Source organism: Salvelinus alpinus, chromosome 13 (assembly GCF_045679555.1).
Source record: "Salvelinus alpinus chromosome 13, SLU_Salpinus.1, whole genome shotgun sequence".
In the NCBI taxonomy this organism is placed as follows: domain Eukaryota; kingdom Metazoa; phylum Chordata; class Actinopteri; order Salmoniformes; family Salmonidae; genus Salvelinus; species Salvelinus alpinus.
Window position 1 is genome coordinate 57817481 of NC_092098.1, and position 110612 is coordinate 57928092.

Genomic DNA, 110612 nt, shown 5'->3' on the forward strand with positions numbered 1-110612 from the left:
CTGTACCTAAACTAGCCAGTCTTATAGAGATTAACACAATTAGTGGGGTGGTTAAATTGTGTATTGTTGTGTGTTTTGTAGTAGATGGTACTGAATCTGATTCCGCCAGCATGTGTTCCCAACCTCTAGCTCTGCACAAGGTGAAGGTAAGTTTGCAAAACTATTTGCAAGTTGACAGCTAAGATAACTCAATTTACGCTAAGCACTATATAAACATGAATTGGGTAGTGTTTGTATGGTTTGTGTTATGGGGTTACATGTAGCATGAGGACCACAGAGAACTTTCCAGAATGAATGGCACAACCACCTCATTCTTCTCTCTGCAGATTCTCAAAACACAACACATGTACAAAAATGATTATCTGTTTATCTGTTAAGGTCAATGTGCTGGGGGAGGTTTGGAGAAAGGTCTTTGAGATTAGGAAGGGGGTTTGGTTTTTTGGTTGTGCTTAAAATTTTATTTTATTTTTATTTATTTATTTCCCCTTTATTTAACCAGGTAGGCCAGTTGAGAACAAGTTCTCATTTACAACCCTAACCCTTTATTTAACCTGGTCGGCCAGTTGAGAACAAGTTCTCATTTACAACCCTAACCCTTTATTTAACCTGGTAGGCCAGTTGAGAACAAGTTCTCATTTACAACTGCGACCTGGCCAAGATAAAGCAAAGCAGTGTGAGAAAAACAACAGAGTTACACATGGAGTAAACAAACATATAGTCAATAACACAAAAGAAAAGGTACACAGTACACAGCAATAGCACACAGTGTGCAAATGAGGTAGGATAAGGAAGGTAAGGCAATAAATAGGCCATATATCAAATCAAATCAAATTTATTTATATAGCCCTTCGTACATCAGCTGATATCTCAAAGTGCTGTACAGAAACCCAGCCTAAAACCCCAAACAGCAAGCAATGCAGGTGTAGAAGCACGGTGGCTAGGAAAAACTCCCTAGAAAGGCCAAAACCTAGGAAGAAACCTAGAGAGGAACCAGGCTATGAGGGGTGGCCATAGTGGTGAAATAATTACAATATAGCAATTAAACACTGGAGTGATAGATGTGAAGAAGATGAGTGTGCAAGTAGAGATACTGGGGTGCAAAGGAGCAAACAAATAAATAACAGTATGGAGATGAGGTAGTTGGATGGGCTATTTACAGATGTGCTATGTACAGGTGCAGTGATCTGTGAGCTGCTCTGACAGCTGGTGCTTAAAGTTAGTGAGGAAGATATGAGTCTCCAGCTTCAGTGATTTTTGTAGATGGTTCCAGTCATTGGCAGCAGAGAACTGGAAGGAAAGGCGGCCAAAGGAGGAATTGGCTTTGGGGATGACCAGTGAAATATACCTGCTGGAGAGCGTGCTACGGGTGGGTGCTGCTATGGTGACCAGTGAGCTGAGATAAGGCAGGGCTTTACCTAGCAGAGACTTGTAGATGACCTGGAGCCAGTGGGTTTGGAGACGAATATGTAGTGAGGGCCAGCCAACGAGAGCATACAGGTCGCAGTGGTGGGTAGTATATGGGGCTTTGGTGACAAAACGGATGGCACTGTGATAGACTGCATCCAATTTGCTGAGTAGAGTGTTGGAGGCTATTTTGTAAATGACAGCGCCAAAGTCGAGGATCGGTAGGATGGTCAGTTTTACGAGGGTATGTTTGGCAGCATGAGTGAACAATGCTTTGTTTGCGAAATAGGAAGCCGATTCAAGATTTAATTTTGGATTGGCGATGCTTAATGTGAGTCTGGAAAGAGAGTTTACAGTCTAACCAGACACCTAGGTATTTGTAGTTGTCCACATATTCTAAGTCAGAACCGTCCAGAGTAGTGATGCTGGCCGGGCGGGCAGGTGCAGGCAGCGATCGGTTGAAGAGCATGAATTTAGTTTTACTTGCGTTTAAGAGCGGTTGGAGGCCACGGAAGGAGAGTTGTATGGCATTGAAGCTCGTCTGGAGGTTAGATAGCACAGTGTCCAAAGAAGGGCCAGAAGGATACAAAATGGTGTCGTATGCGTAGAGGTGGATCAGAAAATCACCAGCAGCAAGAGCGACATCATTGATGTTTACAGAGAAAAGAGTCTGCCCGAGAATTTAACCCTGTGGCACCCCCATAGAGACTGCCAGAGGTCCGGACAACAGGCCCTCCGATTTGACACACTGAACTCTGTCTGGGAGGTAGTTGGTGAACCAGGCGAGGCAGTCATTTGAGAAACCAAGGCTGTTGAGTCTGCTGATAAGAATGTGGTGATTTGACAGAGTCGAAAGCCTTGGCCAGGTCGATGAAGACGGCTGCACTGTAGTCTCTTATCAAACAAATATATTGTTGTGTATGAGAAAGATTGAAAGGTGCCATTTCTCCTCAATCTCCCATACGTCACTTTATTTTGAGCCAACTTCACCATGTCACCCGGCTCACACCTGGGAGACAGCCTGGTTTCAAAACGAATGCAATCACTTTTCAACTGGTGAAATCTCCAACCACCAGTGCGCCCAGGCCACTTAACCAAATCCCCTCATTGTGACTTAATAAAATCGGGGCACAGCTGACCAAACAAACAGAGGCTTCTGGATAGACTAGACATAAGAACAGACAGTCTTCTGGATAGACTAGATATGAGAACAGAGTCTTCCGGATAGACTAGATATGAGAACAGACAGTCTTCTGGATAGACTAGACATGAGAACAGAGTCTTCTGGATAGACTAGATATGAGAACAGAGTCTTCTGGATAGACTAGACATGAGAACAGAGTCTTCTGGATAGACTAGACATGAGAACAGAGTCTTCTGGATAGACTAGATATGAGAACAGAGTCTTCTGGATAGACTAGACATGAGAACAGACAGTCTTCTGGATAGACTAGATATGAGAACAGACAGTCTTCTGGATAGACTAGATATGAGAACAGAGTCTTCTGGATAGACTAGATATGAGAACAGACAGTCTTCTGGATAGACTAGACATGAGAACAGAGTCTTCTGGATAGACTAGATATGAGAACAGAGTCTTCTGGATAGACTAGACATGAGAACAGAGTCTTCTGGATAGACTAGACATGAGAACAGAGTCTTCTGGATAGACTAGACATGAGAACAGAGTCTTCTGGATAGACTAGACATGAGAACAGACAGTCTTCTGGATAGACTAGACATGAGAACAGACAGTCTTCTGGATATACTAGACATGAGAACAGAGTCTTCTGGATAGACTAGATATGAGAACAGAGTCTTCTGGATAGACTAGATATGAGAACAGAGTCTTCTGGATAGACTAGACATGAGAACAGACAGTCTTCTGGATAGACTAGACATGAGAACAGACAGTCTTCTGGATAGACTAGACATGAGAACAGACAGTCTTCTGGATAGACTAGATATGAGAACAGAGTCTTCTGGATAGACTAGATATGAGAACAGTCTTCTGGATAGACTAGATATGAGAACAGAGTCTTCTGGATAGACTAGACATGAGAACAGACAGTCTTCTGGATAGACTAGACATGAGAACAGACAGTCTTCTGGATAGACTAGATTTGAGAACAGAGTCTTCTGGATAGACTAGATTTGAGAACAGTCTTCTGGATAGACTAGATATGAGAACAGAGTCTTCTGGATAGACTAGATATGAGAACAGAGTCTTCTGGATAGACTAGATATGAGAACAGAGTCTTCTGGATAGACTAGACATGAGAACAGACAGTCTTCTGGATAGACTAGACATGAGAACAGACAGTCTTCTGGATAGACTAGATATGAGAACAGAGTCTTCTGGATAGACTAGATATGAGAACAGAGTCTTCTGGATAGACTAGACATGAGAACAGACAGTCTTCTGGATAGACTAGACATGAGAACAGACAGTCTTCTGGATAGACTAGACATGAGAACAGACAGTCTTCTGGATAGACTAGACATGAGAACAGACAGTCTTCTGGATAGACTAGATATGAGAACAGAGTCTTCTGGATAGACTAGATATGAGAACAGACAGTCTTCTGGATAGACTAGACATGAGAACAGACAGTCTTCTGGATAGACTAGACATGAGAACATACAGTCTTCTGGATAGACTAGATATGAGAACAGAGTCTTCTGGATAGACTAGATATGAGAACAGAGTCTTCTGGATAGACTAGATATGAGAACAGAGTCTTCTGGATAGACTAGATATGAGAACAGAGTCTTCTGGATAGACTAGATATGAGAACAGACATTCTTCTGGATAGACTAGACATGAGAACAGAGTCTTCTGGATAGACTAGACATGAGAACAGACAGTCTTCTGGATAGACTAGACATGAGAACAGAGTCTTCTGGATAGACTAGACATGAGAACAGACAGTCTTCTGGATAGACTAGACATGAGAACAGACAGTCTTCTGGATAGACTAGATATGAGAACAGAGTCTTCTGGATAGAGTAGATATGAGAACAGTCTTCTGGATAGACTAGATATGAGAACAGAGTCTTCTGGATAGACTAGATATGAGAACAGAGTCTTCTGGATAGACTAGATATGAGAACAGAGTCTTCTGGATAGACTAGACATGAGAACAGACAGTCTTCTGGATAGACTAGACATGAGAACAGACAGTCTTCTGGATAGACTAGACATGAGAACAGACAGTCTTCTGGATAGACTAGATATGAGAACAGAGTCTTCTGGATAGACTAGATATGAGAACAGTCTTCTGGATAGACTAGATATGAGAACAGAGTCTTCTGGATAGACTAGATATGAGAACAGAGTCTTCTGGATAGACTAGACATGAGAACAGACAGTCTTCTGGATAGACTAGACATGAGAACAGAGTCTTCTGGATAGACTAGATATGAGAACAGAGTCTTCTGGATAGACTAGATATGAGAACAGAGTCTTCTGGATAGACTAGACATGAGAACAGACAGTCTTCTGGATAGACTAGACATGAGAACAGACAGTCTTCTGGATAGACTAGACATGAGAACAGACAGTCTTCTGGATAGACTAAATATGAGAACAGAGTCTTCTGGATAGACTAGATATGAGAACAGTCTTCTTGATAGACTAGATATGAGAACAGAGTCTTCTGGATAGACTAGACATGAGAACAGAGTCTTCTGGATAGACTAGACATGAGAACAGACAGTCTTCTGGATAGACTAGACATGAGAACAGAGTCTTCTGGATAGACTAGATATGAGAACAGAGTCTTCTGGATAGACTAGATATGAGAACAGAGTCTTCTGGATAGACTAGATATGAGAACAGAGTCTTCTGGATAGACTAGATATGAGAACAGACAGTCTTCTGGATAGACTAGATATGAGAACAGACAGTCTTCTGGATAGACTAGATATGAGAACAGACAGTCTTCTGGATAGACTAGACATGAGAACACAGTCTTCTGGATAGACTAGACATGAGAACAGAGTCTTCTGGATAGACTAGACATGAGAACAGAGTCTTCTGGATAGACTAGATATGAGAACAGACAGTCTTCTGGATAGACTAGATATGAGAACAGACAGTCTTCTGGATAGACTAGACATGAGAACAGAGTCTTCTGGATAGACTAGACATGAGAACAGAGTCTTCTGGATAGACTAGATATGAGAACAGACAGACAGAGTCTTCTGGATAGACTAGACATAAGAACAGACAGTCTTCTGGATAGACTAGATATGAGAACAGAGTCTTCTGGATAGACTAGATATGAGAACAGACAGTCTTCTGGATAGACTAGACATGAGAACAGAGTCTTCTGGATAGACTAGATATGAGAACAGACAATCTTCTGGATAGACTAGACATGAGAACAGAGTCTTCTGGATAAACTAGATATGAGAACAGACAGACAGAGTCTTCTGGATAGACTAGACATAAGAACAGACAGTCTTCTGGATAGACTAGACATGAGAACAGAGTCTTCTGGATAGACTAGACATGAGAACAGACAGTCTTCTGGATAGACTAGACATGAGAACAGAGTCTTCTGGATAGACTAGATATGAGAACAGAGTCTTCTGGATAGACTATATATGAGAACAGACAGTATTCTGGATAGACTAGACATGAGAACAGAGTCTTCTGGATAGACTAGACATGAGAACAGAGTCTTCTGGATAGACTAGACATGAGAACAGAGACTTCTGGATAGACTAGATATGAGAACAGACAATCTTCTGGATAGACTAGACATGAGAACAGAGTCTTCTGGATAGACTAGATATGAGAACAGAGTCTTCTGGATAGACTAGATATGAGAACAGACAGAGTCTTCTGGATAGACTAGACATGAGAACAGACAGTCTTCTGGATAGACTAGACATGAGAACAGACAGTCTTCTGGATAGACTAGACATGAGAACAGACAGTCTTCTGGATAGACTAGACATGAGAACAGAGTCTTCTGGATAGACTAGATATGAGAACAGTCTTCTGGATAGACTAGACATGAGAACAGAGTCTTCTGGATAGACTAGACATGAGAACAGAGTCTTCTGGATAGACTAGACATGAGAACAGAGACTTCTGGATAGACTAGATATGAGAACAGACAGACAGAGGCTTACTGCAAATTAGATCAGGTTTTTGGTTACTGTGTGTTAACATTTAAATGTTGCATCTAAATAAACCAAATCACAACTTTAAATGAATGTACAGTACTTCTCAGAGAAACAAACTAAACATTAAATGTAGTAAATATACTAAACAACATGTATTCAGTGTCTTAACAGATCAAAAAAAATCGAATCCAACTTGAATCATTAGTATGGTAATGAAGAAAGAGCAGACTGGATATTTCCCAAATTCATGTTTATTGAATCTTTTTATATACAGTGTATACACAGTACCAGTAAAACGTTTGGACACACCTACTCAAGGATTTTTCTATATTATTACTATTTTCTACATTGTAGAATAATAGTGAAGACATCCCAACTATGATACGGCACAAGAGTCTGGAAAAGCATTCCAGGTGAAGCTGGTTGAGAGAATGCCAAGAGTGTGCAAAGCTGTCATCAAGGCAAAGGGTGGCTACTTTGAAGAATCTCAAATATAAAATATATTTTGATTTGTTCAACGCTTTTTTGATTAATACATGATTCCATATGTGTTATTTCATAGTTTTGATGTCTTCACTATTATTCTACAATGTAGAAAATAGTAAAAAATAAAGAAAAACCCTTGAATGAGTAGATGTGTTCAAAACTTTTGACCGGTACTGTACATATACACATTAAAATACTAAAACATCACTAATCACCCAGAAAAACCGCTACATTCCTCCACAAATTAGTCCCCAATCAATACTTTAACCTGATAAAGGGCCCGGTGTACCCCCCCCCCTTCCCTCCCCCAAACATCAGAAATAGATATTGACATATCATTAGTAAGCTAAAAGCTTAGTATTTTTGGAAATCCCCCACCCCCCCACAAAAGCCATAAATCATGCACTATGGACATATTCATAGAATATGCAAAGTAGGTCACATGACCAAAAGTGCAAACATTTAGTATGCATGGAAATGGTCCACCCTGATGGTCACTGTAAAGCAATGCATTTCCTTGTCCATCCGCATTACCTTGTATGCATCCTTCACATGTTCTGCTTAGCTAGATCATCATTTACAAAAGGAAACGTGAGGTTGGAAGTCTCTTCACCTGTCTGTGTCTTATTACATTTTTTAATTTTTTTATCCATAACTTGAAAGACCTGAGCCTTTTTCCAGATGTCTTCAATACCATTGTGGAAAATCACCCTCCCTTAAAAGAATGAAGGGTTCAAGTAGATGCAATGCCTGGTACACTCCGGAATGATCGCAAGTCATTCATGAAAGACATGATGCTTGGGTCAAGGCCAGGAACACAGGCTTAGACCCGGACTGGCAAGCTTTTAAGCAACTGAGGAATCATTGTGTAAAACAAATCAGAAAGGCTAAATCTGATTATTATGTAACCACTCTTTCAGATTGTAACGGGAACCCGGCTAAATACTGGCAAAGGCCTGAAGGGTTCTACTTCTTCCTCTCTGCCACAACAAATTAATTCAGACACTGGCCTCATTACAGAAAAAAATGCCATCGTTGTTGCATTTAATCACCATTTTATTTTTGCTATCTCTTTGAATGAACACTAAGCCTATTCACAATGATATCGGGCTGGATGCTGATAGGCATAACTTGCTGAATGATCAGAGAAATTATAGTCAATACGTTTCTTTTAGGTTGTTTAGAGAAAAAAAAACCTGGATGCTTTGCTAGCAATAGACAACAATAAATCCACAGTGGTCGACCAATCCTGGTCTGCTTAGGTGTGCAGCGCCCATCATCGTTGGCTCAATAACCCACATTTATATACTAAACATTGTTATCAGGAAATATTCCAAAAGTAAGGGAATCAGCTCCTGTGCTCCATAAGGACGGGGATGTGCCGCCGCTCCGTAAGGACGGGGATGTGCCGCCTCTTGATAGAATTTCGGCAACCTAGTCCTCAGATTTGCTTTGTTAAAATCCCCATCTACAATAAATGCAGCCTCAGGATATGTGGTTTTCAGTGAAGTTCTTTATGGGCCGTCAAGGTTTCAAGTTGGGATGTAAATGGCCGTGGAGATGACGGAGGAGAATTCTCTTGGGAGATAATATGGTCGCCATTTAATTGTGAGGTATTCTAGGTCGGGTGAACAAAATGACTTCAGTTCCTAGAACTACACCATGAGTTGTTAATCATGAACCCCCCCTTTCTGCTTCCCACAGATATATTTATTCCTGTCTGCGCAATGTACTGAGAATCCTGCTGGCTTTACTGACTCCGACAGAGTATCCCGAGAGAGCCATGTTTCCGTGAAACAGAGTATGTTACAGGCCCCGATGTCTCTCTGGAAAGAGATCTTTGCTCTAAGCTAATCAACTTTGTTATCCAAAGACTGAACATTAGCTAGTAATATACTCAGAAGCGGCAAGCCGCCTCGAGTGCCTCTCCTCTGCCGGCGATGTTTTGGGTCGGCCTCTGAAATAAGTTCAATTGCTCCGGGGAAGTCGTATTCCTGGTCGTAATGCTGGTAGTTTTGGTGAGTTACCGCCGCTCTAATATCCAATAGTTCTTCCCGGCTGTATGTAATGACACAAAACATTTCCTGAGCTACTAATGTAAAAAATAATATATAAAAAAACTAAATACTGTAAAGTTTTCTAAGAGCTGCCATCTTCTCACACTACCAGTCAATTGCTTTAGAACACCTACTCATTCAAGGGTTTTTCTTAATTTTTTACTATTTTCTACATTGTAGAATAATAGTGAAGACATAAAAAACTATGAAATAACAAATATGGAATCATGTAGTAACCAAAAAAGTGTTAAACAAATAAAAATATATTTGAGATTCTTCAAATAGCCACCCTTTGCCTTGATGACAGCTTTGCACAATCTTGGCATTCTCTCAACCAGCTTCACCTGGAATGGTTTTCTAACAGTCGTGAAGGAGTTCCCACATATGCTTAGCACTTGTTGGCTGCTTATCTTCACTCTGCGGGCCGACTCACCCCTAACCATCTCAATTTGGTTTGTGTTGAGGCACAGATCTGGGGAAGGGTCCTAAAACATTTCTGCAGCATTGAAGGTGTCCAAGAACACAGTGGCCTGCATCATTTTTAAATGGAAGAATTTTGGAACCCCCAAGACTTCCTAGAGCCGAGCAATTGGGGGAGAAGGGCCTTGATCAGGGAGGTGACCAAGAACCCAATGGTCACTGACAGAGCTCCAGAGTTCCTATGTGAAGATGGGACAACCTTCCAGAAGGACAACAGTCTCTGTAACACTCCACAATCAGGTGTTTATGGTAGAGTGGCCAGACGGAAGCCACTCCTCAGTAAAAGGCACATGACAGCCCGCTTGGAGTTTGCCTAAAGGCACCTAAAGGACTCTCAGACCATGAGCAACAAGATTCTCTGGTCTGATGAAACTAAAATTCAACTATTTGGTCTGAATGCCAAGCATCACGTCTGGAGGAAACCTGGCACCATCCCTATGGTGAAGCATGGTGGTGGCAGCATCATGCTGTGGGGATGTTTTTCAGCGGCAGAGACTGGGAGACTAGTCAGGATCAAGGCAAAGATGAACGGAGCAAAGTACAGAGAGATCCTTGATGAAAACCTGCTCCAGAGCCCTTAGGACCTCAGACTGGGGCGAATGTTCACCTTCCAACAGGACAACGACCCTAAGCACACAGGCAAGACAACGCAGGAGTGGCTTCAGAACAAGTCTCAATGTCCTTGAGTGGCCCAGCCAGAGCCCGGATTTGAACCCGATCGAACATCTCTGGAGAGATCTGAAAATAGCTGTGCAGCAACGCTCCCCATCCAAGCTGACAGAGCTTGAGAGGATCTGCAGAGAAGAAACTCCCCAAATACAGATGTGCCAAGCTTTTAGCGTCACACTATAAGATTCAATGCTGTAATCGCTGCCAAAGGTGCTTCAACAAAGTACTGAGTGAAGGGTATGAATACTTATGTAAATTGTTTTTTTTTTTTTTTTTTTTTATTAAATCAATTTGCTAACATTTCTAAAAACCTGTTTTTGCTTCGTCATTACGGGATATTGTGTGTAAATTGAGGGGGAATAACAATTTAATACATTTTAGAATAAGGCTGTAACGTGACAAAATGTGGAAAAAGTCAGTGGGTCTGAATACTTTCCGAAGGCACCACTCTGTGTTGGGACCTCCCATCTGATAGTCACTCCTGGGTAGTACACCACTCTGTTTTAGTCTACTGGTTGGGACCTCATCTGATAGTTAGTCACTCCTGGGTAGTACACCACTCTGTTTTAGTCTACTGGTTGGGACCTCCCATCTGATAGTCACTCCTGGGTAGTACACCACTCTGTGTTGGTGTACTGGTTGGGACCTCATCTGATAGTCACTCCTGGGTAGTAAACCACTCTGTTTTAGTCTACTGGTTGGGACCTCCCATCTGATAGTCACTCCTGGGTAGTACACCACTCTGTGTTAGTGTACTGGTTGGGACCTCCCATCTGATAGTCACTCCTGGGTAGTACACCACTCTGTGTTAGTGTACTGGTTGGGACCTCCCATCTGATAGTCACTCCTGGGTAGTACACCACTCTGTGTTAGTGTACTGGTTGGGACCTCCCATCTGAGTCACTCCTGGGTAGTACACCACTCTGTGTTAGTGTACTGGTTGGGATGCCAGTGAGATGTTCAACCTGGACACGTACTCCTGGACCTGATCTCTCTGGTACCTCCCATCTGATCCAGTTAGAGACTCCTGGACCTGATCTCCCATCTGATCCAGTTAGAGACTCCTGGACCTGATCTCCCATCTGAAACAGTAAGAGACTCCTGGACCTGATCTCTCTGGTACCTCCCATCTGATCCAGTTAGAGACTCCTGGACCTGATCTCTCTGGTACCTCCCATCTGATCCAGTTAGAGACTCCTGGACCTGATCTCCCATCTGATCCAGTTAGAGACTCCTGGACCTGATCTCTCATCTGATCCAGTTAGAGACTCCTGGACCTGATCTCTCTGGTACCTCCCATCTGATCCAGTTAGAGACTCCTGGACCTGATCTCTCTGGTACCTCCCATCTGATCCAGTTAGACTCCTGGACCTGATCTCCCATCTGATCCCGTTAGACTCCTGGACCTGATCTCCCATCTGATCCCGTTAGACTCCTGGACCTGATCTCTCTGGTACCTCCCATCTGATTCAGTTAGAGACTCCTGGACCTGATCTCTCATCTGATCCAGTTAGAGACTCCTGGACCTGATCTCTCTGGTACCTCCCATCTGATCCAGTTAGAGACTCCTGGACCTGATCTCTCTGGTACCTCCCATCTGATCCAGTTAGAGACTCCTGGACCTGATCTCCCATCTGATCCCGTTAGACTCCTGGACCTGATCTCCCATCTGATCCAGTTAGAGACTCCTGGACCTGATCTCTCTGGTACCTCCCATCTGATCCAGTTAGAGACTCCTGGACCTGATCTCTCATCTGATCCAGTTAGAGACTCCTGGACCTGATCTCTCTGGTACCTCCCATCTGATTCAGTTAGAGACTCCTGGACCTGATCTCCCATCTGATCCAGTTAGAGACTCCTGGACCTGATCTCTCTGGTATCTCCCATCTGAAACAGTAAGAGACTGCAACGCTGCTGTGTTTTTCCATTCTCAGCAGTTTCCCGTGTGTATTAACAACAGTCCACCACCCAAAGGACACCCAGCCTCCCGGACACAACTGTGGGAAGCATTGGAGTCAAGGGCCAGTATCCCTGCTGGCCGCTTTCAACACCTTGTAGAGTCCGTGTCCCAACGAATTGAGGCTGTTCTGAGGGCAAAAGGGGGTGCAACTCAATACCAGGAAGGTGTTCCTAATGTTTTGTACTCTGTGTATGTCGGATCTTGTCTATCCAATGAGTTTAAGCGTTTTTGATAATATACCTTGAAGGCTAACGAAATTACTATCGCTAATTCACTACTGCTAAATGCAGATTTAAAAAAATAAATCTGGATATTAATGTATCTGCTGAAATGAATTTCCCCATGTCATTTACCATACCAGATGTTGGATTACATAATGTGCTCTTACATTCTAATATGAATAATTGATTTTTCTCTCGCAGAATAAGTAGCTCTGGATATGTTTATTTTGTTGCAACGTCAGAGTTCATGTTAATTCAGGGTCGGTTAGGTAGAGGTGTCAGAGTTCATGTTAATTCAGGGTCGGTTAGGTAGAGGTGTCAGAGTTCATGTTAATTCAGGGTCGGTTAGGTAGAGGTGTCAGAGTTCATGTTAATTCAGGGTCGGTTAGGTAGAGGTGTCAGAGTTCATGTTAATTCAGGGTCGGTTAGGTAGAGGTGTCAGAGTTCATGTTAATTCAGGGTCGGTTAGGTAGAGGTGTCAGAGTTCATGTTAATTCAGGGTCGGTTAGGTAGAGGTGTCAGAGTTCATGTTAATTCAGGGTCGGTTAGGTAGAGGTGTCAGAGTTCATGTTAATTCAGGGTCGGTTAGGTAGAGGTGTCAGAGTTCATGTTAATTCAGGGTCGGTTAGGTAGAGGTGTCAGAGTTCATGTTAATTCAGGGTCGGTTAGGTAGAGGTGTCAGAGTTCATGTTAATTCAGGGTCGGTTAGGTAGAGGTGTCAGAGTTCATGTTAATTCAGGGTCGGTTAGGTAGAGGTGTCAGAGTTCATGTTAATTCAGGGTCGGTTAGGTAGAGGTGTCAGAGTTCATGTTAATTCAGGGTCGGTTAGGTAGAGGTGTCAGAGTTCATGTTAATTCAGGGTCGGTTAGGTAGAGGTGTCAGAGTTCATGTTAATTCAGGGTCGGTTAGGTAGAGGTGTCAGAGTTCATGTTAATTCAGGGTCGGTTAGGTAGAGGTGTCAGAGTTCATGTTAATTCAGGGTCGGTTAGGTAGAGGTGTCAGAGTTCATGTTAATTCAGGGTCGGTTAGGTAGAGGTGTCAGAGTTCATGTTAATTCAGGGTCGGTTAGGTAGAGGTGTCAGAGTTCATGTTAATTCAGGGTCGGTTAGGTAGAGGTGTCAGAGTTCATGTTAATTCAGGGTCGGTTAGGTAGAGGTGTCAGAGTTCATGTTAATTCAGGGTCGGTTAGGTAGAGGTGTCAGAGTTCATGTTAATTCAGGGTCGGTTAGGTAGAGGTGTCAGAGTTCATGTTAATTCAGGGTCGGTTAGGTAGAGGTGTCAGAGTTCATGTTAATTCAGGGTCGGTTAGGTAGAGGTGTCAGAGTTCATGTTAATTCAGGGTCGGTTAGGTAGAGGTGTCAGAGTTCATGTTAATTCAGGGTCGGTTAGGTAGAGGTGTCAGAGTTCATGTTAATTCAGGGTCGGTTAGGTAGAGGTGTCAGAGTTCATGTTAATTCAGGGTCGGTTAGGTAGAGGTGTCAGAGTTCATGTTAATTCAGGGTCGGTTAGGTAGAGGTGTCAGAGTTCATGTTAATTCAGGGTCGGTTAGGTAGAGGTGTCAGAGTTCATGTTAATTCAGGGTCGGTTAGGTAGAGGTGTCAGAGTTCATGTTAATTCAGGGTCGGTTAGGTAGAGGTGTCAGAGTTCATGTTAATTCAGGGTCGGTTAGGTAGAGGTGTCAGAGCCCCAGGTCAGTAACAACAGGGTCGGTTAGGTAGAGGTGACAGAGCCCCAGGTCGGTAACAACAGGGTCGGTTAGGTAGAGGTGACAGAGCCCCAGGTCAGTAACAACAGGGTCGGTTAGGTAGAGGTGTCAGAGCCCCAGGTCAGTTAGGTAGAGGTGTCAGAGCCCCAGGTCAGTTAGGTAGAGGTGAGGTAGAGGTGACAGAGCCCCAGGTCAGTTAGGTAGAGGTGAGGTAGAGGTGTCAGAGCCCCAGGTCGGTAACAACAGGGTCGGTTAGGTAGAGGTGTCAGAGTTCATGTTAATCCCATGTGGATTTGAGTAATCATTTGAAATATTTTCTCCGCAGGTTCAGAGTAAATGACATCAGGAGTCACACAGACAGAGCCCCAGGTCGGTAACAACAGGGTCGGTTAGGTAGAGGTGAGGTAGAGGTGACAGAGCCCCAGGTCGGTTAGGTAGAGGTGAGGTAGAGGTGACAGAGCCCCAGGTCGGTAACAACAGGGTTGATTAGGTAGAGGTGTCAGAGCCCCAGGTCGGTAACAACAGGGTCGGTTAGGTAGAGGTGAGGTAGAGGTGACAGAGCCCCAGGTCGGTTAGGTAGAGGTGAGGTAGAGGTGACAGAGCCCCAGGTCGGTTAGGTAGAGGTGAGGTAGAGGTGACAGAGCCCCAGGTCGGTAACAACAGGGTTGATTAGGTGACAGCTATTGACCATCAATCACACGGATACGGGATCAGGAATAGAGGCTAGCGCCCGCTGGTCCACTTTAATGATAAACACACAGCAGAAATAACAATAATGTGCCAGTACTGTAATCATAGAACTAATAACAGTACTGTAATCACCTAATAACAGTACTGTAATCATAGAACTAATAACAGTACTGTAATCACCTAATAACAGTACTGTAATCACCTAATAACAGTACTGTAATCACCTAATAACAGTACTGTAATCACCTAATAACAGTACTGTAATCACCTAATAACAGTACTGTAATCACCTAACAACGGTACTGTAATCACCTAATAACAGTACTAGAATCACCTAACAACAGTACTGTAATCACCTAACAACAGTACTGTAATCACCTAACAACAGTACTGTAATCACCTACACCAAAAGTAATATAACAGTACCGTAATCAACTTCTACACCAAAATAATTGTAATATAACAGTAATAATAGTACTGTAATTATATAATAGCAGTGATATGCCTTATAGTACTGTAATTATATAATAGCAGTGATATCCCTTATAGTACAGTAATAACAGCACAAGTACTAATAAGAACAGTATTAGCGGTAGTAAGGCCATCTGCTTCAACATCAGGAATAATTGATTTATTACTTTGTAAGCTGAATAAAATCCTGGGAAAGGGGACCGTTTACCGTTCCACAGTCGACACTTCTACACCTGAACACAGAAACAGGCCAACTCTCTGTCCTGCTCTTCTGAACCAGTCCCATTCTGCCCCACCCCTTCCTGAACCAGTCCCATTCTGCCCCACCCCTTCCTGAACCAGTCCCATTCTGCCCCACCCCTTCCTGAACCAGTCCCATTCTTCCCCACCCCTTCCTGAACCAGTCCAATTCTGCCCCACCCCTTCCTGAAGAGCGCACTCGTTCATTAAAACGGACTGTTGTGAGGAATATGGTGGAAACTCCACCTCTTGTCCATCATGTAAATCCTGCTCCTAAATTCATGAAGGGGAATGAGGAGAGAAACAAGAGTTGGGCTACAGTGTGGGGTCAGAGGTCAATCTGAGGGTGAGACCTTCAGCTCCTCACAGCTCCTCAGAACGTCCTCCAGAAAGGCCACCACCAACGCACTCCTCTCCTCTTCTCCTCCATCCCTCCCTTCATCACCCTCTTCCTCCCCATCTACACACAGACTCCTCAGTCTCTCCAGCGTCTCTCCCAGAGTCCTCACTCTCTCCTCCCCCTTTCTCTCCCTCTCCCCTTCCATCTCTCCTCTCCCTCCCTCTGTCCCTCCCCCTCCCTCCGTCCCTCCTCCTCTCCCTCCCTCCGTCCCTCCCTCCCCTCTCAGGTATTTTACCAGGTGTTCCTTGAAGCACCTCCCCTCCTCCGTGACGAGCGACATCCCCAGGGCGGGCATGTCCTGTGATTGGCTGAGTCGTAGCAGGTGTGTGAGGGTGTGTGTGAGTGTGTGTCGGAGTGAGGAACAGTAGCGATACTCCAGGAAGTCCTGCGTCTCCTCGCTATGTTCCAACGCCGTGGCCAGTGAGCGCCAAACATGCCCGAACCGCTCCGCATCGCCGTAGCAATGACGGCAGGCGGGGACGGAGAGGGCAGCGGCAGACTTGATGCGCACCTTGAAGTTCTGACAGGAAGTGACAACACAGCAGAGGGCGGAAAACGCATCACCGGACCAGGAAGCAGAATCTGGAGAGAGAGAGAAAGGGAGTGAGAGAGAGCGAGCGAGCGAAGGGTTTGAGGCCAACAGAAAGTCCGTGTGAACTAGGGTCAGAGCAGTGTGTACCAAGTGGCAGGGCAGGGTTCTTGAAGGCGTTGCCCAGGGCGTAGCAGGCATTCCAGCGGACCTTCATCGTGGCTTCTGATTGGACTGTGGTGACCAGTGCGCTGACCGCCTCCTCCAGGGGGCGCTGGAACCCTGGCCGGGTCAGCTGACTGACAGACAGGAAGTGGAGCAGGTTCCCCAGCGCACGCACCGCATTACTCTTAACCTGGAGGAGAGGGAGGGGAAAGTTAGAGAATAGAGAGAAAGATAGAGAGAAGGATAGAGAGAGAGAGAGAGAGGAGGGAGAGAGAGAGAAAGACAATTACAGATGAGCTCCTGAATTTTTCAGCATGTTTTTACACAAAGACAGATTTAGAGTCGGATAAACTATGTCACCAGGACATATACAGGATACTACCCTCCACAACACTATGTCACCACTTCCCCTCAACCAGACCCGGTGAGCTACAGGTGAAGACATATCTGTGGTGAGACATGTGGTGCCTGGAACAAGATTTATGTTAAAAACATCCTAAAGATTGATTCAATACATCGTTTGACATGTTTCTACGGACTGTTACGGAACTTTTGGACATTGTCAGATTTTAGTGAACGCGCTTCCCTGACGTTGGATTTGTATACCAAACACGCGACAAAAAAAGCTATTTGGACATAAATGATGGACATTACCGAAAAAAACTAACATTTCTTGTGGAAGTGGGAGTCCTGGGAGTGCATTCCGACAAAGATCAGCAAAGTGAAGATTTATAATGCTTTTTATGAGTTTTGTTGACTGCACAATTTGGCGGGTAACTATATGGCTTGCTTTTGTGGCTGAACGCTGTTTTCAGATGATTGAATATTGTGTTTTGCCGTAAAGCTTTTTGAAATCTGACACAGCGGTTGCATTAAGAACAAGTGTGTCTTTAATTCTATGTAAAACATGTATCTTTCATCAAAGTTTATGATGAGTATTTCTGTTATTTGACGTGGCTCTCTGTAATTACTCCGGATATTTTGGAGCCATTTCTGAACATGGCGCCAATGTAAACTGAGGTTTTTGGATATAAATATGAACTTAATCGAACAAGACATATATGTATTGTGTAATATGAAGTCCTATGAGTGTCATCTGATGAAGATCATCAAAGGTTAGTGATTCATTTTATCTCTATTTGTGCTTTTTGTGACTCCTCTCTTTGGCTGGAAAAATGTCTGAATTTTTCTTTGAGTTGGTGGTGACCTAACATAATCGTTTGTGGTGCTTTCGCTGAAAAGCCTATTTGAAAAACGGACACTTTGGTGGGATTAACAACAAGATTACCTTTAAAATGATATAAGACACACGAATGTCTGAGGAACTTTAATTATGAGATTTCTGTTGTTTGAATTTGGCGCCCTGCACTTTCACTGGCTGTTGTTATATTGATCCCGTTACCGGTGTCATGACGTTGCCTGCGTGGGTATAGCAAACCCCATCCCCCTCTCCCTGCCTCCACTCCTTCAACCCATGCTGTGATCACAGAGAGATGTCGTAAATTCCTGAGAATCTCCCCACCACAAACAGTATTAAGACAGAGGGTAAACTTTCAGGACAAAGGAATTCTCTTCCACCTCACAGAACTTGAGGTACGAACAGATTTCATATTCCTGCACAAGTAGGAATGATCGGTGAAGGTCCAGCTATGAACATGTCCATTTGTCACCACGTGGGAAACTCACGTGAGACTGTGGGACCACATTACCATACCGCTGTTTATATAATAACCTCAGATATGAGGTTAACATCTGTTTGTTGTATAAAATGAATGAGTGAGTATGATACTGTTTGTATAATTGTGTAATATGATTTTGAACTGTTTAATGAAGGAAAATACAACTCCCGGTTGTATTTGAACTAAATCCAAGGACCGCCCCTGAGCCAGTTGGGTCAGAGACCATGGGACCACCCCTCTCTGCTATCTGAATAAAAGCCAACTCTTAAGAAATTACCCCAGACCATGTTTCTCTCAATCACGAGAGGACAAAGGTTGTGACCATGTTTATCCTCAATGGGGAGAACGAAGGTCAATATACCACGTGGTAAAACTCTTATACCAATAATAACAAGTTTTGATATTGACTTCTAGTCTGCAGCTAGGAATTCGGTATCATTGAACGCGAAGAAAGACAACCGCCGAAACATCCATTCTATTACGAATGACACTCTGAACAATCCACAACCAAAACGAACTTCTCTCCAACGACCAAGGACACACACACTGAACGTAACTATATATATATTGATTGCAATTGTTCCCGAATGAGTGAGCGTTCATGTGTAAAGGATTAGCATGTCAATTGTTATAGTTATGGACTCTGTAGTGAATTCTTAGTCGAACGCAACTTTCCCTTTGTCTAACAGCCGCCATGCCGGGTTTAGCCCACTAGGGCATATTTTCTCCCATCATTTCATGTAACTATTTTAAGTTTGTTTGTTTTGCATTTCTGTGAATTAATTAGTTAGTAATAAATAAATGATTTAAGACAATTGATGTATGGATGACTCATAGTGAAGACTGGGTTCGTGCAGATCAGCGATTTACGACGTTTGGAATGAGACTGACGTAAGGTAGAGTAAATCAATCATTAATTAGAAGACCATTGATCAGATAGGAAAATATCTGAAAGGTTATATTGGGAAATTATAACCTTGTAATCTAATAACTTTCCCTGGTGCCCTCGAATTCATAGTTAATTAATTACGTTATTACTCAAGTGATCGCGTAATCCCTAATTATAGGAATCTATGATAAAAACTATAAGTCTTCAATTTAACGGTACCAAAGACACGACACCAGGATTGCAGCAATAAGAAGTTTTAAAGGCACAGTCAACTTAGGTTATGTAACTTCTGACCCACTGGAAATGTGATAGTGAATTATAAGTGAAATAATCAGTCTGTAAACAATTGTTGGAAAAATGACTTGTGTCATGCACAAAGTAGATGTCCTAACCAACTTGGCAAAACTATAGTTTGTTAACAAGAAATGTGTGGAGTGGTTGAAAAACGAGTTTTAATGACTCCAACCTAAGTGTATATAAACTTCTGACTTCAACTGTAAATAGTGAATAAGAGGGGACTAAGTACAGAGCCTTGGGGCACACCATTCAGGACAGACAATTTAACAGACATGAGCCCATCAAATTGAGTGCACTGAGTTCTATCAGACAGATAGTTAGCAAACCATGCAACTGCATGCTCCGAAAGACCTACACTCGACAATCTCTGCCTTAGTATAGCATGATCAACTGTATCAAAAGCCTTAGAGAGATCAATAAAAAGTGAGACACAGTGCTGTTTTTTGTCAAGGGCTTCAGTGATATCATTTAAAACCTTCATGGCTGCTGTAGTTGTGCTATGCTTCTTCCTGAAGCCCGATTGGTACATTGATAAAATAGAGTTAGTATATAAAAACTCTTTTAGCTGTTCACTAACAAGGGTTTCTAGTATTTTCGCCAGTGGTGTCAGCTCTGAGATTGGCCTAGAATTATTTTAAATAGTTGGATCTCCCTCTTTTAAAAGTGGTAGGACAAATGCTGATTTCCAGATCTTTGGAATTTCATTACATTCCAGGGTTAGATTGAACAGATATGTAAGTGGTTCAGCTATGAAATCAGCTGCCAGATTTAAAAAGCAGGGATCCAAAAGATCAGGACCTGCAGGCTTTCTTTGATCTACGGATTTCAGGGCTTTATGTACCACCTGCACTGAGAATGGCAGAAAGCTAAAAGTTTGACCAGCTCTCACTGGTTCATCCACACAGGGTTGGACAGAGACACAGGACACTGGTTCATCCACAGGGTTGTACAGAGACAGAGGTCACTGGTTCATCCACAGGGTTGTATAGAGACAGAGGACACTGGTTCATCCACACAGGGTTTAACAGAGACAGAGGACACTGGTTCATCCACAGGGTTGTATAGAGACAGAGGACACTGGTTCATTCACACAGGGTTGTATAGAGACAGAGGACGCTGGTTCATCCACACAGGGTTGGACAGAGACAGAGGACACTGGTTCATCCACAGGGTTGGACAGGGACAGAGACAGAGGACACTGGTTCATCCACACAGGGTTGTACAGAGACAGGACACTGGTTCATCCACACAGGGTTGTACAGAGACAGAGGACACTGGTTCATCCACAGGGTTGGACAGAGACAGAGGACACTGGTTCATCCACAGGATTGGACAGAGACAGAGGACACTGGTTCATCCACAGGGTTGGACAGAGACAGAGGACACTGGTTCATCCACACAGGGTTGGACAGAGACAGAGGACACTGGTTCATCCACACAGGGTTGTATAGAGACAGAGGACACTGGTTCATCCACACAGGGTTGTACAGAGACAGAGGACACTGGTTCATCCACACAGGGTTGTACAGAGACAGAGGACACTGGTTCATCCACACAGGGTTGTACAGAGACAGGACACTGGTTCATCCACAGGGTTGGACAGAGGCAGAGGACACTGGTGCATCCACAGGGTTGTACAGAGACAGAGGACACCGGTTCATCCACACAGGGTTGTACAGAGACAGAGGACACTGGTTCATCCACAGGGTTGGACAGAGGCAGAGGACACTGGTTCATCCACAGGGTTGGACAGAGGCAGAGGACACTGGTTCATACACACAGGGTTGTACAGAGACAGAGGACACTGGTTCATCCACAGGGTTGGACAGAGGCAGAGGACACTGGTTCATACACACAGGGTTGTACAGAGACAGAGGACACTGGTTCATCCACACAGGGTTGTACAGAGACAGAGGACACTGGTTCATCCACACAGGGTTGTACAGAGACAGGACACTGGTTCATCCACAGGGTTGGACAGAGGCAGAGGACACTGGTGCATCCACAGGGTTGTACAGAGACAGAGGACACCGGTTCATCCACACAGGGTTGTACAGAGACAGAGGACACTGGTTCATCCACAGGGTTGGACAGAGGCAGAGGACACTGGTTCATACACACAGGGTTGTACAGAGACAGAGGACACTGGTTCATCCACACAGGGTTGTACAGAGACAGAGGACACTGGTTCATCCACACAGGGTTGTACAGAGACAGGACACTGGTTCATCCACAGGGTTGGACAGAGGCAGAGGACACTGGTTCATCCACACAGGGTTGGACAGAGACAGAGGACACTGGTTCATCCACAGGGTTGGACAGAGGCAGAGGACACTGGTTCATCCACAGGGTTGGACAGAGGCAGAGGACACTGGTTCATACACACAGGGTTGTACAGAGACAGAGGACACTGGTTCATCCACACAGGGTTGTACAGAGACAGAGGACACTGGTTCATCCACACAGGGTTGTACAGAGACAGGGGACACTGGTTCATCCACACAGGGTTGGACAGAGACAGAGGACGCTGGTTCATCCACACAGGGTTGGACAGAGACAGAGGACGCTGGTTCATCCACACAGGGTTGTACAGAGACAGAGGACACTGGTTCACCCACACAGGGTTGTACAGAGACAGAGGACACTGGTTCATCCACAGGGTTGTACAGAGACAGAGGACACTGGTTCATCCACAGGGTTGGACAGAGACAGAGGACACTGGTTCATCCACACAGGGTTGTACAGAGACAGAGGACACTGGTTCACCCACACAGGGTTGTACAGAGACAGAGGACACTGGTTCATCCACAGGGTTGGACAGAGACAGAGGACACTGGTTCATCCACACAGGGTTGGACAGAGACAGAGGACACTGGTTCATCCACACAGGGTTGGACAGAGACAGAGGACACTGGTTCATCCACAGGGTTGGACAGAGACAGAGGACACTGGTTCATCCACAGGGTTGGACAGAGACAGAGGACACTGGTTCATCCACAGGGTTGGACAGAGACAGAGGACACTGGTTCATCCACAGGGTTGGACAGAGACAGAGGACACTGGTTCATCCACACAGGGTTGGACAGAGACAGAGGACACTGGTTCATCCACACAGGGTTGTACAGAGACAGAGGACACTGGTTCATCCACAGGGTTGGACAGAGACAGAGGACACTGGTTCATCCACACAGGGTTGGACAGAGACAGAGGACACTGGTTCATCCACACAGGGTTGTACAGAGACAGAGGACACTGGTTCATCCACACAGGGTTGGACAGAGACAGGGGACACTGGTTCATCCACACAGGGTTGTACAGAGACAGAGGACACTGGTTCATCCACACAGGGTTGTACAGAGACAGAGGACACTGGTTCATCCACACAGGGTTGGACAGAGACAGAGGACACTGGTTCATCCACACAGGGTTGGACAGAGACAGGGGACATTGAATCAAACAGCCTACCAGATGATACAAAGTGCTCATTGAATCAATTCAGCATTTCAGTTTTGTCATATATAGAAACAGAGTCCTTCAATACACATGACAGTAATTCATTAACATTATCAGACAGACTTAATAGCCTTCCAAAATTTTCTTGATTGATGATGAAAAAAACAATTTAATCCATTTTAGAATAAGGCTGTAACGTAACAACATGTGGAAAAAGTCAAGAGGTCTGAATACTTCCTGAATACTCTGTGGTTCTCACCCTGTCCTTGTCTGAATACTGTCTGAATACTCTGTAGTGGTTCTCACCCTGTCCTTGTCTGAATACTGACTGAATACTCTGTAGTGGTTCTCACCCTGTCCTTGTCTGAATACTGACTGAATACTCTGTAGTGGTTCTCACCCTGTCCTTGTCTGAATACTGTCTGAATACTGACTGAATACTCTGTAGTGGTTCTCACCCTGTCCTTGTCTGAATACTGACTGAATACTCTGTAGTGGTTCTCACCCTGTCCTTGTCTGAATACTGACTGAATACTCTGTAGTGGTTCTCACCCTGTCCTTGTCTGAATACTGTCTGAATACTGACTGAATACTCTGTAGTGGTTCTCACCCTGTCCTTGTCTGAATACTGTCTGAATACTCTGTAGTGGTTCTCACCCTGTCCTTGTCTGAATACTGTCTGAATACTCTGTAGTGGTTCTCACCCTGTCCTTGTCTGAATACTGACTGAATACTCTGTAGTGGTTCTCACCCTGTCCTTGTCTGAATACTGTCTGAATACTCTGTAGTGGTTCTCACCCTGTCCTTGTCTGAATACTTCCTGAATACTCTGTAGTGGTTCTCACCCTGTCCTTGTCTGAATACTGTCTGAATACTCTGTAGTGGTGTGTGTTCTCACCCTGTCCTTGTCTGAATACTGACTGAATACTCTGTAGTGGTTCTCACCCTGTCCTTGTCTGAATACTGACTGAATACTCTGTAGTGGTTCTCACCCTGTCCTTGTCTGAATACTGACTGAATACTCTGTAGTGGTTCTCACCCTGTCCTTGTCTGAATACTGTCTGAATACTCTGTAGTGGTTCTCACCCTGTCCTTGTCTGAATACTGTGTGTTCTCACCCTGTCCTTGTCTGAATACTGTGTGTTCTCACCCTGTCCTTGTCTGAATACTGTGTGTTCTTCACCCTGTCCTTGTCTGAATACTGTGTGTTCTCACCCTGTCCTTGTCTGAATACTGTGTGTTCTTCACCCTGTCCTTGTCTGAATACTGTGTGTTCTCACCCTGTCCTTGTCTGAAGCAGCCTTGGTGGCTGACTGCAGCATCTGGAGCACCAACATGTCAGACAGCTCCTCCTGGAAAACCTCCCCAACACATCCCCTGAGAGGGGGAGGAGGAGAGGGGAGAGGGGGAGGAGGAGGAGGAGAGGGGGAGGAGGAGAGGGGAGAGGGGAGAGGGGGAGGAGGAGGGAGAGAGGAGAGGGGGAGGAGGAGAGGGAGAGAGGGGAGAGGGGGAGGGAGAGAGGGGAGAGGGGGAGGGAGAGAGGGGAGAGGGGGAGGAGGAGGGAGAGAGGAGAGGGGGAGGAGGAGGGAGAGAGGAGAGGGGGAGGAGGAGGGAGAGAGGAGAGGGGGAGGAGGAGGGAGAGAGGAGAGGGGGAGGAGGAGGGAGAGAGGAGAGGGGGAGGAGGGAGAGAGGAGAGGGGGAGGAGGAGAGGGGAGAGGGGGAGGAGGAGAGGGGAGAGGGGGAGGGAGAGAGGAGAGGGGGAGAGGAGAGGGGGAGGAGCGAGAGAGGAGAGGGGGAGAGGAAAGAGGAGATGAGAAGGGAGAGAGGGACGAGAGAGACAGGAGTGAGAGGGGACAGGGGAGAGAGCGAGAGAAAATGAATAGACGGGCTGATGGGTTGTCTACATTGACAGTTTGAGTGTGTGCGCGGTCTCTCACATGTTGACGATGAGTGTGTCGGTGAGGTTGCCGAGCGACCAGGCTGCCTTGGAGCGGACATTTGGTGAGCGGTCGTCCAGGGCTGTCAGGATGGCGTTGGCCGTGTCTGCTACAAACATCACATCCTGTAGAGACATGATGTCACTTCCTGTAAAGCAGAGTTCCTTCCTCTACCATGGCAGACTCATCATCATTATCACCCTGACTAGCTGAACCTGCTGGGTGATATAAACAGACTCTTCATCACCCTCACTAGCTGAACCTGCTGGGTGATATAAACAGACTCATCATCACCACCCTGACTAGCTGAACCTGCTGGGTGATATAAACAGACTCTTCATCACCCTGACTAGCTGAACCTGCTGGGTGATATAAACAGACTCATCATCACCACCCTGACTAGCTGAACCTGCTGGGTGATATAAACAGACTCATCATCACCCTGACTAGCTGAACCTGCTGGGTGATATAAACAGACTCATCATCACCCTGACTAGCTGAACCTGCTGGGTGATATAAACAGACTCATCATCACCCTGACTAGCTGAACCTGCTGGGTGATATAAACAGACTCATCATCACCACCCTGACTAGCTGAACCTGCTGGGTGATATAAACAGACTCATCATCACCCTGACTAGCTGAACCTGCTGGGTGATATAAACAGACTCATCATCACCACCCTGACTAGCTGAACCTGCTGGGTGATATAAACAGACTCATCATCACCACCCTGACTAGCTGAACCTGCTGGGTGATATAAACAGACTCATCATCACCCTGACTAGCTGAACCTGCTGGGTGATATAAACAGACTCATCATCACCCTGACTAGCTGAACCTGCTGGGTGATATAAACAGACTCATCATCACCACCCTGACTAGCTGAACCTGCTGGGTGATATAAACAGACTCATCATCACCACCCTGACTAGCTGAACCTGCTGGGTGATATAAACAGACTCATCATCACCACCCTGACTAGCTGAACCTGCTGGGTGATATAAACAGACTCATCATCACCCTGACTAGCTGAACCTGCTGGGTGATATAAACAGACTCATCATCACCCTGGGATGTGGCCTGTCTGGCCTAGTGGTGAGACCAGTCTACAGTGGGATGTGGTCTGTCTGGCCTAGTGGTGAGACCAGTCTACAGTGGGATGTGGCCTGTCTGGTCTAGTGGTGAGACCAGTCTACAGTGGGATGTGGTCTGTCTGGTCTAGTGGTGAGACCAGTCTACAGTGGGATGTGGTCTGTCTGGTCTAGTGGTGAGACCAGTCTACAGTGGGATGTGGCCTGTCTGGTCTAGTGGTGAGACCAGTCTACAGTGGGATGTGGCCTGTCTGGTCTAGTGGTGAGACCAGTCTACAGTGGGATGTGGTCTGTCTGGTCTAGTGGTGAGACCAGTCTACAGTGGGATGTGGTCTGTCTGGTCTAGTGATGAGACCAGTCTACAGTGGGATGTGGTCTGTCTGGTCTAGTGATGAGACCAGTCTACAGTGGGATGTGGTCTGTCTGGTCTAGTGGTGAGACCAGTCTACAGTGGGATGTGGTCTGTCTGGCCTAGTGGTGAGACCAGTCTACAGTGGGATGTGGTCTGTCTGGTCTAGTGGTGAGACCAGTCTACAGTGGGATGTGGTCTGTCTGGCCTAGTGGTGAGACCAGTCTACAGTGGGATGTGGTCTGTCTGGTCTAGTGGTGAGACCAGTCTACAGTGGGATGTGGTCTGTCTGGTCTAGTGGTGAGACCAGTCTACAGTGGGATGTGGTCTGTCTGGCCTAGTGGTGAGACCAGTCTACAGTGGGATGTGGTCTGTCTGGCCTAGTGGTGAGACCAGTCTACAGTGGGATGTGGTCTGTCTGGCCTAGTGGTGAGACCAGTCTACAGTGGGATGTGGTCTGTCTGGTCTAGTGGTGAGACCAGTCTACAGTGGGATGTGGTCTGTCTGGTCTAGTGGTGAGACCAGTCTACAGTGTCACCATTGCTTTGATTCCAGTGTGTATGTACCTCTCGTAGACAGGGGAACAGAATGTAGACTCCCAGAGCTCTGACTGCAGCAGCCTTGACCAGAGAGTTATCACTGTAGGTCAGCCCCAACAACACTGTTACACACAGAACCTGGCTCTTCTCCTAGACAGAGAGACAGAGAGAGAGAGAGTCAGAGACACAGAGAGAGACAGAGAGAGAGACAGAGACAGACAGAGGTAACGAAAATACAAACAATATCATAAAATGTTTAGCTACACCTGAATTGAAGTCTGCAATTTAAAGCACTTCAAACCCCAGAAATGAGCTCTCTCAGGCAGCTGGTGTTGGGACTCATATTTACAATACTGAAAGAAAGAAAACATCTCAAAGCTGACTAAATTGCTATCTGGCCCTAAACAGAGAATATGAATTGGCTGATTGGCTACTCTGTCAGAGACACGAAGCAGAGACAGATCCTTACCAAGTACAGGCTGACAGAGAGAGACAGAGACAGAGACAGATCCTTACCAAGTACAGGCTGACAGAGAGAGACAGAGACAGAGACAGATCCTTACCAAGTACAGGCTGAGTGACCACCAATTGGTAATGGAAACTGGCAGACATAAAGAGACATGGCTACCCAAAGAGGAGCGTGTATGTGGTCACTGCACAACAGGGGAGGTAGAAACAGAGATGCACTTTCTCCTTTACTGTGATAAATATTCATCACCAAGAGATTCATTATTCACAGAAATTACTACATTTATTCACCATTTTAACTTGTTAAACCCAGAGGAAAAACAAATACTCATGTATTTGCCTGCCATAGCCTGAGGGACACTGAATAAGGGGCGGCTGGTAGTCTACTGGTTAGAGAGTTGGACTAGCAACCGAAAGATTGAATCCCTGAGCTGACAAGGTAAAAATCAGTCGTTCTGCCCCTGAACAAGGCAGTTAACCCATTGTTCCTAGACCGTCATTGAAAATAAGAATCTGTTCTTAACTGACTTGCCTAGTTAAATAAAGGTCAAATAAATACAAACAATAACATCTGCATGGTAAATAAACAGTAACTTACTTATTACTACTATTATTATAGTGATTATCATTCCAAATTGTAATGGTAGTAGTGGTGATGGTGGTGGTAGTAGTGGTATGGGTAGTAGGGGTGATGGTAGTAGTGGTATGGTAGTAGTGGTATGGGTAGTAGGGGTGATGGTAGTAGTGGTATGGTAGTAGTGGTATGGGTAGTAGGGGTGATGGTAGTAGTGGTATGGGTAGTAGTAGTGATGGTAGTAGGGGTGATGGTAGTAGTGGTATGGGTAGTAGGGGTGATGGTAGTAGTGGTATGGGTAGTAGGGGTGATGGTAGTAGGGGTGATGGGTAGTAGTGATGGTAGTAGTGGTATGGGTAGTAGGGGTGATGGTAGTAGTGGTATGGGTAGTAGGGGTGATGGTAGTAGTGGTATGGGTAGTAATGATGGTAGTAGTGGTATGGGTAGTAGTGGTATGGGTAGTAGGGGTGATGGTAGTAGTGGTATGGGTAGTAGGGGTGATGGTAGTAGGGGTATGGGTAGTAGTGGTAGGGGTAGTAGGGGTGATGGTAGTAGGGGTATGGGTAGTAGGGGTGATGGTAGTAGTGGTATGGGTAGTAGTGATGGTAGTAGTGGTATGGGTAGTAGTGGTATGGGTAGTAGTGATGGTAGTAGTGGTATGGGTAGTAGGGGTGATGGTAGTAGTGGTATGGGTAGTAGTGGTATGGGTAGTAGTGGTATGGGTAGTAGGGGTGATGGTAGTAGTGGTATGGGTAGTAGTGGTATGGGTAGTAGGGGGGATGGTAGTAGTGGTGATGGTAGTGATGGTAATGATGATGGTAGTGATAGTAATGATGGTAATGATGATGGTAGTGATAGTAATGATGGTAATGATGATGGTAGTGATAGTAATGATGGTAATGATAGTAATGATGGTAATGATAGTAATGATGATGGTAGTAGGGGTGATGGTAGTGATAGTAATGATGATGATGATAGTGATAGTAATGATGATGATGGTAGTGATAGTAATGATGATGATGTAGTGATAGTAATGATGATGATGGTAGTGATAGTAATGATGATGGTAATGATAATAATGATGATGATGGTAATGGTAATAATGATGATGGTAATGATAATGATGATGATGGTAATGGTAATAATGATGATGGTAATGATAATAATGATGATGATAATAATGATGATGATAATAATGATAATAATGATGATAATGATAATAATGATGATGATGATGGTAATGATAATAATGATGATGGTAGTGATAGTAATGATGATGATGGTAATGATGATGGTAATGATAGTAATGATGATGATGGTAATGATGATGGTATTGATAATAATGATGGTAATGATAGTAATGATGATGATGGTAGTGATAGTAATGATGATGGTAGTGATAGTAATGATGATGGTAGTGATAATAATGATGATAGCAATGATGATGGTAATGATTGTAATGATGATGGTAGTGATTGTAATGATGATGGTAGTGATAGTAATGGTGATGGTAGTGATAGTAATGATGATGGTAGTAGGGGTGATGGTAGTGATAGTAATGATGATGGTAATGATAGCAATGATGGTAGTGATAGTAATGATGATGGTAGTGATAGTAATGATGATGGTAGTGATAGTAATGATGATGATGGTAGTGATAGTAATGATGATGGTAGTGATAGTAATGATGATGATGGTAATGATGATGGTAATGATAGTAATGATGATGATGGTAATGATGATGGTATTGATAATAATGATGGTAATGATAGTAATGATGATGATGGTAGTGATAGTAATGATGATGGTAGTGATAGTAATGATGATGGTAGTGATAATAATGATGATAGCAATGATGATGGTAATGATTGTAATGATGATGGTAGTGATTGTAATGATGATGGTAGTGATAGTAATGGTGATGGTAGTGATAGTAATGATGATGGTAGTAGGGGTGATGGTAGTGATAGTAATGATGATGGTAATGATAGCAATGATGGTAGTGATAGTAATGATGATGGTAGTGATAGTAATGATGATGGTAGTGATAGTAATGATGATGATGGTAGTGATAGTAATGATGATGATGGTAGTGATAGTAATGATGATAATGGTAATGATAATAATGATGATGTAATGATAGCAATGATGGTGGTAGTAGGGGTGATGGTAGTGATAGTAGGGGTGATGGTAGTGATAGTAATGATGATGGTAGTGATAGTAATGATGATGGTAATGATAGCAATGATGGTAGTAGGGGTGATGGTAATGATAGTAATGATGATGGTAGTGATAATAATGATGATGGTAGTAGGGGTGATGGTAATGATGATGGTAGTAGGGGTGATGGTAGTAGGGGTGATGGTAATGATGATGGTAGTAGGGGTGATGGTAGTAGGGGTGATGGTAATGATGATGGTAGTAGGGGTGATGGTAGTGATAATAATGATGATGGTAGTAGGGGTGATGGTAGTGATAATAATGATGGTGGTAGTAGGGGTGATGGTAATGATGGTAATGATGGTGGTAGTAATGATAGTAATAATGATGGTAGTAGGGGTGATGGTAATGATAGTGATAGTAATGATGATGGTAGTAATGATGATGGTAGTAGGGGTGATGGTAATGATAGTGATAGTAATGATGATGGTAGTAATGATGATGGTAGTAGGGGTGATGGTAGTGATAATAATGATGATGGTAGTAGGGGTGATGGTAATGATGGTGGTAATGATAGTAATAATGATGGTAGTAGTAATGATAGTAATAATGATGGTAGTAGGGGTGATGGTAATGATAGTGATAGTAATGATGATGGTAGTAATGATGATGGTAGTAGGGGTGATGGTAGTGATAATAATGATGATGGTGGTAGGGGTGATGGTAGTAGGGGTGATGGTAGTGATAATAATGATGATGGTGGTAGGGGTGATGGTAATGATAATAATGATGATGGTAGTAGGGGTGATGGTAGTAGGGATGATGGTAGTAGGGGTAATGGTAGCAGGGGTGATGGTAGCAGGGGTGATGGTAGCAGGGGTGATGGTAGCAGGGGTGATGGTAGTGATAATAATGATGATGGTAGTAGGGGTGATGGTAATGATGGTAATGATAGTAATAATAATGATGGTAGTAGGGGTGATGGTAATGATGGTGATGATGATGATGGTAGTAGGGGTGATGGTAGCAGGGGTGATGGTAGTGATAATAATGATGATGGTAGTAGGGGTGATGGTAGTAGGGGTGATGGTAGTGATAATAATGATGATGGTAGTAGGGGTGATGGTAATGATGGTAATGATGGTGGTAGTAATGATAGTAATAATGATGGTAGTAGTAATGATAGTAATAATGATGGTAGTAGGGGTGATGATAGTGATAGTAATGATGATGGTAGTAATGATGATGGTAGTAGGGGTGATGGTAGTAGGGGTGATGGTAGTGATAATAATGATGATGGTGGTAGGGGTGATGGTAATGATAATAATGATGATGGTAGTAGGGGTGATGGTAGTAGGGATGATGGTAGTAGGGGTAATGGTAGCAGGGGTGATGGTAGCAGGGGTGATGGTAGCAGGGGTGATGGTAGTGATAATAATGATGATGGTAGTAGGGGTGATGGTAATGATGGTAATGATGATGGTAGTGATAGTAATAATAATGATGGTAGTAGGGGTGATGGTAATGATGGTAGTAGGGGTGATGGTAGCAGGGGTGATGGTAGTGATAATAATGATGATGGTAGTAGGGGTGATGGTAGTGATAATAATGATGATGGTAGTAGGGGTGATGGTAGTGATAATAATGATGATGGTAGTAGGGGTGATGGTAGTGATAATAATGATGATGGTAGTAGGGGTGATGGTAGTGATAATAATGATAATGATAGTAATGATGATGATGGTAGTAGGGTTGATGGTAATGATAATAATGATGATGGTAGTAGGGGTGATGGTAATGATGGTAATGGTAGTAGGGGTGATGGTAATGATGGTAATGGTAGTAGGGGTGATGGTAGTGATAGCAGTTTAGTGGTGGTGGTGGTAGTAGTACTGATGTAATGGTGAGGATGACAGTTAAGTTAGTTATATGTATACTATTGACTGTTACAATTTTATTGTAGTTATTTATTTACCTGAATTACTATTTTATATTATTATTATTCTTTATTTTATTACAATGTATATTGTATACATAGTTGCTATGGCAATAATGACAATGTTTTTCATGCCAATAAAGCAGCTTGAAATTGAGCGCCTGCCAGAGACCCCCCCACCTGGCTCTACTCCTGAATACACAGAGAAACACTGAGAAATGGCCCTCCACTGTCTTGACATCGGTCTCGTCTTGCAGGTGTGTGTGTATGTACAGGTAGCTGTGTGAAGGCCTGTGGCAGGATAGAGGAGAGGGTATGTACAGGTAGCTGTGTGAAGGCCTGTGGCAGGATAGAGGAGAGGGTATGTACAGGTAGCTGTGTGAAGGCCTGGGGCAGGATAGAGGAGAGGGTATGTACAGGTAGCTGTGTGAAGGCCTGTGGCAGGATAGAGGAGAGGGTATGTACAGGTAGCTGTGTGAAGGCCTGTGGCAGGATAGAGGAGAGGGTATGTACAGGTAGCTGTGTGAAGGCCTGTGGCAGGATAGAGGAGAGGGTATGTACCGGTAGCTGTGTGAAGGCCTGTGGCAGGATAGAGGAGAGGGTGTCACAGGCGCTGGTCTGTAGAGTAGGATGCTGGTGACTCTGAAGGGCTCCATTCAGCGGACCACTCAATACATCCACCCAGAACTGGACCACCTGCAACACAGACAGGTTAGACAGACAGACAGGTTAGACAGACAGTTTAGACAGACAGACAGGTTAGACAGACAGTTTAAAACGACAGACAGGTTAGACACAGGCAGTTTAGAACGACAGACAGTTTAGACAGACAGGTTAGCCAGACAGAGTAGTGTGTAATAATGTATTATTCTATTGTATGTGATTGGACAGGCAGCAGCTACTCTTCCTAGGGTTTATTATGGATCCCCGTTAGTTCCTGCCAAGGCAGCAGCTACTCTTTCTGGGGTTTATTATAGATCCCCATTAGTTCCTGTCAAGGCAGCAGCTACTCTTCCTGGGGTTTATTATGGATCCCCGTTAGTTCCTGCCAAGGCAGCAGCTACTCTTCCTGGGGTTTATTATGGATCCCCATTAGTTCCTGCCAAGGCAGCAGCTACTCTTCCTGGGGTCCAATCACATACAATAGAATAATACATTATTACACTAATCTACCATAACATACACTGCATGACCAAAAGTATGTGGACACCTGCTCGTTGAACATCTCATTCAAAAATCATGGGCATTAATATGGAGTTGGTCCCCCCTTTGCTGTTATAACAGCCTCCACTCTTCTGGGAAGACTTTCCACTAGATGTTAGAACATTGCTGCAGGGACTTGCTTCCATTTAGCCACAAGAGCATTAGTGATGTTGGGCACTGATGTTTGGTGATTAGGCCTGGCTCGCAGTTGGTTGTTCCAATTCATCCCAAAGGTGTTCGATGGGGTTGAGGTCAGGGCTCTGTGCAGGCCAGTCAAGTTCTTCCACAACGATCTCGACAAAACATTAATGTATAGACCTCACTTTGTGCACGGGGGCATTGTCATGCTGAAACAAACTGTTGCCACAAAGTTGGAAGCACAGAATCGTCTGGAATGTCATCGTATGCTGTTGCATTAAGATTTTCCTTCCCTTGAACTAAGGGGCCCAAACCATGAAAAACGGCCCATGACCCCTATTCCTCCTCCACCAAACTTTACAGTTGGCACTATGCGAAGCCACTATGCGAAGCCTGATTCATCACTCCACAAATCTCGTTTCCACTGCTCCAGAGTCCAACAGCGGCGAGCTTTACACAACTCCAGCCAACGCTTGGCATTGCACATGGTGATCTTAGGCTTGTGTGCGGCTGCCATGGAAACCCATTTCATGAAGCACCCTACGAACAGTTATTGTGCTGACGTTAATTCCAGAGGAAGCTTAGAACTCAGTAGTGAGTGTTGCAACCGAGGACAGATGATTTGTATACGCTACACAGTGATATCATTTCAACATAATTATTGTATCAACTGGTAAGTTAAAGGAGAAGGATAGGCTACAACAACGAAGAGCCAAGAGGTAGGCTGCTACTATTCTGAATGGAGTTGTTGTTATTTGTAACTGTAGGATGAGAAAGCGCATGCACTACAGCCTCAGTTAGCCTAGCTAGCTAACGTTAGCTTAACTAGCTTCTCCCGGTTTGATGCAGTCAAGACAGGTACTACGTAATCATATTTGATGATAAATAACCTAGCTATGGCAGCTATTCCGCACTCAACAACCCGGTCGCATTCCGCTTCGCTCCACAGGTAGTATCACATTTTCATTTCATTTCATTACAGTACAACGGTTTGATTTGTTTGATCGTAGCTAGCTACATAGCTAGCTACATAGCCGTCCTTGTATCAAAGATAATTGTGTAGTCTAGAGCGATTTTCTAGGTTAGCTAGCCAGCTATTGTCGTTCTTTTAACGCAACGTAACGTAATCAACACTGCTAACTAGCCAGCTAGCCCCCGAATAGTGTAGTGTTAGCTAGCTACATAGTTGTCTTTGCTGTCTTCGTATCCAAGATAATTGTGTAGTTTAGAGTGCGTAGTTTTAGAGTGATTATCTTAATTTACCGAGGTTAGCTAGCCAGCTATTTGTCGTCCTTAACGTAGGAGACACTGCTAGCTAGCCAACAGCTAGCCAACGTCTACCGAATAGAACTTCCGCACTCAACAACCCGGTCGCATTCCGCTTCGCTCCACAGGTAGTATCACATTTTCATTTCATTTCATTACAGTACAACGGTTTGATTTGTTTGATCGTAGCTAGCTACATAGCTAGCTACATAGCCGTCTTTGTATCAAAGATAATTGTGTAGTCTAGAGCGATTTTCTAGGTTAGCTAGCCAGCTATTGTCGTTCTTTTAACGCAACGTAACGTAATCAACACTGCTAGCTAGCCAGCTAGCCCCCGAATAGCAGCACTGTAGAAACTATTACACTCAACGGAACGACTTGATTAGTGTAGTGTCAACAACGCAGCCACTGCCAGCTAGCCTACAAAGTCATCAACGCAGCCACTGCCAGCTAGCCTACTTCAGCAGTACTGTATCATTTTAATCATTTTAGTCAATAAGATTCTTGCTACGTAAGCTTAACTTTCTGAACATTCGAGACATGTAGTCCACTTGTCATTCCAATCTCCTTTGCATTAGCGTAGCCTCTTCTGTAGCCTGTCAACTATGTGTCTGTCTATCCCTGTTCTCTCCTCTCTGCACAGACCATACAAACGCTCCACACCGCGTGGCCGCGGCCACCCTAATCTGGTGGTCCCAGCGCGCACGACCCACGTGGAGTTCCAGGTCTCCGGCAGCCTCTGGAACTGCCGATCTGCGGCCAACAAGGCAGAGTTCATCTCAGCCTATGCCTCCCTCCAGTCCCTCGACTTCTTGGCACTGACGGAAACATGGATCACCACAGATAACACTGCTACTCCTACTGCTCTCTCTTCGTCCGCCCACGTGTTCTCGCACACCCCGAGAGCTTCTGGTCAGCGGGGTGGTGGCACCGGGATCCTCATCTCTCCCAAGTGGTCATTCTCTCTTTCTCCCCTTACCCATCTGTCTATCGCCTCCTTTGAATTCCATGCTGTCACAGTTACCAGCCCTTTCAAGCTTAACATCCTTATCATTTATCGCCCTCCAGGTTCCCTCGGAGAGTTCATCAATGAGCTTGATGCCTTGATAAGCTCCTTTCCTGAGGACGGCTCACCTCTCACAGTTCTGGGCGACTTTAACCTCCCCACGTCTACCTTTGACTCATTCCTCTCTGCCTCCTTCTTTCCACTCCTCTCCTCTTTTGACCTCACCCTCTCACCTTCCCCCCCTACTCACAAGGCAGGCAATACGCTCGACCTCATCTTTACTAGATGCTGTTCTTCCACTAACCTCATTGCAACTCCCCTCCAAGTCTCCGACCACTACCTTGTATCCTTTTCCCTCTCGCTCTCATCCAACACTTCCCACACTGCCCCTACTCGGATGGTATCGCGCCGTCCCAACCTTCGCTCTCTCTCCCCCGCTACTCTCTCCTCTTCCATCCTATCATCTCTTCCCTCTGCTCAAACCTTCTCCAACCTATCTCCTGATTCTGCCTCCTCAACCCTCCTCTCCTCCCTTTCTGCATCCTTTGACTCTCTCTGTCCCCTATCCTCCAGGCCGGCTCGGTCCTCCCCTCCCGCTCCGTGGCTCGACGACTCATTGCGAGCTCACAGAACAGGGCTCCGGGCAGCCGAGCGGAAATGGAGGAAAACTCGCCTCCCTGCGGACCTGGCATCCTTTCACTCCCTCCTCTCTACATTTTCCTCTTCTGTCTCTGCTGCTAAAGCCACTTTCTACCACTCTAAATTCCAAGCATCTGCCTCTAACCCTAGGAAGCTCTTTGCCACCTTCTCCTCCCTCCTGAATCCTCCTCCCCCTCCCCCCTCCTCCCTCTCTGCAGATGACTTCGTCAACCATTTTGAAAAGAAGGTCGACAACATCCGATCCTCGTTTGCTAAGTCAAACGACACCGCTGGTTCTGCTCACACTGCCCTACCCTGTGCTCTGACCTCTTTCTCCCCTCTCTCTCCAGATGAAATCTCGCGTCTTGTGACGGCCGGCCGCCCAACAACCTGCCCGCTTGACCCTATCCCCTCCTCTCTTCTCCAGACCATTTCCGGAGACCTTCTCCCTTACCTCACCTCGCTCATCAACTCATCCCTGACCGCTGGCTACGTCCCTTCCGTCTTCAAGAGAGCGAGAGTTGCACCCCTTCTGAAAAAACCTACACTCGATCCCTCCGATGTCAACAACTACAGACCAGTATCCCTTCTTTCTTTTCTCTCCAAAACTCTTGAACGTGCCGTCCTTGGCCAGCTCTCCCGCTATCTCTCTCAGAATGACCTTCTTGATCCAAATCAGTCAGGTTTCAAGACTAGTCATTCAACTGAGACTGCTCTTCTCTGTATCACGGAGGCGCTCCGCACTGCTAAAGCTAACTCTCTCTCCTCTGCTCTCATCCTTCTAGACCTATCGGCTGCCTTCGATACTGTGAACCATCAGATCCTCCTCTCCACCCTCTCCGAGTTGGGCATCTCCGGCGCGGCCCACGCTTGGATTGCGTCCTACCTGACAGGTCGCTCCTACCAGGTGGCGTGGCGAGAATCTGTCTCCTCACCACGTGCTCTCACCACTGGTGTCCCCCAGGGCTCTGTTCTAGGCCCTCTCCTATTCTCGCTATACACCAAGTCACTTGGCTCTGTCATAACCTCACATGGTCTCTCCTATCATTGCTATGCAGACGACACACAACTAATCTTCTCCTTTCCCCCTTCTGATGACCAGGTGGCGAATCGCATCTCTGCATGTCTGGCAGACATATCAGTGTGGATGACGGATCACCACCTCAAGCTGAACCTCGGCAAGACGGAGCTGCTCTTCCTCCCGGGGAAGGACTGCCCGTTCCATGATCTCGCCATCACGGTTGACAACTCCATTGTGTCCTCCTCCCAGAGCGCTAAGAACCTTGGCGTGATCCTGGACAACACCCTGTCGTTCTCAACTAACATCAAGGCGGTGGCCCGTTCCTGTAGGTTCATGCTCTACAACATCCGCAGAGTAGGACCCTGCCTCACACAGGAAGCGGCGCAGGTCCTAATCCAGGCACTTGTCATCTCCCGTCTGGATTACTGCAACTCGCTGTTGGCTGGGCTCCCTGCCTGTGCCATTAAACCCCTACAACTCATCCAGAACGCCGCAGCCCGTCTGGTGTTCAACCTTCCCAAGTTCTCTCACGTCACCCCGCTCCTCCGCTCTCTCCACTGGCTTCCAGTTGAAGCTCGCATCCGCTACAAGACCATGGTGCTTGCCTACGGAGCTGTGAGGGGAACGGCACCTCAGTACCTCCAGGCTCTGATCAGGCCCTACACCCAAACAAGGGCACTGCGTTCATCCACCTCTGGCCTGCTCGCCTCCCTACCACTGAGGAAGTACAGTTCCCGCTCAGCCCAGTCAAAACTGTTCGCTGCTCTGGCCCCCCAATGGTGGAACAAACTCCCTCACGACGCCAGGACAGCGGAGTCAATCACCACCTTCCGGAGACACCTGAAACCCCACCTCTTTAAGGAATACCTAGGATAGGATAAAGTAATCCTTCTCACCCCCCCCCCCCCCTTAAAAGATTTAGATGCACTATTGTAAAGTGGCTGTTCCACTGGATGTCATAAGGTGAATGCACCAATTTGTAAGTCGCTCTGGATAAGAGCGTCTGCTAAATGACTTAAATGTAAATGTTAAATGTAAGCTACAGTAGCCTACATTTTCCCCAAAAGATGCAAGGAAGGTAGTTCCATAACTTTCATTTCAAATTTCCATTTGCGCTAAACTGAAGACCCAAGAACTGAGCATCTGTAAAACCCTTCGCTTCACAAGTAGTCAACATTAGAGTGCAGTTTAAATCACCTCCAAGCGAAACTCGAATGCGCTCAAGAGCTCCTAAAGTCGTTTTCCTGTTGTCTCCGTTATTTCTTGATGCGCATCAGTGAGTTAATATGTTTTATGGAAATAGGATTGTAAACAGGTGTCTCCATAATGACATGTTAAATAGCCCTACCTACACCTGGTAAACAGGTGTCTCCATAATGACACGTTAAATAGCCCTACCTACACCTGGTAAACAGGTGTCTCCATAATGACACGTTAAATAGCCCTACCTACACCTGGTAAACAGGTGTCTCCATAATGACATGTTAAATAGCCCTACCTACACCTGGTAAACAGGTGTCTCCATAATGACATGTTAAATAGCCCTACCTACACCTGGTAAACAGGTGTCTCCATAATGACATGTTAAATAGCCCTACCTACACCTGGTAAACAGGTGTCTCCATAATGACATGTTAAATAGCCCTACCTACACCTGGTAAACAGGTGTCTCCATAATGACATGTTAAATAGCCCTACCTACACCTGGTAAACAGGAGTCTCCATAATGACATGTTAAATAGTCCTACCTACACCTGGTAAACAGGTGTCTCCATAATGACATGTTAAATAGCCCTACCTACACCTGGTAAACAGGTGTCTCCATAATGACATGTTAAATAGCCCTACCTACACCTGGTAAACAGGTGTCTCCATAATGACATGTTAAATAGTCCTACCTACACCTGGTAAACAGGAGTCTCCATAATGACATGTTAAATAGTCCTACCTACACCTGGTAAACAGGTGTCTCCATAATGACACGTTAAATAGTCCTACCTACACCTGGTAAACAGGTGTCTCCATAATGACATGTTAAATAGCCCTACCTACACCTGGTAAACAGGTGTCTCCATAATGACATGTTAAATAGCCCTACCTACACCTGGTAAACAGGTGTCTCCATAATGACATGTTAAATAGCACTACCTACACCTGGTAAACAGGCGTCTCCATAATGACATGTTAAATAGCCCTACCTACACCTGGTAAACAGGCGTCTCCATAATGACATGTTAAATAGCCCTACCTACACCTGGTAAACAGGCGTCTCCATAATGACATGTTAAATAGCCCTACCTACACCTGGTAAACAGGCGTCTCCATAATGACATGTTAAATAGCCCTACCTACACCTGGTAAACAGGTGTCTCCATAATGACACGTTAAATAGCCCTACCTACACCTGGTAAACAGGCGTCTCCATAATGACATGTTAAATAGTCCTACCTACACCTGGTAAACAGGTGTCTCCATAATGACATGTTAAATAGCCCTACCTACACCTGGTAAACAGGAGTCTCCATAATGACATGTTAAATAGCCCTACCTACACCTGGTAAACAGGTGTCTCCATAATGACATGTTAAATAGCCCTACCTACACCTGGTAAACAGGTGTCTCCATAATGACATGTTAAATAGCCCTACCTACACCTGGTAAACAGGTGTCTCCATAATGACACGTTAAATAGCCCTACCTACACCTGGTAAACAGGCGTCTCCATAATGACACGTTAAATAGTCCTACCTACACCTGGTAAACAGGTGTCTCCATAATGACATGTTAAATAGCCCTACCTACACCTGGTAAACAGGAGTCTCCATAATGACATGTTAAATAGCCCTACCTACACCTGGTAAACAGGTGTCTCCATAATGACATGTTAAATAGCCCTACCTACACCTGGTAAACAGGTGTCTCCATAATGACACGTTAAATAGCCCTACCTACACCTGGTAAACAGGCGTCTCCATAATGACATGTTAAATAGCCCTACCTACACCTGGTAAACAGGCGTCTCCATAATGACATGTTAAATAGCCCTACCTACACCTGGTAAACAGGCGTCTCCATAATGACATGTTAAATAGTCCTACCTACACCTGGTAAACAGGTGTCTCCATAATGACATGTTAAATAGTCCTACCTACACCTGGTAAACAGGTGTCTCCATAATGACATGTTAAATAGCCCTACCTACAACTGGTAAACAGGTGTCTCCATAATGACATGTTAAATAGCCCTACCTACACCTGGTAAACAGGTGTCTCCATAATGACATGTTAAATAGCCCTACCTACACCTGGTAAACAGGCGTCTCCATAATGACACGTTAAATAGTCCTACCTACACCTGGTAAACAGGCGTCTCCATAATGACATGTTAAATAGCCCTACCTACACCTGGTAAACAGGTGTCTCCATAATGACATGTTAAATAGCCCTACCTACACCTGGTAAACAGGTGTCTCCATAATGACATGTTAAATAGCCCTACCTACACCTGGTAAACAGGTGTCTCCATAATGACATGTTAAATAGCCCTACCTACACCTGGTAAACAGGTGTCTCCATAATGACATGTTAAATAGCCCTACCTACACCTGGTAAACAGGTGTCTCCATAATGACATGTTAAATAGTCCTACCTACACCTGGTAAACAGGTGTCTCCATAATGACATGTTAAATAGCCCTACCTACACCTGGTAAACAGGCGTCTGACATGTTAAATAGTCCTACCTACACCTGGTAAACAGGTGTCTCCATAATGACATGTTAAATAGCCCTACCTACTGTCTCCATAATGACATGTTAAATAGCCCTACCTACACCTGGTAAACAGGAGTCTCCATAATGACATGTTAAATAGTCCTACCTACACCTGGTAAACAGGTGTCTCCATAATGACATGTTAAATAGCCCTACCTACACCTGGTAAACAGGTGTCTCCATAATGACATGTTAAATAGCCCTACCTACACCTGGTAAACAGGAGTCTCCATAATGACATGTTAAATAGCCCTACCTACACCTGGTAAACAGGTGTCTCCATAATGACACGTTAAATAGTCCTACCTACACCTGGTAAACAGGTGTCTCCATAATGACATGTTAAATAGTCCTACCTACACCTGGTAAACAGGCGTCTCCATAATGACATGTTAAATAGCCCTACCTACACCTGGTAAACAGGAGTCTCCATAATGACACGTTAAATAGTCCTACCTACACCTGGTAAACAGGTGTCTCCATAATGACATGTTAAATAGCCCTACCTACACCTGGTAAACAGGTGTCTCCATAATGACATGTTAAATAGTCCTACCTACACCTGGTAAACAGGTGTCTCCATAATGACATGTTAAATAGTCCTACCTACACCTGGTAAACAGGTGTCTCCATAATGACATGTTAAATAGCCCTACCTACACCTGGTAAACAGGTGTCTCCATAATGACATGTTAAATAGTCCTACCTACACCTGGTAAACAGGTGTCTCCATAATGACATGTTAAATAGTCCTACCTACACCTGGTAAACAGGTGTCTCCATAATGACATGTTAAATAGTCCTACCTACACCTGGTAAACAGGTGTCTCCATAATGACATGTTAAATAGCCCTACCTACACCTGGTAAACAGGCGTCTCCATAATGACATGTTAAATAGCCCTACCTACACCTGGTAAACAGGTGTCTCCATAATGACACGTTAAATAGCCCTACCTACACCTGGTAAACAGGTGTCTCCATAATGACATGTTAAATAGCCCTACCTACTGTCTCCATAATGACACGTTAAATAGCCCTACCTACACCTGGTAAACAGGCGTCTCCATAATGACATGTTAAATAGCCCTACCTACACCTGGTAAACAGGTGTCTCCATAATGACATGTTAAATAGCCCTACCTACACCTGGTAAACAGGTGTCTCCATAATGACATGTTAAATAGCCCTACCTACACCTGGTAAACAGGTGTCTCCATAATGACATGTTAAATAGCCCTACCTACACCTGGTAAACAGGCGTCTCCATAATGACATGTTAAATAGTCCTACCTACACCTGGTAAACAGGTGTCTCCATAATGACATGTTAAATAGCCCTACCTACACCTGGTAAACAGGTGTCTCCATAATGACATGTTAAATAGCCCTACCTACACCTGGTAAACAGGTGTCTCCATAATGACACGTTAAATAGCCCTACCTACACCTGGTAAACAGGTGTCTCCATAATGACACGTTAAATAGCCCTACCTACACCTGGTAAACAGGCGTCTCCATAATGACACGTTAAATAGCCCTACCTACACCTGGTAAACAGGAGTCTCCATAATGACATGGTAAATAGTCCTACCTACACCTGGTAAACAGGCGTCTCCATAATGACATGTTAAATAGCCCTACCTACACCTGGTAAACAGGCGTCTCCATAATGACACGTTAAATAGCCCTACCTACACCTGGTAAACAGGTGTCTCCATAATGACATGTTAAATAGCCCTACCTACACCTGGTAAACAGGTGTCTCCATAATGACACGTTAAATAGCCCTACCTACACCTGGTAAACAGGTGTCTCCATAATGACACGTTAAATAGTCCTACCTACACCTGGTAAACAGGTGTCTCCATAATGACACGTTAAATAGTCCTACCTACACCTGGTAAACAGGTGTCTCCATAATGACACGTTAAATAGTCCTACCTACACCTGGTAAACAGGTGTCTCCATAATGACACGTTAAATAGTCCTACCTACACCTGGTAAACAGGCGTCTCCATAATGACATGTTAAATAGCCCTACCTACACCTGGTAAACAGGTGTCTCCATAATGACATGTTAAATAGTCCTACCTACACCTGGTAAACAGGTGTCTCCATAATGACATGTTAAATAGCCCTACCTACACCTGGTAAAAAGTTGTCATGACGCGACATTGTTTTCAAATGAGCCCAATTTTGCGGGACTCATGAAAACCGTAGACATGGCAACCCTGCCCTCTGTGTTCCGTTAGACAGGTAACTCTACATTATAGCAGGGGTGTAATTCATAACACAGGTTTTTACAGCAGCAGATTATGATCAATAATGTCAAAAGCCACACTGAAGTCTAACAAAACAGCCCCCACAATCTTTTTATCAACATTTTCTCTCAGCCAATCATCAGTCATTTGTGTAAGTGCTGTGGTTGTTGAATGTCCCTCCCTATAAGCATGCTGAACGTCTGTTGTCAATTTGTTTCATGTGAAATAGCATCGTATCTGGTCAAATTAAGGGTTGGTAACAGGCTGATTGGTCAGCTATTTGAGCCAGTAAATGGTGCTTTGCTATTCTTGGGTAGTGAAATGACTTGCTTCCCTCCAGACGTGAGGGAACAGACAGACGGGTGTGGCAGACAGACGGGCGTGGCAGAGGGCCAGACAGAGGTGTACCTGTGAGATGGGGATCCTGCAGCTCTCCGACTGGCTGCTGTCTGGTCTGTACTGTTGGATAATACCTGTCCCCAACTCCTCTAGTAACTACGGAGAGAGATGTTATGTTTGTCTCATTATTACACACGACTCAATATGTTAAACAAACTGCACATTGCTGTGTGTGTGTGTCACCTTGGCTCCGTGTAGTTGAACGGAGGGGTCTGTCTCTCGGAGGCAGCGAGCGCTCACCTGCCCCAGGTCACAGAGACATGCCTGGCACAGAGGGAAGTATCCACGCACCAGGTGGGCTAGAACCTAACACAGTCACACACAGTCACACAGTAACACACAGTCACACACAGTCACACACAGTCACACAGTAACACAGTCACACACAGTAACACAGTCACACACAGTAACACAGTCACACACAGTCACACACAGTCACACACAGTCACACACAGTAACACAGTCACACACAGTCACACACAGTCACACACAGTAACACAGTCACACACAGTAACACAGTCACACACAGTAACACAGTCACACAGTCACACACAGTAACACAGTCACACACAGTCACACACAGTCACACACAGTCACACACAGTCACACACAGTCACACACAGTAACACAGTCACACACAGTAACACAGTAACACAGTCACACACAGGTTTCCATTAGCCCGTAAATGCTTGCTTTTGGCCGTTCATTTTCTTTTTATTCAGTGGTTGTGCTCCAACTTCCAAGGTTAATATTCTTCACAGATTATACATCATCAAGCTGCTGGGACATTACTGTCAGTTTCTATTCTAAACCGCTGGGACATTTACTGTCAGTTTCTATTCTAAACCACATCCCCGACAGTCAGTTTCTATTCTAAACCGCTGGGACATTTACTGTCAGTTTCTATTCTAAACCACAGCCCCGACAGTCAGTTTCTATTCTAAACCACCGCCCCGACAGTCAGTTTCTATTCTAAACCGCTGGGACATTTACTGTCAGTTTCTATTCTAAACCACCGCCCCGACAGTCAGTTTCTATTCTAAACCACCGCCCCGACAGTCAGTTTCTATTCTAAACCACCGCCCCGACAGTCAGTTTCTATTCTAAACCACCGCCCCGACAGTCAGTTTCTATTCTAAACCACCGCCCCGACAGTCAGTTTCTATTCTAAACCGCTGGGACATTTACTGTCAGTTTCTATTCTAAACCACAGCCCCGACAGTCAGTTTCTATTCTAAACCACCGCCCCGACAGTCAGTTTCTATTCTAAACCACCGCCCGACAGTCAGTTTCTATTCTAAACCACCGCCCCGACAGTCAGTTTCTATTCTAAACCACCGCCCCGACAGTCAGTTTCTATTCTAAACCACCGCCCCGACAGTCAGTTTCTATTCTAAACCACCGCCCGACAGTCAGTTTCTATTCTAAACCACCGCCCGACAGTCAGTTTCTATTCTAAACCACCGCCCCGACAGTCAGTTTCTATTCTAAACCACCGCCCCGACAGTCAGTTTCTATTCTAAACCACCGCCCCGACAGTCAGTTTCTATTCTAAACCACCGCCCCGACAGTCAGTTTCTATTCTAAACCACCGCCCCGACAGTCAGTTTCTATTCTAAACCACCGCCCCGACAGTCAGTTTCTATTCTAAACCACCGCCCCGACAGTCAGTTTCTATTCTAAACCACCGTCCCGACAGTCAGTTTCTATTCTAAACCACCGCCCCGACAGTCAGTTTCTATTCTAAACCACCGCCCCGACAGTCAGTTTCTATTCTAAACCGCTGGGACATTTACTGTCAGTTTCTATTCTAAACCACCGCCCCGACAGTCAGTTTCTATTCTAAACCGCTGGGACATTTACTGTCAGTTTCTATTCTAAACCACCGCCCCGACAGTCAGTTTCTATTCTAAACCGCTGGGACATTTACTGTCAGTTTCTATTCTAAACCACCGCCCCGACAGTCAGTTTCTATTCTAAACCACCGCCCCGACAGTCAGTTTCTATTCTAAACCACCGCCCCGACAGTCAGTTTCTATTCTAAACCACCGCCCCGACAGTCAGTTTCTATTCTAAACCACCGCCCCGACAGTCAGTTTCTATTCTAAACCACCGCCCGACAGTCAGTTTCTATTCTAAACCACCGCCCCGACAGTCAGTTTCTATTCTAAACCACCGCCCCGACAGTCAGTTTCTATTCTAAACCACCGCCCCGACAGTCAGTTTCTATTCTAAACCACCGCCCCGACAGTCAGTTTCTATTCTAAACCACCGCCCCGACAGTCAGTTTCTATTCTAAACCACCGCCCCGACAGTCAGTTTCTATTCTAAACCACCGCCCCGACAGTCAGTTTCTATTCTAAACCACCGCCCCGACAGTCAGTTTCTATTCTAAACCACCGCCCCGACAGTCAGTTTCTATTCTAAACCACCGCCCCGACAGTCAGTTTCTATTCTAAACCACATCCCCGACAGTCAGTTTCTATTCTAAACCACCGCCCCGACAGTCAGTTTCTATTCTAAACCACCGCCCCGACAGTCAGTTTCTATTCTAAACCACCGCCCCGACAGTCAGTTTCTATTCTAAACCACCGCCCCGACAGTCAGTTTCTATTCTAAACCACCGCCCCGACAGTCAGTTTCTATTCTAAACCACCGCCCCGACAGTCAGTTTCTATTCTAAACCACCGCCCCGACAGTCAGTTTCTATTCTAAACCACCGCCCCGACAGTCAGTTTCTATTCTAAACCACCGCCCCGACAGTCAGTTTCTATTCTAAACCACCGCCCCGACAGTCAGTTTCTATTCTAAACCACCGCCCCGACAGTCAGTTTCTATTCTAAACCACCGCCCCGACAGTCAGTTTCTATTCTAAACCACCGCCCCGACAGTCAGTTTCTATTCTAAACCACCGCCCCGACAGTCAGTTTCTATTCTAAACCACCGCCCTGACTGTCAGTTTCTATTCTAAACCACCGCCCAGACAGTCAGTTTCTATTCTAAACCACCGCCCCGACAGGGTTAGATTGTGTTGTTTATCCCCGTTTCCAATGTGCCCGCCGAGAGGGGATTCCAAAACAGAGTAAAGACAGCCTCAAGATCCCTCCCTCTTGAGGACAAAGTAGCGAGGCTGATGTACATCAAGATGCTCCAAGCAGTTGGACAGTTTTTACATCCAAACAGAAGCGGCTCACTTTGAGCAGGCCAAGGTCAGCAGCAAACAAGTTAGAGGCAAATGATTGTGTTTGTCAGGCTAGCTACAAACTAACCACCTACTGATGCTAGCTAGCTACAAACTAACCACCTACTGATGCTAGCTAGCTACAAACTAACCACCTACTGACGCTAGCTAGCTACAAACTAACCACCTACTGATGCTAGCTAGCTACAAACTAACCACCTACTGATGCTAACTAGCTACAAACTAACCACCTACTGATGCTAGCTAGCTACAAACTAACCATCTAGTGATGCTAGCTAGCTACAAACTAACCACCTAGTGATGCTAGCTAGCACTTTAAACTTTGCCACTTTGTTTACATACTCATGTATGTATGTACTCATGCATGTATACTCATGTCTACATTACTCATCTCACATGTATATACTGTACTCTATATCATCTACTGCATCTTGCCATCTTTATGTAATACATGTATCACTAGCCACTTTAAACTATGCCACTTTATGTTTACATACCCTACAGTACTCATCTCATATGTATATACCGTACTCTATACCATCTACTGCATCTTGCCTATGCCGTTCTGTACCATCACTCATTCATATATCTTTATGTACATATTCTTTATCCCTTTACACTTGTGTGTATAAGGTAGTAGTTGTGGAATTGTTAGGTTAGATTACTCGTTGGTTGTTACTGCATTGTTGGAACTAGAAGCACAAGCATTTCGCTACACTCGCATTAACATCTGCTAACCATGTGTATGTGACAAATAAAATTTGATTTGAAGTGTCTTTCTGACCTGTAAGGCCTCCAGGCGGACAGGGGATGGCTCTAGAGCTGTAGCCCCTCCTCCTCCTGGACCCTCGCTGTCTGATTGGTCGTCCCTGGGTTGAGTGACAAGCGACACACACAGCTGCAGCAGCCAGGGCACGCCCGGCTCCTCCTCTCCTGGAGTGTTGTATTTGTGGGAGGGTGGAGTGTGAGGTGAGGAAAAGCCCTCCCTCTGCCTCCAACTCAGCACCGTCTCCTGCGAGGTGTGTGAGAGGAGTAGCTGTATCTCAGAAAGAGGGGCTTGGGTCGACACCAACGCTCCATACAGTGTCAGAACAGACACCCGCACGTTCACGTCTAGGAGAGAACACACAAAGTCTGTTAAAACACCCAGACTGGTGTCGGAGGTAGGTGTGTCTGTGTGTCTCTGTGAGTGTGTACCTCTGTGTCGGAGGTAGGGTCGTATCTGTCTCCACAGCGGGCTGAGCAGGCCGGGTCTCAGGCGGTTATAAGGAGCGTTACACACCAGGTGAGCCAGGCACTGAAACACACACAGGTCAACAGGTCATAGAGGATCTGAGTGAGTCACGATCTGAGTGAGTGAGTCACCTTGACGATCTGAGTGAGTCAGGGAGTGTGAGTCACCTTGACGATCTGAGTGAGTCAGGGAGTGTGAGTCACCTTGACGATCTGAGTGAGTCAGGGAGTGTGAGTCACCTTGACGATCTGAGTGAGTCAGGGAGTGTGAGTCACCTTGACGATCTGAGTGAGTCAGGGAGTGTGAGTCACCTTGACGATCTGAGTGAGTCAGGGAGTGTGAGTCACCTTGACGATCTGAGTGAGTCAGGGAGTGTGAGTCACCTTGACGATCTGAGTGAGTCAGGGAGTGTGAGTCACCTTGATGATCTGAGTGAGTCAGGGAGTGTGAGTCACCTTGATGATCTGAGTGAGCGTGTGAGCAGAGGCTTCGGCCAGCAGAGCGAGGGAGAGCGAGCGGTGCAGCTCGCGGACGGCGGTGGCAAGGGAGAAGGAGAATGGGGTGTATGAGGTTCTGGCTGGAGCCAAGTCTTCAGCCACGCCCAGGAACTGACGGGAACCATCCAGCAATGCAGACACCACCTGGAGTGCACACGCACGCACCTGGGGGGAGAGAGACCAGCGTTACACACACACACACCTGGAGGGAGAGAGACCGGCGTCTCACACACACACACACCTGGAGGGAGAGAGACCAGCGTCTCACACACACCTGGAGGGAGAGAGACCAGCGTCTCACACACACCTGTAGGGAGAGAGACAAGCGTCTCACACACACACACACCTGGAGGGAGAGAGACCAGCGTCTCACACACACCTGGAGGGAGAGAGACCAGCGTCTCACACACACACACCTGGAGGGAGAGAGACCGGCGTCTCACACACACACACCTGGAGGGAGAGAGACCGGCGTCTCACACACACACACCTGGAGGGAGAGAGACCAGCGTCACACACACACACACACACCTGGAGGGAGAGAGACCAGCGTCTCACACACACACACACACCTGGAGGGAGAGAGACCAGCGTCTCACACACACACACACACCTGGAGGGAGAGAGACCAGCGTCTCACACACACACACACACCTGGAGGGAGAGAGACCAGCGTCTCACACACACACACACCTGGAGGGAGAGAGACCAGCGTCTCACACACACACACCTGGAGGGAGAGAGACCGGCGTCTCACACACACACACCTGGAGGGAGAGAGACCGGCGTCACACACACACACCTGGAGGGAGAGAGACCGGCGTCACACACACACCTGGAGGGAGAGAGACCGGCGTCTCACACACACACATACACACACACACACACCTGGAGGGAGAGAGGCCAGCGTCAAACACACACACACACCTGGAGGGAGAGAGACCAGCGTCACACACACACACCTGGAGGGAGAGAGACCAGCGTCACACACACACACCTGTAGGGGGAGAGACCAGAGTTAATTTTCAGGTGTGTGTACCTACCTTAGGTGAGGGGTCCTTCAGTACTACAGTGAGCAGTGTGAGAGGAGGAGGTCCACCAATGGGAGCGTCCGGTATGAACGACGACCAATAGCCATACAGCGTCCTCTTTTCCACTGCCTTCACCACGGCTAGGAGACACAGCAACACACCCTGCCGCACCCTGCCATGGAACAACCTGGTGGGAGAACACACACATTACCACACACACACACATTACCACACACACACACATTACCACACACACACACATTACCACACACACACACCCTGCCATGGAACAACCTGGTGAGAGAACACACACATTACCACACACACACACACACATTACCACACACACACACATTACCACACACACACACATTACCACACACACACACATTACCACACACACACACCCTGCCATGGAACAACCTGGTGAGAGAACACACACATTACCACACACACACACACACATTACCACACACACACACACATTACCACACACACACACATTACCACACACACACACCCTGCCGCACCCTGCCATGGAACAACCTGGTGGGAGAACACACACATTACCACACACACAGAGAGAGAACAGGACAATGCATTACCTCAGTTTACTGTGAGCTGCTCCCTCGGGATCAGAGAACTCTGAATCAGAACTGCTCTTCCATAACGGATAGAGAGACGGAACGCCTGGAGAAGGAAGTACCGAGGTCTTAGACCAGGCCTCCCCTCTTCCTCCTCTCTGGAGCCTGGGTTCTGCCTCTCTCTCCTCATCCTCCTCTCCTCCTTTCCTCCCCCGTCCTCGAGACTTCTTCTTCTTATTCTACAGAGAGGAGAGAGAGAGACAGAGAGAAGGGGGGAGAGTAGGGGAAAGAGGAGAGACAGAGAGAAGGGGGGAGAGTAGGAGAAAGAGGAGAGACAGAGAGAAGGGGGGAGAGAAGGGGGGAGAGTAGGGGAAAGAGGAGAGACAGAGAGAAGGGGGGAGAGTAGGGGAAAGAGGAGAGAGAGAGAAGGGGGGGAGAGTAGGGGAAAGAGGAGAGACAGAGAGAAGGGGGGAGAGTAGGAGAAAGAGGAGAGACAGAGAAGGGGGGAGAGTAGGGGAAAGAGGAGAGACAGAGAGAAGAAAGGCGAGGGGGATAGAAATCATTTACTGGGTCAAAGGATGGAAACCAGTTGTGATCCTGCCCTCCGAGATGAAATGTGGACCTCTGAACTACAGTTCCCATCAGGCCCTCTGGTACACATCAGACACAGTCTCTTACCCCTGAGGTCTGGGTGGGGGGGTTCCGTGGAGGTTCTGGAGGTTTGGGGGTACTGCAGGTTTCGTACTGAGGCAGGGGAGCGGGGTACAGCACGGACGGCCACTCCACACACACTCCTGGACAACCTTGGAACATCAGCCTCTGTGGACACATTAACACCTGTATGGAGACGCTCCCAACCAAACTACATATTATCCACGATACTTTATGTATCGTTTCTCTGGCTCTTTATAATCAAATGAATTCAATCAACATACAGCGTCAGCCTTGATAAAGATGAGCAAGAAAGTCTATGAAATAAACACAAATCAACATACAGTGGGGTCCTGTACTCCAGTACCCTCCCGTTTGACCCCGTGTATATTTGACCCAGTGTATATTTGACCCCGTATATATATATATTTGATTTATTTGACCCAGTGTATATTTGACCCAGTATATATTTGACCCAGTATACATTGACCCAGTATACATTGACCCATTTAACCTACTGTATATTTGACCCAGTGTATATTTGACCCAGTATATATTTGACCCAGTATACATTGACCCAGTATACATTGACCCAGTATACATTGACCCATTTAACCTACTGTATATTTGACCCAGTGTATATTTGACCATGTGTATATTTTATTTATTTGACACAGTGCATATTTGATCCAGTGTATATTTTATTTATTTGACCCAATGTATATTTGACACAGTAAATATTTGAATTATTTGACCCAGTGTAAATTTGACCCAGTATATATTTGACAGTGTATATTTGATTTATTTGACCCAGGGTATATTTGAACCAGTGTATATTTGATTTATTTGACCCAGTGATTATTTGATTTATTTGACCCAGGGTATATTTGACCCAGTGTATATTTGACCCAGTGTATATTTGACCCCGTGTATATTTGACCCCGTGTATATTTGACCCCGTGTATATTTGACCCCGTGTATATTTGACCCAGGGTATATTTGACCCATTTGACCCAGTGTATATTTGACCCAGTGTATATTTGACCCAGTGTATATTTGACCCAGTGTATATTTGACCCATTTGACCTAGTGTATATTTGACCCAGTGTATATTTGACCCCGTGTATATATTTGACCCCGTGTATGTATTTGACCCCGTGTATGTATTTGACCCCGTGTATATTTGACCCCGTGTATATTTGACCCCGTGTATATTTGACCCCGTGTATATTTGACCCCGTGTATATTTGACCCCGTGTATATTTGACCCCGTGTATATTTGAACCAGTGTATATTTGATTTATTTGACCCAGTGATTATTTGATTTATTTGACCCAGGGTATATTTGACCCAGTGTATATTTGACCCAGTGTATATTTGACCCCGTGTATATTTGACCCAGGGTATATTTGACCCCGTGTATATTTGACCCCGTGTATATTTGACCCAGAGTATATTTGACCCATTTGACCTAGTGTATATTTGACCCCGTGTATATATTTGACCCCGTGTATATATTTGACCCCGTGTATATATTTGACCCCGTGTATATATTTGACCCCGTGTGTATATTTGACCCAGTGTAAACACAGTAGATGTGTACCTTGAGAACTGCCAGTAGAGTTCCCAGTTCCTCCTGCCCTCCAAACCTCCACTTCCCTCCACACAGAGAGGACTGGAGACCCTTCACTGCTCCCTGGACCACCTACACACACAGAGAGAGTTAGTGGAACCCTAACCCCTTCCTGGACCACCTACACACACACAGAGAGTTAGTGGAACCCTAACCCCTCCCTGGACCACCTACACACAGAGAGAGTTAGTGGAACCCTAACCCCTCCCTGGACCACCTACACACAGAGAGAGTTAGTGGAACCCTAACCCCTTCCTGGACCACCTACACACACACAGAGAGTTAGTGGAACCCTAACCCCTTCCTGGACCACCTACACACACACAGAGAGTTAGTGGAACCCTAACCCCTCCCTGGACCACCTACACACAGAGAGAGTTAGTGGAACCCTAAACCCTCCCTGGACCACCTACACACACACACAGAGAGTTAGTGGAACCCTAACCCCTCCCTGGACCACCTACACACACAGAGTTAGTGGAACCCTAACCCCTCCCTGGACCACCTACACACACAGAGTTAGTGGAACCCTAACCCCTCCCTGGACCACCTACACACACACACACACAGAGAGTTAGTGGAACCCTAAAGCCCCTTCACTGCTCCCTGGACCGACCTGGTCCTCCTGTCTACACGTACATACCGTACCACCTCAACTCTCTGGTCCCCCTGCCTACACGTACATACCGTACCACCTCAACTCCCTGGTCCCCCTGCCTACACGTTACATACCGTACCACCTCAACTCTCTGGTCCCCCTGCCTACACACCGTACCACCTCAACTCTCTGGTCCCCCTGCCTACACGTACCACCTCAACTCTCTGGTCCCCCTGCCTACACGTACCACCTCAGCTCCCTAGTCCTCCTGCCTACATGTACATACCGTACCACCTCAGCTCCCTGGTCCCCCTGCCTACACGTACCACCTCAGCTCCCTGGTCCCCGTCTACACGTACATACCGTACCACCTCAACTCCCTGGTCCCCCTGCCTACACACCGTACCACCTCAACTCCCTGGTCCCCCTGCCTACACGTACCACCTCAACTCCCTGGTCCTCCTGTCTACACGTACATACCGTACCACCTCAGCTCCCTGGTCCCCCTGCCTACACGTACATACCGTACCACCTCAACTCCCTGGTCCCCCTGCCTACACGTACCACCTCAACTCCCTGGTCCTCCTGTCTACACGTACATACCGTACCACCTCAGCTCCCTGGTCCCCGTCTACACGTACATACCGTACCACCTCAACTCCCTGGTCCCCCTGCCTACACGTACCACCTCAACTCCCTGGTCCCCCTGCCTACACACCGTACCACCTCAACTCCCTGGTCCCCCTGCCTACACGTACCACCTCAACTCCCTGGTCCTCCTGTCTACACGTACATACCGTACCACCTCAGCTCCCTGGTCCCCCTGCCTACACGTACATACCGTACCACCTCAACTCCCTGGTCCCCCTGCCTACACGTACCACCTCAACTCCCTAGTCCTCCTGTCTACACGTACATACCGTACCACCTCAGCTCCCTGGTCCCCGTCTACACGTACATACCGTACCACCTCAACTCCCTGGTCCCCCTGCCTACACGTACCACCTCAACTCCCTGGTCCTCCTGTCTACACGTACATACCGTACCACCTCAGCTCCCTGGTCCCCCTGCCTACACGTACATACCGTACCACCTCAACTCCCTGGTCCCCCTGCCTACACGTACCACCTCAACTCCCTAGTCCTCCTGTCTACACGTACATACCGTACCACCTCAGCTCCCTGGTCCCCGTCTACACGTACATACCGTACCACCTCAACTCCCTGGTCCCCCTGCCTACACGTACCACCTCAACTCCCTGGTCCCCCTGTCTACACGTACATTCCGTACCACCTCAACTCCCTGGTCCCCCTGCCTACACGTACATACCGTACCACCTCAACTCCCTGGTCCCCCTGCCTACACGTTACATACCGTACCACCTCAACTCCCTGGTCCCCCTGCCTACACGTACCACCTCAACTCCCTGGTCCCCCTGCCTACACGTACATACCGTACCACCTCAGCTCCCTGGTCCCCCTGCCTACACGTACATACCGTACCACCTCAACTCCCTGGTCCTCCTGCACATTGACTATTGTTTTACTATCCCCTTTTTAATTTAGTTAATATTTACTTATTTTTTTTAAACTCGTAAATCAGCATATCACCATAAGGTCTACACCTGTTGTATTCGGCGCATGTGACCAATACAATTGGATTCGATTTAAATAACTTTTCTCCTGGGTAACCCGGTATTTCCTGCCAAAACAGGAAGTGTCATTCTAAAGCATATACAGTGCATTTGGAAAGTATTCAACCCTTTGACATTTTCCACATTTTGTTCCGTTACAGCCTTGTTCTAAAAATGGATCAAATAGAAAATGCATCCTAAACACAATACCACATAATAACAAAGCAAGTTTAGCAAAAACGTCTAATGTATATAAATAAATAAAATGTACATAAGTAGGAAGGCCTTAAAAATGGTAAAAGACACCAGCCACCCTAGTCATGGACCGTTCTCTCTGCTACCGCACGGCAAGCGGTACCGGAGCGCCGAGTCTGGGTCCAAGAGGCTTCTAAACAGCTTCTACCTCCAAGCCATAAGACTCCAGCTCCAGTTAGCGCCGGGTTAGTGTGGTGTCTGTGTGTACCGTGCAGTAGAGCAGTTCTTCAGCGTTCGGGGGTCTGGGTCAGAGTTAGTGTGGTGTCTGTGTAGGGTTAGTGTGGTGTCTGTGTGTACCGTGCAGTAGAGCAGTTCTTCAGCGTTCGGGGGTCTGGGTCAGGGTTAGTGTGGTGTCTGTGTAGGGTTAGTGTGGTGTCTGTGTGTACCGTGCAGTAGAGCAGTTCTTCAGCGTTCGGGGGTCTGGGTCAGGGTTAGTGTGGTGTCTGTGTAGGGTTAGTGTGGTGTCTGTGTGTACCGTGCAGTAGAGCAGTTCTTCAGCGTTCGGGGGTCTGGGTCAGAGTTAGTGTGGTGTCTGTGTAGGGTTAGTGTGGTGTCTGTGTGTACCGTGCAGTAGAGCAGTTCTTCAGCGTTCGGGGGTCTGGGTCAGGGTTAGTGTGGTGTCTGTGTAGGGTTAGTGTGGTGTCTGTGTGTACCGTGCAGTAGAGCAGTTCTTCAGCGTTCGGGGGTCTGGGTCAGGGTTAGTGTGGTGTCTGTGTAGGGTTAGTGTGGTGTCTGTGTGTACCGTGCAGTAGAGCAGTTCTTCAGCGTCCGGGGGTCTGGGTGACTGGAGCGTCTGCAGGAAGACTCTGAAACACACACTCCTGTACGGGTCTTCAAGGGGCGCCTGGCCTGGGACACTAGATGCATTACACAGTCAAAACAGTGTACAACGCCAGCAAACAGATAGATGTGTGGGGTCTGGTGAGGTGGGGTCTGGTATAGTGGGGTCTGGTATAGTGGGGTCTGGTATAGTGGGGTCTGGAATAGTGGGGTCTGGTATAGTGGGGTCTGGTATAGTGGGGTCTGGTATAGTGGGGTCTGGTATAGTGGGGTCTGGTATAGTGGGGTCTGGTATAGTGGGGTCTGGTATAGTGGGGTCTGGTATAGTGGGGTCTGGTATAGTGGGGTCTGGTATAGTGGGGTCTGGTATAGTGGGGTCTGGAATAGTGGGGTCTGGTATAGTGGGGTCTGGTATAGTGGGGTCTGGTATAGTGGGGTCTGGTATAGTGGGGTCTGGTATAGTGGGGTCTGGAATAGTGGGGTCTGGTATAGTGGGGTCTGGTATAGTGGGGTCTGGTATAGTGGGGTCTGGTATAGTGGGGTCTGGTATAGTGGGGTCTGGAATAGTGGGGTCTGGTATAGTGGGGTCTGGTATAGTGGGGTCTGGTATAGTGGGGTGTGGTATAGTGGGGTGTGGTATAGTGGGGTCTGGTATAGTGGGGTCTGGTATAGTGGGGTCTGGTATAGTGGGGTCTGGAATAGTGGGGTCTGGAATAGTGGGGTCTGGTATAGTGGGGTCTGGTATAGTGGGGTGTGGAATAGTGGGGTCTGGAATAGTGGGGTCTGGTATAGTGGGGTCTGGTATAGTGGGGTCTGGAATAGTGGGGTCTGGTATAGTGGGGTCTGGTATAGTGGGGTCTGGTATAGTGGGGTGTGGTATAGTGGGGTGTGGTATAGTGGGGTGTGGTATAGTGGGGTGTGGTATAGTGGGGTCTGGAATAGTGGGGTGTGGTATAGTGGGGTGTGGTATAGTGGGGTGTGGTATAGTGGGGTCTGGAATAGTGGGGTCTGGAATAGTGGGGTCTGGAATAGTGGGGTCTGGAATAGTGGGGTCTGGAATAGTGGGGTCTGGAATAGTGGGGTGTGGAATAGTGGGGTGTGGAATAGTGGGGTCTGGAATAGTGGGGTCTGGAATAGTGGGGTCTGGTATAGTGGGGTCTGGTATAGTGGGGTCTGGTATAGTGGGGTCTGGTATAGTGGGGTCTGGAATAGTGGGGTCTGGAATAGTGGGGTCTGGAATAGTGGGGTCTGGAATAGTGGGGTCTGGAATAGTGGGGTCTGGTATAGTGGGGTCTGGTATAGTGGGGTCTGGTATAGTGGGGTCTGGTATAGTGGGGTCTGGTAAGGTGGGGTCTGGAATAGTGGGGTCTGGTATAGTGGGGTCTGGAATAGTGGGGTCTGGAATAGTGGGGTGTGGTATAGTGGGGTGTGGTATAGTGGGGTGTGGTATAGTGGGGTCTGGAATAGTGGGGTCTGGAATAGTGGGGTCTGGAATAGTGGGGTCTGGAATAGTGGGGTCTGGTATAGTGGGGTCTGGAATAGTGGGGTCTGGAATAGTGGGGTCTGGTATAGTGGGGTCTGGTATAGTGGGGTCTGGAATAGTGGGGTCTGGTATAGTGGGGTCTGGTATAGTGGGGTGTGGTATAGTGGGGTCTGGAATAGTGGGGTCTGGTATAGTGGGGTCTGGTATAGTGGGGTCTGGTATAGTGGGGTGTGGTATAGTGGGGTGTGGTATAGTGGGGTGTGGTATAGTGGGGTGTGGTATAGTGGGGTCTGGAATAGTGGGGTGTGGTATAGTGGGGTGTGGTATAGTGGGGTGTGGTATAGTGGGGTCTGGAATAGTGGGGTCTGGAATAGTGGGGTCTGGAATAGTGGGGTCTGGAATAGTGGGGTCTGGAATAGTGGGGTCTGGAATAGTGGGGTGTGGAATAGTGGGGTCTGGAATAGTGGGGTCTGGAATAGTGGGGTCTGGAATAGTGGGGTCTGGTATAGTGGGGTCTGGTATAGTGGGGTCTGGTATAGTGGGGTCTGGTATAGTGGGGTCTGGAATAGTGGGGTCTGGAATAGTGGGGTCTGGAATAGTGGGGTCTGGAATAGTGGGGTCTGGAATAGTGGGGTCTGGTATAGTGGGGTCTGGTATAGTGGGGTCTGGTATAGTGGGGTCTGGTAAGGTGGGGTCTGGAATAGTGGGGTCTGGTATAGTGGGGTCTGGAATAGTGGGGTCTGGTATAGTGGGGTCTGGTATAGTGGGGTGTGGTATAGTGGGGTGTGGTATAGTGGGGTCTGGAATAGTGGGGTCTGGAATAGTGGGGTCTGGAATAGTGGGGTCTGGTATAGTGGGGTCTGGAATAGTGGGGTCTGGAATAGTGGGGTCTGGTATAGTGGGGTCTGGAATAGTGGGGTCTGGTATAGTGGGGTCTGGTATAGTGGGGTGTGGTATAGTGGGGTGTGGTATAGTGGGGTGTGGTATAGTGGGGTCTGGTATAGTGGGGTCTGGAATAGTGGGGTCTGGAATAGTGGGGTCTGGTATAGTGGGGTCTGGAATAGTGGGGTCTGGTATAGTGGGGTCTGGAATAGTGGGGTCTGGAATAGTGGGGTCTGGAATAGTGGGGTCTGGTATAGTGGGGTCTGGAATAGTGGGGTCTGGAATAGTGGGGTCTGGTATAGTGGGGTCTGGTATAGTGGGGTCTGGAATAGTGGGGTCTGGTATAGTGGGGTCTGGTATAGTGGGGTGTGGTATAGTGGGGTATGGTTGGTTGGGTGTAGTATGGTGGGGTGTGGTGTTGTGTGGCATGGTGGGGTGTGGCATGGTGATGTGTGGCATGGTGGGGTGTGGCATGGTGGGGCGTGGTATGGTGGGGCGTGGTATGGTGGGGCGTGGTATGGTGGGGTGGGGTGTAGTGGGGTGTGGTATGGAATGGTTTGTGTGAGTCCTACCCCAGACAGAGGTTAGTATGGTATGGTGTGGTATGGTATGGTGGGGTATGGTATGGTATGGTATGGTATGGTGTGGTGGGGTGTGGTGTGGTTTGTGTGAGTCCTACCCCAGACAGAGGTTAGTATGGTATGGTGTGGTATGGTGTGGTGGGGTATGGTATGGTATGGTGTGGTGGGGTGTGGTGTGGTTTGTGTGAGTCCTACCCCAGACAGAGGTTAGTATGGTATGGTGTGGTATGGTGTGGTGGGGTATGGTATGGTGTGGTGGGGTGTGGTGTGGTGTGGTATGAGTCCTACCCCAGACAGAGGTTAGTCATACAGCTGAGAGCAGCACGGCGCAGCTCCATGTCTGGCTGAGACGGGTCGCTATAGAGACGTAGGACGCCACCATCACCTAGCAACTCACTCAGGTGCTGCAACAGAGAGAACAAGCTCGTCACACACCCTCCACACACACACACACACACCCCCTTCACACACACACACACCACCCTCCCCAACCTACCTACCCGGTTGCAGCGAGGTCCGTTTCCATAGATCAGAGTAGACAACGCCTGCAGCACCTCACTGTGAGTCCAGAGGCTACACACAGCCAGCGCACGGACCACGTAACACACACACGCATCCAGCGTCTGCTCGTCCACTATCACCTACACACACAAACACACAGTTACAGAGAGTAGGGGTGGGGGATACCTGTAGCTGGTTGAGGAGGTGGTGTGTGTTGGGGGGGATACCTGTAGCTGGTTGAGGAGGTGGTGGTGTGTGGGGGGGTACCTGTAGCTGGTTGAGGAGGTGGTGGTGTGTTGGGGGGGGATACCTGTAGCTGGTTGAGGAGGTGGTGGTGTGTTGGGGGGGGGATACCTGTAGCTGGTTGAGGAGGTGGTGGTGTGTTGGGGGGGGATACCTGTAGCTGGTTGAGGAGGTGGTGGTGTGTGGGGGGGTACCTGTAGCTGGTTGAGGAGGTGGTGGTGTGTGGGGGGGTACCTGTAGCTGGTTGAGGAGGTGGTGTGTGTTGGGGGGGTACCTGTAGCTGGTTGAGGAGGTGGTGTGTGTTGGGGGGGGGATACCTGTAGCTGGTTGAGGAGGCGGTGTGTGTTGGGGGGGGATACCTGTAGCTGGTTGAGGAGGCGGTGTGTGTTGGGGGGGGGATACCTGTAGCTGGTTGAGGAGGCGGTGTGTGGGGGGATACCTGTAGCTGGTTGAGGAGGCGGTGTGTGGGGGGATACCTGTAGCTGGTTGAGGAGGCGGTGTGTGTTGGGGGGGGGGATACCTGTAGCTGGTTGAGGAGGCGGTGTGTGTTGGGGGGGGGATACCTGTAGCTGGTTGAGGAGGCGGTGTGTGTTGGGGGGGGGATACCTGTAGCTGGTTGAGGAGGTGGTGTGTGTGGGGGGGATACCTGTAGCTGGTTGAGGAGGTGGTGTGTGTGGGGGGGATACCTGTAGCTGGTTGAGGAGGTGGTGTGTGTTGGGAGGATACCTGTAGCTGGTTGAGGAGGCGGTGTGTGTGGGGGGGATACCTGTAGCTGGTTGAGGAGGCGGTGTGTGTGGGGGGGATACCTGTAGCTGGTTGAGGAGGCGGTGTGTGTTGGGGGGGGATACCTGTAGCTGGTTGAGGAGGCGGTGTGTGTTGGGGGGGGATACCTGTAGCTGGTTGAGGAGGCGGTGTGTGTGTTGGGGGGGGGATACCTGTAGCTGGTTGAGGAGGCGGTGTGTGTTGGGGGGGGGGGGGATACCTGTAGCTGGTTGAGGAGGCGGTGTGTGTTGGGGGGGATACCTGTAGCTGGTTGAGGAGGCGGTGTGTGTTGGGGGGGGGGGGGATACCTGTAGCTGGTTGAGGAGGCGGTGTGTGTTGGGGGGGGGGGATACCTGTAGCTGGTTGAGGAGGTGGTGTGTGGGGGGGGGGTACCTGTAGCTGGTTGAGGAGGCGGTGTGTGTTGGGGGGGGGGATACCTGTAACTGGTTGAGGAGGCGGTGTGTGTTGGGGGGGGATACCTGTAGCTGGTTGAGGAGGCGGTGTGTGTTGGGGGGGATACCTGTAGCTGGTTGAGGAGGTGGTGGTGTGTGGGGGGGTACCTGTAGCTGGTTGAGGAGGTGGTGTGTGTTGGGGGGGGGATACCTGTAGCTGGTTGAGGCGGTGTGTGTGTTGGGGGGGGGATACCTGTAGCTGGTTGAGGCGGTGTGTGTGTTGGGGGGGGGATACCTGTAGCTGGTTGAGGCGGTGTGTGTGTTGGGGGGGGGATACCTGTAGCTGGTTGAGGCGGTGTGTGTGTTGGGGGGGGGATACCTGTAGCTGGTTGAGGAGGCGGTGTGTGTGTTGGGGGGGGGGATACCTGTAGCTGGTTGAGGAGGTGGTGATACCTGTAGCTGGTTGAGGTGGCGGTGTGTGTTGGGGGGGGGATACCTGTAGCTGGTTGAGGAGGTGGTGTGTGTTGGGGGTGGGATACCTGTAGCTGGTTGAGGAGGTGGTGTGTGTTGGGGGGGGGATACCTGTAGCTGGTTGAGGAGGTGGTGTGTGGGGGGGTACCTGTAGCTGGTTGAGGAGGCGGTGTGTGGGGGGGATACCTGTAGCTGGTTGAGGAGGCGGTGTGTTGGGGGGGGGATACCTGTAGCTGGTCGAGGAGGTGGTGTGTGTGGGGGGGATACCTGTAGCTGGTTGAGGAGGCGGTGTGTGTTGGGGGGGATACCTGTAGCTGGTTGAGGAGGCGGTGTGTGTTCGGGGGGATACCTGTAGCTGGTTGAGGAGGTGGTGTGTGTTGGGGGGGATACCTGTAGCTGGTTGAGGAGGTGGTGTGTGTTGGGGGGGATACCTGTAGCTGGTTGAGGAGGTGGTGGTGTGTGGGGGGGTACCTGTAGCTGGTTGAGGAGGTGGTGGTGTGTGGGGGGGTACCTGTAGCTGGTTGAGGAGGTGGTGGTGTGTTGGGGGGGGATACCTGTAGCTGGTTGAGGAGGTGGTGGTGTGTTGGGGGGGGGATACCTGTAGCTGGTTGAGGAGGTGGTGGTGTGTTGGGGGGGGATACCTGTAGCTGGTTGAGGAGGTGGTGGTGTGTTGGGGGGGGATACCTGTAGCTGGTTGAGGAGGTGGTGGTGTGTTGGGGGGGGATACCTGTAGCTGGTTGAGGAGGTGGTGGTGTGTTGGGGGGGGATACCTGTAGCTGGTTGAGGAGGTGGTGGTGTGTTGGGGGGGGATACCTGTAGCTGGTTGAGGAGGTGGTGGTGTGTGGGGGGGTACCTGTAGCTGGTTGAGGAGGTGGTGTGTGTTGGGGGGGTACCTGTAGCTGGTTGAGGAGGTGGTGTGTGTTGGGGGGGGGGATACCTGTAGCTGGTTGAGGAGGCGGTGTGTGTTGGGGGGGGGGATACCTGTAGCTGGTTGAGGAGGCGGTGTGTGTTGGGGGGGGGATACCTGTAGCTGGTTGAGGAGGCGGTGTGTGTTGGGGGGGGGATACCTGTAGCTGGTTGAGGAGGCGGTGTGTGTTGGGGGGGGGATACCTGTAGCTGGTTGAGGAGGTGGTGTGTGTGGGGGGGATACCTGTAGCTGGTTGAGGAGGTGGTGTGTGTGGGGGGGATACCTGTAGCTGGTTGAGGAGGTGGTGTGTGTTGGGAGGATACCTGTAGCTGGTTGAGGAGGTGGTGTGTGTGGGGGGGATACCTGTAGCTGGTTGAGGAGGCGGTGTGTGTGGGGGGGATACCTGTAGCTGGTTGAGGAGGCGGTGTGTGTTGGGGGGGGGATACCTGTAGCTGGTTGAGGAGGCGGTGTGTGTTGGGGGGGGGATACCTGTAGCTGGTTGAGGAGGCTGTGTGTGTTGGGGGGGGATACCTGTAGCTGGTTGAGGAGGCGGTGTGTGTTGGGGGGGGGGGGGGATACCTGTAGCTGGTTGAGGAGGCGGTGTGTGTTGGGGGGGATACCTGTAGCTGGTTGAGGAGGCGGTGTGTGTTGGGGGGGGGGGGATACCTGTAGCTGGTTGAGGAGGCGGTGTGTGTTGGGGGGGGGGGATACCTGTAGCTGGTTGAGGAGGTGGTGTGTGGGGGGGGGGGTACCTGTAGCTGGTTGAGGAGGCGGTGTGTGTTGGGGGGGGGATACCTGTAACTGGTTGAGGAGGCGGTGTGTGTTGGGGGGGGATACCTGTAGCTGGTTGAGGAGGCGGTGTGTGTTGGGGGGGATACCTGTAGCTGGTTGAGGAGGCGGTGTGTGTTGGGGGGGGATACCTGTAGCTGGTTGAGGAGGCGGTGTGTGTTGGGGGGGATACCTGTAGCTGGTTGAGGAGGCGGTGTGTGTTGGGGGGGGATACCTGTAGCTGGTTGAGGCGGTGTGTGTGTTGGGGGGGGGATACCTGTAGCTGGTTGAGGCGGTGTGTGTGTTGGGGGGGGGATACCTGTAGCTGGTTGAGGCGGTGTGTGTGTTGGGGGGGGGATACCTGTAGCTGGTTGAGGCGGTGTGTGTGTTGGGGGGGGGATACCTGTAGCTGGTTGAGGAGGCGGTGTGTGTGTTGGGGGGGGGGATACCTGTAGCTGGTTGAGGAGGTGGTGATACCTGTAGCTGGTTGAGGTGGCGGTGTGTGTTGGGGGGGGATACCTGTAGCTGGTTGAGGAGGTGGTGTGTGTTGGGGGTGGGATACCTGTAGCTGGTTGAGGAGGTGGTGTGTGTTGGGGGGGGGATACCTGTAGCTGGTTGAGGAGGTGGTGTGTGGGGGGGTACCTGTAGCTGGTTGAGGAGGCGGTGTGTGGGGGGGATACCTGTAGCTGGTTGAGGAGGCGGTGTGTTGGGGGGGGGATACCTGTAGCTGGTCGAGGTGGTGGTGTGTGTGGGGGGGATACCTGTAGCTGGTTGAGGAGGCGGTGTGTGTTGGGGGGGATACCTGTAGCTGGTTGAGGAGGCGGTGTGTGTTGGGGGGGATACCTGTAGCTGGTTGAGGAGGTGGTGTGTGTTGGGGGGGATACCTGTAGCTGGTTGAGGAGGTGGTGTGTGTTGGGGGGGATACCTGTAGCTGGTTGAGGAGGTGGTGGTGTGTGGGGGGATACCTGTAGCTGGTTGAGGAGGTGGTGGTGTGTTGGGGGGGGATACCTGTAGCTGGTTGAGGAGGTGGTGGTGTGTTGGGGGGGGATACCTGTAGCTGGTTGAGGAGGTGGTGGTGTGTTGGGGGGGGATACCTGTAGCTGGTTGAGGAGGTGGTGGTGTGTTGGGGGGGGATACCTGTAGCTGGTTGAGGAGGTGGTGGTGTGTTGGGGGGGGATACCTGTAGCTGGTTGAGGAGGTGGTGGTGTGTTGGGGGGGGATACCTGTAGCTGGTTGAGGAGGTGGTGGTGTGTTGGGGGGGGATACCTGTAGCTGGTTGAGGAGGTGGTGGTGTGTGGGGGGGTACCTGTAGCTGGTTGAGGAGGTGGTGTGTGTTGGGGGGGTACCTGTAGCTGGTTGAGGAGGCGGTGTGTGTTGGGGGGGGGATACCTGTAGCTGGTTGAGGAGGCGGTGTGTGTTGGGGGGGGGATACCTGTAGCTGGTTGAGGAGGCGGTGTGTGTTGGGGATACCTGTAGCTGGTTGAGGAGGTGGTGTGTGTTGGGGGGGGATACCTGTAGCTGGTTGAGGAGGTGGTGTGTGTTGGGGGGGGGGATACCTGTAGCTGGTTGAGGAGGTGGTGTGTGTTGGGGGGGGGATACCTGTAGCTGGTTGAGGAGGCGGTGTGTGTTGGGGGGGGGATACCTGTAGCTGGTTGAGGAGGTGGTGTGTGTTGGGAGGGGGGGGGATACCTGTAGCTGGTTGAGGAGGTGGTGTGTGTTGGGAGGGGGGGGGATACCTGTAGCTGATTGAGGAGGTGGTGTGTGTTGGGAGGGGGGGGGATACCTGTAGCTGGTTGAGGAGGTGGTGTGTGTGGGGGGGATACCTGTAGCTGGTTGAGGAGGTGGTGTGTGTGGGGGGGATACCTGTAGCTGGTTGAGGAGGCGGTGTGTGTGGGGGGGATACCTGTAGCTGGTTGAGGAGGCGGTGTGTGTGGGGGGGATACCTGTAGCTGGTTGAGGAGGCGGTGTGTGTGGGGGGATACCTGTAGCTGGTTGAGGAGGCGGTGTGTGTTGGGGGGGGGATACCTGTAGCTGGTTGAAGAGGCGGTGTGTGTTGGGGGGGGGATACCTGTAGCTGGTTGAAGAGGCGGTGTGTGTTGGGGGGGGGGGGGATACCTGTAGCTGGTTGAGGAGGCGGTGTGTGTTGGGGGGGATACCTGTAGCTGGTTGAGGAGGTGGTGTGTGTTGGGGGGGATACCTGTAGCTGGTTGAGGAGGTGGTGTGTGTTGGGGGGGATACCTGTAGCTGGTTGAGGAGGTGGTGGTGTGTGGGGGGGTACCTGTAGCTGGTTGAGGAGGTGGTGGTGTGTGGGGGGGTACCTGTAGCTGGTTGAGGAGGTGGTGGTGTGTTGGGGGGGGATACCTGTAGCTGGTTGAGGAGGTGGTGGTGTGTTGGGGGGGGGATACCTGTAGCTGGTTGAGGAGGTGGTGGTGTGTTGGGGGGGGGATACCTGTAGCTGGTTGAGGAGGTGGTGGTGTGTGGGGGGGTACCTGTAGCTGGTTGAGGAGGTGGTGGTGTGTGGGGGGGTACCTGTAGCTGGTTGAGGAGGTGGTGGTGTGTGGGGGGGTACCTGTAGCTGGTTGAGGAGGTGGTGTGTGTTGGGGGGGTACCTGTAGCTGGTTGAGGAGGTGGTGTGTGTTGGGGGGGGATACCTGTAGCTGGTTGAGGAGGCGGTGTGTGTTGGGGGGGGGATACCTGTAGCTGGTTGAGGAGGTGGTGTGTGTTGGGGGGGGATACCTGTAGCTGGTTGAGGAGGTGGTGTGTGTTGGGGGGGGGATACCTGTAGCTGGTTGAGGAGGCGGTGTGTGTTGGGGGGGGGATACCTGTAGCTGGTTGAGGAGGCGGTGTGTGTTGGGGGGGGGATACCTGTAGCTGGTTGAGGAGGTGGTGTGTGTGGGGGGGATACCTGTAGCTGGTTGAGGAGGTGGTGTGTGTGGGGGGGATACCTGTAGCTGGTTGAGGAGGTGGTGTGTGTTGGGAGGGGGGGGGATACCTGTAGCTGATTGAGGAGGTGGTGTGTGTTGGGAGGGGGGGGATACCTGTAGCTGGTTGAGGAGGTGGTGTGTGTGGGGGGGATACCTGTAGCTGGTTGAGGAGGTGGTGTGTGTGGGGGGGATACCTGTAGCTGGTTGAGGAGGTGGTGTGTGTGGGGGGGATACCTGTAGCTGGTTGAGGAGGCGGTGTGTGTGGGGGGATACCTGTAGCTGGTTGAGGAGGCGGTGTGTGTTGGGGGGGGGATACCTGTAGCTGGTTGAAGAGGCGGTGTGTGTTGGGGGGGGGATACCTGTAGCTGGTTGAGGAGGCGGTGTGTGTTGGGGGGGGGGGGATACCTGTAGCTGGTTGAGGAGGCGGTGTGTGTTGGGGGGGATACCTGTAGCTGGTTGAGGAGGTGGTGTGTGTTGGGGGGGATACCTGTAGCTGGTTGAGGAGGTGGTGTGTGTTGGGGGGGATACCTGTAGCTGGTTGAGGAGGTGGTGGTGTGTGGGGGGGTACCTGTAGCTGGTTGAGGAGGTGGTGGTGTGTGGGGGGGGTACCTGTAGCTGGTTGAGGAGGTGGTGGTGTGTTGGGGGGGGATACCTGTAGCTGGTTGAGGAGGTGGTGGTGTGTTGGGGGGGGGATACCTGTAGCTGGTTGAGGAGGTGGTGGTGTGTTGGGGGGGGATACCTGTAGCTGGTTGAGGAGGTGGTGGTGTGTGGGGGGGTACCTGTAGCTGGTTGAGGAGGTGGTGGTGTGTGGGGGGGTACCTGTAGCTGGTTGAGGAGGTGGTGTGTGTTGGGGGGGTACCTGTAGCTGGTTGAGGAGGTGGTGTGTGTTGGGGGGGGATACCTGTAGCTGGTTGAGGAGGCGGTGTGTGTTGGGGGGGGGATACCTGTAGCTGGTTGAGGAGGCGGTGTGTGTTGGGGGGGGGATACCTGTAGCTGGTTGAGGAGGCGGTGTGTGGGGGGATACCTGTAGCTGGTTGAGGAGGTGGTGTGTGTTGGGGGGGGATACCTGTAGCTGGTTGAGGAGGTGGTGTGTGTTGGGGGGGGGATACCTGTAGCTGGTTGAGGAGGCGGTGTGTGTTGGGGGGGGGATACCTGTAGCTGGTTGAGGAGGTGGTGTGTGTGGGGGGGATACCTGTAGCTGGTTGAGGAGGTGGTGTGTGTGGGGGGGATACCTGTAGCTGGTTGAGGAGGTGGTGTGTGTTGGGAGGGGGGGGGATACCTGTAGCTGATTGAGGAGGTGGTGTGTGTTGGGAGGGGGGGGATACCTGTAGCTGGTTGAGGAGGTGGTGTGTGTGGGGGGGATACCTGTAGCTGGTTGAGGAGGTGGTGTGTGTGGGGGGGATACCTGTAGCTGGTTGAGGAGGTGGTGTGTGTGGGGGGGATACCTGTAGCTGGTTGAGGAGGCGGTGTGTGTTGGGGGGGGGATACCTGTAGCTGGTTGAGGAGGCGGTGTGTGTTGGGGGGGGGATACCTGTAGCTGGTTGAAGAGGCGGTGTGTGTTGGGGGGGGGATACCTGTAGCTGGTTGAGGAGGCGGTGTGTGTTGGGGGGGGGATACCTGTAGCTGGTTGAGGAGGCGGTGTGTGTTGGGGGGGATACCTGTAGCTGGTTGAGGAGGCGGTGTGTGTTGGGGGGGGGATACCTGTAGCTGGTTGAGGCGGTGTGTGTTGGGGGGGGGATACCTGTAGCTGGTTGAGGCGGTGTGTGTGTTGGGGGGGGGATACCTGTAGCTGGTTGAGGCGGTGTGTGTGTTGGGGGGGGGATACCTGTAGCTGGTTGAGGCGGTGTGTGTGTTGGGGGGGGGATACCTGTAGCTGGTTGAGGCGGTGTGTGTGTTGGGGGGGGGGATACCTGTAGCTGGTTGAGGCGGTGTGTGTGTTGGGGGGGGGATACCTGTAGCTGGTTGAGGCGGTGTGTGTGTTGGGGGGGGGATACCTGTAGCTTGTTGAGGCGGTGTGTGTGTTGGGGGGGGGATACCTGTAGCTGGTTGAGGCGGTGTGTGTGTTGGGGGGGGGATACCTGTAGCTGGTTGAGGCGGTGTGTGTGTTGGGGGGGGGATACCTGTAGCTGGTTGAGGAGGCGGTGTGTGTGTTGGGGGGGGGATACCTGTAGCTGGTTGAGGAGGCGGTGTGTGTGTTGGGGGGGGGATACCTGTAGCTGGTTGAGGAGGCGGTGTGTGTGTTGGGGGGGGGATACCTGTAGCTGGTTGAGGAGGTGGTGATACCTGTAGCTGGTTGAGGAGGCGGTGTGTGTGTTGGGGGGGGGATACCTGTAGCTGGTTGAGGAGGTGGTGATACCTGTAGCTGGTTGAGGAGGCGGTGTGTGTTGGGGGGGGGGATACCTGTAGCTGGTTGAGGAGGTGGTGTGTGTTGGGGGTGGGATACCTGTAGCTGGTTGAGGAGGTGGTGTGTGTTGGGGGGGGGATACCTGTAGCTGGTTGAGGAGGTGGTGTGTGGGGGGGGGATACCTGTAGCTGGTTGAGGAGGTGGTGTGTGGGGGGGTACCTGTAGCTGGTCGAGGAGGCGGTGTGTGGGGGGGATACCTGTAGCTGGTCGAGGAGGCGGTGTGTTGGGGGGGGGGATACCTGTAGCTGGTCGAGGAGGTGGTGTGTGTGGGGGGGATACCTGTAGCTGGTTGAGGAGGCGGTGTGTGTTGGGGGGGATACCTGTAGCTGGTTGAGGAGGCGGTGTGTGTTGGGGGGGGGAATACCTGTAGCTGGTTGAGGAGGTGGTGTGTGTTGGGGGGGATACCTGTAGCTGGTTGAGGAGGTGGTGGTGTGTGGGGGGGTACCTGTAGCTGGTTGAGGAGGTGGTGGTGTGTTGGGGGGGGGATACCTGTAGCTGGTTGAGGAGGTGGTGGTGTGTTGGGGGGGGATACCTGTAGCTGGTTGAGGAGGTGGTGGTGTGTGGGGGGGTACCTGTAGCTGGTTGAGGAGGTGGTGGTGTGTGGGGGGGTACCTGTAGCTGGTTGAGGAGGTGGTGGTGTGTGGGGGGGTACCTGTAGCTGGTTGAGGAGGTGGTGTGTGTTGGGGGGGTACCTGTAGCTGGTTGAGGAGGTGGTGTGTGTTGGGGGGGGGATACCTGTAGCTGGTTGAGGAGGCGGTGTGTGTTGGGGGGGGGATACCTGTAGCTGGTTGAGGAGGCGGTGTGTGTTGGGGGGGGGATACCTGTAGCTGGTTGAGGCGGTGTGTGTGTTGGGGGGGGGATACCTGTAGCTGGTTGAGGCGGTGTGTGTGTTGGGGGGGGGATACCTGTAGCTGGTTGAGGCGGTGTGTGTGTTGGGGGGGGGATACCTGTAGCTGGTTGAGGAGGCGGTGTGTGTGTTGGGGGGGGGATACCTGTAGCTGGTTGAGGAGGTGGTGATACCTGTAGCTGGTTGAGGAGGCGGTGTGTGTTGGGGGGGGGATACCTGTAGCTGGTTGAGGAGGTGGTGTGTGTTGGGGATGGGATACCTGTAGCTGGTTGAGGAGGCGGTGTGTGTTGGGGGGGATACCTGTAGCTGGTTGAGGAGGCGGTGTGTGTTGGGGGGGGGATACCTGTAGCTGGTTGAGGCGGTGTGTGTGTTGGGGGGGGGATACCTGTAGCTGGTTGAGGCGGTGTGTGTGTTGGGGGGGGGATACCTGTAGCTGGTTGAGGCGGTGTGTGTGTTGGGGGGGGGATACCTGTAGCTGGTTGAGGCGGTGTGTGTGTTGGGGGGGGGATACCTGTAGCTGGTTGAGGCGGTGTGTGTGTTGGGGGGGGGATACCTGTAGCTGGTTGAGGAGGCGGTGTGTGTGTTGGGGGGGGGATACCTGTAGCTGGTTGAGGAGGTGGTGATACCTGTAGCTGGTTGAGGAGGCGGTGTGTGTTGGGGGGGGGATACCTGTAGCTGGTTGAGGAGGTGGTGTGTGTTGGGGGTGGGATACCTGTAGCTGGTTGAGGAGGTGGTGTGTGTTGGGGGGGGGATACCTGTAGCTGGTTGAGGAGGTGGTGTGTGGGGGGGTACCTGTAGCTGGTTGAGGAGGCGGTGTGTGGGGGGGATACCTGTAGCTGGTTGAGGAGGCGGTGTGTTGGGGGGGGGATACCTGTAGCTGGTCGAGGAGGTGGTGTGTGTGGGGGGGATACCTGTAGCTGGTTGAGGAGGCGGTGTGTGTTGGGGGGGATACCTGTAGCTGGTTGAGGAGGCGGTGTGTGTTGGGGGGGGGATACCTGTAGCTGGTTGAGGCGGTGTGTGTGTTGGGGGGGGGATACCTGTAGCTGGTTGAGGAGGCGGTGTGTGTGTTGGGGGGGGGATACCTGTAGCTGGTTGAGAAGGCGGTGTGTGTGTTGGGGGGGGGATACCTGTAGCTGGTTGAGGAGGTGGTGATACCTGTAGCTGGTTGAGGAGGCGGTGTGTGTTGGGGGGGGGATACCTGTAGCTGGTTGAGGAGGTGGTGTGTGTTGGGGGGATACCTGTAGCTGGTTGAGGAGGTGGTGTGTGTTGGGGGGGGATACCTGTAGCTGGTTGAGGAGGTGGTGTGTGGGGGGGTACCTGTAGCTGGTTGAGGAGGCGGTGTGTGGGGGGGATACCTGTAGCTGGTTGAGGAGGCGGTGTGTTGGGGGGGGATACCTGTAGCTGGTTGAGGAGGCGGTGTGTTGGGGGGGGATACCTGTAGCTGGTTGAGGAGGCGGTGTGTGTTGGGGGGGATACCTGTAGCTGGTTGAGGAGGCGGTGTGTGTTGGGGGGGGATACCTGTAGCTGGTTGAGGAGGCGGTGTGTGTTGGGTGGGGGATACCTGTAGCTGGTTGAGGAGGTGGTGTGTGGGGGGGGATACCTGTAGCTGGTTGAGGAGGTGGTGTGTGGGGGGGGGGATACCTGTAGCTGGTTGAGGAGAAGGTGTGTGGGGGGGTACCTGTAGCTGGTTGAGGAGGTGGTGTGTGGGGGGGGGATACCTGTAGCTGGTTGAGGTGGTGGTGTGTGGGGGGGGGGGATACCTGTAGCTGGTTGAGGAGGTGGTGTGTGTGGGGGGGATACCTGTAGCTGGTTGAGGAGGCGGTGTGTGTTGGGGGGGATACCTGTAGCTGGTTGAGGAGGTGGTGGTGTGTGGGGGGGATACCTGTAGCTGGTCGAGGAGGTGGTGTGTGTGGGGGGGATACCTGTAGCTGGTTGAGGAGGCGGTGTGTGTTGGGGGGGATACCTGTAGCTGGTTGAGGAGGCGGTGTGTGTTGGGGGGGGGATACCTGTAGCTGGTTGAGGCGGTGTGTGTGTTGGGGGGGGGATACCTGTAGCTGGTTGAGGCGGTGTGTGTGTTGGGGGGGGGATACCTGTAGCTGGTTGAGAAGGCGGTGTGTGTGTTGGGGGGGGGATACCTGTAGCTGGTTGAGGAGGTGGTGATACCTGTAGCTGGTTGAGGAGGCGGTGTGTGTTGGGGGGGGGATACCTGTAGCTGGTTGAGGAGGTGGTGTGTGTTGGGGGGATACCTGTAGCTGGTTGAGGAGGTGGTGTGTGTTGGGGGGGGATACCTGTAGCTGGTTGAGGAGGTGGTGTGTGGGGGGGTACCTGTAGCTGGTTGAGGAGGCGGTGTGTGGGGGGGATACCTGTAGCTGGTTGAGGAGGCGGTGTGTTGGGGGGGGATACCTGTAGCTGGTTGAGGAGGCGGTGTGTTGGGGGGGGATACCTGTAGCTGGTTGAGGAGGCGGTGTGTGTTGGGGGGGATACCTGTAGCTGGTTGAGGAGGCGGTGTGTGTTGGGGGGGGATACCTGTAGCTGGTTGAGGAGGCGGTGTGTGTTGGGTGGGGGATACCTGTAGCTGGTTGAGGAGGTGGTGTGTGGGGGGGGATACCTGTAGCTGGTTGAGGAGGTGGTGTGTGGGGGGGGGATACCTGTAGCTGGTTGAGGAGAAGGTGTGTGGGGGGGTACCTGTAGCTGGTTGAGGAGGTGGTGTGTGGGGGGGGGATACCTGTAGCTGGTTGAGGTGGTGGTGTGTGGGGGGGGGGGATACCTGTAGCTGGTTGAGGAGGTGGTGTGTGTGGGGGGGATACCTGTAGCTGGTTGAGGAGGCGGTGTGTGTTGGGGGGGATACCTGTAGCTGGTTGAGGAGGTGGTGGTGTGTGGGGGGGTACCTGTAGCTGGTTGAGGAGGTGGTGTGTGTTGGGGGGGATACCTGTAGCTGGTTGAGGAGGTGGTGGTGTGTGGGGGGGTACCTGTAGCTGGTTGAGGAGGTGGTGGTGTGTGGGGGGGTACCTGTAGCTGGTTGAGGAGGTGGTGGTGTGTGGGGGGGTACCTGTAGCTGGTTGAGGAGGTGGTGTGTGTTGGGGGGGTACCTGTAGCTGGTTGAGGAGGTGGTGTGTGTTGGGGCGGTACCTGTAGCTGGTTGAGGAGGTGGTGTGTGTTGGGGGGGGGATACCTGTAGCTGGTTGAGGAGGTGGTGTGTGTTGGGGGGGGGATACCTGTAGCTGGTTGAGGAGGTGGTGTGTGTTGGGGGGGGGATACCTGTAGCTGGTTGAGGAGGTGGTGTGTGTTGGGGGGATACCTGTAGCTGGTTGAGGAGGCGGTGTGTGTTGGGGGGGATACCTGTAGCTGGTTGAGGAGGTGGTGGTGTGTGGGTGGGTACCTGTAGCTGGTTGAGGAGGTGGTGTGTGTTGGGGGGGTACCTGTAGCTGGTTGAGGAGGTGGTGTGTGTTGGGGGGGTACCTGTAGCTGGTTGAGGAGGTGGTGTGTGTTGGGGGGGGGATACCTGTAGCTGGTTGAGGAGGTGGTGTGTGTTGGGGGGGGGATACCTGTAGCTGGTTGAGGAGGTGGTGTGTGTTGGGGGGGGGATACCTGTAGCTGGTTGAGGCGGTGTGTGTTGGGGGGGGATACCTGTAGCTGGTTGAGGCGGTGTGTGTTGGGGGGGGGATACCTGTAGCTGGTTGAGGAGGCGGTGTGTGTTGGGGGGGGATACCTGTAGCTGGTTGAGGAGGCGGTGTGTGGGGGGGGGGATACCTGTAGCTGGTTGAGGAGGCGGTGTGTGGGGGGGGGGATACCTGTAGCTGGTTGAGGAGGTGGTGTGTGTTGGGGGGGGATACCTGTAGCTGGTTGAGGAGGTGGTGTGTGTGGGGGGGATACCTGTAGCTGGTTGAGGAGGCGGTGTGTGGGGGGGGGGATACCTGTAGCTGGTTGAGGAGGCGGTGTGTGTTGGGGGGGGGGGGGGATACCTGTAGCTGGTTGAGGAGGCGGTGTGTGTTGGGGGGGGGATACCTGTAGCTGGTTGAGGAGGCGGTGTGTGGGGGGGGGGGATACCTGTAGCTGGTTGAGGAGGCGGTGTGTGTGGGGGGGGGGGGGGGGATACCTGTAGCTGGTTGAGGAGGTGGTGTGTGTTGGGGGGGGGATACCTGTAACTGGTTGAGGAGGTGGTGTGTGTTGGGGGGGGGATACCTGTAACTGGTTGAGGAGGTGGTGTGTGTTGGGGGGGGGATACCTGTAACTGGTTGAGGAGGCGGTGTGTGTTGGGGGGGGATACCTGTAGCTGGTTGAGGAGGCGGTGTGTGTTGGGGGGGGGATACCTGTAGCTGGTTGAGGAGGCGGTGTGTGTTGGGGGGGGGATACCTGTAGCTGGTTGAGGCGGTGTGTGTGTTGGGGGGGGGATACCTGTAGCTGGTTGAGGAGGCGGTGTGTGTGTTGGGGGGGTGATACCTGTAGCTGGTTGAGGAGGTGGTGTGTGTTGGGGGGGGGATACCTGTAGCTGGTTGAGGAGGTGGTGTGTGTTGGGGGGGGGGATACCTGTAGCTGGTTGAGGAGGTGGTGTGTGGGGGGGTACCTGTAGCTGGTTGAGGAGGCGGTGTGTGGGGGGGATACCTGTAGCTGGTTGAGGAGGCGGTGTGTTGGGGGGGGATACCTGTAGCTGGTTGAGGAGGTGGTGTGTGTGGGGGGGATACCTGTAGCTGGTTGAGGAGGCGGTGTGTGTTGGGGGGGATACCTGTAGCTGGTTGAGGAGGCGGTGTGTGTTGGGGGGGATACCTGTAGCTGGTTGAGGCGGTGTGTGTGTTGGGGGGGGGAAACCTGTAGCTGGTTGAGGCGGTGTGTGTGTTGGGGGGGGATACCTGTAGCTGGTTGAGGAGGCGGTGTGTGTGTTGGGGGGGGGGGATACCTGTAGCTGGTTGAGGAGGTGGTGATACCTGTAGCTGGTTGAGGAGGCGGTGTGTGTTGGGGGGGGATACCTGTAGCTGGTTGAGGAGGTGGTGTGTGTTGGGGGGGGGGATACGTGTAGCTGGTTGAGGAGGTGGTGTGTGGGGGGGTACCTGTAGCTGGTTGAGGAGGCGGTGTGTGGGGGGGATACCTGTAGCTGGTTGAGGAGGCGGTGTGTTGGGGGGGGATACCTGTAGCTGGTTGAGGAGGTGGTGTGTGGGGGGGTACCTGTAGCTGGTTGAGGAGGCGGTGTGTTGGGGGGGGATACCTGTAGCTGGTTGAGGAGGCGGTGTGTTGGGGGGGGATACCTGTAGCTGGTTGAGGAGGTGGTGTGTGTGGGGGGGATACCTGTAGCTGGTTGAGGAGGCGGTGTGTGTTGGGGGGGGGGGGGGGGAATACCTGTAGCTGGTTGAGGAGGCGGTGCGTGTTGGGGGGGGGGGGGGGGGGGATACCTGTAGCTGGTTGAGGAGGTGGTGTGTGTTGGGGGGGGGGGGGGGGATACCTGTAGCTGGTTGAGGAGGCGGTGTGTGTTGGGGGGGGGGATACCTGTAGCTGGTTGAGGCGGTGTGTGTGTTGGGGGGGGGATACCTGTAGCTGGTTGAGGCGGTGTGTGTGTTGGGGGGGGGGATACCTGTAGCTGGTTGAGGAGGTGGTGATACCTGTAGCTGGTTGAGGAGGCGGTGTGTGTTGGGGGGGGATACCTGTAGCTGGTTGAGGAGGTGGTGTGTGTTGGGGGGGGGATACCTGTAGCTGGTTGAGGAGGTGGTGTGTGTTGGGGGTGGGATACCTGTAGCTGGTTGAGGAGGTGGTGTGTGTTGGGGGGGGGATACCTGTAGCTGGTTGAGGAGGTGGTGTGTGGGGGGGTACCTGTAGCTGGTTGAGGAGGCGGTGTGTGGGGGGGATACCTGTAGCTGGTTGAGGAGGCGGTGTGTTGGGGGGGGGATACCTGTAGCTGGTCGAGGAGGTGGTGTGTGTGGGGGGGATACCTGTAGCTGGTTGAGGAGGCGGTGTGTGTTGGGGGGGATACCTGTAGCTGGTTGAGGAGGCGGTGTGTGTTGGGGGGGGGATACCTGTAGCTGGTTGAGGCGGTGTGTGTGTTGGGGGGGGGATACCTGTAGCTGGTTGAGGAGGCGGTGTGTGTGTTGGGGGGGGGATACCTGTAGCTGGTTGAGAAGGCGGTGTGTGTGTTGGGGGGGGGATACCTGTAGCTGGTTGAGGAGGTGGTGATACCTGTAGCTGGTTGAGGAGGCGGTGTGTGTTGGGGGGGGGATACCTGTAGCTGGTTGAGGAGGTGGTGTGTGTTGGGGGGATACCTGTAGCTGGTTGAGGAGGTGGTGTGTGTTGGGGGGGGATACCTGTAGCTGGTTGAGGAGGTGGTGTGTGGGGGGGTACCTGTAGCTGGTTGAGGAGGCGGTGTGTGGGGGGGATACCTGTAGCTGGTTGAGGAGGCGGTGTGTTGGGGGGGGATACCTGTAGCTGGTTGAGGAGGCGGTGTGTTGGGGGGGGATACCTGTAGCTGGTTGAGGAGGCGGTGTGTGTTGGGGGGGATACCTGTAGCTGGTTGAGGAGGCGGTGTGTGTTGGGGGGGGATACCTGTAGCTGGTTGAGGAGGCGGTGTGTGTTGGGTGGGGGATACCTGTAGCTGGTTGAGGAGGTGGTGTGTGGGGGGGGATACCTGTAGCTGGTTGAGGAGGTGGTGTGTGGGGGGGGGATACCTGTAGCTGGTTGAGGAGAAGGTGTGTGGGGGGGTACCTGTAGCTGGTTGAGGAGGTGGTGTGTGGGGGGGGGGATACCTGTAGCTGGTTGAGGTGGTGGTGTGTGGGGGGGGGGGATACCTGTAGCTGGTTGAGGAGGTGGTGTGTGTGGGGGGGATACCTGTAGCTGGTTGAGGAGGCGGTGTGTGTTGGGGGGGATACCTGTAGCTGGTTGAGGAGGTGGTGGTGTGTGGGGGGGATACCTGTAGCTGGTCGAGGAGGTGGTGTGTGTGGGGGGGATACCTGTAGCTGGTTGAGGAGGCGGTGTGTGTTGGGGGGGATACCTGTAGCTGGTTGAGGAGGCGGTGTGTGTTGGGGGGGGGATACCTGTAGCTGGTTGAGGCGGTGTGTGTGTTGGGGGGGGGATACCTGTAGCTGGTTGAGGCGGTGTGTGTGTTGGGGGGGGGATACCTGTAGCTGGTTGAGAAGGCGGTGTGTGTGTTGGGGGGGGGATACCTGTAGCTGGTTGAGGAGGTGGTGATACCTGTAGCTGGTTGAGGAGGCGGTGTGTGTTGGGGGGGGGATACCTGTAGCTGGTTGAGGAGGTGGTGTGTGTTGGGGGGATACCTGTAGCTGGTTGAGGAGGTGGTGTGTGGGGGGGTACCTGTAGCTGGTTGAGGAGGCGGTGTGTGGGGGGGATACCTGTAGCTGGTTGAGGAGGCGGTGTGTTGGGGGGGGATACCTGTAGCTGGTTGAGGAGGCGGTGTGTTGGGGGGGGATACCTGTAGCTGGTTGAGGAGGCGGTGTGTGTTGGGGGGGATACCTGTAGCTGGTTGAGGAGGCGGTGTGTGTTGGGGGGGGATACCTGTAGCTGGTTGAGGAGGCGGTGTGTGTTGGGTGGGGGATACCTGTAGCTGGTTGAGGAGGTGGTGTGTGGGGGGGGATACCTGTAGCTGGTTGAGGAGGTGGTGTGTGGGGGGGGGATACCTGTAGCTGGTTGAGGAGAAGGTGTGTGGGGGGGTACCTGTAGCTGGTTGAGGAGGTGGTGTGTGGGGGGGGGATACCTGTAGCTGGTTGAGGTGGTGGTGTGTGGGGGGGGGGGATACCTGTAGCTGGTTGAGGAGGTGGTGTGTGTGGGGGGGATACCTGTAGCTGGTTGAGGAGGCGGTGTGTGTTGGGGGGGATACCTGTAGCTGGTTGAGGAGGTGGTGGTGTGTGGGGGGGTACCTGTAGCTGGTTGAGGAGGTGGTGTGTGTTGGGGGGGATACCTGTAGCTGGTTGAGGAGGTGGTGGTGTGTGGGGGGGTACCTGTAGCTGGTTGAGGAGGTGGTGGTGTGTGGGGGGGTACCTGTAGCTGGTTGAGGAGGTGGTGGTGTGTGGGGGGGTACCTGTAGCTGGTTGAGGAGGTGGTGTGTGTTGGGGGGGTACCTGTAGCTGGTTGAGGAGGTGGTGTGTGTTGGGGCGGTACCTGTAGCTGGTTGAGGAGGTGGTGTGTGTTGGGGGGGGGATACCTGTAGCTGGTTGAGGAGGTGGTGTGTGTTGGGGGGGGGATACCTGTAGCTGGTTGAGGAGGTGGTGTGTGTTGGGGGGGGGATACCTGTAGCTGGTTGAGGAGGTGGTGTGTGTTGGGGGGATACCTGTAGCTGGTTGAGGAGGCGGTGTGTGTTGGGGGGGATACCTGTAGCTGGTTGAGGAGGTGGTGGTGTGTGGGTGGGTACCTGTAGCTGGTTGAGGAGGTGGTGTGTGTTGGGGGGGTACCTGTAGCTGGTTGAGGAGGTGGTGTGTGTTGGGGGGGTACCTGTAGCTGGTTGAGGAGGTGGTGTGTGTTGGGGGGGGGATACCTGTAGCTGGTTGAGGAGGTGGTGTGTGTTGGGGGGGGGATACCTGTAGCTGGTTGAGGAGGTGGTGTGTGTTGGGGGGGGGATACCTGTAGCTGGTTGAGGCGGTGTGTGTTGGGGGGGGATACCTGTAGCTGGTTGAGGCGGTGTGTGTTGGGGGGGGGATACCTGTAGCTGGTTGAGGAGGCGGTGTGTGTTGGGGGGGGATACCTGTAGCTGGTTGAGGAGGCGGTGTGTGGGGGGGGGGATACCTGTAGCTGGTTGAGGAGGCGGTGTGTGGGGGGGGGGATACCTGTAGCTGGTTGAGGAGGTGGTGTGTGTTGGGGGGGGATACCTGTAGCTGGTTGAGGAGGTGGTGTGTGTGGGGGGGATACCTGTAGCTGGTTGAGGAGGCGGTGTGTGGGGGGGGGGATACCTGTAGCTGGTTGAGGAGGCGGTGTGTGTTGGGGGGGGGGGGGGGGATACCTGTAGCTGGTTGAGGAGGCGGTGTGTGTTGGGGGGGGGATACCTGTAGCTGGTTGAGGAGGCGGTGTGTGGGGGGGGGGGATACCTGTAGCTGGTTGAGGAGGCGGTGTGTGTGGGGGGGGGGGGGGGGGATACCTGTAGCTGGTTGAGGAGGTGGTGTGTGTTGGGGGGGGGATACCTGTAGCTGGTTGAGGAGGTGGTGTGTGTTGGGGGGGGGATACCTGTAACTGGTTGAGGAGGTGGTGTGTGTTGGGGGGGGGATACCTGTAACTGGTTGAGGAGGTGGTGTGTGTTGGGGGGGGGATACCTGTAACTGGTTGAGGAGGCGGTGTGTGTTGGGGGGGGATACCTGTAGCTGGTTGAGGAGGCGGTGTGTGTTGGGGGGGGGATACCTGTAGCTGGTTGAGGAGGCGGTGTGTGTTGGGGGGGGGATACCTGTAGCTGGTTGAGGCGGTGTGTGTGTTGGGGGGGGGATACCTGTAGCTGGTTGAGGAGGCGGTGTGTGTGTTGGGGGGGTGATACCTGTAGCTGGTTGAGGAGGTGGTGTGTGTTGGGGGGGGGATACCTGTAGCTGGTTGAGGAGGTGGTGTGTGTTGGGGGGGGGGATACCTGTAGCTGGTTGAGGAGGTGGTGTGTGGGGGGGTACCTGTAGCTGGTTGAGGAGGCGGTGTGTGGGGGGGATACCTGTAGCTGGTTGAGGAGGCGGTGTGTTGGGGGGGGATACCTGTAGCTGGTTGAGGAGGTGGTGTGTGTGGGGGGGATACCTGTAGCTGGTTGAGGAGGCGGTGTGTGTTGGGGGGGATACCTGTAGCTGGTTGAGGAGGCGGTGTGTGTTGGGGGGGATACCTGTAGCTGGTTGAGGCGGTGTGTGTGTTGGGGGGGGGAAACCTGTAGCTGGTTGAGGCGGTGTGTGTGTTGGGGGGGGATACCTGTAGCTGGTTGAGGAGGCGGTGTGTGTGTTGGGGGGGGGGGATACCTGTAGCTGGTTGAGGAGGTGGTGATACCTGTAGCTGGTTGAGGAGGCGGTGTGTGTTGGGGGGGGATACCTGTAGCTGGTTGAGGAGGTGGTGTGTGTTGGGGGGGGGGATACGTGTAGCTGGTTGAGGAGGTGGTGTGTGGGGGGGTACCTGTAGCTGGTTGAGGAGGCGGTGTGTGGGGGGGATACCTGTAGCTGGTTGAGGAGGCGGTGTGTTGGGGGGGGATACCTGTAGCTGGTTGAGGAGGTGGTGTGTGGGGGGGTACCTGTAGCTGGTTGAGGAGGCGGTGTGTTGGGGGGGGATACCTGTAGCTGGTTGAGGAGGTGGTGTGTGGGGGGGTACCTGTAGCTGGTTGAGGAGGCGGTGTGTTGGGGGGGGATACCTGTAGCTGGTTGAGGAGGCGGTGCGTGTTGGGGGGGGGGGGGGGGGGATACCTGTAGCTGGTTGAGGAGGTGGTGTGTGTTGGGGGGGGGGGGGGGGATACCTGTAGCTGGTTGAGGAGGCGGTGTGTGTTGGGGGGGGGGATACCTGTAGCTGGTTGAGGCGGTGTGTGTGTTGGGGGGGGGATACCTGTAGCTGGTTGAGGCGGTGTGTGTGTTGGGGGGGGGATACCTGTAGCTGGTTGAGGAGGTGGTGATACCTGTAGCTGGTTGAGGAGGCGGTGTGTGTTGGGGGGGGATACCTGTAGCTGGTTGAGGAGGTGGTGTGTGTTGGGGGGGGGATACCTGTAGCTGGTTGAGGAGGTGGTGTGTGGGGGGGTACCTGTAGCTGGTTGAGGAGGCGGTGTGTGGGGGGGGTACCTGTAGCTGGTTGAGGAGGCGGTGTGTGGGGGGGGTACCTGTAGCTGGTTGAGGAGGCGGTGTGTGCGTGGGGGGGGGGGGGGATACCTGTAGCTGGTTGAGGAGGCGGTGTGTGTTGGGGGGGGATACCTGTAACTGGTTGAGGAGGCGGTGTGTGTTGGGGGGGGATACCTGTAGCTGGTTGAGGAGGCGGTGTGTGTTGGGGGGGATACCTGTAGCTGGTTGAGGAGGCGGTGTGTGTTGGGGGGGGGATACCTGTAGCTGGTTGAGGCGGTGTGTGTGTTGGGGGGGGGGTACCTGTAGCTGGTTGAGGCGGTGTGTGTGTTGGGGGGGGGATACCTGTAGCTGGTTGAGGAGGTGGTGATACCTGTAGCTGGTTGAGGAGGCGGTGTGTGTGTGGGGGGGGGGATACCTGTAGCTGGTTGAGGAGGTGGTGATACCTGTAGATGGTTGAGGAGGCGGTGTGTGTTGGGGGGGGGATACCTGTAGCTGGTTGAGGAGGTGGTGTGTGTTGGGGGGGGGATACCTGTAGCTGGTTGAGGAGGTGGTGTGTGGGGGGGTACCTGTAGCTGGTTGAGGAGGCGGTGTGTGGGGGGGGTACCTGTAGCTGGTTGAGGAGGCGGTGTGTTGGGGGGGGGATACCTGTAGCTGGTTGAGGAGGCGGTGTGTTGGGGGGGGGATACCTGTAGCTGGTTGAGGAGGCGGTGTGTTGGGGGGGGGATACCTGTAGCTGGTTGAGGAGGCGGTGTGTTGGGGGGGGGATACCTGTAGCTGGTTGAGGAGGCGGTGTGTGTTGGGGGGGGGATACCTGTAGCTGGTTGAGGAGGCGGTGTGTGTTGGGGGGGATACCTGTAGCTGGTTGAGGAGGCGGTGTGTGTTGGGGGGGATACCTGTAGCTGGTTGAGGAGGCGGTGTGTGTTGGGGGGGGGATACCTGTAGCTGGTTGAGGAGGCGGTGTGTGTTGGGGGGGGGATACCTGTAGCTGGTTGAGGAGGCGGTGTGTGTTTGGGGGGGGATACCTGTAGCTGGTTGAGGAGGTGGTGTGTGGGGGGGGGGATACCTGTAGCTGGTTGAGGAGAAGGTGTGTGGGGGGGTACCTGTAGCTGGTTGAGGAGGTGGTGTGTGGGGGGGGGGATACCTGTAGCTGGTTGAGGAGGTGGTGTGTAGGGGGGTACCTGTAGCTGGTTGAGGAGGTGGTGTGTGGGGGGATACCTGTAGCTGGTTGAGGAGGTGGTGTGTTGGGGGGGATACCTGTAGCTGGTTGTGGAGGTGGTGTGTTGGAGGGGGGGGGGGATAACTGTAGCTGGATGAGGAGGTGGGGGGGGGGGGGGGGGGGTACCTGTTGCTGGTTGAGGAGGTGGTGTGGGGGGGGGGATACCTGTAGCTGGTTGAGGAGGCGGTGTGTGTGGGGGGGGGGGGATACCTGTAGCTGGTTGAGGAGGCGGTGTGTGTGTGGGGGGGGGGGGGGGGATACCTGTAGCTGGTTGAGGAGGCGGTGTGTGTGGGGGGGGGGGGGGGGATACCTGTAGCTGGTTGAGGAGGCGGTGTGTGTTGGGGGGGATACCTGTAGCTGGTTGAGGAGGCGGTGTGTGTTGGGGGGGATACCTGTAGCTGGTTGAGGAGGCGGTGTGTGTTGGGGGGGGGGATACCTGTAGCTGGTTGAGGAGGCGGTGTGTGTTGGGGGGGGGATACCTGTAGCTGGTTGAGGAGGCGGTGTGTGTTGGGGGGGGGATACCTGTAGCTGGTTGAGGAGGTGGTGTGTGTTGGGGGGGGGATACCTGTAGCTGGTTGAGGAGGTGGTGTGTGGGGGGGGGGATACCTGTAGCTGGTTGAGGAGAAGGTGTGTGGGGGGGTACCTGTAGCTGGTTGAGGAGGTGGTGTGTGGGGGGGGGGGATACCTGTAGCTGGTTGAGGAGGTGGTGTGTAGGGGGGTACCTGTAGCTGGTTGAGGAGGTGGTGTGTGGGGGGATACCTGTAGCTGGTTGTGGAGGTGGTGTGTTGGAGGGGGGGGGGGGGATAACTGTAGCTGGTTGAGGAGGTGGTGTGTGGGGGGGGGGGGGGGGGGTACCTGTTGCTGGTTGAGGAGGTGGTGTGGGGGGGGGGGATACCTGTAGCTGGTTGAGGAGGCGGTGTGTGTGGGGGGGGGGGGGGATACCTGTAGCTGGTTGAGGAGGCGGTGTGTGTGTGGGGGGGGGGGGGGATACCTGTAGCTGGTTGAGGAGGCGGTGTGTGTTGGGGGGGGGATACCTGTAACTGGTTGAGGAGGCGGTGTGTGTTGGGGGGGGATACCTGTAGCTGGTTGAGGAGGCGGTGTGTGTTGGGGGGGATACCTGTAGCTGGTTGAGGAGGCGGTGTGTGTTGGGGGGGGATACCTGTAGCTGGTTGAGGCGGTGTGTGTGTTGGGGGGGGATACCTGTAGCTGGTTGAGGCGGTGTGTGTGTTGGGGGGGGGGATACCTGTAGCTGGTTGAGGAGGCGGTGTGTGTGTTGGGGGGGGGATACCTGTAGCTGGTTGAGGAGGTGGTGATACGTGTAGCTGGTTGAGGAGGCGGTGTGTGTTGGGAGGGGGATACCTGTAGCTGGTTGAGGAGGTGGTGTGTGTTGGGGGGGGGATACCTGTAGCTGGTTGAGGAGGTGGTGTGTGTTGGGGGGGGGATACCTGTAGCTGGTTGAGGAGGTGGTGTGTGCGGGGGTACCTGTAGCTGGTTGAGGAGGTGGTGTGTGCGGGGGTACCTGTAGCTGGTTGAGGAGGCGGTGTGTGGGGGGGATACCTGTAGCTGGTTGAGGAGAAGGTGTGTGGGGGGGGATACCTGTAGCTGGTTGAGGAGGCGGTATGTTGGGGGGGGGATACCTGTAGCTGGTTGAGGAGGCGGTATGTTGGGGGGGATACCTGTAGCTGGTTGAGGAGGCGGTGTGTTGGGGGGGGGATACCTGTAGCTGGTTGAGGAGGCGGTGTGTTGGGGGGGGGATACCTGTAGCTGGTTGAGGAGGCGGTGTGTGTTGGGGGGATACCTGTAGCTGGTTGAGGAGGCGGTGTGTGTTGGGGGGGATACCTGTAGCTGGTTGAGGAGGCGGTGTGTGTTGGGGGGGGATACCTGTAGCTGGTTGAGGAGGCGGTGTGTGTTGGGGGGGGAATACCTGTAGCTGGTTGAGGAGGTGGTGTGTGGGGGGGGGGGGATACCTGTAGCTGGTTGAGGAGAAGGTGTGTGGGGGGGTACCTGTAGCTGGTTGAGGAGGTGGTGTGTGGGGGGGGGATACCTGTAGCTGGTTGAGGAGGTGGTGTGTGGGGGGGTACCTGTAGCTGGTTGAGGAGGTGGTGTGTGGGGGGATACCTGTAGCTGGTTGAGGAGGTGGTGTGTTGGGGGGGATACCTGTAGCTGGTTGAGGAGGTGGTGTGTTGGGGGGGGATACCTGTAGCTGGTTGAGGAGGTGGTGTGTTGGGGGGGGGGGGGATAACTGTAGCTGGTTGAGGAGGTGGTGTGGGGGGGGGGATACCTGTAGCTGGTTGAGGAGGTGGTGTGTGGGGGGGGGGGGGGATACCTGTAGCTGGTTGAGGAGGTGGTGTGTGGGGGGGGGGGATAACTGTAGCTGGTTGAGGAGGCGGTGTGTGTTGGGGGGGATACCTGTAGCTGGTTGAGGAGGCGGTGTGTGTTGGGGGGGGATACCTGTAGCTGGTTGAGGAGACGGTGTGTGTTGGGGGGGGAATACCTGTAGCTGGTTGAGGAGGTGGTGTGTGGGGGGGGGATACCTGTAGCTGGTTGAGGAGGTGGTGTGTGGGGGGGGGGGTACCTGTAGCTGGTTGAGGAGGCGGTGTGTGGGGGGGATACCTGTAGCTGGTTGAGGAGGCGGTGTGTTGGGGGGGGATACCTGTAGCTGGTTGAGGAGGTGGTGTGTGGGGGGGGGGGGATAACTGTAGCTGGTTGAGGAGGTGGTGTGTTGGGGGGGGGGGATACCTGTAGCTGGTTGAGGAGGTGGTGTGTTGGGGGGGGGATACCTGTAGCTGGTTGAGGAGGTGGTGTGGGGGGGGGGGATAACTGTAGCTGGTTGAGGAGGTGGTGTGTGGGGGGGGGGGATACCTGTAGCTGGTTGAGGAGGTGGTGTGTGTGGGGGGGGGGGGGGGGATAACTGTAGCTGGTTGAGGAGGTGGTGTGGGGGGGGGGGGGGGGATACCTGTAGCTGGTTGAGGAGGTGGTGTGTGGGGGGGGGATACCTGTAGCTGGTTGAGGAGGTGGTGATACCTGTAGCTGGTTGAGGAGGTGGTGTGTGGGGGGGGGATACCTGTAGCTGGTTGAGGAGGTGGTGTGTGGGGGGGGGGATACCTGTAGCTGGTTGAGGAGGTGGTGTGTAAGCTGACATAGCTTGACGACCAAGTGCTCCTGGCTGAGAGGAACCAGGCGGGTCACGTGGATGAGCAGCGCGCACACTTCCTGTCAACAGACAACCACAGACAACCAGTAAGCAGAAGGTGTGCGTCCCAAAAACATCTCCTTTCTCCTTAAGTGTACACTTGTTTACTACTTCCTACAAATCTAAAAGCATGGGATTGGTGGAGGCATGTCCTACAGGGTGTTCCATCATCATATACCAGTCATTTCCTTTCAAATTAGATAATATGACGTGAACAAGTGCACTTTTGTGGGGGACCAGAAACGATCTCTATTACAGCCAACATGAGCTTTGCTACTCGTCTAGTAAATCAGACTGAACAAGTCTTGACAGTCAATCAAAGCACTGCAGAACCCTGGACATGTGCCTTACAAGCCAGAATGTTTACTCATTTTACATTTAAACTTATTCCACCTGTTGTCTATGCGGCTGGTCCTTCAGCTGTTCGAAATTTGAGACAAAATATCCAAAGTAAAATATTGTTTACCCGACTCAACCGCCGGTACTAAAGCTGAAATTGCTATTACCTGGCACATGCGCAAAACCATGTAAACACCTGTTAGTATGCACGCATCGGCATTATTACGTTGTTTAATATAAAATATATTTTAGACTCTTAAAAGTAGCCACCCTTTGCCTTGATGACAGCTTTGCACACTCTTGGCACTCTCAACCAGCTTCATGAGGTAGTCACCTGGAATGCATTTCAATTAACAGGTGTGCCTTGCTAAAAGTACATTTGTGGAATTTCTTTCCTTCTTAATGTGTTTGAGCCAATCAGTTGTGTTGTCACAAGGTAGGGGTGGTATACAGAAGATAAAAAAGACCAAGTCCATATTATGGCAAGAACAGCTAAAATGACAATGACGATCCATCATTATTTTAAGACATGTTCAGTCAATAACAAACATTTCACGAACTTCGAAAGTTTCTTCAAGTGCAGTAAAAAAAAACAAAGCGCTATGATGAAACTGGTTCTCATGAGGACCGCCACAGGAAAGGAAGACCCAGAGTTACCTCTGCTGCAGAGGATAAGTTCATTAGAGTTACCAGCCTCAGAAATTGCAGCCCAAATAAATGCTTCACAGAGTTCAAGTAACAGACATCTCAACATCAACTGTTCAGAGGAGACTGCGGGAATCAGGCCAAGAAACACGAGAAATTGACATTAGATAGATGGATTTTTTAAATTTAACCTTTAACTAGGCAAGTCAGTTAAGAACAAATTCTTATTTACAATGACGGCCTACCCCGGCCAAACCCGGATGACGCTGGGCCAATTGTGCGCCGCCCTATGGGACTCCCAATCACGGCCGGTTGTGTGATAGAGCCTGGAATCAAACCAGGATCTGTAGTGACACCTCTGGCACTGAGATGCAGTGCTGTAGACAGCTGAACCAGGGTCTGTAGTGACACCTCTGGCACTGAGATGCAGTGCTGTAGACAGCTGAACCAGGGTCTGTAGTGACACCTCTGGCACTGAGATGCAGTGCTGTAGACAGCTGAACCAGGATCTGTAGTGACACCTCTGGCACTGAGATGCAGTGCTGTAGACAGCTGAACCAGGGTCTGTAGTGACACCTCTGGCACTGAGATGCAGTGCTGTAGACAGCTGAACCAGGGTCTGTAGTGACACCTCTGGCACTGAGATGCAGTGCTGTAGACAGCTGAACCAGGGTCTGTAGTGACACCTCTGGCACTGAGATGCAGTGCTGTAGACAGCTGAACCACTCGGGAGCCAAATATGTCCTTTGGTCTGATGCCTCCAAATTTGAGATTTTTGGTTCCAACCGCTGTGTCTTTGTGAGACGCAGAGTAGATGAACGGATGATGTCCCCATGTGTGGTTCCCACCGTGAAGCATGGAGGTGGTGTGATGGTGCTTTGCTGGTGACACTGACTGTGATTATTTAGAATTCAAGGCACACTTAACCAACATGGCTACCACAGCATTCTGCAGTGATACTCCATCCCATCTGGTTTGGGCTTAGTGGGACTATCATTTGTTCTTAAACAGGACAATGACCCAACACACCTCCAGGCTATGAAAGGGCTATTTGACCAAGAAGGAGAGTGATGGAGGGCTGCATCAGATGACCTGGCTGCCACAATCACCCGACCTCAACCCAATTGAGATGGTTTGGGATGAGTTGGACCGCAGAGTGAAGGAAAAGCAGCCAACAAGTGCTCAGCATATGTGGGAACTCCTTCAAGACTGTTGGAAAAGCCTTCCAGGTGAAGCTGGTTGAGAGAATGCCAAGAGTTTGCAAAGCTGTCATCAAGGAAAAGGGTGGCTACTTGAAGAATCTTAAATTATAAAGTATATTTTGATTTGTTCAACACTTTTTTGGTTAGTACATGATTCCATATGTGTTATTTCATAGTTGTGATGTCGTCACTATTATTCTACAATGTAGGAAATAGTCAAAAGAAAAGAAAAACCCTTGAATGAGTAGGTGTGTCCAAACTTTTGACTGGATCCACCACGATGCCATTTCTCTAGTGTTCTATTGGATCCACCACGATGCCATTTCTCTAGTGTTCTATTGGATCCACCACGATGCCATTTCTCTAGTGTTCTATTGGATCCACCACGATGCCATTTCTCTAGTGTTCTATTGGATCCACCACAATGCCATTTCTCTAGTGTTCTATTGGATCCACCACGATGCCATTTCTCTAGTGTTCTATTGGATCCACCACGATGCCATTTCTCTAGTGTTCTATTGGATCCACCACGATGCCATTTCTCTAGTGTTCTATTGGATCCACCACGATGCCATTTCTCTAGTGTTCTATTGGATCCACCACGATGCCATTTCTCTAGTGTTCTATTGGATCCACCACGATGCCATTTCTCTAGTGTTCTATTGGATCCACCACGATGCCATTTCTCTAGTGTTCTATTGGATCCACCACGATGCCATTTCTCTAGTGTTCTGTCATTTCTCTAGTGTTCTATTGGATCCACCACGATGTCATTTCTCTAGTGTTCTATTGGATCCACCACAATGCCATTTCTCTAGTGTTCTGTCATTTCTCTAGTGTTCTATTGGATCCACCACGATGCCATTTCTCTAGTGTTCTATTGGATCCACCACGATGCCATTTCTCTAGTGTTCTATTGGATCCACCACGATGCCATTTCTCTAGTGTTCTATTGGATCCACCACGATGCCATTTCTCTAGTGTTCTACTGGATCCACCACGATGCCATTCCTCTAGTGTTCTATTGGATCCACCACGATGCCATTTCTCTAGTGTTCTATTGGATCCACCACGATGCCATTTCTCTAGTGTTCTATTGGATCCACCACGATGCCATTTCTCTAGTGTTCTATTGGATCCACCACGATGCCATTTCTCTAGTGTTCTATTGGATCCACCACGATGCCATTTCTCTAGTGTTCTATTGGATCCACCACGATGCCATTTCTCTAGTGTTCTATTGGATCCACCACGATGCCATTTCTCTAGTGTTCTATTGGATCCACCACGATGCCATTTCTCTAGTGTTCTATTGGATCCACCACGATGCCATTTCTCTAGTGTTCTATTGGATCCACCACGATGCCATTTCTCTAGTGTTCTATTGGATCCACCACGATGCCATTTCTCTAGTGTTCTATTGGATCCACCACGATGCCATTTCTCTAGTGTTCTATTGGATCCACCACGATGCCATTTCTCTAGTGTTCTGTCATTTCTCTAGTGTTCTATTGGATCCACCACGATGTCATTTCTCTAGTGTTCTATTGGATCCACCACGATGCCATTTCTCTAGTGTTCTGTCATTTCTCTAGTGTTCTATTGGATCCACCACGATGCCATTTCTCTAGTGTTCTATTGGATCCACCACAATGCCATTTCTCTAGTGTTCTATTGGATCCACCACGATGTCATTTCTCTAGTGTTCTATTGGATCCACCACGATGCCATTTCTATCTAGTGTTCTATTGGATCCACCACGATGCCATTTCTATCTAGTGTTCTATTGGATCCACCACGATGCCATTTCTCTAGTGTTCTATTGGATCCACCACGATGCCATTTCTCTAGTGTTCTATTGGATCCACCACGATGCCATTTCTCTAGTGTTCTATTGGATCCACCACGATGCCATTTCTCTAGTGTTCTATTGGATCCACCACGATGCCATTTCTCTAGTGTTCTATTGGATCCACCACGATGCCATTTCTCTAGTGTTCTATTGGATCCACCACGATGCCATTTCTCTAGTGTTCTGTCATTTCTCTAGTGTTCTATTGGATCCACCACGATGCCATTTCTCTAGTGTTCTATTGGATCCACCACGATGCCATTTCTCTAGTGTTCTATTGGATCCACCACGATGCCATTTCTCTAGTGTTCTATTGGATCCACCACGATGCCATTTCTCTAGTGTTCTATTGGATCCACCACGATGCCATTTCTCTAGTGTTCTATTGGATCCACCACGATGCCATTTCTCTAGTGTTCTGTCATTTCTCTAGTGTTCTATTGGATCCACCACGATGCCATTTCTCTAGTGTTCTATTGGATCCACCACGATGCCATTTCTCTAGTGTTCTATTGGATCCACCACGATGTCATTTCTCTAGTGTTCTATTGGATCCACCACGATGCCATTTCTCTAGCGTTCTATTGGATCCACCACGATGCCATTTCTATCTAGTGTTCTATTGGATCCACCACAATGCCATTTCTATCTAGTGTTCTATTGGATCCACCACGATGCCATTTCTCTAGTGTTCTATTGGATCCACCACGATGCCATTTCTCTAGTGTTCTATTGGATCCACCACGATGCCATTTCTCTAGTGTTCTATTGGATCCACCACGATGCCATTTCTCTAGTGTTCTATTGGATCCACCACGATGCCATTTCTCTAGTGTTCTATTGGATCCACCACGATGCCATTTCTCTAGTGTTCTGTCATTTCTCTAGTGTTCTATTGGATCCACCACGATGCCATTTCTCTAGTGTTCTATTGGATCCACCACGATGCCATTTCTCTAGTGTTCTATTGGATCCACCACGATGCCATTTCTCTAGTGTTCTATTGGATCCACCACAATGCCATTTCTCTAGTGTTCTATTGGATCCACCACGATGCCATTTCTCTAGTGTTCTATTGGATCCACCACGATGCCATTTCTCTAGTGTTCTATTGGATCCACCACGATGCCATTTCTCTAGTGTTCTATTGGATCCACCACGATGCCATTTCTCTAGTGTTCTGTCATTTCTCTAGTGTTCTATTGGATCCACCACGATGCCATTTCTCTAGTGTTCTATTGGATCCACCACGATGCCATTTCTCTAGTGTTCTATTGGATCCACCACGATGCCATTTCTCTAGTGTTCTATTGGATCCACCACGATGCCATTTCTCTAGTGTTCTATTGGATCCACCACAATGCCATTTCTCTACTGTTCTATTGGATCCACCACGATGCCATTTCTCTAGTGTTCTATTGGATCCACCACGATGCCATTTCTCTAGTGTTCTGTCATTTCTCTAGTGTTCTATTGGATCCACCACGATGTCATTTCTCTAGTGTTCTATTGGATCCACCACGATGCCATTTCTCTAGTGTTCTGTCATTTCTCTAGTGTTCTATTGGATCCACCACGATGCCATTTCTCTAGTGTTCTATTGGATCCACCACAATGCCATTTCTCTAGTGTTCTATTGGATCCACCACGATGTCATTTCTCTAGTGTTCTATTGGATCCACCACGATGCCATTTCTATCTAGTGTTCTATTGGATCCACCACGATGCCATTTCTATCTAGTGTTCTATTGGATCCACCACGATGCCATTTCTCTAGTGTTCTATTGGATCCACCACGATGCCATTTCTCTAGTGTTCTATTGGATCCACCACGATGCCATTTCTCTAGTGTTCTATTGGATCCACCACGATGCCATTTCTCTAGTGTTCTATTGGATCCACCACGATGCCATTTCTCTAGTGTTCTATTGGATCCACCACGATGCCATTTCTCTAGTGTTCTATTGGATCCACCACGATGCCATTTCTCTAGTGTTCTGTCATTTCTCTAGTGTTCTATTGGATCCACCACGATGCCATTTCTCTAGTGTTCTATTGGATCCACCACGATGCCATTTCTCTAGTGTTCTATTGGATCCACCACGATGCCATTTCTCTAGTGTTCTATTGGATCCACCACGATGCCATTTCTCTAGTGTTCTATTGGATCCACCACGATGCCATTTCTCTAGTGTTCTATTGGATCCACCACGATGCCATTTCTCTAGTGTTCTGTCATTTCTCTAGTGTTCTATTGGATCCACCACGATGCCATTTCTCTAGTGTTCTATTGGATCCACCACGATGCCATTTCTCTAGTGTTCTATTGGATCCACCACGATGTCATTTCTCTAGTGTTCTATTGGATCCACCACGATGCCATTTCTCTAGCGTTCTATTGGATCCACCACGATGCCATTTCTATCTAGTGTTCTATTGGATCCACCACAATGCCATTTCTATCTAGTGTTCTATTGGATCCACCACGATGCCATTTCTCTAGTGTTCTATTGGATCCACCACGATGCCATTTCTCTAGTGTTCTATTGGATCCACCACGATGCCATTTCTCTAGTGTTCTATTGGATCCACCACGATGCCATTTCTCTAGTGTTCTATTGGATCCACCACGATGCCATTTCTCTAGTGTTCTATTGGATCCACCACGATGCCATTTCTCTAGTGTTCTGTCATTTCTCTAGTGTTCTATTGGATCCACCACGATGCCATTTCTCTAGTGTTCTATTGGATCCACCACGATGCCATTTCTCTAGTGTTCTATTGGATCCACCACGATGCCATTTCTCTAGTGTTCTATTGGATCCACCACAATGCCATTTCTCTAGTGTTCTATTGGATCCACCACGATGCCATTTCTCTAGTGTTCTATTGGATCCACCACGATGCCATTTCTCTAGTGTTCTATTGGATCCACCACGATGCCATTTCTCTAGTGTTCTATTGGATCCACCACGATGCCATTTCTCTAGTGTTCTGTCATTTCTCTAGTGTTCTATTGGATCCACCACGATGCCATTTCTCTAGTGTTCTATTGGATCCACCACGATGCCATTTCTCTAGTGTTCTATTGGATCCACCACGATGCCATTTCTCTAGTGTTCTATTGGATCCACCACGATGCCATTTCTCTAGTGTTCTATTGGATCCACCACAATGCCATTTCTCTACTGTTCTATTGGATCCACCACGATGCCATTTCTCTAGTGTTCTATTGGATCCACCACGATGCCATTTCTCTAGTGTTCTGTCATTTCTCTAGTGTTCTATTGGATCCACCACGATGTCATTTCTCTAGTGTTCTATTGGATCCACCACGATGCCATTTCTCTAGTGTTCTGTCATTTCTCTAGTGTTCTATTGGATCCACCACGATGCCATTTCTCTAGTGTTCTATTGGATCCACCACAATGCCATTTCTCTAGTGTTCTATTGGATCCACCACGATGTCATTTCTCTAGTGTTCTATTGGATCCACCACGATGCCATTTCTATCTAGTGTTCTATTGGATCCACCACGATGCCATTTCTATCTAGTGTTCTATTGGATCCACCACGATGCCATTTCTCTAGTGTTCTATTGGATCCACCACGATGCCATTTCTCTAGTGTTCTATTGGATCCACCACGATGCCATTTCTCTAGTGTTCTATTGGATCCACCACGATGCCATTTCTCTAGTGTTCTATTGGATCCACCACGATGCCATTTCTCTAGTGTTCTATTGGATCCACCACGATGCCATTTCTCTAGTGTTCTATTGGATCCACCACGATGCCATTTCTCTAGTGTTCTGTCATTTCTCTAGTGTTCTATTGGATCCACCACGATGCCATTTCTCTAGTGTTCTATTGGATCCACCACGATGCCATTTCTCTAGTGTTCTATTGGATCCACCACGATGCCATTTCTCTAGTGTTCTATTGGATCCACCACGATGCCATTTCTCTAGTGTTCTATTGGATCCACCACGATGCCATTTCTCTAGTGTTCTATTGGATCCACCACGATGCCATTTCTCTAGTGTTCTGTCATTTCTCTAGTGTTCTATTGGATCCACCACGATGCCATTTCTCTAGTGTTCTATTGGATCCACCACGATGCCATTTCTCTAGTGTTCTATTGGATCCACCACGATGTCATTTCTCTAGTGTTCTATTGGATCCACCACGATGCCATTTCTCTAGCGTTCTATTGGATCCACCACGATGCCATTTCTATCTAGTGTTCTATTGGATCCACCACAATGCCATTTCTATCTAGTGTTCTATTGGATCCACCACGATGCCATTTCTCTAGTGTTCTATTGGATCCACCACGATGCCATTTCTCTAGTGTTCTATTGGATCCACCACGATGCCATTTCTCTAGTGTTCTATTGGATCCACCACGATGCCATTTCTCTAGTGTTCTATTGGATCCACCACGATGCCATTTCTCTAGTGTTCTATTGGATCCACCACGATGCCATTTCTCTAGTGTTCTGTCATTTCTCTAGTGTTCTATTGGATCCACCACGATGCCATTTCTCTAGTGTTCTATTGGATCCACCACGATGCCATTTCTCTAGTGTTCTATTGGATCCACCACGATGCCATTTCTCTAGTGTTCTATTGGATCCACCACAATGCCATTTCTCTAGTGTTCTATTGGATCCACCACGATGCCATTTCTCTAGTGTTCTATTGGATCCACCACGATGCCATTTCTCTAGTGTTCTATTGGATCCACCACGATGCCATTTCTCTAGTGTTCTATTGGATCCACCACGATGCCATTTCTCTAGTGTTCTGTCATTTCTCTAGTGTTCTATTGGATCCACCACGATGCCATTTCTCTAGTGTTCTATTGGATCCACCACGATGCCATTTCTCTAGTGTTCTATTGGATCCACCACGATGCCATTTCTCTAGTGTTCTATTGGATCCACCACGATGCCATTTCTCTAGTGTTCTATTGGATCCACCACAATGCCATTTCTCTACTGTTCTATTGGATCCACCACGATGCCATTTCTCTAGTGTTCTGTCATTTCTCTACAGCCCTATTGGTTTTCACAACTTTCTTTTGTTGTCCAGAAGCCAAAAGTGACCATCCTAGTCGTTTCATCTTTAGAGTTTCTAACAGAGGTTCATCTCTGTCACACATGGAACCGCTATCAGGTGCACTGATAGAATGGTGTTCTCCAGCTATTTGCACGTTTTATCAGCTGCTTCATTACCATGTTCTGTTATGATGCATTACCTTAATGTACATGTGATTTCTGTCATCCTGAGCACCGTGGAGGGGTGGACAGCCTAACGGGTAACGCACCCTGAGCACCGTGGAGGGGTGGACAGCCTAACGGGTAACGCACCCTGAGCACCGTGGGGGGGTGGACAGCCTAACGGGTAACGCACCCTGAGCACCGTGGGGGGGGTGGACAGCCTAACGGGTAACGCACCCTGAGCACCGTGGGGGGGGTGGACAGCCTAACGGGTAACGCACCCTGAGCACCCGTGGGGGGGTGGACAGCCTAACGGGTAACGCACCCTGAGCACCGTGGGGGGGGTGGACAGCCTAACGGGTAACGCACCCTGAGCACCGTGGGGGGTAGACAGCCTAACGGGTAACGCACCCTGAGCACCGTGGGGGGGGGTGGACAGCCTAACGGGTAACGCACCCTGAGCACCGTGGGGGGGTGGACAGCCTAACGGGTAACGCACCCTGAGCACCGTGGGGGGGTGGACAGCCTAACGGGTAACGCACCCTGAGCACCGTGGGGGGGTGGACAGCCTAACGGGTAACGCACCCTGAGCACCGTGGGGGGTGGACAGCCTAACGGGTAAGCATCCTGAGCACCGTGGGGGGTGGACAGCCTAACGGGTAACGCACCCTGAGCACCGTGGGGGGTGGACAGCCTAACGGGTAACGCATCCTGAGCACCGTGGGGGTGGACAGCCTAACGGGTAATGCAACAGGACATTTTAAAAAGATAACACGTTTGGACAATGCAGAAGAAGATAGTATCACCGAGGCTGGTCGAATATTCTCTACACTACACCAAACTGTAACAACGAGTAATGGATGCCAAACATCTTCGGTTAAATCCCGTAGGTTAAGCAAAGATATTGAAGCCTTAAGGACAGAAACACGTTGCCACGGGCTTTAGTTAAACAGGCTGTTTTGAAACCTCTTCGTTAACAAACTTCAAATGCAAGCTACAAACGTAAATTGTCCATTTCAAGCAATATTGACTTACCAAAATCCCAGTAGCTAGCAAGCTCACTGTCTAAGTTTAAAGTTAAAATGTCCATAGCTTCATCACTGCTACTGTACCTCAGGTCGTATGTTGTGGTTCGGGCTGTAGTTTTCAGAGATGAGTTGGTCGAACAGCAGGTTGAGTTGTGTCTTCAGGCTGCCTGAATCTCCGGCTCGCAGGGAGACGAGCTTGGATGCGTAGTGGGAGAACTGCGCCGCCACCGAACCCATCTCCTCCCGGTCCCCCGGAGCCAGCGGGCTGAACGGGACCGCATCTGGTGATAGCGCTACTGACACACCGTCGTTAATACCGGCTAGGCTGGAAGACATTGGAGGACTAGAGCCTGGTGACAACGTTTCTCTGGCAGCCATCTTTCAGGAAAAACTCTGCTGCAATGGTACATCCGGGGTTGGCAGGTCAACGCGTGGTTTCCCGTTTCTTCTTCTTCGGGGTTGGTGGATCGCATCCAAGTTTTAAGGTGCACACACCGCAATCTACTGTTATGGAGTGTGAGGCCAGTCACGGACCACATTCAATTCTCTTCATTAGTCCTGTTCCTCTAAGAAAGTGAAATAATAGTGGCGGTTTCCTGTTCTGTGCAGCTTCTAATCCCAGAAAGAATAAACCCAAGAATAAACCCACAGCTATTTTAAATCCACAATATCTAATCTTGAACCGTTTTCACAAATGTATATCCAGTGCACAGGTTACTATTTATATCTAATATTAATAAGATATTTGAAATATTACTTGTTTTATTATAAACAAGAATCGGTCGCTTTCAAAATGTAGTGATGTGTCAGTTCCTGGTTGATGGAGTTCCACTGCTTCTGATGTCTTGAAGCAGCTCAAAAAGGCAGTGAGCAGCAGTATGCTCTCTCTAATTCTCTCTCTCGGAGGACCTGAGCCCTAGGACCATGTCTCAGGACTACCTGGCCTGATGACTTCTTGCTGTCCCCAGTCCACCTGGTCAACTGATCTGCCTGCGGCTATGGAACCCTGACCTGTCCACCGGACCTGCTGTTTTCAACTCTCTAGAGACAGCAGGAGCGGTAGAGATACTCTTAATGATCGGCTATGAAAAGCCAACTGACATCTACTCCTGAGGTGTTGACCTTTTGCACCCTCGACAACTACTGTGATTATTATTATTTGACCATGCTGGTCATTTATGAACATCTTGGCCATGTTCTGTTATAATCTCCACCTGGCACAGCCAGAAGAGGACTGGCCACCCCTCAGAGCCTGGTTCCTCTCTAGGTTTCTTCCTAGGGAGCTTTTCCTAGCCACCGTGCTTCTACACCTGCATTGCTTGCTGTTTAGCGTTCTAGGCTGGGTTTCTGTACAGCACTTCGATATATCAGCTGATGTAAGAAGGGCTATATAAATACATTTGATTTGATTTAGCTGAGGGAACGTCAATGAGACAGGGAGAAACATCAGTCAGGAGGCAGGCCCTAGCTACACATTGCTATTTCAGTTATGGGATCCTGAGCACTCCTGTGATGTGGACCCTGGTACTAGGTGGATGTAATATCCCATGGTCGTATCAAGACTCCACAGATGGTTTGTAATTCTTGATACAGGCTTTGGTGTATCCATAGGATGGATCATGAGTTGCCTGGCTCTTATCCATGACCCCCCCAGGCACAGCTTCTGAGCTTGGAGCAAGAGATGACCTGAATCGCTCCACAGACAACATAAGTGTTCTGTATCTTTGACATCAATGATGAGAGATGACACTCCCAGTAAATCACTAGTCCATGTTCCTTTTAAATATAGTGTTGAACCAATCTTTATGAACCACACAGAAGCAACAGTCAAAGCATTTTATACAGCTGAGCAACAGAAAAATAAATAACACATTTTAACATAATAATCTGTTCTTTGTAGTCTTCAGCAACTCCATGAGTAGCATGTTTCTCATACTGCAAAATATACACATGTAGTCATCATGTGTGTCCCAAATGACCCCCTATTCCCTATGGGCCCTGGTCAAAAGTAGTGCACTACATAAGGAATAGTGTATAGGGACAGGGTGCCATTTGGGATGCACACATGTTTATTCTACTGCAACAGATGCACACCATGTACATGGCCCATGAAGCACCGCACAGACACTATGGAGAATCATCTAGAACTCTTCAAGTCAATGTGTGTGTGTGGCCTCAACTATCAGTATATCACAATCCAGGTGAGGACTAGCGCCTGCCTCGGTCAGTGGAGAGGGGAGGAGAGAGCTGGAGGATGGCCCAGGTAGACGTCAGGTGGTTAGGGACTAGCGCCTGCCTCGGTCAGTGGAGAGGGGAGGAGAGAGCTGGAGGATGGCCCAGGTAGACGTCAGGTGGTTAGGGAGTAGCGCCTGCCTCGGTCAGTGGGGAGGAGAGGAGAGAGAGAGCTGGAGGATGGCCCAGGTAGACGTCAGGTGGTTAGGGAGTAGCGCCTGCCTCGGTCAGTGGAGAGGAGAGGAGAGAGAGAGCTGGAGGATGGCCCAGGTAGACGTCAGGTGGTTAGGGAGTAGCGCCTGCCTCGGTCAGTGGAGAGGGGAGGAGAGAGAGAGCTGGAGGATGGCCCAGGTAGACGTCAGGTGGTTAGGGAGTAGCGCCTGCCTAGGTCAGTGGAGAGGAGAGGAGAGAGCTGGAGGATGGCCCAGGTGGTTAGGGAGTAGCGGTTAAGGTGTAGGGGTTCAACCAGACTTGAAGAGCAGGATGGCCACCTGGCCCAGGTAGAAGTAGATGAAGTGTTTGGTTTCATGCGTCACGTAGCTGCCAAAGTTTCTACCCACAATGCAATGCCACGTGGGGTTGTACTTCTTGTCAAACTCCTGGAACAAAACAGGGAACATTTAGAAACACACACACACACACAAGGTAAGGATGTCTGTCTGGTTAGCTACCTTCTTGATGTAAGCAGCCATGTCCTTCTCAATGTTATATTTCTCCGTGGCCTGAGTGGCACAGTCCACAGCATCCTGCTGCATGTCCTCTGACATGTCAGCATTCTTTATGACAGCCTTCCTGTCGGTCATGGTGACTAGAGGGGGAGGGAGAAGAAGAACGTTAGTTAAAGATACACTGTGCAGAAATCGCCTCGCCATTTCCTGGTTCCTAAAATTGTGAATTTTGTCAGGTCATCCAAAAAGTAAAATATTGCAGCTTTAACCTGTAGATCCTAAATCATTGTATCGTAAGCAGTGTGATAGAAGGAGAATGGGACTGGAGAGAGGGTAGAGGAGTCTGCTGTGGAACAGGTATGTGAGACAGACATACAGAGAAGAGAGACAGAGAGAGTGAAAGAGACGGGAGAGGAAAGAGAAGAGACGGGGAGAGGGGAGAGGACGGGGAGAGGAAAGGGAGATGGGAGAGACGGGGAGAGGAAAGGGAGACGGGAGAGGAAAGAGACGGGGTGAGCGAGAGACGGGGTGAGCGAAAGAGAAGAGACGGGGAGATGGGAGAGGAAAGAGAAGGGAGACGGGGAGAGCGATAACCTTGGCACACGCCTCCTGCACTATTACAGTGTAATAACGGAGGTGGTTTGGTGACAACCGTCTGTCTACATACCAATGGAACCTTATTATATAGTGCACTACTTCTGACCAGAACCTGGGCCCAGTCTGGCCGACTACCACCCTACTTCTGACCAGAACCTGGGCCCAGTCTGGCCGACTACCACCCTACTTCTGACCAGAACCTGGGCCCAGTCTGGCCGACTACCACCCTACTTCTGACCAGAACCTGGGCCCAGTCTGGCCGACTACCACCCTACTTCTGACCAGAACCTGGGACCAGTCTGGCCGACTACCACCCTACTTCTGACCAGAACCTGGGCCCAGTCTGGCCGACTACCACCCTACTTCTGACCAGAACCTGGGCCCAGTCTGGCCGACTACCACCCTACTTCTGACCAGAACCTGGGCCCAGTCTGGCCGACTACCACCCTACTTCTGACCAGAACCTGGGCCCAGTCTGGCCGACTACCACCCTACTTCTGACCAGAACCTGGGCCCAGTCTGGCCGACTAGCACACTACTTCTGACCAGAACCTGGGCCCAGTCTGGCCGACTACCACCCTACTTCTGACCAGAACCTTGGCCCAGTCTGGCCGACTACCACCCTACTTCTGACCAGAACCTGGGCCCAGTCTGGCCGACTACCACCCTACTTCTGACCAGAACCTGGGCCCAGTCTGGCCGACTAGCACCCTACTTCTAACCAGAACCTGGGCCCAGTCTGGCCGACTAGCACCCTACTTCTAACCAGAACCTGGGCCCAGTCTGGCCGACTAGCACCCTACTTCTAACCAGAACCTGGGCCCAGCCTGGCCGACTAGCACCCTACTTCTGACCAGAACCTGGGCCCAGCCTGGCCGACTAGCACCCTACTTCTGACCAGAACCTGGGCCCAGCCTGGCCGACTAGCACCCTACTTCTGACCAGAACCTGGGCCCAGCCTGGCCGACTAGCACCCTACTTCTGACCAGAACCTGGGCCCAGTCTGGCCGACTAGCACCCTACTTCTAACCAGAACCTGGGCCCAGTCTGGCCGACTAGCACCCTACTTCTGACCAGAACCTGGGCCCAGTCTGGCCGACTAGCACCCTACTTCTGACCAGAACCTGGGCCCAGTCTGGCCGACTAGCACCCTACTTCTGACCAGAACCTGGGCCCAGTCTGGCCGACTAGCACCCTACTTCTGACCAGAACCTGGGCCCAGTCTGACCGACTAGCACCCTACTTCTGACCAGAACCTGGGCCCAGTCTGGCCGACTAGCACCCTACTTCTGACCAGAACCTGGGCCCAGTCTGACCGACTAGCACCCTACTTCTGACCAGAACCTGGGCCCAGTCTGGCCGACTAGCACCCTACTTCTGACCAGAACCTGGGCCCAGTCTGGCCGACTAGCACCCTACTTCTAACCAGAACCTGGGCCCAGTCTGGCCGACTTGCACCCTACTTCTGACCAGAACCTGGGCCCAGTCTGGCCGACTAGCACCCTACTTCTGACCAGAACCTGGGCCCAGTCTGGCCGACTACCACCCTACTTCTGACCAGAACCTGGGCCCAGTCTGGCCGACTACCACCCTACTTCTGACCAGAACCTGGGCCCAGTCTGGCCGACTACCACCCTACAGTGCACTACTTCTGACCAGAGCCTGGGCCCAGTCTGTCCGACTAGCACCTCCCAAACAGCCCGTCTGTCCAGTCCTGCTACACACTCCTTCTGAGTCCTGTTACCGGCACTAGAGTGGTTACCGGCACTAGTGGCTACTTGTTACCGGCACTAGAGTGGTTACCGGCACTAGAGTGGTTACCGGCACTAGAGTGGTTACCGGCACTAGTGGCTACTTGTTACCAGCACTAGAGTGGTTACCGGCACTAGAGTGGTTACCGGCACTAGAGTGGTTACCGGCACATTTTAATGAATGGAGCGAATTGGGAGCATCAGTTTTTTTTCCCCAGTGGAGAGGTCAGATTTTAGAATGAGATTATTTGAGATTTGACCCTGCTGATAGTCTATTTACGTTTGAACATCTTGAAGAACGTTCTGGCTTTAAAATGGCCATGTACTCTTATCTCCACCCAGCACAGCCCAAAGAGGATTGGCCACCCCTCAGAGCCTGGTTCTCTCTACCCAGTACAGCCCGAAGAGGACTGGCCACCCCTCAGAGCCTGGTTCCTCTCTACCCAGTACAACCCGAAGAGGACTGGCCACCCCTCAGAGCCTGGTTCCTCTCTAGGTTTCTTCCTAGGTTCTGGCCTTTCTAGGGAGTTTTTCCTAGCCACAGTGCTTCTACATCTGCATTGCTTGCTGTTTGGGGTTTTAGGCTGGGTTTCTGTACAGCACTTTGTGACATCAGCTGATGTAAAGAAGGGCTTTATAAATACATTTGATTGAGTTGGAGAGATGATCACTATGTTGCACTGATGCATTGCAAATGTTTGCACAGAACAGATGATCCAAAACGAATTGACAAACAAAACATTATCACTTGCAAACCACTTGAGCAATCAATAACATGTTGTTGAACATAGAATAGATGGTCGTACCATTTTTGTACGGACTTCGCTTTGTGCACGAGGGTATTATCATGCTGAAACAGGAAAGGGTCTTCCCCAAACTGTTTCCACAAAGCTGGAAGCACAGAATCGCCTACTGTAGCGTTAAGATTTCCCTTCATTGGAACTAAGCCCCAGACCATTATTCCTCCTCCACCAAACTTTACAGTTCGCTGCTCCAGAGTTCAATGGTTGCAAGCTTTACACCACTCCAGCCAACGCTTGGTATTGCGCATGGTGATCTTAGGCTTGTGTGCGGCTGCTCGGCCATGGAAACCCATTTCATGAAGCTTCTGAAGAACAGTTCTTGTGCTGATGTTGCTTCCAGAGGCAGTTTGGAACTCGGTAGTGAGTGTTGCAACCGAAGACAGACAACGTTTTGTGCTTCAGCACTCGGCGGTCCCGTTCTGTGAACTCGTGGCCTACCACTTCGCGGCTGAGCCCTTGTTGCTCCTAGACGTTTCCACTTCACAATAACAGTTGACCGGGGCAGCTCTAGTAAGGCAGATATTTTACAAACTGACTTGTTGGAAAGGTGGCATCCTGTGACGGTGCCACGTTGAAAGTCACTGAGCTCTTCAGTAAGGCCATTCTACTGCCAATGTTTGTCTATGGAGATTGCATGGCTGTGATTTTATACAGCTCTCAGAAACGGGTGTGGCTGAAAAAGACAAATCCATTCAAAGATGGATTCCTTTCTGAAGCTGGATCTCATCAAGGACTTGCCTGTATTTGTCTCCATTCATTGTTCCCTCTATCCTTACCAGTCTCTGCTGCTGAAAAGCATCCCCATAGCATGATGCTGCCACCGCCATGCTTCACGGTAGGGATGGTGTTAGATGGTTGATGAGCTGTGCCTGGTTTCCTCCAGAGGTAACTCTTTGGATGCAAAGCGCTGTATGTGTGTGTAATCAGACCACAGAATCTTACGCGCCGCCTTTCACGTGCCTTTTTGCAAACACCAGGCGTGCCGTCATGTGCATTTTTCTCAGGAGTGGCTTCCGTCTGGCCACTCTCCCATAAAGCCCAGATTGGTGAAGTGCTGTAGAGACTGTTGTCCTTCTGGCAGGAACTCTGTAGTTCTGTCAGAGTGGTCACTGGGTTTCTTGGACACCTCCCTGACCAAGGTCCTTCTTGCCCGGTGGCTGTTTGGTCAGACGGCCAGCTCTAGGCAGTGTCTGGGTAGTTACATATTTTATACATTTCCCGATGGAGACCACTGTGCTCTTGAAAACTTTCAAAACTCTATTAATTGCTTTACACCCTTACATCTGCCTCATCACAATTCTCTCTCAAAGAGCTACGGATAGTTCCGTAGACTTCATGATAGTTTCTGCTCTGACATGCACTGTCAACTGTGGGACTTCTATAAACACAGGTGTTTCTTTCCAAATCATGTCCAATCAATTTAATTGGCTACAGGTGGACACCAAGGTGTAGTGACACCTCAATAATGATGCAAATAACTTGGATGTACTGAGCTCAATGTGGACTGTTACGTAAATTACATATTTCTGTATTTCATGTTCTATAACTTAGCAAAAATGTCTAAAACATGTTTTAATTTTGTCATTGTGGGATATTGTGTGTAAATGGATGAGAAATGATCTATTTAATCCACTTTGAATTCAGGCTGTAACACAACATGTGGAATAAGTTAAAAGATAAGAAAATGTTAAGGCAGTGTACATGTAAGGGATAAACGCTGATGCCCTTTACCTGGTTAATAATGAACCACTTGGTACTCAGAGTTCATTGGCAGAGGCGTTTATCCCGCTTTTGCCATGGTTGCCAAATAAAACAAGCACACATTTAAAAGTTACATGTTTTCACACAGATTTACATAAGTAAATTCATACTAATTTATCCTTCCACTAAACCTGGTTGTTAGTTCTATCGGTTAGGTTGCTAGAGAAGCAGACTGGTTGTTAGTTCTATCGGTTAGGTTGCTAGAGAAGCAGACTGGTTGTTAGTTCTATTGGTTAGGTTGCTAGAGAAGCAGACTGGTTGTTATCGGGTAGGTTGCTAGAGAAGCAGACTGGTTGTTATCGGGTAGGTTGCTAGAGAAGCAGACTGGTTGTTAGTTCTATTGGTTAGGTTGCTAGAGAAGCAGACTGGTTGTTAGTTCTATCAGTTAGGTTGTTAGAGAAGCAGACTGGTAGATATTTGTTTGATTGCATGCAGGCAGTTATTATCCCTTGCTAGCTAGTCAACTAAGACTAATAGAGTCACGTCAACTCTGCAGATTTAATAACATCAAAGTAGTTGCATTCTGCACAAGCTGTTTCCTAGTGGCATTTATTCGGATCCATCTATATACTGTACATACACCGTCCCGTTGAGGGATAATACAGTCAACTTCCTCCATTTATAAAAATTAAGTATTAAAATTAGAAAATGTCATGTCTTTATGTTTGCTATTCATAGTTCAGCTGATAACTGCAACATTACTACTAACGTTTAATAAAACAACTTTTTGGGGGGGGGGGGTAAAATTGAGTCGATTTGGGCCATTTTTTGGCTGATTCTGGCGATAAAATGTCAGCTTGGTCTCAGTCCATGCTGCCAGATCTGGCCCAAATGACTCGGGCCTTGTCTGTTCTGTCATTCATCTCGGACTCGGCCGGATCTGGCTGCCAGACCAGGGACAGCAGTTGTAGATCTGGCGGTACGGAATCAGGCCAGATGTTTGTGCTACCTAGGTAGCATGTTGTTGAACTGCCCTGTTCATGCACAGACTGGACATCCGGTAGCATGTTGTTGAACTTCACGGAACACAGCGGATGCCATATACCAGACCGTTTCAACACAACTCCATGCAGAACATGAAGAAACAGAAATATAACGTCGCTCACCCTCTTGCTGCTGTTGCTTGTGCTCAGTAAACGCGTTGAACGTAGTTCTGTCTGGACGTGTCTTTCTCAACCGCCGTTGTGCGTGTTCCGTGCGGCGGTTCTGTGTTTACCGGTTACTTACATACCACGCCGGCTGCACTGCATTGACGATCTGATTGGCTTTTCCGCGGACTCTCCCCGCGTGTTGCGTGCGTTTTCCACGAGCGCGCTCCTGCCTGCATATTGTTTTCACCCAGAGTGCACCGTGGCCCCGGTGAGAGACGGGAATTAACGTGATTTATCCCGAACTGGTACAATTATGATCAGCTGGGAAAAAGGTGGTGGAAAGTACACAGTAAGAAACACAGACAGACGGACAGACGGACAGGCAGACCTTGTCAGACAGGGGACAGACAGAGGGGACAGACAGACAGACAGGGGGACAGACAGAGGGGACAGACAGACAGCGAGGACAGGCAGACAGACAGCGGGGACAGGCAGACAGACAGCGGGGACAGGCAGACCATGTCAGGCAGAGGGGACGGACAGACAGAGGGGACAGACAGGCTGGCAGGGAGGCAGACAAACAAATCAAATTTATTTGTCACATGCTCCGAATACAACAGGTGTAGTAGACCTTACAGTGAAACGCTGAATACAACAGGTGTAGTAGACCTTACAGTGAAATGCTGAATACAACAGGTGTAGTAGACCTTACAGTGAAACGCTGAATACAACAGGTGTAGTAGACCTCACAGTGAAATGCTGAATACAACAGGTGTAGTAGACCTCAGTGAAATGCTGAATACAACAGGTGTAGTAGACCTTACAGTGAAATGCTGAATACAACAGGTGTAGTAGACCTCACAGTGAAATGCTGAATACAACAGGTGTAGTAGACCTCAGTGAAATGCCGAATACAACAGGTGTTGTAGACCTTACAGTGAAACGCTGAATACAACAGGTGTAGTAGACCTTACAGTGAAATGCTGAATACAACAGGTGTAGTAGACCTCACAGTGAAATGCTGAATACAACAGGTGTAGTAGACCTCACAGTGAAATGCTGAATACAACAGGTGTAGTAGACCTTACAGTGAAATGCTGAATACAACAGGTGTAGTAGACCTTACAGTGAAATGCTGAATACAACAGGTGTAGTAGACCTCACAGTGAAATGCTGAATACAACAGGTGTAGTAGACCTCACAGTGAAATGCTGAATACAACAGGTGTAGTAGACCTTACAGTGAAATGCTGAATACAACAGGTGTAGTAGACCTTACAGTGAAATGCTGAATACAACAGGTGTAGTAGACCTCACAGTGAAATGCTGAATACAACAGGTGTAGTAGACCTCACAGTGAAATGCTGAATACAACAGGTGTAGTAGACCTCACAGTGAAATGCTGAATACAACAGGTGTAGTAGACCTCACAGTGAAATGCTGAATACAACAGGTGTAGTAGACCTTACAGTGAAATGCTGAATACAACAGGTGTAGTAGACCTCACAGTGAAATGCTGAATACAACAGGTGTAGTAGACCTCACAGTGAAATGCTGAATACAACAGGTGTAGTAGACCGTACAGTGAAATGCTGAATACAACATGGTGGTTACTGGGTGGATGGTACAGGTCTATAATACAACATGGTGGTTACTGGGTGGATGGTACAGAGGTCTATAATACAACATGGTGGTTACTGGGTGGATGGTACAGAGGTCTATAATACAACATGGAGGTTACTGGGTGGATGGTACAGAGGTCTATAATACAACATGGTGGTTACTGGGTGGATGGTACAGAGGTCTATAATACAACATGGTGGTTACTGGGTGGATGGTACAGAGGTCTATAATACAACATGGTGGTTACTGGGTGGATGGTACAGAGGTCTATAATACAACATGGTGGTTACTGGGTGGATGGTACAGGTCTATAATACAACATGGTGGTTACTGGGTGGATGGTACAGAGGTCTATAATACAACATGGTGGTTACTGGGTGGATGGTACAGGTCTATAATACAACATGGTGGTTACTGGGTGGATGGTACAGGTCTATAATACAACATGGAGGTTACTGGGTGGATGGTACAGGTCTATAATACAACATGGTGGTTACTGGGTGGATGGTACAGGTCTATAATACAACATGGTGGTTACTGGGTGGATGGTACAGAGGTCTATAATACAACATGGTGGTTACTGGGTGGATGGTACAGGTCTATAATACAACATGGTGGTTACTGGGTGGATGGTACAGAGGTCTATAATACAACATGGTGGTTACTGGGTGGATGGTACAGGTCTATAATACAACATGGTGGTTACTGGGTGGATGGTACAGAGGTCTATAATACAACATGGTGGTTACTGGGTGGATGGTACAGGTCTATAATACAACATGGTGGTTACTGGGTGGATGGTACAGGTCTATAATACAACATGGAGGTTACTGGGTGGATGGTACAGGTCTATAATACAACATGGTGGTTACTGGGTGGATGGTACAGGTCTATAATACAACATGGTGGTTACTGGGTGGATGGTACAGAGGTCTATAATACAACATGGAGGTTACTGGGTGGATGGTACAGAGGTCTATAATACAACATGGTGGTTACTGGGTGGATGGTACAGGTCTATAATACAACATGGTGGTTACTGGGTGGATGGTACAGAGGTCTAAAATACAACATGGTGGTTACTGGGTGGATGGTACAGAGGTCTATAATACAACATGGTGGTTACTGGGTGGATGGTACAGAGGTCTATAATACAACATGGAGGTTACTGGGTGGATGGTACAGGTCTATAATACAACATGGAGGTTACTGGGTGGATGGTACAGAGGTCTATAATACAACATGGAGGTTACTGGGTGGATGGTACAGGTCTATAATACAACATGGAGAATACTGGGAGGATGGTACAGGTCTATAATACAACATGGTGGTTACTGGGTGGATGGTACAGAGGTCTATAATACAACATGGAGGTTACTGGGTGGATGGTACAGAGGTCTATAATACAACATGGTGGTTACTGGGTGGATGGTACAGGTCTATAATACAACATGGTGGTTACTGGGTGGATGGTACAGAGGTCTATAATACAACATGGAGGTTACTGGGTGGATGGTACAGAGGTCTATAATACAACATGGTGGTTACTGGGTGGATGGTACAGAGGTCTATAATACAACATGGAGGTTACTGGGTGGATGGTACAGAGGTCTATAATACAACATGGAGGTTACTGGGTGGATGGTACAGAGGTCTATAATACAACATGGAGGTTACTGGGTGGATGGTACAGAGGTCTATAATACAACATGGAGGTTACTGGGTGGATGGTACAGAGGTCTATAATACAACATGGAGGTTACTGGGTGGATGGTACAGAGGTCTATAATACAACATGGAGTTTACTGGGTGGATGGTACAGAGGTCTATAATACAACATGGAGGTTACTGGGTGGATGGTACAGGTCTATAATACAACATGGAGGTTACTGGGTGGATGGTACAGAGGTCTATAATACAACATGGAGGTTACTGGGTGGATGGTACAGGTCTATAATACAACATGGAGGTTACTGGGAGGATGGTACAGAGGTCTATAATACAACATGGTGGTTACTGGGAGGATGGTACAGAGGTCTATAATACAACATGGAGGTTACTGGGTGGATGGTACAGAGGTCTATAATACAACATGGAGGTTACTGGGTGGATGGTACAGAGGTCTATAATACAACATGGAGGTTACTGGGTGGATGGTACAGAGGTCTATAATACAACATGGAGGTTACTAGGTGGATGGTACAGAGGTCTATAATACAACATGGAGGTTACTGGGTGGATGGTACAGAGGTCTATAATACAACATGGAGGTTACTGGGTGGATGGTACAGAGGTCTATAATACAACATGGAGTTTACTGGGTGGATGGTACAGAGGTCTATAATACAACATGGAGGTTACTGGGTGGATGGTACAGAGGTCTATAATACAACATGGAGGTTACTGGGTGGATGGTACAGAGGTCTATAATACAACATGGAGGTTACTGGGTGGATGGTACAGGTCTATAATACAACATGGAGGTTACTGGGTGGATGGTACAGAGGTCTATAATACAACATGGAGGTTACTGGGTGGATGGTACAGAGGTCTATAATACAACATGGTGGTTACTGGGAGGATGGTACAGAGGTCTATAATACAACATGGAGGTTACTGGGTGGATGGTACAGAGGTCTATAATACAACATGGAGGTTACTGGGTGGATGGTACAGAGGTCTATAATACAACATGGAGGTTACTGGGTGGATGGTACAGAGGTCTAAAATACAACATGGTGGTTACTGGGTGGATGGTACAGAGGTCTATAATACAACATGGTGGTTACTGGGTGGATGGTACAGAGGTCTATAATACAACATGGTGGTTACTGGGTGGATGGTACAGAGGTCTATAATACAACATGGTGGTTACTGGGTGGATGGTACAGAGGTCTATAATACAACATGGAGATTACTGGGTGGATGGTAAAGGTCTATAATACAACATGGAGGTTACTGGGTGGATGGTACAGAGGTCTATAATACAACATGGTGGTTACTGGGTGGATGGTACAGGTCTATAATACAACATGGAGGTTACTGGGTGGATGGTACAGAGGTCTATAATACAACATGGAGGTTACTGGGTGGATGGTAGAGGTCTATAATACAACATGGAGGTTACTGGGAGGATGGTACAGAGGTCTATAATACAACATGGTGGTTACTGGGTGGATGGTAGAGGTCTATAATACAACATGGAGGTTACTGGGTGGATGGTACAGAGGTCTATAATACAACATGGTGGTTACGAGGTGGATGGTAGAGGTCTATAATACAACATGGTGGTTACTGGGTGGATGGTAGAGGTCTATAATACAACATGGAGGTTACTGGGTGGATGGTACAGAGGTCTATAATACAACATGGTGGTTACTGGGTGGATGGTAGAGGTCTATAATACAACATGGAGGTTACTGGGTGGATGGTACAGAGGTCTATAATACAACATGGAGGTTACTGGGTGGATGGTACAGAGGTCTATAATACAACATGGAGGTTACTGGGTGGATGGTAGAGGTCTATAATACAACATGGTGGTTACTGGGTGGATGGTACAGAGGTCTATAATACAACATGGAGGTTACTGGGTGGATGGTACAGAGGTCTATAATACAACATGGAGGTTACTGGGTGGATGGTACAGAGGTCTATAATACAACATGGAGATAACTGGGTGGATGGTACAGGTCTATAATACAACATGGAGTTTACTGGGTGGATGGTACAGAGGTCTATAATACAACATGGAGGTTACTGGGTGGATGGTACAGGTCTATAATACAACATGGAGGTTACTGGGTGGATGGTACAGAGGTCTATAATACAACATGGAGGTTACTGGGTGGATGGTACAGGTCTATAATACAACATGGAGGTTACTGGGTGGATGGTACAGAGGTCTATAATACAACATGGAGGTTACTGGGTGGATGGTACAGAGGTCTATAATACAACATGGAGGTTACTGGGTGGATGGTACAGAGGTCTATAATACAACATGGTGGTTACTGGGTGGATGGTACAGAGGTCTATAATACAACATGGAGGTTACTGGGTGGATGGTACAGAGGTCTATAATACAACATGGAGGTTACTGGGTGGATGGTACAGAGGTCTATAATACAACATGGTGGTTACTGGGTGGATGGTACAGAGGTCTATAATACAACATGGTGGTTACTGGGTGGATGGTACAGAGGTCTATAATACAACATGGTGGTTACTGGGTGGATGGTACAGAGGTCTATAATACAACATGGTGGTTACTGGGTGGATGGTACAGAGGTCTATAATACAACATGGTGGTTACTGGGTGGATGGTACAGAGGTCTATAATACAACATGGTGGTTACTGGGTGGATGGTACAGAGGTCTATAATACAACATGGAGGTTACTGGGTGGATGGTACAGAGGTCTATAATACAACATGGAGGTTACTGGGTGGATGGTACAGAGGTCTATAATACAACATGGTGGTTACTGGGTGGATGGTACAGAGGTCTATAATACAACATGGTGGTTACTGGGTGGATGGTACAGAGGTCTATAATACAACATGGAGGTTACTGGGTGGATGGTAGAGGTCTATAATACAACATGGAGGTTACTGGGTGGATGGTACAGAGGTCTATAATACAACATGGTGGTTACTGGGTGGATGGTACAGAGGTCTATAATACAACATGGTGGTTACTGGGTGGATGGTACAGGTCTATAATACAACATGGTGGTTACTGGGTGGATGGTACAGAGGTCTATAATACAACATGGAGGTTACTGGGTGGATGGTACAGAGGTCTATAATACAACATGGAGGTTACTGGGAGGTTGGTACAGAGGTCTATAATACAACATGGAGGTTACTGGGTGGATGGTAGAGGTCTATAATACAACATGGAGGTTACTGGGAGGATGGTACAGAGGTCTATAATACAACATGGTGGTTACTGGGAGGATGGTACAGAGGTCTATAATACAACATGGAGGTTACTGGGAGGATGGTACAGAGGTCTATAATACAACATGGTGGTTACTGGGAGGATGGTACAGAGGTCTATAATACAACATGGTGGTTACTGGGAGGATGGTACAGAGATCTTGTCTCTACAGAACAAACCAGCATCATTCCTTAACAGACCATACACCATAACCCACACTAACAGCAGTGATCTACAGTGGGGAGAACAAGTATTTGATACACTGCCGATTTTGCAGGTTTTCCTACTTACAAAGCATGTAGAGGTCTGTAATTTTTATCATAGGTACACTTCAACTATGAGAGACGGAATCTAAAACAAAAATCCAGAAAATCACATTGTATGATTTTTAAGTAATTAATTTGCATTTTATTGCATGACATAAGTATTTGATACATCAGAAAAGCAGAACTTAATATTTGGTAGAGAAACCTTTGTTTGCAATTACAGAGATCATACGTTTCCTGTAGTTCTTGACTAGGTTTGCACACACTGCAGCAGGGATTTTGGCCCACTCCTCCCTACAGATCTTCTCCAGATCCTTCAGGTTTCGGGGCTGTCGCTGGGCAATACGGACTTTCAGCTCCCTCCAAAGATTTTCTATTGGGTTCAGGTCTGGAGACTGGCTAAGCACCTTGAGATGCTTCTTACGGAGCCACTCCTTAGTTGCCATGGCTGTGTGTTTCGTGTCGTTGTCATGCTGGAAGACCCAGCCACGACCCATCTTCAATGCTCTTACTGAG

The 110612-nt window shown here is 49.8% G+C and overlaps 2 protein-coding genes across 3 annotated transcripts; both read right to left on the reverse strand.

Annotated features, from left to right (window-relative positions):
- Positions 1-14831: 14831 nt before the first annotated feature.
- On the reverse strand, positions 14832-94814 carry heatr6 (HEAT repeat containing 6). The gene is made up of 20 exons (XM_071339894.1): positions 94446-94814; positions 83984-84091; positions 59241-59381; positions 59029-59144; positions 55757-55871; positions 52499-52600; positions 50923-51063; positions 50266-50483; positions 49673-49847; positions 48588-48794; positions 48096-48195; positions 47683-48011; positions 43880-44002; positions 43706-43792; positions 32553-32687; positions 26881-27003; positions 24872-24996; positions 24215-24311; positions 16602-16806; positions 14832-16504 (listed from the first exon to the last, which is right to left on the reverse strand). The coding sequence occupies exons 1-20, from the start codon at positions 94737-94739 to the stop codon at positions 15858-15860; spliced, it is 3588 nt and encodes a 1195-aa protein (XP_071195995.1). The 5' UTR covers positions 94740-94814; the 3' UTR covers positions 14832-15857.
- A 1369-nt stretch (positions 94815-96183) lies between these two features.
- LOC139537975 (dynein light chain 2, cytoplasmic-like) lies at positions 96184-103603 on the reverse strand. Of its 2 annotated transcripts, none has more exons than XM_071339899.1 (4): positions 103280-103603; positions 97265-97401; positions 97022-97192; positions 96184-96712 (listed from the first exon to the last, which is right to left on the reverse strand). In XM_071339899.1, exons 2-3 carry the CDS (start codon positions 97394-97396, stop codon positions 97055-97057), a joined length of 270 nt encoding a protein of 89 aa, XP_071196000.1. In that variant the 5' UTR covers positions 97397-97401; positions 103280-103603; the 3' UTR covers positions 96184-96712; positions 97022-97054. The 2 variants fall into 2 exon arrangements, with proteins under 2 accessions (XP_071196000.1, XP_071195999.1); XM_071339898.1 differs by having other exon boundaries at positions 96184-96955; positions 103280-103597.
- Positions 103604-110612: the final 7009 nt, after the last annotated feature.

Bases quoted from the DNA above. Each gene is read 5' to 3' on its own strand.
- heatr6 (XM_071339894.1), bottom strand. From the start codon at position 94,739: ATGGCTGCCAGAGAAACGTTGTCACCAGGCTCTAGTCCTCCAATGTCT. The intron at 43,793-43,879 runs GTGACACACACA...CTCTCTCCGTAG, and splicing joins TTCAACTACACGGAGCCAAG to TTACTAGAGGAGTTGGGGAC. The intron at 32,688-43,705 runs GTACACCTCTGT...TCTGTGTTGCAG, and splicing joins GCAGGATCCCCATCTCACAG to GTGGTCCAGTTCTGGGTGGA.
- LOC139537975 (XM_071339899.1), bottom strand. From the start codon at position 97,396: ATGACCGACAGGAAGGCTGTCATAAAGAATGCTGACATGTCAGAGGAC. The intron at 97,193-97,264 runs GTAGCTAACCAG...GTTTTGTTCCAG, and splicing joins TGGCTGCTTACATCAAGAAG to GAGTTTGACAAGAAGTACAA.